Source organism: Oryza sativa, chromosome 11 (genome assembly GCF_034140825.1).
Source record: "Oryza sativa Japonica Group chromosome 11, ASM3414082v1".
Lineage (NCBI taxonomy): Eukaryota > Viridiplantae > Streptophyta > Magnoliopsida > Poales > Poaceae > Oryza > Oryza sativa.
Window position 1 is genome coordinate 2,640,507 of NC_089045.1, and position 118,631 is coordinate 2,759,137.

A 118,631-nucleotide genomic window follows, 5' to 3' on the forward strand; every position below is an offset into this window, starting at 1 on the left:
TAGACCCAAAGTTTATAAGTCAAAAGTTTATATATCCGATTCAAATTTGAATTTGAATTCAAATATTTTTTATATATAGTATTTCTATAAATCTAAAGTTTATACACCTAAAATTTATAGACCCAAAGTTTATAAGTCAAAAGTTTATATATCCTATTCAAATTTGAATTTGAATTCAAATACTTTTTTATATAGTATTTCTATATATCTAAAGTTTATACACCTAAAGTTTAAAAACCCAAAGTTTATAAGTCAAAAGTTTACATATATATCCGATTCAAATTTGAATTTGAATTCAAATATTAGTTTATAGACCTAAAGTTTATAAGTCAAAAGTTTACATACCCGTTTCAAATTTGAATTTGAATTCAAATATTTTTTTATGTAGTATTTCTATACATAATTTTTTCAACTTTGTTTTTTTATTTTTTTAAAAAAAATTATGGTGTAGTAGGAAGAGAAGAAAGGGAGGAGGAATGGGGAGAGGAGCGTATAGAGGGGATGGGGGTGATCGCCGCCTGGAGCGATCACCCGCCCATTAGCCACGACCAACAATATGTATATAAGTGAGATGTTTTAAATAAAAAAAGTTGCATATTATGATAGTTTGTTTAATGATAAATCTAGTAACATCAAGTTTGTATTATTGATCTTTTAATTTTTTTATATTAATACTCAGAGTTAAAAATATTTAACTTGATACTATTAAAAAATATTTGTATTTTGGGACAGAGGGAGTAGCTATTTTCTTCTTTGTACGGCATACATGTAGACATGTGGTACAAAGTATACTGATAACTAACTCATCGCTCAAAGAAGAAAATAAGATTCGCAACGTGTCTCAAGCGGATAATATCAATGGAAGCTTCAAAACCAATCCTGCGACGTCACTGTTTCTAGATCTCCACGTTAGCTCAAATCCTCGAAATGCTTTTCTCTATATGTATGGTTCTTTTTAGTGGTACTATATATACCCGTATACCAGTACTATGATACAGCTACCATCGCTGTAGTCAGTTAGGTTCAATTTAGACACAATATTCTTTTAATAATTAAACACTAAACAGTATAATGTGACACTTATAACACTAGCAGTACAATATTAAACGTACAGAATCTTGTTCCAAAGTAAATTATTGCCGATCGAGTTTGATGTGCAGATTGTCTTGACCTTGGTCCCTCACAATTATCACAATGCTTCTTATGCTATGGATATAGCAAATTCTAAACATTCTTCCAGTTAGAGCTCTCTAAAACAGAGCGTAAAGCCTCATTTTAGGATGGAGGATATTTAGAGTTTTTTTAAAATAAATCATATCGATTCCTGAAATCCTAATATAAAATTTCCGTGTTTTAAGAAAAAACCTACATCTTAGCCTCGTACCTCCTTTTGTGTGTTTAGTTTCTTACGTTTATAATTTTCTGAGTTGAGATAAGAAGAGGCCAACAGCGTTAACTACTTTAATTGTGACATTTATCCCTATTTATATGCTAAAAAAATTCTATTGGTGTTGAAATTAAGAAGATTTAGATAAAAGAAATCACAATATTCGTAGTGGCGGAGCTAAAATAAACTACTATTTTCATCTAAAAATATAGTAATTTTTAGCTATATGTACTTAGAAAAGTTATTCAAATCAGTACCTAAAAGTTACTATACTTCTTTACGATGGAGGAAGCAAGATGTTAGCTAAGCCATGACTTTTGTTTTTTTTTCCACAACGTCTCACTAAACCATGATTTTTTTACAAATAAATCTACAAAAATTCAGAAAAAATCATATAAAACGTGAAGTAATAGTAATCCACCTGACTATATGCAAAATTATTGATCAATCTAAATAGCTAAACTTGTTGGCTCCATGTAAAATAAATATTAATTTTTCGTGCGGCCGTTAATTTGCCGTCAAGGAGCCACCATGGCACGAGATCGAGAAGTTAATTACCACACCCAAGTCCCCGCCACATCCGACTCTTTATATACCTCCCTCGAGCCTCTCCTCCACCCTCGCCGCATTCACGCTGACCCGACGCACCGCCGCCGCGGCGCACCCAGACCACTCCTTGTCTAGGAGCTCGCCGGATTCTTGGAACGCCGCCGGCCATCATGGACAAGGGCGCGCTGGTGGTGCAGGTGATGGACGACTCGTCGAACGGCGGCGTCGGCGCCGCCGCCGCCGGCGGCTCGTTCTCGAGCCTGCGCGCCTACGGCCGCGCGCTGGCGCAGACGCCGCGGCGGCTGGCGCGGCGCGCGTGCGCCGCGACGTCGCCGGGGGAGGAGATGAGCCGGGTGCGCGCGCGCTCCGGCGCGCGCATGGCGCGGAGGCTGCGGTGGCACGACCTCGTCGGGCTCGGGCTCGGCGGCATGGTGGGCGCCGGGGTGTTCGTCACCACGGGGCGCGCCACGCGCCTCTACGCCGGGCCCGGCGTCGTCGTGTCGTACGCCATTGCCGGCCTCTGCGCGCTCCTCTCCGCCTTCTGCTACACCGAGTTCGCCGTCGACATGCCCGTCGCCGGCGGCGCCTTCAGCTACCTCCGCGTCACCTTCGGTGAGCTGCCAGCCATGGCCGTTATATCAGTTATAGATATCGTTGCCATTGACGCCAATTTTAACGGATCCTATCTCTTTCCATGCATATATACTCAAAACTAACAATGCAAAATCTTTTTCTTTTCTGTTCGTTTATCTTTTGGTATCAAAATTAGTTTGTTATTACTGATTCTGCTGGTTTTCAATTCGTTCGTGCGATTATTTTCATGGGCATTGTGAAATGACATGCCGAAAATTTTAAGAGAGAGAGAGAGAGAGATTTCCTTTTCTCAAATATTTGATGGTTATATATCTCTATCTTTTTTTTTCTTCCTCTTGTCCAGTTGATCAAAGCCTCACAAGAAGCGTACCTTTTTTTTTTGCGCATTTTCATGTGCAAGTGCGATGTCGTCTCATGAACATGACGCTTCTGAGCCTGCTTCTTCTGTGTTGTCCTTTCGTATCTCACGAGTCATTTGGAGTATATTTATGATAAAAATTTGTAGTACCTGTGTTGTCATTGATTGGTACATTTTTGTGATCTAGCAGTTGTTGTTTGCTTTTTAAAAACTAATTTTGAGTTTTTCAAAAAAGTACCATATGCTGGACACTTTGGCTCTTCATTTACTTTTAAGGTTGGATTTGTTTCCCCTTTTTTCTTCCAAGAGAATATCTGTTTTTCCTTGTCTGCTTACTGGTTTTCTTTGTGTTTGTCAAAAGCTTTCTTTCTTTCTTTTTTGCCGCCAGGGTAAAGAATTAAAAAAAAAACTCATTTCCAACTGTAAAATAAAATGCGTCCAAATCGTCAAAAAGAGAGAGAGAGACACCGTAATTAAGGAGGGAAGCAATCGTTCAACAGTACAAAACTCCCTTGTGATTTAAAAGATTTACAATATCCTAATTTACACAAGCTTTGCTGGTTGACACTGATTTGTCAACTGATGCTGGAGTAAAACAGTAGTAGATTCTACTAGCATGGAGAACAACAGAAGAAAAAAAAGAGAAGTATTATTGCTCTCTCTATCTCTCGAAAAAAGTTGAGTGTGACTTTCAACTAATTTTAATGCACACGCACACACATACATACGGACATCCATATCCAAATAATGTTGGTAGTCCCTTTCTTGCATCTCCCAAAGGCCTTGCTCTTTTCGTCCAAATGCACACAAGACCCCACTCATTTTCACCATCCACCATGCAACACCAAGATGAAGATCCTGACATTCCTCTGTAATTTTGCATGCAATTGATTTCCTTTCACAATGCTCTGAAAATTTTCTTTCCTACCATGCTTGTAATTAATTAACTGATTCTCTCTGAAAACTACTCATCAAAGTAGTAACTTGATTTGTAGCATTTGGCATTCTTCGATGAGTTTTGATCATGTTCTTCTTTTGTGAATCTCAAGTGTGGTTCTTTTTTTTGTTGGTGAATAATAATTCAGGGGAGTTGGCGGCGTTCTTGACCGGGGCGAACCTGATCATGGAGTATGTCTTCTCCAACGCCGCCGTGGCGAGGAGCTTCACGGCGTACCTCGGCACGGCGGTGGGCGTCGACGCGCCGAGCAAGTGGCGGATTGCCGTGCCGGGCCTCCCCAAGGGCTTCAACGAGGTTGACCTTATCGCTGTCGGCGTCATCCTCCTCATCTCCGTCTGCATCTGCTACAGGTAATAACACAGAGAGCTCTATCTTTTCGCTTATGCTTATGCTTATCAGCCAAAATTTGAATTTTTAACTTTAAATTTAGAGTTGATTTTGGGATTTTTTTATCAAAGTTTATTTTTCAGCATTTGCTTTTAGATCGTTAAAAACATGTATATAAAATTTATATTCATAAATTATTTTTTTTTGCAAATATACCGTTTGGCTTATTTTCCGAATAAGCAAAATGATGGAGCCGCAAGTTCCTCTCTTTCTTTTTCTTCCAAATAAATGTGCATCTGTTTTGTTGTTTAGCTTTATCGTTTGTCTTTCAACTTATTAGTATTAGTTAAAATTTAAATTTTACAACCTAATTCTAATTTTAGAGTTGGAATTAGAATTTTTTTTCATCGTAGTTCATATTTTAGCCTTGGCTTTTAATAATTTGGTATTAAAGTTGTTTTCATGAATTGTTATTTTGGTTTTTATCAGCTACTATATATTAAAGGTTTTTTGTTGCTTGTGTTGTCCTCTCTGCTTCTTGTCACGATACTTGTTTTGACCATGGTGTTCCTCTTGACAGAAGACTCCAAAGTACGAATTACGAAGCAAGTAGGCTTCCTATTTTATCTATGTGTAGGAGTATCAATCTATGGTTCCCATGTTAATTTTTTTTTCTCCTTTCTTTGGACTTTGTTCTTGCAAGTGTGCTGTATTCATCCAATGATCAGCCTTTGGGGTTTTTTCTTGGTTACTGGTGTAGGTTGGTTCTGGTGGTTGCTGCTTGTTTTTCCTTTCTCTGCAACCAACTGCTCTTGGAACCTAGTTTTCTTTGAAATGGCTACATTCCAAAAGGTTGAGAGCAAGTGGGGGCTAATTAAAATTCCTCAAGTTCTATCCATTCTTGAAAAATTTTGAGATATTTGTTATGGGCAGAGGAAAGAATCTTCCTGTGTGCATGCCCATCACTATTCTAATTCAGTGTGTGCAATGTATGCAAGTCTACAACCACCATGCCTTCTTTTCTCTTCTCTCTGACTTGTGTAGGTAACATGAGCAATCCTTTCTCCAGAAAAGGAATCTCAAAAGTTTTTATTATAGGGGTTGCTTATCAGTTACAACAAACAGCCCATTTCCCAAGCAAACTTGAACGATAAAATATTTAAAAAATGGTTTCTATAAGCACTCGTTTTTACCATGTTTTCTAACAAAAGAAAATTAGTAGCTCTCAGTACCTCGTTGCCAAAATGTGGGATTTGTTTCGTAAACTCTTTCAAGTGTTTTGACAGATTAGTTACAGTATTTGTTTCATGCCTAATTTGAATTGTATTTTTGACAAAATTTATATCATATACGTTCTCAGCACCAAGGAGAGCTCGGTGGTGAACATGGTGCTAACGGCGGTGCACGTGGCGTTCATCCTGTTCATCATAGTGATGGGGTTCTGGCGCGGCGACACCCGGAACCTGACGCGGCCCGTCGACCTGGCGCACAACCCGGGCGGGTTCTTTCCTCACGGCGCAGCCGGCGTGTTCAACGGAGCCGCCATGGTGTACCTGAGCTACATCGGGTACGACGCCGTGTCCACCATGGCCGAGGAGGTGGAGCGGCCGTCACGCGACATTCCCGTCGGCGTCTCCGGCTCCGTCGTGCTCGTCACACTCCTCTACTGCCTCATGGCCGCCTCCATGTCCATGCTCCTCCCCTACGACGCGGTAAGTAATTTTCTTTTCTACTTTATGCAATATACTAATAATCTTAAGAGTAATTAATTAGCTCTACTGTTGTTTTGCATTTATTTGCATGATTACACGTAAGGCATACACATATTATTGTACACGTGCATCCACATGCACACACCCGTGAATATGTTCCTTTGACAAAGGCTCGAAAATACGAAGACCAACGGTAAATCCGTGTACAATCGATATATGCATAAGCTTTTGAGAGAAACCAAATCCTGAAATGTTCCAGGATTCCGTCTACGGCAAAGTCGGGATTCCTGGATAGGCATGTAGAGGTAGCTCGTGGTGTTGTCTGAACTTTTACTTGGGATAATTCTGGGAATATGTTGGGGAGCTATGGTGAAGTGGCGCAGTAGAGACCATGCAGCTCAGCTTCTGTTTTATTTTTTCTCACTGCCTTTTTGGGATGTTTGTCCTGCCTGCCTGCGACTTCATTCGTGGTGAATCTGCTGTCCCCATCAGAAGACACCCCACAGTGAGAGGCCACTGTACTTTCCTAGCTAGTATAGATGACCGATCACTGAAGCATCTCAAAATTCACCTTTTCTATGCCCCCTACTTCTTTTTTATCCTCTCCTGTGTGGACCATAGAAATAACTGACACTATTACGGTGCTAATAACCGTGCAGTAATAATTTTCGGATTAAGCAATTTGTTAATCATAAGTATGTTTTTGTTTTGGTGGTGCAGATAGACACGGAGGCGCCATTCTCAGGGGCGTTCAAGGGGAGCTCCGGATGGGGGTGGGTGTCGAACGTGATCGGCGCCGGCGCCAGCCTCGGCATCCTGACGTCACTCATGGTGGCGATGCTAGGTCAGGCCAGGTACCTCTGCGTCATCGGCCGCTCCGGCGTCATGCCAGCGTGGCTCGCCAAGGTGCACCCCTGCACCGCCACCCCCGTCAACGCCTCCGCCTTCCTCGGTGAGCTCATCTCTCTACCACCACAAAACACATTTCACCATAATAATCGCACGGCACTAGTCAACTAAAAGGAAGAGGATCAGAAAAAAAAAGTAAAAATATGGATAGGAATTGGGAGTTCTACCAAACGAGAGCGATGAGCCGTTGCAACTATATATGCTACTGCTACACATAGTGGTTGCTTTTTGTGGACTTTTTTTTTCGTGACCTTGCAACTGTTTTTACTCATGGGAGGCTTGCTTGATAATTGAAAAGGCAGCAGACATGGACACGGGTTTTTTGGGGCTCCAAATATCGATCAACAGGAGAAACAAATACTACAGAAACTGGTTAATTTGTACTTAGTGCGCTGCTTGGGTCTATTCTGGCTCAATCGAAACCGACGATGAGAACGCCTACTTCTCCTCGTGGATGTCTACTAGGATTCAACGCCAAAATGATCCAAAATAGTTGAATCATTTTCCTTTTCTTCTATTTTTTTCTAAAAAATAAAACAGTGGTTTCCCGCGCTTTTTGGGGGTGTTTTCGTAATATTGGCGGTTTGGTGTGTTCGTCAGGTGTGTTCACGGCGGCGCTGGCGCTGTTCACGGAGCTCGACGTGCTGCTCAACCTCGTCTCCATCGGCACGCTCTTCGTCTTCTACATGGTCGCCAACGCCGTCGTCTACCGCCGCTACGTCGCCGCCGACGACGACGACGCCGACCACCGCCGCGCGTGGCCGACGCTCGTGTTCCTCGCCGCCTTCTCGCTCGTGGCGCTCTGCTTCACGCTGCTGTGGCAGTTCGCGCCGGCGGGGCGCGCCAGGACGGGGCTCCTCGCGGCGTGCGGCGCGGCCGCCGTGGCGACGGTCGGCGCGTTCCGGGCGCTGGTGGCGGAGGCGCGGCGGCCGGAGCTGTGGGGCGTCCCGGCCATGCCGTGGGTGCCCGCGGCGTCGGTGTTCCTCAACGTCTTCCTCCTCGGCTCCCTCGACCGCCCCTCCTACGTCCGCTTCGGCTTCTTCACCGCCGCCGCCGTGCTCGTCTACGTGCTCTACAGCGTGCACGCCAGCTACGACGCCGAGGAGGGCGGTGGCGCCGGCGCCGGCGCCGCCGCGCTCGACGGCGCCAAGGTGCAGGACGAGGCTGCAGACTTCAAGGTGTAGCAGGGTGTGTGGTTGACCGTTGACTTATGCACAGCTCAATCTCGACCTACCTTTTTCTTTTTCTTTTTTGTTTGTTGAATTTTTTTTTTTGTGTTGCCTCAATCATTAGGAGATTAGGGGTATGATGACTATCACGTTAATTAGTAGAGAAGAATCTAACATGGTTACATGGGGAAGAAAAACACGAGAGAAAAAACAAGGGAAACTTTACTTGTAAGTGCAAGATGAAATGTACATGCATTTTGCCAATTTTTCTCTGCCAAAATTAATTACTGGATAGTATTGTTTTTCTCTTATTTTTTATATATGATCTGTTTATATAGGTACAATTTCATCTTCTGTTCTTGTACTCTTGTTAAATTCATTAGTTTCTCGGAAAGCACCAGTGGTATGGTGTGGTGGTGGAATCGTAGATACATGACTAAAAAACAAGTTAATTAATACTAGAGCACATGACATCGCTATCTTCCGATCCTAAGTCGATATTTCCATTTCTATCATGTAAGAAATCTCTTGGGCTTTCTTTTATATAAAGTTGGATCGAATAATCTTTTCATCGAGAAAACTGTAAAACACCGAAGAAAAATTTCACGGCCGCGCCGGTGAAGGGAATCTTGACCTGGAATTTCACTGAACAATGTCAATGTCCAGATTCCCCTCAAACAGCCCAACACCTAATCCGAATCTTAATGCTGTTATGCAGAGGAGACGACAGAGACCTCCATTTCCAAGAGACCTTTTGGCAATGCAATGTCTCTCTCCTCTGACTTGTGAAATGGTTGTTGCCGTGTGACATTTTTTCTGCTGCTAATTTGCATCGGAAAGTGCAGAAGAAAAATGGATGAATGAATCATATCTGAATCATGGTCTTTTTCTCCTTATGCTTATCTCGTAAAGATGGCACGATTAGTAGAACTGTAGGAGATGTGGTGAACTGGTGATCTGAAAGCTTCTGATGCATGCATGGATCCACTAGCTTTTCTCTGTAAAATGGATGAACACTGAAATATATATATATGCTCGTGGAAAAATTTGGTGGATTGCAACGAGCATATGAAATCACTCACGCATGCTTGCTGCTCGCGTCTCTGTCTGAAAATGGCGCACATTGCGCGTGCAGAAATGTGCAACGACGGCATGAAATTGTGAGTGGTCAGGAAGAGAGAAGAGAAGCGAATGATCACCAATTTCATCCTCCTTTCTCCTGAAAAGAGAAGAGTGATGGATGGATTCAGACAAAAATCGAAGTTCTTTTTCTTCTTCAGACTTTTTTCAGAATGTTGCAAACTAATGACAATTATTCAGTGATATGATTGACACTGTGTTCAATGTGCACCAACAGTTGCTAGATCCTGTCGTGGCGGAAACACTGTGTTCGATCCTGTTTCTGAGAAATGATGAGAATCAAATCCAGCGTCCACTGACACTGAGGAGAAGGCGGCTGAAGAAATCTTCTTTCTTTCATCCGAATTCCAATCGCATTAATCAAATCCTCCCTTCACCTAATTAAATCTCTGAAAGTGCAGCGTGACAACTACGGCGCACAAAGCTCTCTGCTCCATTTTGCTGAAATTTTTTTTGGCTCGTTTTATTCCATTTGCCGACACTCCGTTTCGAGGTGAATCTACTGTATAGGCTTTGGAAAATTGGTGATTGGTGAGTGTAGGTTCCATTTCTAGCAAGCGACCTCATGGTAATCACCTTTTTCTATTTTCTACATTTCTTTTTTGTGAGTGCATATCTGATCTCAGTGTGCTAGAATGCTTTGCACCTTAAGAAAAGGTGGCAGGTGTCGGATACGCAAACTCCTGATCAAAATGCAGTTTGCATTTTTATGACTCCTTTGGAGCACAAGAATTTTACTGGATTTCGGCAAAATTACTTTGTAATTAATGAGTTTGTACTAGCTAATTTTACATGAAGAAGGGCACTAGCTAAAGTTTACAGAGCAATTCAAAGGTTTACAAGAGCACTAGCTAACTGCTGAAACTACTTTTTTTTGCTACATCGTGAACACCTTTTAACTTGATGATCATTATGTTGTCATGATACTGTAATACTTTGTACCAGTAACCTTTACCAGCTCATGTCAGTTGACAACATCTGATCTCTCCTTTTCTGCAGTTGAGAAGCCCAAATGGCCACTGCTCACTAACTGTTAAACATTACCTCGGCAGGCAGAAATTCAGATCTCACCTACGTCTTCTTCAAACCTTTTCTCATCATTTGACTTGCACTGAAGATAAGATTTTGGGGGCAATGCAGTGGAGTGGACTTCACTTTCAGAGCTCAAAACAATAACCTAACAATGTCGCCTATCAGGTGCTTTGCTTACATTACATCAGCGTCGTCGCATGAATGAGAACCGAGCGATTTACGCGTGTGAGAGCGTACGAAGTTTCAGAGACTTTGGTGAGAGCACTCTGAACTTCTGAATGGCGTGCGAGATGGCTGTCTGCGTCTGAAAAGTAAAGAAAGGTAAAAAAAAATAAAAATAAAGGAAAGAATAATGAGAGATCGTCTTCATGAAGTCCAGATGGGTATGAAAGAAATGGCAAGAAAAGGAAGGTGAAATGAAAATGAGGGTGATCGAGCACCGAAAGCAGGAGAGATTCTTGGTTAACCTCGAGTGGGTAGGATTGTGGATGACACAACACACAAGACCTCTAGCTAGCTAGCTACTGCTCCCTCCGTTTCTAAATATTAGTATTTCTACTATTTAAATTTTGTACGCAATATAAATATTTTTGGGACACTGATTTCAACGCACGGGAATTTAAGCATTTTCAGTCAATTAGTTGCTTAGGAAGAAAATTCAACAATTCAAAATTTGATCTATGACAAAAAGAAATATTTCCCTCTCAAACTTAATATTTGGTAAATAACCTAAAAATGGTTATATTTAGGAACCGAGGGAAAAGCAGAAGTGATCGATTATCAACCGATTCATGTGTTGCTGCATTCTGTCATTCTGAAGTACTCTCTCGATATGTACACTGTCATACATACTGATGCGACCGATATATACCGCACTAAAGAGTACACGGGGGTTGCTTTCCTCTGAAATTTGCGCATGAAAATGCATTCGAATTGCCCGCATTGTGCATACATTTATTCTTTCTTAATAAAAAATGCGTGTCTCGCGTATTCCCAAAAGAAAATGCATTCGAACTCAGAATTACAGCTCCTTTGGTCGAAAGAATTTGGAGTGATTTTCTGGTGATTCTGTTCCTGAGTTTATTTTTTCATATAAAATTATTTGGAGATAGAATAAAATATCCAAATCATAAAGATTGATACTGTACTAAATTCACAAAAATGAACAAGAGGTTATTACATAATAATGTATACAAGATTTGATTTACTGGCTATGGAAAAACAGATCACACATCAGATTGAAGCATTTTTTGTGTGTGCACACTTTAAATTTGGTTCCTATGCCAAAAAATAAATAAATAAAGATCACATATATTGAATTTTTTTTCTAAGTAGTGTACAAATCTCCAGTTGCACAGTACTGATTCTACGCATGATTTACAGAATTGATGAACATCTCATCATTTAACCTTTCGTACATCTGATCACTTCAGCAAGGAAATGTTTGTGGATTTACTCTGTTAAGCATTTGCAGAACACCCATGGACAGAAGTTGCACCATATATTGCTCAAAATTTCAGGTAACAACTAGATGACGAAACACATTTTCCGACAATACCTGGCTGAGGCACTGTCTTCTCTTCAGACCCCAAATAGATGAAAATTCCTCTTGAGTATGGATACAGATTTCTGACTGCCTCTGTTAACTCCTAGCAAGATGCTGCAGCATGTGAGTGCATATTTTCACCTAAATATTTCCATTCGATGCGTATGACCAGTACTCCTTGACAAGATCTCGGAAGAGAGATCCTTCAGTTTCCATGAGCTTCATAGGTTTGTCATACTCCACCATTTTCCCTGGAAGTGAATATAGTTTAGTCGAATGGATTTATGGAAACACATCTAATCATGAGACATTCTTTTAGAATCTAGAACAATTGATCCAAAAAGAAAACAGGTAATTATATGTTTTTAGTTGCTGGTTAGTGTTCACGGTACAACATTAGTACAAAAAGTTAGTATGGATACATTGTTGGGAAAATTCAAAGAAAGGTTGAAAGCATCACATATCAGTATTAAAGGGAAGGGGGGGGGGAGCAGAATTATTCGCTCACCATACTAAAGTACATATAGTTTCAAGTATTATTCATATAGTCCAGAATAAGCAGTGCTGAACTGCTGATCCATTAGACAGTGATTATAAGCGGATAAAATATATTTCTAATAAGTAGGCAATAAGAAAAACGTACCATCGCTCATTGCAAGGACCATAGTGCAGTCCATAACTGTTGGTATACGGTGCGCAACAGTAATAACAGTGCAATCTTTGAATTCAGTTCTGATTGTTTTCTGAAGGATAGCATCAGTTGCATTGTCTATGGAGGCTGTTGCCTCATCAAGAACTAAGATGCGACACCGTCTCAAAAGTGCACGTCCTAAACAGAACAGCTGCCTTTGACCCATGCTCCAGTTCGACCCATCTTCCACAACTATATGACAATATCACAATTAGTACTATGAATAAGGTGGCTCCATGTATTATGCTACAACATTAGTACGACAAAAGATATCTACAAAAAGAATGGTAAATACCACCCCTACCAAGTGAATCCAATCCATGTTCCTTCTCTTGGACAGTCTCAAGAAGTTGGCATTTGTCAAGAACCTGCAATAGAGTAGCAAATATCATCAGTGATATCTATGAAGGTCTCCATATGCATAAAAAGGACTGATTAAATCTGGCATAAACTTTCAAAACCTTTGGGTATTTAATCACAGAGAACTGAATAAATCGTCACTGTCAAGAAAAGAGGACAACTTTCATGATTTCAACATTACATCTGGTTCTTTGAAAGTAATCTTTTCTCACGGTAAGCTGACCCAATTGTTGAATACAACTAAAAACACGTGAATTACATTATAGGGTACACATATTACCTCCCATATTTGTTGATCCGAGAATTGCCCAAGAGGGTCTAGATTGTATCTTACAGTACCCTGGAAAAGTGTTGGATCTTGCGGAATAATGCCCAAACATGAACGCAAGTCATGTAAGCCTATTGTGGTGATGTCCGCAGAATCTATGATTATTTTCCCTCCAGCTGGTTCAACAAGACGAAACAAAGCACCAATCAAAGTTGTCTTGCCACTTCCTGTCCGACCAACTATACCAATCTTGTCTCCACCTTCAAATGTGCAAGTAATTCCATGCAGTACAAGAGGAGCATCTTGCCTGTACTTAATCTGTTGAATGAAAATCAATAGCAGAACAACTTTTTAGAACACCAAAATGGTTTTTCCCTTGTAATCCAACCATACATGAAAATAAATTTACCTTCAAATCTCTAAGCTCCACCTTGCCAACTTGGGGCCAATCTGGTGCTGGCCGATTTTCTTCGATAACCTCTGCTGCTTCACTTTCGATGTCCATGTACTGGTTAACCCTTTCCACAGATATGATTTGATTTGCAAGGTTGCACTGGTTTTGAATAGACAAAACAAAAGATGTGTTCAGGGATAGACCATAGGACAATGCCATTCCTACAAAACCTGCACAAGCATGAATAGAAGTGATTAGCGTTTTGGGTGACAATATCAATTTCTTCATAATATGTATTAACAAATGCTTACATTTAGTTGACTCTGACACACAAATATTAATAGTGCCATTAAAACTCCATTATTCCCAGAACATGCAGGCATTTAGGGCTTGCTTGAATGCGGAAATTGCTGGGATTTGAGTAAACAGTTTACTTCCTAGGAATTGGAAAAGTTCCACATAAATCGTGGAATGTGGTACATCAGAAATGCCAGCATTTAATACTCAGCAGTGCCAAGTAGGATAATTATATAGAAGTAGTTTGCATTTTCATAAAAATAGGGGTAATTCTACTCTCTAATCCTACTCGTAACTCAGAATTATCATAAAGGATTGACTATATGACTAGATTTCAGGATGCTCTGGCTTCTGGAGACCTAACAACACATTCTTTGCAAACAAAAACAGCATCAATGAACCTATAGCCTGTTGTCCACTTTAAATTTGTCCAATATATGAAATGATGTAATGATGCTAGCAGTTACCACAAACAGCTTACCAGGGCTAAAAGTTCCTGGAGGAAGAATCGCCATGACAAAAGCAGAAAAGGAAAGAACTGCAGCACTCATCATTTCCAGGCGTTGAATCAGCCATTCAGTTGCAGCAAAATTGTAGAAGTATGGGCCAGCATTCCTGTCCACAAGCTCCAAATTTTTAGCAAAGAAACGATCTTCTTCCTCAAAGGCCCTTATTGTTATAGCCCCTGAAACTGATTCACCTAGGTGATTGGCTAGAGCAGATTTGGTAGTGCCATTGATCCGCATCAATTCCTTAGCCGAAGCTAAATAGTACCTCTGCATAACCAAATTTTAATAGACTTCAGTAGATAACAAGTTTGAACAGAAAATGGTAAATGAAAACAGCAGCAGAGAACACCAAATAGTAGATGAAATAACCCAATAATTGTAGTCATAAAGAATAAAACTCACATAAAATTACCTGCAACCTAATCGCTAAAATTATCATTGGCACCGAGACAAACAAAACTTGCCATGTGACAACAGCCAATACCCCCAGATTGCTATATGCATTTAAGCTGGCGTTCATGCTAAACATGAAGAAGAATGGAACATCAAGGTCAGCAATACTCAAATCTGAAGAGACCTGCATGAGGAATCAACAATTTAATCCACTAATCGAAAGTATCCAAATGTTTCACATATGCTTTAAGATTTCTTACCCGGCTCAATACCCTTCCTAGAGGAGTAGAATCATAGAAGCACATAGGTGCACGGAACAGTGAGTTAAGTAGTTGCGAAAATAAGGATCTTGAAGTCTGCATCCCAAGGACTACGATGCATAAAGATCTAGATATCAAGAAAATCATTGAGCAAACTCCGATAGCAATGTACACGACTATTAACCTCAATGTACTAACACTAGGGTTTTCGACGTTAGCAGCCATCCATGAATTTTGTGATATTTGCCCACATATGAAAATTATCTGGGAAATAATGGCGAGAGATGCGTATAAAAATCCTTTGTTCTGGCGCAGGTACAGTGTATAAGGCTTAAGACCTGTATCACCTATTTCTCTTTCCTCTATCTTTATCAGCTGATCTGCTTGTGATGGCTTCACAGACTCCCCATATCTGCTTCCATGAATATCATCTGTCTCCTTTGTTGATATTTCCTTTGCTCTGTGGAGGGGCATGTTATTAATATCTGACACTCCTATAGTATCTTTGTGGGCATTTACAAGGTCCTGAAATTCTTCGCAGCATGCCAACAGATCTTGATAAGGTGCTGACTGAATAATCTCACCATCTGACATTAACTGCCATAACAAAAAAAAATCCATAGACGAAATCGGTAAACTAATGTAGTTTATAAAATAAATTTGGATCTTGCAGGCACGGATTCATAAATTTGCTATTTGAGAATTTTTTCCCTGTCCAAGTAGTTGAAAGGGAACTACTGCCATTTCTATTTCGTATAATGATTCGATTAGCTAGACATAAGATTGAAACGTTAAAACTATATTAAGTATGAAAACTTGCTTCTGGAAAATGTGTGCAAATGCACAAAAAGACAAGAGGGAGGCTAGGATCACTTGTGTACACAAACCAGAATGGAATCAAACACAGGCAGAAAATCCACTTGGTGGGTCACCAAAAGAACAGTCTTGTCTGACAAAGCCCCCATGACGTATTCCTACAAAAAAATATATATATCTTTTTTTTAAAAAAATGGTCAAATAGCACTCTATTTCACACTTCTTTATGAATTTGAGATCCTTACATTGAAAAGACTTGATGCTGTATGTGCATCAACAGCACTGAAAGGATCATCAAGAAGATAGATGTCTGCATTTTGGTATAGTGCACGAGCAAGCTGAACACGCTGCTTCTGACCACCACTAAGATTTACTCCTCTCTCCCCAATTTGAGTACAATCTCCATGTGTCAACATTGCAAGGTCCTTTTCCAAAGAGCACCTCACAAGTGTTTCTTTGTATCTTTGCTTATCCATCGAAGATCCAAAGAGAATATTGTCTTGCACAGTTCCTGTTTGGATCCATGCATTCTGAGAAACATATGCTATTCTCCCACAAACTTGAATCTGAAACATTAAATAGCTTCATCAGAAAAGAAACTAAATAACATACTTCAAGTTATCAACTATTATCAAGCAAAATTGTCATACTTTGTAGAACCTATATTTGGAAAATCCAAAAACTTGGGTGTGTATATTAAGAAGAAATAGCACTGTACAAGGACCAGAAACAATTCAAAACCTGATGATGCAGTTTTTTGCCATGTTATATTTTGAGAATAGCCTGGAAACTATGGTCGTCAACTGCATACAACTAGCAATTTTGATTGAAGACAATTTACACCTTCCACAGAGATAAAGTTTATAAATGTTATAGATTTTGCAAACATATAAGTGATAAGCATGGATTTAATCAAAGTGCCTTTTAGGAAGCGAAGTGCCAACAATTATACCGACGACAATCCAACTTAGACAATGAATAAGATACAATCCAGAAGGAACAACAAGAACATAGTGTGAATCCCCAACTTGACACTTTGCATGATTCTCAATTTCATAAAGGATGAAGATAACCTCAAAGAAAGCTTACCGTGCCTTCGGTTTTGGGTACTTCTCCTAGTACTGCAGCTAAAAGTGTTGATTTTCCTGATCCTACCTCACCGCAGATTGCAACCTTCTCCCCAACTTTGACCGCTAAATTTATATTCCTCAGAGTTTGTTTTGATGGATTCTCGTCCCACGAGAAGCTGCAGGAGTTTAGTGCTATGGGATACTCCGCACCCGCTCTATATTTATTCCTACGTTGCCCGTTCAGCTCAGGAGCATCAAGAAATTTTACAACCCGGGTGAAAGCAACTTTAGCTTGAATCACAACTCCAATAACATCTGGTATCTGTCGGATTGGTTCTTGCACGAGACGTAGAGTTGCCACAAAGGTGAATACATTTCTAGCATCCAGAGGAACTTTTAAAAGATAGCATGTCAGAAATGTTGCTGCAGAAACCAAAACAGGTGACGACCAGAACAGGAAACCGTTGTATGCCCTCCTAAGCTGGAATGCTGACAACCACTTGTACTCAACCTCCCTCAACCCCTCAATGACCTTCTTGAAATGAGTTTCCCAAGCATATAATTTCAAGACCTTCATATGAACTAAAGACTCAGTCATCGCCTTCAGTCTCACATCTTGTGCTTCCATAAGTTTAGTCTGAAACTTGTGTTGCAGTTTTGCCAGTGGAGCATTGCAGATTACAGTGATAATGATGACAACCAATGACGATATCATTGCAAGACCAACTGCATTGTACAGGATTGCCAGAGCAATGCAGAGCTGGACACTTGTTGTCCATGTTTGGTGGAACCAATATGGGAACTCCCCAATGCGGTAGGCATCGACAGTCACGTAATTCATTATTTCTCCAGAAGAGTGCTTCATTTTTGCTAAGTTCGATAGCTTCTGTTGTTTCTTAAAAATAGCTGCTGACAGAAATGACCTCACCTGAAGGCCTAACCTCCGAGTGCGGAAATACCACTGTCTCTGCGACAAAGATTCACAGCATTTGCAAAAGAATATTGTCACAGCCAGAACAATTCCTTCATATTTGAAGGTCCCTTTCCCCAGTGTTACATTGATGAATGCCTTGAGAAGTAATGGGCCTGAGGATAAGGTGAGAACCTTGAGCAATGCAAAGAAACCTGAGATCAGAATCCCACTCTTATGGCAGGAAACAATAGTCCAAAAGACTGATGGTGTGGCATGTGGCTCCGACTGCTTCTTGCTATTCAGCTCATCCAAGAACATCAAGTACTGGTTCTGTGCTCGATCTGTGGAGCCTAAACGCGGTATATCTTTATCTTCAAGGGGCTTCTCATAACCCATCTTCATCAAAGGGTTAAGCCACCAAAATGACATCACACTGAAAAACCCAGCTTTAGCAAAAGGAGTTACATGGATCTCTGAATCAGCCGTGTCATGATCCTTCTCTGTATTCAGGGGCTTGTATAAAGCATTTGCATTTGTTTCATAACCCTCTTCATCATGGCTGTGCCGAATGGCATAAAGAAGAAGGATAAGGGCTCCCGGTAGCAAAAGAACATCTAAGGAAGCTTTAAAGGTGATCTCCTTCTCTTCAACCATGTAAACAACTGAACAGCAACAGATGAATGCTGCACATATGGTCAGACCAACTGACCAAAATCGAACAAATGTTGCTCCAAGAAACCGAGTTCTGACGCTAAAAGTGAAGCTAGTAAGGATCAAATTAAATCCTTGAGCCAAGATCACAAGCCACCAATGTGACTGGGAAATGGAGGAATCCTGACTGAAGCTAATCCTCAGCATCCACAGTCCTAGGCCAAGATTAAGCAAACCCAAGCAGCCATTGAACACTACAGCAGCCAGTTGTAGCGGTGAATTGAACGCGGCAAGCTGTCGCGCAGATGCTCTACTCTTTGGAATTTTGATGAGCAAATGGAGTGCAAGTGCAACAGTGAGCAATGCAGTAATGCCAAACACCACCAGATGATTCATGCAAGTAGATGAGTCCAATATTTCCTTGAAAGCACATGAAACTACATCCTTCTTGGAGCAAATTGGGCTCCCACACAAGTTCATCGTCCAAGAACCTAAAGCATCATTACCCCCAAACCAAAAAAAAAAGAATCAAGGTTAGTAGGAAAACTAACAAAAAAAAATTGTGTCAGTCCAAAAGTGAAGAAGGCCCAATGATGAATTGATGATACAACAGTGTAGTAGGAAAAAAAATTGTGAGAAAACGACTAACTTGTGAGGGAACCCATCGGTCCAATCTCTATTGCACCGCCGGTTGAATCAGACAGTTAACTTCTGCAGCAAAGCAAAGCAAAGTAGCAAACTAGTCAGAACAAGGGGTTAATTAGATAGAGACTTTGTACTGCAGAAGATTAGTAGTTTCAAGAAATTTCACTTCATCACCGAAAAAAAAATCAAGAAATTAATTAATTAACCTTCCGTTCATCAACCAGCCCACCTCACACATTCACCCAAAGGAGAAGAACACAAAAGTGCAACCAAAATCGCGTCGCCGAGGGAGGGAAATGACACGTCCCCTCGATAACAAGAACCCCAAGAGAAATCAAGGCAATGCGCGAGCATCCTGCAGAAGAACAGAAGGCGCGATCGTCGAAAACCCCCCCTCTCCACACCCAAATTAACCCCCCTCCACCACATTGACGCCCAGCAGCAGCAACGGCAAGCCAAACCCCCGCTAGCCTAGCTCTCGGTGCCCTCGAGCCTTGGAGGGGAAAAGACGAGACGAGAGAAGAGAGATGATAACAACCAACCAAAGATGAAAACTTTTATTACCCCCTCTCTGTTGTGTGCGCCAATTGCCAAAGCGCGACTCCCAAAAATCACTCCTTTCTTTTTTTCTCCCCGGTGTAAAGACCTTCCGAGTTCCAACCGTGTGTTCTTCCTCCTCGCCGCCGCCGCCGCCGCCGCGCCGGAGTTGGCCAACTGACGGAGTAAATAGCGGAGACGAGGGATGCTGCGTCACTGCGCACGTCGGCAGCCGCAGTGACAACAAGAAAAACTGGACTTGTCTACTTATCATGTTTTTTTCTACTAGGAGTGATGACAACCATGAAAAAGAAATATATATTGACCCAGCAGGAAAAGATATGTAAAAAACAAGGGGTAGTAGTGTGTCCAAAAACCTGAATAATAAATGTTTGCTACCTAATGGTTCCATTTCAGTCCATCAACTACAAAAACACGTGACACGGTATTTTGTGAAACAAATACTTCCTCCATCCGAGTTTTGGCTGAATCGGACACATTATAAAACAATGAATCTAGATAGGATGTGTTCCATTTAACCAAAAGTTCTTATATTTTATAACGGATGGAGTATTTATAAAAAGAAAAATAATCTCTCAGACGTATGCTTCGTAAACCCAGGTTATCCTAGTTTTGTGCATGTATGATATTAATGAATGACTAAGATATTGGAAAGATGCAAGTGAGAACACGTCATCCCAAAAGATTATCATCCTTTATATAACATGGCTAAAAAAAACACGGCTATTCGGCGAGTGTACGAGTATAACATCATGAAATGTCTAATTTACATGGCCAATTGTTGAGTAGGATGATTTGGTGGGCTGGCTACCTAATACAACTATCAAACAAAAATGATTTACTTCATTCATTGGTCCTATATACAAATCCTTTTCGGTTCACTCAATATATAACAGTGACCATAAACTATAATGCGAGGATTCACGAGAGGATCTTCTAAAAGTTGAGGTGACACATAAACCAAAATATGTATATGGTTTCTTCACAGGAAGATAATTCTAACAAAAGAACGTTGTGATGTGTAATAGACAATTTAGAATCTTTTCTTTCAAAAGTCACTTATCTCAATTTGCTTATAGAGTTATAGTGACGTGTTTTATTTGCTTTCAATATCTCCTCTTCCCATAAGCTGAAAGTATAATTAGAAAATGGTTTATGGGAACGTGTAGTTAAAAAGATAATTTAATTTAGCTGGTTATCATTTCAAAAGCATTGGGAACTTGTCCTGTTACTCAAAGTTTTTTTTCAACACTAAAGTTTTGCAAATTTACCACTGGTTTTTTCAATATTGTAAGGATGCCACTCGAATGATAGTTCTAGTGGTATTTTTATAATTTTCTAGTGACAATCTTGCAATAACGATTCAATAAATTTACAATTACCCTATTTTTATTTGGTTAAAAAAACATATTTGGCCACTAGTGCGATTGCATAGAGCCAGAGATTGGTTACTTGTACATGCATGTCGGTGCTGCAGTGCATCTGTGCATGTGCTGATGATGCGCCGGTGATTGGCCATGTACATCATCACTGATTTTTTTTTCATAGTTCAATTTCTTTAAATTTGATCAAGTTTATAAAAAAAGTAACATTTACAACATCAAATTAGTTTGAATATATTTTGATAAAATATTTATTTCGTGTTGAATGTTAGTATATTTTTCAACAAATTTTGTCAAACTTAAAAATATGAAGCGGAGGGAGTACATCCGATCGAGCTAGCTATAGATCGGAGCTTCCCCTGAATAATCTCAAGATGAGATCTTCAGTTTTAGATAGTATTAGCTAGATTCTGAATTAAACTAGTCTTAGTCTCACTGCTGCCTTTACCAAATTCATAATTCTTCCATCTCCATAAAAACCAACTTCTAAGTACAAACCTAAACACATGTTATATCTAGATTTATAGACAAAGTTAGGTTTCTTTTTACAAAGTACTCCCTCCGTCCCAGAATATAAGAAGTTTTAGGGTTAGACACGGTTATTAAGAAAATACTAGTTAGAAATGAGTGGTGTAGGGTTGTGATTAGGGGGCTGTTTGGTTCCCAGCCACACTTTACCATTACTTGCCAACAAAAGTTGCCACACTTTGCCTAAGGTGAGGTGATCAAATTGTTAGCCACAACTTACTAAGCCTAAGGGAATCTTGCCATACTTTTTTGAGCCATTGACACGTGGGACCCAATTTGTTGGAGGGGAATCTTGCCACAACTGTGGCTACAACCAAACACCTGTCAAATTTGCCTAACCTTAGGCGTGGCAAAGTGTGGCTTGCAACCAAACACACCCCTAGATGAATAGTGAAGGTAGGTGAAAAAAATGAATGGTGGAGGGTTGTGATTGGTTGGGGAGAGAAGATTAGTGAAGAAGTTGTTATATTTTAGGACAAATCCTTAGGGTTAAAAGTTACTATATTTTGGGACGGAGGGAGTAAGTAGTTTGCAATTACCCCCTCTGTCCCATATTTGCGGCTTGTTTGGTAACTCAAGGAAAGAGGATTGGAAGTTTACACGAGGGAATTGATGATGAGATTAAGATGGGAATTTAATTTTTAATCCCAATATCTTGTTTGGTAGAGGTGATGGAAATTAATAGGGAGTTTAGTTGGAGATTAGGTCATTCATAAAAACCGGTGGCTGAGATTTGCTTAGACAAAGTAAAGGAGGAATTCCCTCCCAATTACCTGCCCCTACCCAGGTATTGAAAAGGAGGGAGTTCCTTCCTCAATTCCCCATCCCCATCCCGCCAAAATTCCTGTCTCCCAACCAAACAAAACACTTAATAGCCTCATCCCTCTAAACTCTCGATCCCTCCTACAAACTCTCTCCAACCAAACGGACAGTTGGTTTATTCCATGTCAACCAATACTTTGTTTCAAACAGAGTTTCTTCTTTGATAGCTTGGCCGGTCATTCTGCGCTGCCTGGCTGTTAAGTACTTGGTCCGGCCGTAAATATTTAATGATTGAAACGAGATTTAATCAAGCTTTTAAAACTTTAACAAATATTAGCTTCGTAAATTTGATTTGTCTTGAAAAGAACTATCAAGGTATTGTAAATTTATTAGATTTTATCAACTTATATTCTAACATAAAATTGCCGATTAAAGTTTTAAAAGTTGGATGAAATCTTATTATAAATGTGAAACATTTTTTTAAGGGAGAGGCTTTTGACGATTAGATCTCAGGTCGCTCAACTAAGAAGTATATTCTGAGATCTAGCAAGCATCAAATTCTGCATAGGAACACACAAGCGACAGTAACAGAGTACCTGCTCCAAAAATTAGTGGTATTTCGGTTAGTAGATCTGAAGCTACGACTAACCTGTAATCAGCCCACTAATATCCTGTCAAATTGTCAATGCCCCCATCTTGAATTGCACTTTTAACCTATCCTTTTTGTATCCTCTCTATTTTCAAATAACATTATTGATTTTTGGTCATACACGAATACGTTCGATCATTTGTCTTATTTTGAAAAATCTATGCAAATGTAACTTATTTCGTTATGACTTCTTTGGTTATCAAAGATATGATTTATATTTTTTATATTTACATTAAACTTTTAATAAAGCAAATGAATCAATTTTTATCTCGAAAAATCAACCGAGTTGTATATTTAAAAACGAAGGTAGTTATAGGACACTTGGAGTGTCGTCAATAGACAAGAACTCGTGGAATAAAAGAAATTGGAATTGCCAAAAGGAATCGGAATTGAAAGAAAGGGACAGTGGATAGAATAAAAGGGACTTGGCGGCAGTTTGACACGACGACTGCAGAAGTGCAGGTTCAGACTTGCTCAAGGGTGTGTTTAGTTCTCGCTAAAATTTAAAGTTAGGTTGAAATTGAAACAATGTGACGAAAAAGTTGAAAGGTTATCTGTGTAGAAAAATTTTGATGTGATGAAAAAGTTAAAAGTTTGAAGAAAAAGTTGGAAACTAAACCAGGCGCAAGAAGGGACAAGAGATCACAACTCCGTGGTATCTCAGTGAAGATGATGGCTGCTGTTCAATTGGTTTTGTTGCGTTGCATATCCATGCAACGTCAAGCTGCTATCAAAAAGGACTTTTGAGGTCACTCGATCGACCGGGCTAGGTAGTAGTTGTAGTAGCACAAAACCAAGTTTGCAACTTAATGGCAAGGTCGTCATCTGAAGGCGATGGAATTGTATCAGCATGCAGAAAGCAGAATTTAGTTCTTGCTCTTGTAATTTTCTTCTTTATATTCTTTCCGAGAAATACTAGTAGGAATCGGTTGTTTCTTGGTCGCTTTTACTGGATTTGTTCTTGCATGATGAAACATTGAGATGACGTGCAATTCTGCTTCGTATCCTCGTAAAGAAAGTGAACTTTAAAAATAGATTTAAAGCAGGTGTGAGGATGATGTCATCACTAAAGCCTGAGAAGGCGTTCTCGCCGGGGGCGGCGAGCGAGGGTGTCATCACTCCGGCAAGTCAGGGCGGAGCTCCGGCAAGGCAAGGAGGTGATCCGGTGAGGCGAGGCTCGGGCGAGCTGGTTTCTCTCGCTGCTGCAAAGCGAAGAGGAAAGGCTCTCGCAGATTTGGGACGCGTGGGAAGTGCAGATGCACGCCAAGTGTTCGACCGAAGTCTTCCCCCACTCGGGGTTAATAACGGGGCGGATCAATCACAACCCGGTAACAATTCCAAAACCCGCTTTCCCCCTCAACAACTCACGCAGCTGGAAAACCTCCTACAACATTTGTGGGGAAAATCTCCAAGCGATTTAGGGTTTCGAGGTGGATGGAGGTGGAGGGAACCACAAAGTGAGGAGGGGGAGGCGGCGGAGTGGCCACGAGTCGGCATTGGGGGGAGAACAAGGGAGGAGCGGTGGAGCAGCTCAATCCACGGCGATTCTCGAGGTTTTGTGAAGGTTGTCAAGGAAAACAGTGGAGGCATGGCGTACCAAGGTGGAGCTTGGCGAGGGAGGCTCCAAACGAGGCCGCCGGGCTTTCGTGGTGAGGGGTGGCGCCCTCCTGCGCCATTCCACCAAGGGCGACAAGATCCAGAAGAAGGAGGTCATAAGAAGCAAGATGGGGAGGGGAGTAAGGGAGGACAGAGCTCAACTATGGCGGCAAGAGGGGTCACCCAACAGTATAGGCCAGTGCAGAAAAGTCCAGATCCGGTGATACCCAAGCAGATGGAACAAGCTGAGCATGGTGAGCAAGCTGACTCCAAAGATCTAACTCAGATGGGCAAGATTCCTCGTGATGGTATGTTTCCCAATACACAGAGATTATTTTGCAGTAGATGCAAAGGTCAAGGTCACCTGGTCAAAGATTGTTCTGCTGCTGTTTACTGCATAAATTGTGCAAAACCAACTCACAGAACTGAAGATTGTACTTTTGACAAGCAACCTAGACCAGTTGCCAAATTAGTTGGATATGGAGCACCAGGGTTGGGATGTATTCTTATTTAGAACACTAAAGCAATTTCAGTAAAAGAGCATGTTAACTCGATGGCTGCTATATCAACTCTGTTTGAGGGGAAGCTAACAGAAGCACAATTGGAGCAAGGTTTCACCCAGCAATTTCGGTGGAATTGGATTTGGAAGGCTAAGGCAATGCCAAATGGATCCTTTCAGATGAGATTCCCAAACAAGCTTAGATTTGAAGAGTTGGCAAATTTCGACTACTTCACTGTGAAAGGTACAGATGTCCAAGTCAATGTCAAAGAGTGGACTCAGGAGGCTGAGGCTGTGGGCAAACTTAATATTGCTTGGGTTAAGGTTGCCGGTATTCCTGATGAAATGAAAGGATATCAGGCTCTTTATGAAGTGGGTTCTAATCTAGGGCCAGTGATGGAGATTGATATGGTGACCTTCAGAGCTAATAACATTATTAGGTTGAAGGTGGGGTTGATGGAGACAGATGTCTTTCCTCTGAAACTTGTGCTTACAACTCCTAAGGGGTTCTTGTATCAAGCTCGGTTTACTTTAGAAGAAGTGATTGAACAAGGGTGGTTTAGGGAGGAGATCATGGAGGAGGTGGTGGTGGAGACAGATGACAAAGATTTAGGCTTTGCAGAACAGTCAACATTTGGTAAATCTAGGTCAGTAGTAAGTGTGACGCCTGAGTTGATGCAGAAGGAGGAACAAATGAAACAGCTGCAAATTCTGAAGGACAGAGAGATGGCTATGCAACTGCAAGTTGAGGAAGACAATAGTTCTGGCATGAAGAGAAAGCTGATAATGGATGTTGAGGGTAGTGATAAAGATGCTGGACAATTAGGAGAAGGTGTTGAAGACAAATTGCTCAAGATTCAAGAACAGGTAATTCAAGATCAGCTGATGGGTGGGAAGAAAGTTGCTGTGGAGGTTAGCAAAAATGTCAAGGAGATGAGTGAAGAAGACAAAGAAAAAGTGAATCTGGGAGATAGTGAAGATTTCCTAGACTCCCAGGAATCTGTGGATAGCTTTGCCAGACAAGTTGGGGTACTGATCACTGAGGAAGATACTGAAAGCCAAGAAGAAGAAAAGAGGCGAAGCAAGAGATTGAAGGATAAGGAGGACAGGAATTTGCAGGAAGTGGCGATTGAAAGGAAGTAAGCGCAAAATGCATTCATCAACAAAGGTCAGGACTTGATTCCTTCTTTTGTTCAAGATTCTAATGTGGCCCTTATGGATATGGCTAGTATTTTAGGAGTTAACTTAGGCTGTGCTATTGATAATATTGATTTAAACTTGTCTTTGATTAAAGACTTAGAATGTGCTAGAATTAGTTTATTTTTAAAAGAACAAGAGGTTATGAAGAATAAGAATTGTGAATCTAAAACTGAGATAGAATTCCCTGTGGAAAATTTGCTTGATGAATTGTGCTCTTCTGAGGGATATGACTCTGATTTGGAGCATATTGACTCTTTACTTAAAGGCTCTCATTTTTCTGGTAGTAAGCATAAAAGCAAAAGAGGAAACCTTGAGATTTTCAAGGTCACTCCAAAGATGAGTAGGAAAAAATATAATAAAAAAACCAGGAAAAAATGAAAGGACTTTTTTGGAATATTAGAGGAATGGGTCAGGTTGAAAAAACTGGTCATCTACAAGATTTGATTAAGGAAAAAAACATTGATTTTGTTGGGATTATGGAGACCATAAAGCAGGATTTCTCTGTTGGTCTATTGAGAGGTCTAAGTGGTAACAAAAATATGAAATGGGAGTGGTTGCCGGCTATGGGTCACTCAGGAGGAATTTTGGTAGGAATTAACATTGACAAACTGAGTATGTTGGCTGTTTCAAAAGGAGATTTTCATGTTAAAATTGAATTGCAAGTTATGCAAACCAATTTCTGCTGGGATTTGATAGTTGTATATGGAGCAGCCCAAAATGCACACAAGGATAGGTTTTTGACTGAACTGGCTAACATTATTCAGAAACAAATGAAACCTTTAGTCATGGGTGGTGATTTTAATATTATTAGAAAGGAAAGTGATAAAAACAAAGCTGGAGGGTATAATAGGTGGAGTTTCATTTTTAATGCTGTCATAGAGCAAGCTAATTTGAGAGAAATCTTTCTAGGTGGGAGAAAGTTTACTTGGTGTAACAATCAAGAGAATCCCACTTTAGAAAAATTGGACAGAATTTTTGTGAACACAGATTGGGAAAAGGAATATCCCCTCACAATGGCAAAAACTTTAACTAGAAGCATTTCAGATCACAATCCTTTGCTCATAGATACTGGAGTCTTAAAGATTACTCATAAGAGCTTCAAATTTGAACTCAGTTGGTTTCTTAGAGAAGATTTAAAAGAAATTGTGGAGAGTGTTTGGAAAATTAACTATTATGGATCTAGTATTGAGAGATGGCAGAAAAGATTCAGAGCTTTGAGGAAAAAACTTAATGGTTGGAATAAGAATTGGGAGGGGAGATATAGGAGGGAAAAAGAAAGCATTCTTGAGAAAATTGAAAATTTGGATGCGAAGGTTGAAAGATGTGGGATGAGCAGGGAAGATAGAGAAGAAAGGAAGGAGTTGGAGGATAAACTGAATTTTGTGATTAGAGAAGAAAAGATTAAATGGTTTCAAAGGAGTAAAGAAAAGGAGTTGTTAGAGGGAGATTGTAATACAAAATACTACCATGCCAAGGCCAATGGGAGAAAAAGGAAAAGCTATATTCATTCCTTAACTCAGGAGGAAGGTGAAATAGAAGGGCAAGAGAAGTTGTTAACCTATATTACTAGCTTTTACAAAGATTTGTTTGGTCATCCTAAACAGAACACACTTTTTCTAGATATGAGAGGGGTTACAACAATCATGGAAGAACACAAGGTGATGTTGACCAAACCTTTCAGTGAGGAAGAGGTCAGAATAGTTGTTTTCGAGCTTAAGAAAAACAAAGCTCCAGGCCCAGACGGTTTTATTGGTGAGTTTTATACTTAGTTTTGGGATCTGATCAAGGGAGATCTTCTAGAATTGGTGAATGACTTTCACAAAGGGTTGGTTGACATTGATAGATTAAATTTTGGTGTTATTAACCTGATTCCGAAAATTAAGGATGCAGCTCAGATTCAAAAATACAGGCCTATTTGTCTCCTGAATGTCAGTTTTAAGATTATAACCAAAGTGCTCATGAATAGGATTACAGAAATTATGACATATATCATCTCAAAAAATCAGACAGCGTTTCTGAAAAATAGATTCATAATGGAAGGTGTGCTGATCCTGCATGAAATTCTTAACTCCTTACATCAGAAAAAACAAAGTGGTGTCCTTTTTAAGGTGGATTTTGAAAAAGCATACGACAAAGTTGATTGGGTCTTTATTTATAGAATGTTGAAAGCAAAAGAGTTTCCTGATCAATGGTGTGATTGGGTAATGAAAGTGATAATGGGTGGTAAGGTTGCTGTCCAAGTAAATGATCAAGTGGGGCCTTATTTTAAGACACATAAAGGTTTGAGGCAGGGAGATCCTCTATCCCCTCTTCTATTCAATTTGGCAGCCAAAGCACTAATTTTACTAGTGCAAAGAGCTGAAGATAATCTGTTGATAGAAGGATTGGGGGAAAATGATAACAACAAAGTGGTTATTTTACAATACGCTGATGATACTATATTTCTTCTTCCTGATAATGAGACATATGCAAAAAATCTGAAATACATCTTATGTTTGTTTGAGCAATTATCTGGTCTCAAAATCAACTTCAATAAAAGTGAGGTGTTCTGCATTGGTGAGGCTGCTGATAAGGCAGAGGTTTTCAGTCAGATTTTTACTTGTAGTGTGGGTGTTTTGCCTATGAAGTATTTGGGGATCCCATTAGATCAGAAGCGCATTACAAAAAAAGATTGGAGAAATGCTGAAAACAAAATGGAAAGCAAGCTGGGATGCTGGCAAGGGAAACTTCAGTCAATAGGGGGAAGATTAATTTTGATCAATTCTAGTTTAAGCAGTGTTCCCATGTATATGATCTCCTTTTTCAAGTTACCCAAAGGAGTGAAAGAAAAAATGGACTTTTTCAGGAGGAGGTTTTTGTGGCAGGAGGACCAAGGCATCAGAAAATACCATTTAGTGCAATGGCCCATTATTTGTTCACCTAGAGATCAAGGAGGTTTAGGTGTTCTGGACCTGGACATTATGAATAAGGCCTTGTTGGGGAAATGGATTTGAAATTTGGAAAACAAAGAAGGTTAGTGGCAGGAGATTCTTAGGGGGAAATATTTGAAAAATAAAACTATGTCTGAGGTAAACTTTAAACAGGGTAACTCTCATTTCTGGCATGGGTTGATGGAAGTAAAGGATGATTTTTTTAAATTTTGTTCAAAAAAAGTGGGGAATGGGAAAAGAACTTTGTTTTGGGAGGACAGCTGGATAGGTGGAAAACCCCATAACATTCAGTTCCCAAATCTGTACAATATAGCTTTGACCAAACATGTGACAATTGCAAAGGTGAAAATGAAAGGCTTGCATTGCATCAAATTCAGAAGAGATCTAGAGGGAGATAAACTGAGAGATTGGGTGAGAATCAAAAACAGTCTGGAAAGTCTGAACTTACAGGATGACTCTGAAGATAAAATCTATTGGAATTTGACAAAGGATGGAATCTTTTCTGTGAAATCGTTTTACAAAGCCCTTAAAATGCATCAGGTGTCTTTCCCTCAAAAGAAAATATGGAAGTTTAAGATTCCTCTGAAAATTAGAGTCTTTATTTGGCTGTTTGTTAAAAACAAAATTCTCACTAAGGAAAACTTGTATAAAAAAGGTTGGAGGAAGGGGAATGAAAAGTGTCAATTTTGTGATAGAAAAGAGGATATACAGCACTTGTTTTTTGAATGTCCTTTGGCTAAACTTCTCTGGAATATCATGTGTTGTGCTTTGGATATACTGCCTACTTTGAATCATCAGGATATTTTTGGACATTGGGTGGATAGACATGATAAAAACATGAAACACTTGATTGTGATTGGTTTAGCTGCAATCATTTGGACAATTTGGAAGTCCAGGAATAAAGCTTGTTTTGAAAATAAATTTCCAAGAGATCCTACTGATTTGGTCTTTATGGCTTGTTCCTGGGTGGATTCCTAGGCATCTTTGCAGAAGTTGGAAGTAAATCGAAGAAGACTGCAGTTGGGAGCCAGACTTATAAGACAGGTGGCAAGTGACATCTTCTGCTCAAGACATGGATGGAGACCTGGAATCAGGAGGATAGAAGGATGAAGATGTTATTAGTTTTTTGTGATCTGTTTTATCCTTTTTGATGACCAAATGATGTATTCGTGTTCAGCCATCTAGCCCTGTGAGGCATATGGATAAGCTCTTTAGCTTTCTTTCCTCGTATTTGTTTTTTTGTTCCCCTGACTTTGTAAGGATATGTTCATTTCTAGTAAGAGAAATGGAGGCTCTCTGGCCCTAGTTCTAAAAAAAAAAATCCTCGTAAAGAAAGAGACTTGGCACATTCGAACCTCCTTTTAAACCACGGCAATTTTTACTGATCCCTTGCAAAGTTCATCTGAAATTTCTGCATGCATTTGAAAGAGCGTCAAAGTTGGAAAAAAAAATGTGCAAGAAGCAACCTCAGTCCCGCATGTTTTGCTTAATTCTTTAAGTTTTCAATTTTGCTCCATTATTTTTTTCGGGATCAAACCACTGCGTAAGCATCGCATAATCAAAGAAGCCATGTAAGCATCGCATTAGCCAAAACCCAAGGACAATACTACCAAGAAACCTCGTTTGCATGTTTTGTAAGTTGAAGGACAGATAAAATCTATTTTTTTAAGTCAAGGACGAGAATCTGAGTGAACAACAAATAGAGGGATCCAGGGTAAACTTATTCCTTTTCCATTGAAGGCCTGTTTAGGAAGCCCAAATTTCGTTGGGCCGTAATTTTGGCATTCCAAAGGAGGCCTGCCCAAGTGCTGCAAGCCTGACCTTTTTTTTTCTCGTTTCAACTTTCAAGCCATTTCGTGTTTTTGGTTTTCCCGTATTTACAGCAGTGTGAATTCGTAGTCTCCCTTTCAGGCGGCAAATAAAAACCCTCCCAAAACTCGCATCGTTTTTGCCGCCTCGAATACGAAACAAAATCACAACGAAACGAAATTCGTACTCGAGAGCGGTTCCGACGACGATTAGTCGCGCATGCTTCTTTCCCACAACCAAGTCAAGATCAATCAAAACCAGATAATAATCAATGCGCAAGAATCAGCGTCAAAGAAAGACGAATCGAACAATTCAATGGACATAAATGAATAGCCCGATTTGAACATCATTTTTCCATTGATAATCAATCAGATAAACAGTTCATTGCAACAAGCTACTACTAGTACATCCTGGTTCTACTAGGAAGAGGTAGCTGAGAACGATGAAGCGATCAGATTATTGAACTAATTTTAAGCGCGCTCACCGCGGATGCGGCGGGCGAGCTGGATGTCCTTGGGCATGATGGTGACGCGCTTGGCGTGGATGGCGCAGAGGTTGGTGTCCTCGAAGAGCCCGACGAGGTAGGCCTCGGCGGCCTCCTGGAGCGCGGCGACGGCGGAGCTCTGGAACCGGAGGTCCGTCTTGAAGTCCTGCGCGATCTCCCGGACGAGCCGCTGGAAGGGGAGCTTGCGGATCAGCAGCTCCGTGCTCTTCTGGTACTTGCGGATCTCCCGGAGCGCGACGGTGCCCGGCCGGAACCGGTGCGGCTTCTTCACGCCGCCGGTGGCCGGCGCCGACTTCCGCGCCGCCTTCGTCGCCAGCTGCTTCCTCGGCGCCTTCCCGCCGGTCGACTTCCGAGCCGTCTGCTTCGTGCGGGCCATCGCGGAGGAGGGAGGAGGAGGCCTCGGGGCTCTCTGGCGGCGCTTTGGCTTGGAGATTTCGCGGCGGCGGCGGCGGAGTGGGATGAGGCGGCGAGGGAGATGGCAGCGTTTATATAGGGGAGAGGGTGGGTTTGGATTTTAGAGCGCGCGGGGATTTTTTTTTTTTGGGGGTTTGGAATTTTGGCGCGCGAGCGATGCGGCAGGGAAGCACGAAATATATGCCATTGGATTGTAGTGGAATGGACGGTGGAGATGCGATTTTCGGGGGGCATCACGCGGATCGCGATCCGTGGGGTTCCATCTCTGCGCTGTGATTGGTCGATGCGGAAGCGCGCGGATCGCATCGCTTCTCTCGCGCGCAATGCAATAGCTCAAATCCGCCGCAGCGAAACCTCGAATCCAGACAACTCACGCGTCAGTTGTAATTATGCTACGGTTTGGGAAAAGGTTAGTACTCTCGTAAATATAGACTTCGGTCGAACAATATTAACAAATATTTGTATCATCATTATGTTTGAACCTTTTATATGGTTTCTTCCGTGTTTATCTTCCAATACTGCTATCGGTGTCAGTTCAGAAGTTTATATTCTTTTTTAAGCTAATAGGAAACATGGGTGTTAATGTGTTGTACTTCAAACACGTAGATATATACCAGTATACATATAAAATGAATGTACTGATGTACTATCTTGTTACTACACCAATCCTACGTGATAATTAGAGAAAACTCTATATGATGTCACCTTAGGTCTAGGTATAAGTAATTAACCACAGTACTAAGTTCAATGCTAAATGAAGTATGTAACTGGAAGTTCAGCATCAAAGTCATACACCCTTGCCAGCCCAGCCCAGCCCAGACCATTTACTCGGCCCATAAGTCGGAAGATGGCAGCCATTTTTTAGAGGATTAAGTATATCTGGCCTCCCTCATCCCTTGCTCTTGATTAAATCACATTCCTCAATTACAAAACCAAGTATAATGCATCCTCTATCTTCGAAAACCCATACAAATAGACTCCTTTGGTGGTTTGAAAAGTGGTTTTTTTGCAGGTGGGGCCCACATGCTAGTGTGATATGGAAAACCATATACGGTGGACCCACATGTCCGTGAGACATGGAAAAAAAAAAGTTCACATGTGAGTTCGCACGCCTCTCCACCCTACGCTCGTGTCGTTCACACAGATGCGGCGATGGTCGTCCCGGTGAGCTGACTCACACGAGGAGGCGAGGCCCGATGGTGACTAGGGCTCGGCGTGGAAGGTAAGGGAGGAAGGCAGGAGAAGGTGGGGGAGGACACGACGAGCTCCTTCCCATGCATGTCCAGACGACGAGTTCCTCCTCACGCACGCACGCACGCTACCAGCGAACTCCTTCCCGCATATGTGCCGCAACCGGTGACCCCTCCTTCGGCGCGCACCGTGGCTAGCGATTCCTCTCCGCGTGCGCGCCGCGGCTGATTGCTAGCACGCGTGACCGACCGCGACCCCTCTCCTTGCGCGCCGTGGCGGCAAGATCCTTCCCGCCTGCTGCTGTGAGGCGAGAGAGGAGGAAGAGGAAAGAGAGAGGGAATGCGCCGATGGTGTTCGGCGGAATGCCCCCACCGAGAGGTATCAATTTTCGTGCCTTGCGTTCTGTCATCCCTGAATTGCATGCATGCCAAGTGCGGGGATGTGGGTGGAGGGGAATTGATGGCCTTGCTTCGACGAGGTTGCAGGTCACTCTGGTCAGTGGTCAGTCACCACTCTAGACTTCAGACTTGGCCCAATACTAATGTCTGGCGGCCGTACTGTTGAGCGCAACAACCTTCACTGTTCTTGCGTTGTTGGTGTTCTGCGACGATCTGCGGCGGTTTATGGGGCTTGGGAATTGCTCCAGCAAATGCCGTTCGAACCAACTGCTTCTATATGGGGATCTTTGCTTGGGTCATACAGTATATAAATGTTAGATTAGCCAGGGAAGCAGCTGAAACGGTACTACCTACTTGAACCTGGCAGTGATGGTATCCATGTTTTGCCAGAGGAAACTGGGAGAGTTTCGATGGCAAGGAAATCTTTTAAGCATAGGGGTACAAACAAAGAGTGAGGCAGGTGTTGAATCGACACAAAGCGTAAAATTTTAGGATTTTGTTGTGTTGTTGGAGGTGGGGAGAGCACCCAATAATCAGTCATGTGCACACCACGTTGGAGATAATCAGCTTGCCTCCCAATATCCCAATTACGATGTTGATGTACAGCAACATTCGGATTGGGTCTGTAGAGACTGCCATTCCTTCGTCAAGTTTTGCAACAATATAGCTGAATTTGTAGTCATCATCTGAGGTACCAGTGATTTCACCATTTTAAGGATGGCTCGTGTTCTTGTGGGGGCTTCTGGTGATTGAAGACCGAATGACAAGTAGCAATCATCATCAAGTGGTACTCCCATCATGTAGCAAATTATTGCCCTGCCAGTAGTGCCACTGTTGCTCTAAAGATCTGTGTCAGGACTTATATTGATGGATTCGTCATTCGATCAATAATGTCATGCTTGTGGCTCCATTCGGTGCAATATCGTGCGCTATCATCTGCACTGTGTATAGCAAATGGAAGCGCAGGGGTGTGGGTCCTTGATCATCTGAACGGGTTGAATAGCCTACCCAGTTCAATCTCGTGCAATAGTTATGTCACATATCGTAAGCCAGCGTTTTGCTACCTATGCAAGCTGTTATTTTGTAGAAATATGCACAGCAAGTGGATTCCTGCTGCCCTCGGTTTTTATTGATTTGAGCTTCTGAGGAAAGGTGTTAAGTGTGACTTAGGCCCTGTTTAGATGGGACTAAAACTTTTAAGTCCCTATCACATCGGATGTTTGAAAATTAATTATAAATATTAAACGTAGACTATTAATAAAACCCATCCATAATCTTGGACTAATTTGCGAGACAAATCTAATGAGCCTAATTAATCCATGATTAGCCTATGTGATGCTACAGTAAACATTCTCTAATTATAGATTAATTAGGCTTAAAAAATTTGTCTCGTGAATTAGCTTTTATTTATGTAATTAGTTTTGTAAGTAGTCTATATTTAATACTCTAAATTAGTGTCTAAAGACAGGGACTAAAGTTAAGTCCCTGGATCTAAACACCACCTTACTGGATGCTAACAGTGTACTGCAGGTAATTACTGATACTACATCGACCAATACACATTTTGGATAGCTTCCTTACGCCATTTCCACTTCAAAAATGATAAGCTCCAAAAAATGTTCTGCTTTATTCCTCAGGTGCTAGTGCTACTTCTCTCATGTGCTTTGGAATTTGTTTACGTTCATTTTATCTTTGTATTGTATTTTATTATGTTGCATTGCAAACTGTTACATTAAAATAAAAATACTCATGTAAGTTTTTGTTCCATATTAATTATTAAGCTATAATTAATAGCTTAACTTTTTTATTCATCTCAGCGGGGCTTACACGATTGACAAGTGGCAACCGAGTTACTTTGAAGCTTTCATCATGTGCATTGACATTGTGTAACCTTTTCTATGTCTACTATCCTGGCTTGAAACAGGCATACCAAGGAGTAAGTTATTGAATAGTCCAGAAATGATCCCAAACACTTTTAGCTCCCATTAGCATTAGTATATAAATAACATAGAGTTGCTCCCTCTTTGCAGACACATGTTTGATTTTTTTAAAGGATGCTGTCCAATAACCGTTTTTTTTCTCTTTTGCATACTAATGCTGTTTTTTTTCCTGCTATATATTATTCATGATGATTATCACTTACTTTAGGATGTTGCTATTTGGGGGGTTGAGGTCTTCGTTCTGTCTGTACTACAGTAAGGCAGAGGAAGAGAGTAAACTGTTGATACAGTGTAGATGTTTTTCATTGTCATTTACTATGATTAACATCTTGTCCGTGGTTTTCACATCATAGTACAACCAGACATGTCTTAAGTCCTTACTCAGAGTCATCGTTGGTCCACCATATGCTCATGTCTATTTTCTCATGGAAAGTACTGTTTGTGTACCGAAGCTGGCATCTACAACCAATAGCAGGGACTGGGGGAACAGCCACAATACACATAAGAGATCACCATTCATCAGGGTACCAGTTTCTTGTGGACCATGCTTGTTCATGAGCCTCATGAGGACAGTGACTTATTGAAAGCAAGGAGATCAAGTGGCTGGTGCCTGATGGGTGTGTCATGGCCAGCATTTTGTAGGTCCGGTCTGAGTTGCCCCCACTATATGACCCCCTATCTAGGTTGGCTGTTCAGTCTTGTGATGGCTACTTCCAATGCATGCCTCACCATCATGGCATTGCCATTCGAGTATTCATGCTTTGCCTTCTTATTTCCTTTAGAGTCCAGTTTAGTTGTGTCCCAGACAGTGCCTTTCAAACAAGGATGATCAGTAGGGCACTAAAAGCTTTGAACCCAGATAAAAGGTAGAGATTTAATTAGCTGCAAGTTTCTTTATGTGGATGGTATAATTAGTCTGTACTTTGAAGTTGCAATATACCATTGATAATTCCCTTCCCTCGGTATATGTTAACCTAGAGCGACAGTCTACTTTATCATTATGGCACTCACATGACCCATTTGCTCTAAGATAAAATTATTTGGTGTTCAAAAGTGTTAATCATGAAACCCTGGGATAAGCTAGCTTCATCTTTTGTCATTAGGGAAAGCTAGCTTCCACCCTGCACATGGCTTATGCTCTTGTAAGCAGACAAGAAATCTTGTTCTGTTGATACGGTAGTTAACCTGCTAGTTTAATCACCATTACCAAAATTGATGCAAGTCGCATTCAGATGAACCTGAAATCTGCATGCTCATTCTTTTTATCCTAATCAGTTAAATGCTATAGGACCTTGTTTTTTTAGTTTGTGTCAGTATCTTAATCCTACAGTGCTAGTATATAGCAATACCTACTTAACAGGCAACTTGCTGTTGAACAGTCTTCACATCAAGTGCTCTAGGTGTTAGGCTTTTAATCTAGATTCTCCAGGTACTTTGTTTTAGCTTTGGCGTGTTTCACAAGTTGTCACCACGGTAAATAATTTACGGCTAGCCATGGCTTTGTCCTTGGTTAAGAGCAGGTATCACAACCACGTCAGCTTAGTTAGGTCATGTTTCTCTAGCATCTACTTTGAAACATTGACTGACCAAAACACTAACCTCTCAATTGTTTGCCTCGTGCAAGCTCCCTTTTGTTTTTGGCATGGGCAACAAGGGGGAGACAGATCTATATATTTTTTCCGATGCATGCTTTGAAGAATCTTGTTGGTCATTGGAGTTTTGTGACCTTTGGTGTCTGAAATTGCATCTTAGGCCATCAGCTTAGCCAGCCTTTTCTTAGTATCCTATTAGGGGAAATTGAGACCACTTGTTGTACACTAATCTTTTTGTTGAGCCTTTCCTTCCCTGGGGAACAAAAAGGTGGAGACCACCCATAAAAGATCAAGACATGAAAATCCCCAGGTGTCGGTGTTGTTTTTGCAACGTAATTTCTTTACTGCTTGTCGTTTGCGGGAGTTTTCTTTAGTCATACTATTAACATCATAGTGATTTATTCAGACAAATTACCATGTAAGTCATTTCTAAAAAGTTGGAATAAATTGCACATGCACTCCTTAATTTCTTACACAGTGTAATCGGTGAACCTATTGGATTGCAACAAATGGAAGCATTGCATAATTGCATCTGGTCCATCAACAATTGATTGCATCAGGTCAAGCACAGTAGAAGAGGTGAAATGGGGATAAAGTTATGTTTCCTGAGGAGGCAGGAGTGAATACATCAGCTTCAGGGTTTGTTCTTGGACCCACTATACAGACAGATGACACATACTGACATACATACAGCTCTCTGCCTGTCTCTTCAATTCCCCTCTCCTTTTCAACTTGATGTTTCCTGAAACCTCCCCATCCATGTCTGCTGCCAGGGGCCCATACAGTAAGTAGGGTTTCTGGAAGCCAAGATGAAGAAGAAAATAACCTAGAAAAAAGGCACTATGGGGATGGAAGGAATATGCATTTGCCCGGGAAACAAGGGAGTTCCCCCCCACTTCCTTCCTTGTCCTTCCACAAGTCACAATTTAAACCTGTCACTGAATGCAGAGCAGTAGCAACTAGTTCTTCCACTGTTGCTTGCTAGGACTTATGAATTATGATCATGCAGGCATGGCCTCAGATCAGATCTCATAGTCAATCTTCTTATGAATTGCCCCTGTCATGTTAAGTTGTAGTTCATGGATTAGAGAAATGTTCTTGATGCTTATAGCTAAGTAATCACTTCAATTTAGTGGTGTTTGAAGTTAACACTAACCAGTAACTGGGTACTGCAGACATGGCAGCATAGGAGCTCTGCTGGTGCATGTAGCCGTACATTGTTGCCGCTGCCGTGGTGTCTGCCTCCGGCTCTGGCCCGCAGTCGAGGTTGACGCCGAACAGCCTGAGCCGCCTCGATGGCGCCGAGCCTGCACTGAAGCTTGGGCTGTCCGTGTCGCGCGGAGACTCGTCTACAGTTTGGTCATCAGAAATGGTATGAGCAAGCAAAGCTCGAGGTATGAAATGTTATGCTGTTCATGTTAATTTTGTTTATGATCATCAGTTGCTTCGTCTTCGTTTCTTTACCTGCATGGTGCATGTCCCCGTGATCATGATCTGCTGCGCGGCGGTAGGCGTAGGAGTTGGCTGGGCTGGTAGGGTATGAGCCGCCGCCCGACGTGCTGTAACACATTGGGCTCCACGGCTGCTGCTCGCCGGCGTTCTGTGCAGCCGGGGCGACGCGCACGGCGGGCGGCGGTGCGGGTGTTTGCGCGGCGGCGGCGTCGCCGCGGCGCCTGCAGCCGATGAAGAGACGGTCGCCGACGCCGAAGGAGCCGCGCACCCTCTCGAAGTGCACGACGTCGCCGGCGTCGAGGCGCTTCTCCTTGACGTAGCGGCTCCAGCCCTTGGTGAGCACGTAGCTCTGGCTGCTCGTCCAGTAGGAGTACCTGAACCGCCACGGCGCGCCGGCCTCGTCCTCGAACGACAGGATCAGGCCCTTGTCGGCGGCGTCGCCGGCGCCGAGGGGGAAGTACCTCTCGGCGTGCTGCTTGGGGATCACCAGCCGGTTCAGCTTCCCCACGTCACTGGGCGTCAGGGGCTTCTCAAACATGTGCTCCTTCTCGTAGTGGTGGTGGTAGTGGAAGTTGGCGTACATGGCCACACCCCATGGCCAGGACTGGGGTTGCTCCTGGGAGAAGAGAGGGTGGTTCATGGCCATTTCTGCTAGCTTACTTCTCTTTTGTGGCAAAAGCTTTTGCTGCTAGTGCTGGAGAGGGATAGCAGGGATGGTGTGCGGTGTAGAGAACAATGCAGATGTCATGGCCACGCATTTATAGCCTACCAAGGAGAACTTTGGGGGTGTGTCCACATAATAATGTATTACTATTTCCTTGGTACATGACATGAGGGGGGGCTTGGTCCATTTTAACCTAGGTAGACAGGAAGAATCAAAGTGAAGCGCATCAAAGATGCTGAGGTTAGAATATGTAGTTTCATTCAGTGTAGCTGCTGCTGATGAGGAATGATCAGATACTCAGATAGTGGCGCTTCAAAGTTGGTGCCTGGCCATTGTGGCCTAATCACAGCCATCCAGGCGAGGTGGAGTAGACTTTGGCCCTACCACTACTCGCCATGTGCCTGGTGGTTGCAACCTAGCTATGTGTGACCACTGTCATTAGCTCCCCCCATTTTAACCTATAGAGAGGTCCAGGTTTCTGATGTTGCAGGGCATTCCATTTCCATCTGGCTTTGGGTTGGCGAAAGGGAGTGCTGGTTGGGAACTCGGTTGCCAATTGAGTGTGCTGTCCATTCCACTGTGCATTTGGAACTGAAGCTAGTGCCTGTGGAGACATGTAGTGAACTAGGCTAGATTAGCTGAAAGATTCCAAAGACCTGACTTTAGCCTGAAAAGCAAATACTGTAAAAAAAATGCTTCCTAATTTAAACCTACTGCTTTCTGTCTTAAAGAATACATTCCTGTTGGTCAAACAAAATCTTGCCCTGTTGGATGGTAAAATGGTAATGGCCAGGCGACTAGGTTAACCTTGTTATTGGACTCTATAGATGGATAGATTTCTGCGAGCAGTCAAATACTTGTTGAGGGTATTGGTTTCTTCAGTATTTGGATGTTACATTTGAGGTGCATGCTGTCAATGTAATTATATTGCGCAAAAAAATGTCGTAATAGTACAAGCCATATTTTTTTTTAATCACAGATTCAACACAATCAAGGGTGGTGTCAGGGCTGTCTCATTGATTGTGTTGCCTGACCAGTGACCACCTAATAATATGGCAAAGACTTTCGAGTAAAGAGCTGGTTTTGGATGGATTCTTACACAATGAATTGAATTGTCTGTAAGGTTTAATTTTCATTCAAGCCACTGGAGGCAGGACGACCTGCCTCTGTTCAGGACACTGGGGGCTTTTGCATGGGAGCAAAGCCCCTGTGTGTTATTTTATTTCTTGTGTTAGATGATCACCTCTATAAATTAGCAAATAAATTAGTGGATGCCTTTTGGGCTTAAGATGCATCAGGCATTTGGGGAGCAACTGCTGTTGCTGGAGGACTGGAATACAGTTATACAGAACACTAGGTGATCTGTTTTGTCATATTTTTAATGACAGATCTGTATCAGATTCTTTAAAATATTGGGGACAAAATCACCAATGTCGCTTTGCTTGCTTCTTTGGAGACAAGTTTTCCGTCACATGGTTTTGAGGGATGCATACATGGTTAGATACATCGTGTGCTGACTAATACATGCTTATTCTAAGTATTATTCAGTTTGTCAACCTTTGGAGAAACCGGAGGGGCCATCTGGGGTCATTGTTATGTTATAGGTAACACTGTCGAGAATCCAATCATAACGGTGATTTAACGGATCTTAAAACATATTGTCTACATTCATTTCGTTAGCTGTTTCTTTTTCACATCAGATCACTTGTCAATATGCTGTAAATCACATCTATCTTCTGCTTTCTGCTCTTACCTGCTAACCGGTATCTGAAAAACAGGAAAATGTGATTGTAATCTCACGTGGCCTTGTCATTGCCTGCTCCTACTTTCTGCTATGAGGTTTCAAGTTCCCAAACGCCAGGATCAAGAATGGACCAGTACAGAGTTCCCTTTCAACGATTTCCAACAAGTTCTTGAATCAGGTGATAAGTTTTTCTGTCCCCAATTCGCTCTCCACTGTTGTGTACATCTCCCTGTCCTCATAGATTCTCCTAGTTGTACAAATCACCAGAAGATGGTGTTGTCACTGTTGTGTTGCCCTTTGCTTTTTTTCTACTCCCTCCGTCCTAGAATAAATTAATGTAGTACTGGATGTGACTCATTTTACTACTATGTGACACATTCTAAACATGTCTAGATTCATATTATTAGGATGTGTCACATCCAATACTACATTAACTTATTCTGGGATGGATGAAGTATGTGCATACACAGGAAAAGTAATAAATCTAGAACAAAGAAAACGGAGGTTACCTGGTAGGCTGGTACATGTACTGTAAAAGAATATCTATACTAAAAAATGTACACGTAAATGTTACTAAATATAATATTACCCTATGTTTAGCATCTCTTGGAGTACGTAACATCACGATTTAGTCCAAATTGTTCGTTTGCTATGGAATCTTACAAAGAAAGCCATGGAGGTTACTTACATGTAGCTCTATGCAAATGATGAGCCCTCATTTGCAAAAGTTAAATAGGTCTGTAGAGGTGCATAGATCTAGGGGAATGCATTCTTCTTGCATTTTCATTGAAAGTTAACGGATGATTCTTTTGGAACCTTTAAAATAGAGGAATGATGCTCCAAAAAAAAAGGATTACAAGCATGCAGGAATGTGTTATGGTTAAGCATAAACCCTTTTTACTGTTGACAAATTGACATGTGTAAATTTTGATCAAGAAAACAATTAATCTAGCACGTACATACCATTAACTTGATTTCATTGTGTACATGTTGATGGATAATAAATTATACCGTTGTAGCTGAGTTTGCATATTCTTTTTTTAATCTTTTTTCTGCATTTGAATAGTGCAAGCTCAGTGGCGAGTTTTGACCAAGCCTATCATATTTAAGCATGAACATGAATAACTAGCGAGCCTCCCGGCATGACTTTTTCACAAGTCAATCAAATGAGCAGCTCACCTGCCCAATATTTTGATAATGCTGGTTTGGTTTTGCCATGCACATGAACGAATTGGTATCTTAATGGAATTGAATACAAGATAACTCAAGACGAGGGGCCACATGCCAATGCTCCTCATTTTTTTTATTCTTGGTCTAAGTTCCTTTCCATAAGACCATGCATGCATGTTTTGCCAAGTTCATGTAGATAATCTACTAAACTCTTGAGCTGCATGTTACTCTTTATTCACAGGTGCGTACCATCATCGGAAGTATTCTTTTTTTTTTGGAAAGACGGAACAGCCAATTAAATGTTTCCATTGTACTAACATTTAGGGTTCCTTTCGAACCAGGGGCGAAGCTTGCAAATGCGCAACCCTACGGCTGAATTGATCCATTTTGGTTAGAAATCATATATTTTCAAAATTTTCATACATTTTTTCATCAGATTTGAATCGAATCATGGAGTCAAGCCCTAATTGCATTAGGCCTGGCTCTGCCCCTATTTGGAACACTGGAATTCCTGTAAAATTCCTGCAAAGTTCTTCCATACCAAAGGAGAGACTTTTCCATATAAAAAAAAGGTATATGTAGTACATCATGCTGCATCCATTTGATATGGAGAACTAGTGTGACATCCTAGCTAATATTTCATAATTGTCGCGGTTTGTCCATTGAAAATTTTTGCCACGATTTTGTTTGTGTTTTGCAAAAACGTGATGCTGGAATCTTGCATAATGGTGTAATGAGATCTGTTTGTAATATTCCCGGGGGTTAAACTGCTGGATGTTGGGGGACCATGTTCTGCTGGTACTAGCTACTACTAGGAGTAGTATCACTTGATCATTTCGCAGCTGCTGTTGTTTACATGTGTGGTGCCTAAATTTTTTTGTACCGGGCGCAGGTGTGCGCAGCTAAATTCGCGATCTTTTTTGGCAGATCTCTCTTTTGTGCGTGTGGCGTGTGATGAGAATGCGTATTGCGGATGATCTAAATTGGAGCTTTTTTTTCTTGTGGCGCACTGGCGAAGACTGACGTGATGGAGATCGAAGGTGACGAAGGAGATGATGGGGGAGAGAAACAGGTAGGAGTATACTCCTATGTGTGTGTCATCAGACTCGGCCTTTTACCCTCGCAGGTCATGCATTGCGTTGTACTACCCTCTTTCTGTCAGCATAAAGAGGGACTTTAGTGAAGGCAGACAAAGTGGAAGAAAGAGAGAGAAAGCATGAACAATGTGAGGTGTCACAGTGAACAGTATCCTGATGATGCATGACACTGTACCCGATTGGCTCAAGAACAGAAGCACCACAAGATGACCCAATGGGTAGGCCTTGTACCGTACGTTGCTGTTCCATTTTCCATACAGCCATTCTTTTTTTCTGCTGGTACAGTACGCTGGATTGGCAGTTCTATCTATATTGTACCTGACCATTAGTTACACAAGGATTTCTTGGCTATAGTTAATATTTGTTGCTGTAACTAACGTTACTACTATAGTGCAGAACTGCAGATGACATCCGTATTGCTGACTGTACTGTAGCAGCAGGAGGAGATGGGTGCCAGCCTTGGAGAATCCTGCAGGTGAAAGTAAGTACTCGTAGTAACAGTAGAGCTTGTTGAGTGAGATGACACAGTAGTACTCCTAGGCACGTACGTACTTTCTCCATTCTAAAATAAATAAATAAACTTAGTAGTTCAAGATACGAGGCATTACAGTATTATGAATCGATCTTGTGTTATTTTGTTTATTTTGAGATAGAGAGAGTAGCAGCTGTTTTCACGAGACTAATCATCACATCGCTGTCTCAGATTCTCAGTGACAGACAGGATCAGCAAAACAAGCAGGGACATGCGTGCAGCGAAGTGAGAGACACTGTGTGGTGAGAGGAGGCTGATGAGCAGGTGAAAGTGAAACGTGAGGCAGGTGCCATTGCCAATGGCAGTGCACGCCACACACAAGCATCAGCATCAGCAAATTCAGCAGCAACAACCAACCAGCAACGCACGCAGCAAACATCCACAGCAGCTGGCTCCTCCTTCCCCCACTCCAACAGTTTGGCAGCAGCAGCAGCGGCAGCTCGTTTCCTCGTCGCGTGCATGCACAATTGCATAGAGTATGCAGCTGCAGCCGCAGAGGTGAGTACTCCTGCGTCCCATAGAAAAACTGGATCATATGACATCCTAATACTACGAATCTAAACATACATAGGATGTGGTTTTTCATGGGATAAATGGAGTATGCAGCTGCAGCAGAGGTGCCGGTCGATCCGGTCCCCCATTGCTGGGCTTACGCAAGAAGACAGTGAGATCGACCGATCGATCCATCGGCGGCCTGCCGGCCGGCGACGTGCTGTGCAGAGCAGCTGGGTCCTCGCCGTCGCCGTCGCTGGCTAGTTGGCTGTGTATAGCTAGTACCTCCTAGCTATCTAGGTGCAGGCCATCGCATGCATGATCGGTCGATCGATGCAGATGCATGCAGTTAATCATCCATGGTCCATGGACCAGCAGCAGCAGCAGGGTGGCCACTGGCTAGTACGGCCAGAGGATCGATTTATATATCATCATACCATTGATGGAGCTAGCCGTCCAGCTATAGGCTGTGTTTAGTTCAGCGCAAAGTTTGAATTTTGGTTGAAATTGGAGATGATGTGACTAAAAAGTTGTGTGTGTATGACAGATTGATGTGATGGAAAAGGACTGAAGTTTGGATCCAAACTTTGAATCTAAACACAGCCATAGATGAATACAATCGAGGTTCACCTCTCCGATTGAGTAGCGCCGGATCTCAATCCCAGCGGTACGGTGTTTTTTTTTTGTTTTTACCAAATTTTATTTATACTAGAAAAAATACCTGTGCGTTGCAACGATGGAGGCTATGTTAATCTTATTATTGCTATATTGTTTAGTTAAGGTAAAAGAAATTCGCTTAGAGATATATATTTTTTAAAAAAATCTTGAGATGCAATTAGGTGTCCAACGTTTTTTAAAAGAAATTTCTTATACGACTCCTTTTCTATTTTCAAAACTGAACAAACTTACAAACCGACTCAAACATAAATCTGTATTTTCCAAAATTGAACAAACTTAAAAATCGACTCATACACAGATGACGTATCAAAGTACCAGTAAAAACATCTTTAATTTTTATAACAGTAGAGATTTTGGTTGAAATTAGTGTTCCAAATTTGAATTCTCAAGAACCATTCGAAATTTCACTAGGAAATTGCTTTCGTCCTGTGTCGAAACCACAAAATTTTACATTTTTCGTCGAAAATGTTAACCCTGGACACAGTACCACCACATCCATCTCTACTTGTTTGTAGTAACAACACCTGACGTACTACAGCGAGAAACAATCATGAATCGACGGATCAGCCAGTGGCCAACAGTAACTGGTACTCCACTTAATGCAGTAATGCTATTTTTTTTTCTTTAAGATGAAAATGCTGGCACAAGATGCAACTTATTGTAATAACGTTCATAAAAAATACTCCATCCGTTTCACAATGTAAATCATTCTAGCATTTCTCACATTCATATTAATGTTAATAAATCTAGATAGATATATATGTCTAAATTCATTAATATCAATATGAATGTGGAAAATGCTAGAATGACTTACATTGTGAAACGGAGGAAGTAGAAACTTTTATACTTGAAATTTATAGCTTAGAATATTACATAAACTTTTATCCACCATTGGATATAGTCCGTTTTAAATAAAATAAAAAATGATAAACATGTCAAAAATCATAAATCTAAATATAAAAACTGTTGTAAAATCTCATTTTAATGTAGTGTAACTGAGTGTAAGTGCACTGTAACTAAGTACCAAGTGTAAGTTCTTTGTACCTGAGTGTAAATACAAGTTGGATGTATAAGAACACAAATCTTGATGCAAAATCCAATGAACAAAAAAGTGAAATGTAGAAACCCAAAAATCTATAGTAGGTGAAATAGCAAAACCAATACAATACAATTAACCATGCACGTTGGAAGAACAGATTTGCTCTCTAGGAAGAGCACTGTCAGGCTGAGTCTAATGGGCTCACAACAGTAGGTCCAACCCGTCCAACTACTCATCACCCATCCCACGGGCTGCACACGATTACGTTTCACCCAGCCCACGGGCCCACATGCACACGATTATGTTTCATCCAGCACACGTGCCCAATTCGGATGGGCCGAATACATTATAGAGTGAGAAAAATATGCCGAAGACGCCATTATTTTTCGTACTTTCTTTCTTCTTCTTCTTCTTATTATTATTATGGGTATGAATAAATAATAGAATGATAAAAAACAATATGGAATAAAACCAATCCACTTAATTAATTCCTAGCTAGCTACTTAATTTTAATTTGTCATGCACATATAGTGAGACTACTTTATAATACTAGCTGAGACTAGTGTTTTTTTTTTTTTGTGGAGAACAGCTAAGACTAGTTCATCATGCTATCTATGGCCTCATCACTGTAGTATTGTTTGAGCCAATCAGCTATGATTCTCATCTCCTGTCTCCGGACTTTCTTGAGCCATTCAGGGTCTTCCTTGGTGGAGAATCTCAGGTCTACGTGGTGTCCACCTGCGCGCAACAACCAAATTTTACTCAATTCCCACACATAAATTTTGATGAAAAAAAAAACAGCATGGAAGGAAGTCTAAAAGGTTTTCATTGCAGCTAAAAAGTTCAAATAGATAAATTAAATTCAGCTACTGACTGATGACCTTTTGGCTCAACCAGCGCAATGATGCTGTTGGAAATGCTCTTCAGTATTCTGCGGGAAGAAAAAAGATTGCCGTCAAGTGTGCTTATATAATTAATCCAAGTAAATTAACATTTTGCACCAGATTGGGATTTTAAACAAAAATTACCCGCCGGCGCTCCACGGATCGCGGAGTCCATTGAAGAAGATGATGTTACTCCCAGATCTCTTCAAAACATTCCGAATATCCTGGCGAATATATAAAATTAATTCGATCATCAGTAGTTCATCAATTAATTTATCTGAAATTAACTTAGATGATCGATCAACAGATGATGAAATTACGTAGCCGCCGAAGTAGGACTGGATCCAGTGAGGGCGGGGAGGGACGCCGGTGGTGGCGAGGCAGCCGGCGAGGTAGGCGGTGAGGTTGAAGGGGTCCGGCGGGAAGACGGTGGCGTTGCCGATGCCGTAGCTCATCGTCATGATCACCTCCGTGCAGGCCTGCCAGGTCCAGCCGGGGAACATGCCGTAGGGGTCGTCGTCCTCGGCGCCGGCGCCGGGGAAGCACGCAAGCCCGCCGGTGCTGTTGTAGTAGATCGTCATCGCGTCCTTGATCCGCGACACCGTGTCGTTCCCCGACGTCGGTTTGTCGATCGCGCGGCAAATCTGTTTTTTTATATTCATAAATATAATAATGTACAATATATAAAACATGTATATGTATATGTATATGTATGTATAAGTTGTGAATGATGGGCCTCTAGATGAATTGGTTAGGTGGCTCTAGTAGCACTCCTCAGGTCCTATGTTCGACTTCTAGTGGAGATAAGTTTTAGGCTAGGGTAAAAAAAAATTCCCTCGTCTGTCACACGCCAAAGCATAGGTCTAAGCCTCTAAGGTTCGGTCCAGATAGTTGTCACACGGACTACGGTGGCCGCTATGTAAGGGATAATTGTCACACGGACTATGGTGGCCGCTATGTAAGGGTGTGATAGGGTTCAGAGGGTTTTCTCGACCTGTATGAGAAGGTTTTCTTCCATGCATGATGCCCGGGGGCTGTTTTACCCCTCTCAAGTTGAGTGATTTTAATTAAGGTCTTTGATAAATCAACTCGAGGTACCTAATTTAACAATAGAAAATATTTATTTTCTCAATAATGATAAAATTACCCATAAGTTAATGAACACAGAGAAAAATGAGTAGAAATGTATGCATACATTATATACGTATATGTATATATATACCTCTCTGACGGGATACGCCGGGAGGGAGGTGAGGAAGTTGGATGGTGTCGGGTAATCCATCATTGAGCCGTAGATTAGAGCCTTCTCGACCAAGCCGGGTATGTCGTCCACGTTACCTCTGCATATATAAAATCAATCAATTAGTTAATTAATCACGTAAATTGAATTACATTAATTACTCCCTTGATGTTCAACCCATCCTTGTGTTTAGAGGAAATTAAAAAAACAACAGTTCTAGAAATATATCATAGAGGCGCATTTAACAGTATTTTTCTATGTTATTAATTTCATAGTTCAAGATCCTGAGTTCAAATCTCCATAGGAGCGAATTTCAGATTGGGTTATTTGAGGGCTAAGTTCTCCATTTGATAGGCTAAGTTCCTAGTTTCTAAAAAAAGGCTGCATATATCCGGTTGGATATAGAGGCCGGGTAAAATAACCCTTCTCTAAAAAAATTCATAGTGATTTATAATCCATTATATATTAGATTTGTTTGTGTGTTAAGTGGTTCCATATAATAGTAGGAGTGATCTCGTCATATCTCACCAAGGGCACTAAATTAAAGTCAGGAATACGGATAAAAATACAGTACAGGGTACAGATAAATACGTACTTGCACATATTGAATGTTTGGTTGAGTCGAGCTCGCCCTGCGTCGGTGGCCAGCGCTTTGTACATCTCACTCCATGAGTTTCGAAGCACATCGTAGCAATGTTTACTTTCACTCTGATATATTAATTAACACGCATTCATATATAATTGTCAAAGCAGTATTTTGCAGCTAAGTACTCGATCGTAATTAAAAAGAGAGAATAATGATCGATATAATATATATATATATATATATATATATATATATATATATATATATATATATATATATATATATATATATATATATATATATATATATATATATATATATATATATATATATATATATATATATATAATTGTTATTATACCTTGAAGTCGTTGGAGACGACATTATAGAAGGAGTAAGGATCAGATAGACCGTTTAAGCCAAGAATAGGTGCAGAGGATGCAACGGCGCCCATCACAATGTGCGGGTACTTCATCCTCATCCATGCAGCCAACACTGTTTATTTGCATCAATTATCAAAAGAAAAATTCCTACGATTAATCCAACTTGATGTAATTTCACAGACAATGTATCATGCTAGAATCACATGTTAAAGAATCGCATGCACGCGTACATAATAGAAATATCTTACTCACTCTTTCCCTAAATGTTTGACACCGTTGATTTTTTTAAAACGTTTGACCATTCGTCTTATTCAAAAAACTTTTGTAAAATATGTAAAACTATATGCATAGATAAAAGTATATTTAACAATAAATCAAATGATAGAAAAAAAATAATTACTTAATTTTTTTTTGAATAAGACGAACGGTTAAATATGTTTAAAAAAGTCAACAGCGTCAAACATTTAAGGATGGAGGGAGTATTAGATAACGATTTACATTTTTGGCATCTGCTCATCATCAGACATACAACCATATTAAGTTTTGGTATCTGTAATATGCATATAGCACGTAATCTCTCGTTCACCTATTTTTTTCAATGGAAGAAGCTCTGACTTGGACATACAATATCTTAGCTAAATCTATCGATCTATAGTATTTATGAAAGATGAAAAGTTGCATCGGATTATCGATCTTCTAAACAATCAATGTTGTTATATATTCTAATTCCATCCTAAATTTTAATATATTTGGCCGACGTTTTCGTCAGTGGCCCAGCAAAAAGTCCATCAGATCATCTTCGTCGTACGTCCTTGGATTTATATCAGACAGCTAATTAACTATAGCAATTATAGTGAGTAGTACTTAAGTTGAGGTCACGCTATAGCTAGGACTTTTTATCGACTACCCGGCCTGCACGTACGCTATCATCGTCATCTTTTCAGTTTTTAGTTTCTTGCATTCCAAACTAATGTTAATTCACTCTTTCTCTCAAGAGCCTAGCTATATATCCAGGGAGATAATTTTCTAAATTGTGATGGGATTTAATTTGGACATGTGGAAGCTGGAATGCACTACTCATGCGTAGTACACGTTGGAGAACTTGATACTCTACTGATTTGTATATATCTTTCTCGATATACTCCCTCCATACTCATAAGGAAGTCGTTTAGAACAGCGACACGGTCTCCAAAACACAACTTTCACTTCTTATTTCTATAAAAATATTTATTAAAAAGTGATACATGTATACTTTTATGAAAGTATTTTTCAAGACAAATCTATACATATAATTTTTACATTTTCAAACTCAACAACTTGAGAATTATTCATGTTTTATATTCCCAAGGTTTGACTTAAACATTGTACTAAACGACTTCCTTTATAAGTATGGAGAGAGTATATATATATATATATATATGATCCAGTCAGTTTCGTGCCGATTAGTATAATTATTAGCCACCTACTTAGCCATTTATATATTTTCAAATTAATTTTTCTGATAGCTAATAACTACCAATGTACTCCCTCCGTCATAAAAAAAGGCAAACCCTGGGTTTACGTGTCCAATTTTGACTGTTCATCTTATATAAATTTTTTTTATAATTCATATTTTTATTGTTGTTAGATGATAAAACATGATTAATATTTTATGCGTGACTTGTCTTTTTAATTTTTTTTTCATAATTTTTTTAAATAAGACGGACGGTCAAATGTTGGGCACGGAAAATAGGGTTTGTCTTTTTTTGGACGGATGGAGTAGGTATTAGTCATTTTCTGTCCTACTCCTGAACAATCCTGATCGATTAACTGCACAACAGAAAAGCATCATTAACTAACACCTTTCTCGCCTTAATTGTAGCTAAATAATTAAGACAACTGCAAGTGCCTTAGCATAATAACACACGTATATGAACAGATACACCAACGAGAAATAGATCCTTCACTTTGAGTCACTGACAAATGAACCGATAACATGTCATTAACCTAAAGTCACATGCCATCAACTGTTTGATGATGTAGTTAGTCTTACTGCTTGATGATGTAAGATTAACCAACTGCTTGCTAATGATGCAATTTACTATCTCCACGTTTTGACTTTGATCAAAGTCAAACTGTTTCAAATTTAATAATGTTTGTAGAAAAAATAATAATATTTTCAACTCAAGACAAATTTATTATGAAAAAATATATTTAATTATTGATTTAATTAAACTAATTCAATATTATAAATATTATTATATTTATCTATAAATTTAGTTAAATTTAAAGTAGTTTAACTTTGGCGAAGTCGAAACGTCTTACAACTTAAATCTTGAAACAGGGAGTATTAAAAAAAACTCAAGTTAAGTTAGACTTACTGCCGCCGTATGAGCCGCCGAAGATGACGACGGGGGCCTTGCAGGCGGTGAGGTTGGACTTGAGGCTGAGGATGAGCTCCGCGAAGTCGGCGAGCGCCTGCGCCGTGGTCAGGTACCCCGCCGCCGACGCGTCCGCGAACGCCGCCGCCCTGGTGCCGCCGAACGGCAGCGACTCGCCGTAGTACCTGTGCTCGACGAACACGAGCATGGCGCGGAACCGCGGCGCCGCCTCCCACATGAAACCGGTGTTGCTGGCGAACAGCGCGACGTCGCCCTCGTTGCCGGCGTACACGAACACCGGCGCCGCCGCCCCGCCCCAGAACGTGCCGTTCACCAGGTACCTCTGCCGGAACGTGCCGTTGCTCGCCGGCAGCTCGTTGAAGTGGTCCAGCCGCTGCGTGAAGTACCGCGTCTCGTACTGCACCACCTGCGGCGGCGGCGCGGCGGCGGCCGCGTACTGGCGCCACGTCGCCAGCGTCGGTGGCAGCCGGCCGCGAACGCCAGCGCCGGCGGCGACCGCGTGGCAGCACGAGAAGAAGAGGAGGAGAGAGGCGACGAGGTGGTGGATCGCCATGGTGGTTAGGCAGTTAGCTTGATGAGTGATGGAGTGATGGATCGAGCTAGATAGATAGCTGGGGATTGGATTAGCTTTTTATAGGTAACTTGCTGGAGATGGATCGAGAGATGATGGAGATGGCGTATGGTATAGAGGTGAGATTCTCCCGGAATTCATGGAGTCAGTTAGTGACCTTAATTTCGATCCATGCATTTCCAGTTCGCTCGCGGATCATGGACTAACGGTAGGGTTTGTTGCGAAAGAAAGAGATTAAACAAGAACAAACAATCATTTTTTCTCCGTTTTATAATCAGAAAAGGAAACAAAAATGTTCGTCATTTAATTTGGGCCTCTTAGGCCCATTTAGTAATGGAGCAGACGTACGGCCCAATACAAAGTTCCATTGTTCTACCAGATTGGATTCGTAGGTGGAGTAAACCCACTTTGACTCCCTCAATAGCTCCAATCTAATTCATATCCTTCAACCGTAATAGACTCTCTCAGCAGTTTTTTCTAACATGACTCGTTGACCCAATCTATCTGGCTAACTCAGCATGTGGCGCCAACTTATCTACGGCTTGCGCCGCTGACGTGGATCGTTGAACCGGTCCTTTCTGCTACCACAGTGGCGGCTGTGTCGAGAGGCCGGTCAGCCCAGACAACAACATAGGCGGTAGAGAAGCTAGTGCCACATGATGAGTCAGCAGGTTGGGTGGGTCAACGAGCCATGTTAGCAAAAACTGCTCTCAAAATTGTAGAGGAAGTCAAATTACATCAGTTTTAATAGTTGAAGATTAAGATATCTTGCATGATTTTGCTATATCTCACTCGAAAGATTTTTTTTCTTATCTCTCGCTCGATTTTCTCACTCAAATTTACAGTGTATTTTCTTGTAAGTTACACTGTAATTTTTGAATCTTTGCATGTAAGTTTTGAAATTTATATTGGATTTGATCTTTTTCTTAAAGATATGGTAATTAGTGTCCATTATGGTGTTTCTTAGTTGCTTTTTGTTTTTTACTGTGTCCAAAGATTAAAAATCATAAAAATCTTTCAAAAGATGCATAGATACTCCCTATCTGTTATTGTGATTGAGGGATACTAATTAGATTGCGCCCTTTGTTTAAGGGAGTCAAAGTGGACTTATTCCTTTGTAGGTATGTAGGGTATGTAAAAAATGGGCCCTTCTGAGGCCCAGCAGAAAATGCAGCTTAGCTTCTAGACCCTTTTCCAGGACCGAAAAGGCCACAGCCCTTCTAGAAACGAAAAATGGGTTGGCCTAGTTTGGTTTACCGGGTTAAGTGTATTGAGCCCAAAAAATGAACAGTGCACACAACATTGCGAGTGCAGACAGCTATATCCGTACATAAGAGCAAGTATAGCATGCCTACATCAGCAAGTTATAAGGATTGTCACATTGCATTTGTGGTGAGGTGGACGATAGAGAAACTGTGTACCATACTCACTTCGCTCTTAGATATATATAAGAGATTATGTCCTTTTTTTTATAAAAAATAGGGAAGTAGTAAAAAGACAAAGCATGTTACAAATGGTGAGGGTTGGAAGAATAAAGTAGTATAAAAGATGATGTCTAGGAGAATAAACCAGTACAAAAGATAATGAGTAGGAAATAAACTAGTACTTCCCCCGTTTCACAATATAAGATTTTTTAGCATTGCCTACTTTCATTTAGATATTAATGAATCTAGACATATGCATGTGTTTAGATTCATTAACATTTATATGTATGTGAGCAATGCTAAAAAGTCTTACATTGTGAAACGGAGGGAGTATAAAAAGTGGTAGGTGAGGAACAAAGTATTGTTTCAAATGTCTTATATTTTAGGACAATTTAAGGAAATTGCTATGCGTAGCGTACGATAGAATTAGTACGATTTTATTACGATCTTGTCTTATATGTGTATGATTGGGCCACGGAAACATGTTGGGGCCATGTTTTTTGCATGCACAAGAGGCTGAGCAGTATCGTACGTTGTTCGTAAGAAATTTCATCGTATATATATAGTGGTGCTCGTTTGAATTTAAAGGGTAGAATTCTTATATTTTTGGGACAGAGAAATTAACTAGTAGCCACTAGCTAGGCTGCAAGCTTGTCCAAAGGCATAATAGTGGCCCCAACAATCTTTTAGCCAACTAGGAAGGTAGCCCGCGCATCATATTTAACTGTGTTAGAAATTTGATTAGGAATATTTATGATTATTCTATTGTAAATATCTTTAATTTTTCAATAATTTGTGTGGTGTTTCTCTGAATGCTAGTAACCATCGCCGACTTATAAATTATAAACTAAAATTACTTAAAACAATGCAGTTTTGGTTTTATAAGAAAAAAATATATGAAACTATATATCATTTGTACGTAATGCGTTTCTTTTTTTAATATTTAGCATAACTTAATTTTGTACTTTCTAAACTCTGAGTAACAATTTTCTTTTGTATAATGTCTTTATGAATTTTAGGATATATTAATTGAAGATATTTTCTATTAAAAATATGCCTAATATGACTACATATAATTATGAGCTGAATATGCTGAAATATTGATTTAGTTGTGTGTATAGTATTGCAGTATGAAACTACAGTTTAGCGGTAAATGTTTTTCTCTATGAGAAAATATATTAGAAAATAAGACTTTTATCGCTCCCAAGTTGTAGTTTAGGGTTGTATACTTTGAACTGAAATTATGTTAGATTTTGTTTTCAACATAATACAGAAAAATTCAAATTTTCTATTATATTTTATTTAAAATTTTAGTTATTTTCATTATTTCAGTACTCCAAAAATATTAAAACATTGCTATTTAGGATGGGTATCAATTTTTTTTTAAAAAAGTTAAATTTAGAAAAAAAAAGTTCAGTCTTCAATTATTTTTATCATGTTATTTTTTTTTATAGATTTCCATTCCATCAAGCATCTCTTAAATGTTTTGATCTCTGCAATCTAGAATGGAAATATAAGTGGGTTAAGGCTATACAACTTGGCATGAGAAAAAGGCATCCCTTAAATGTTTTCAATGTGTTGTGTATGACAAATAGATCCTAGACGGGATACACGTTATGACATAAAAAAATGATATAATTAAAAGTTTTTTCTGTAATCTATTAGTGACATCAGATATCATATGTTTAATTTAGATATTATGATCATCTTAGGAACGTTTATTTATCCCTAAAAAGATCATTTATTTATAAAAGTGCATCTAATTATGATCAAGTATAAGTAAATAGCCCCTATATGCATGTTAAGAGAAATTAACTACTTCCACTGTTGAGGAAAAATATATCAATATTTACAACACCAAATTATTTTTATTGAATTCAAAATTGAATATGTTTTTATAATATGATTGTTTTGTGTTGAAAATATTACTATGTTTTTTATAAACTAATTCAAGTAATTTCACATTGACAAAATTTAAAATGACTTATAATCTGAAATAGAAGGAGTTGGAAGAAGGTGATTAGATGTCTAGCATGGTATAAATAATGGGTTGACTGTTTATTAGAAACATAAGGTGATATATTTTAATTTTTTAATGAGAAATGTTAGTATTCTATTTTATTTATTGGAGGCTTAAAGGTGGATAGATGTGGTCCACAATGTAAGTCAATACAGATATTAAATTATTGATTTAATTGAAAATTACAATAGTGTAGAAATATCATAAATGAATACACGATTTAAAATTTTATGAGTATTTTAAAGTCTAGTTTACGTTGTTTCTATAAGTGCTAGCTTGAGGAGAAAGAGAAGAAAAGCACATGACACAGGGGGAAACTGGCTAGACTTGTTAGACGGAGTCCATTTGTGGGAGTTTTTTTATCACAAAGAAAATGTAGGATTTAGTTACTATGGAGATAAAAAAAGAATAGAGAAGGAATGGTAGGGAGAGAGGAATCGGAGGAATGGGAGGAACAGGAGGGGGTTTTGGGATTTTCTTTTTAAAATAGATCTAACCATATAAAATAGTGGATCCATCGATTTAAGTGGAAAGCGATTGTTAGATGTTTTATTTTCATTTGTCATACTTATAGATTTTTCTAATTTATTAGAGTGTTACGTGGCGAGATCAACTTAGAAGTGTTTATGGACGTACCATTAGGCCCTGACATTTGTAGTTAGAACGGCAGCACGATCTAATTTTTAGATAAAATATGAGTAATATGGATTTTGAATTTTATATTTAATTATAAATAACACAACAATTGACAAAAACTGAGTATAAAATTATAACTTGAGAGTCGTGATCATTTAGATGTCCGAATTATTTTTTGATATATTGAGTGTTAATGAGAAAATAGGATAACTTAGCTAGAAAATAGGAGAGGATGGGAGATTCGGAGGATGGAAGGAGTACGTACTATCCTTTTTTACCTTATGTACGTAAGGTGTTGGTGGTGGGGATACCAGATTTATTTTCTTTGCGTTGGAGATCTAATTGTTAAAATTAACGGGTCCACCATTTTAAAAGAAAATCGACGGTGTGATTATAGAATACCACGTGATGATTTATGAGCGTTTGTAGAAGGCCATATGACGATTTGAGAGTATTTATTGGAAGTTTAATTAACTTTTAGTATATATGTCCCTTAAACTTTGTATAAACGCTATTAAGCTGTCACGTGACACTCATATAAAAAGCTTGTAGGTCACCACATGTCATATCTCTCAATTAAAAGAATTATTAAAAATTATAAGAAAAAGAAAAAAAATCTAACTGTGGATTTTCACTTAAATCGGTAAGATGTGATTTTATATATCTATTAACACTACCTCCTAAACTCCCAGTGTACGTACGATGTGCGTAGTAGTAGTACTGTTTTCAGAAGGTGTAAAGGAAAAGTACTGTTTGCAAAAAAAAAAGGAAAAAATAATACTAACGTGGAGTACGTATGTATGCCGCCGGAAAAAAAAAAGAAAAAAACATACTAACGTTCCCTGCCCGATCCAGACCTCTTGTCTACGGTGTTCTCCTCTTTGTTTTTATAGAGCAAATATGGTAATTTTTTTTAAAAAAAGTAGGGACACCAGATTTATTTTTTTAGATGGAGATCTAATGGTTAAAATTAATGGGTCTACCGATTTAAAAAAAATCGACGGTGAGATTATAGAATGCCACGTGGCGACCTAAGAGCATTTGTAGAAGGCCACATGGCGGCTTGAGAGCATTTGTAGGAAGTTTCATAGACTTTTAGTATATAATAGATAGATAGATAACTTTTGCCATGTTCGTCTAAAGAATTGTGCGTTATAGCATGATATTACTCCCTCTGTCTCATAATATAAGGGATTTTGGGTAGATGTGACACATCCTACACATTCTACTAGTACCAAGGTTGTCAGGATCGGGATACTAGGTAGTATCGTTTTGCTCAAAGTAATATCGTATCGTAGGATTGTATCGTAGTATCGGGATACTATGAGATTTTCTTTTTTAAGTTTAATTAATATTTATATTAATTATATATAGCCATTCTATATAAAAAATGTAGTAATGATATATGTCATGCAAATAGAGACATTTATCAAGAGAAACCACATTGGTTTTGATATATTTAATTGATTTTTATATAAATTTGAGCATATTTAGTTACATTATTTTCAAACCATATTATTTTAAATAATATTTTGTAGTATCGTAGGGATTGTAGATCGGGATACCACCTAAGATTTCGTAGGATCGTGTAATAATGAATAGTTGGATCGAGATACTATGAAAATTAGCATACTAGGTAAGATCGGTATCGTTTTGGCTTGGTAGGATCGTAGTATCGTAAGATACTAGAATACGAATCGGGATACTGACAACCTTAACCTTGACTAGTACAATGAATATAGATATAGGATGTGTCACATCCACCCGAAAATCCTTTATATTATGAGACGAAGGGAGTATATATTAATACTGACTAATGGTATGACGATTTTTGTAAATGGTTATACTATTGGACTTTCTCTATGTTCAATTGCATATGTTCGATGAAACCATGTATTTTGCTGTCATGGTTAGCAAAACTGCAGGCCCTTTGACAAGGACTTGATAGTATGACTTAATGACTATGAGAGATAAGAAAAGTCTAAGACGTACTATTTCTTTTGTCACTAAGATAAGAAAAAGTTAACTCATCCCGCAAGTAACAAAAACCAAGAAAACTGCACGTACGCATATAATCGACAAATATTAAGATGGTTGATCGGGTTTCAGCCAACAATTTAATCTAGCACAACAAAACGAAAGACAATTTCTTTATTTTATTCTTTAGTTCTAATGCATGGAGACTTAAAAATGACCATCTTATTTGAATAAACAAAAAAAAGTTAAATATGATAAAGACTTTTGGATGGAGGGAACAGTTAGCAGTAACACCTGTTGTGACAAATTGGAATGAATTGAATTTGCAGCGATGGCAGCTGCACTGGACAACCAACAGCTGGTTAACTGCAAACCAAAAGTTAATTGCAAAGCATTCTCTGTATCTGCCCTGCGATTGTGACACTGCAAATGCTCTGCTACCCAAACAATCAATCAATCTCACTAATGACATTGTGCACCGTCGGCCGTCGTCATCGCCGGCGGGCCACGGCCACGAGATCGAGCTACTAGCTCCATCATTTATATTCGATATGTTCTGTGACAGAGTGATGGTTCCATTCCAACTCAACCTATCTCTGCACTGTTCATCTCCTCAATTATGCCGTATGATTTGCAACTTTGCAAGTTCTTTAATTTGCAAAGTCTATATGTTAGCTAGTTTAAACTTAAAGAGGTGACTACTACGGTACGAGTAATTAACTACTAATCTCTGTCTGTTCGATAGGTACTGTCAAAAGTGTGACACTGTGACAGTTTCATTCCAACTCACTCTACCAGCTTCAGATGATGAGATCGACAAATAAACAACATCTGAATGCCCTACAAGAATGGATTATATTCACAGGAATGTGTCATCGAATCAAACGTAATCTCACATCGACACTTCACCGGCAACTCGTGTACCGAATCACCGTTCGATCTTAGTGCTATCTGACAAAGAACCAAGCTGAAAGAAGCTGCAGAGAAGAGAGGGCATTCCGCGCATTGTCATCAGATCAAGAAATTAATTAATGTCTGTCCCTGAAAACCGTGCAAATTCCTAACTGATGCAGACATAATTAATCCACAGTTTCAGACGACAATCACGTACATGCTCCGTTTGTCTCGTACTTGTGTTAAGTATAGCTACTGTTTTTTCTCGATTGATTAATATCGACTCGAGTTCGTGCTGTTGGTTCAATAATCTACTGATTAATTAATATGCAGTATTTGATATAGTCGGCTTAGGCTACGAACAAACGACAGTTCAGTACGTACTTCAGTTTCCAATATAATGATATAAACATATAGGCATATGCCGGCCACATGGAAAATTCAGAATCAATGGAGCTTGTCGATCGATCCATCCATCCGAGAGATGCATGATTAAGAATCATACTAATATATTGCCAACCAATTAAGAATCCTATCTGAAGCTACAGGGAGCTGAGAACTGACTGAACGAACCCTGACTGTTGTGCCGTCCATCCTTCACTGTATTTTTCGGCTGTGTTCTGAGAAGTGTCTGCAACAATAAGCCAACGATATATTACGAAATTAATGGTATCTGCATTGCATGGCTGGCGGATCCGAAATTTTATTCGTTGGTGTTATAACGTGTCTATCATTATCGTAGCATGCTAATTATATTTAGAATATAGTGTTATAATATATAGACCATCAATTTAAACATAGTTTTTATCGAAAGTCGTCGGTATAGTCTTGGCTGCTGCTTCTCGACAAAGCAACAGGGGGAAGAACGGCGATGATTCCTATAAGGACAAGATATCACTACAGGGAGCAGAAAGCAACAAGTTCTTGGCACAATAGTAACAGCTTCTGCAGCAATTTCAAAAAAAAAAAAAACAGCTTCTGCAGCAGTAGTGTTAGCTACCGGAAGCTTTGGTCTTTTGTCACCGTACATAGGTTGTTTTTTTCAGCAAGAATGGAACAATGAAACATCTTTTCTTTGACCTTTTTACGTGCTCTCGTTATGTGCGACGACTGATCGTCTTTCGGTTATAACAAGCTGTATCTAATTAACCTGGACTCTTGTTTTAGTACTAAAGCAGATATAATTCACAAAACAATAAATATGTTCAGCATATAACTTTTTTTTTAGATTTGTTGCTGAAAAGAGTTACTATATTTTAGGACGTGGTAGTATTTAAAATCAAAGATATTAGTACTACCTCTATTTCATATTACAAGTCATTTTAATTTTTTATTTCAGTCAAACTTTTTTAGCTTTAACCAAGTTTGTAGAAAAATTTAACATCTATAACACCAAATTAGTTTTTATTAGATGTAACATTGAATATTTTGATAATATGTTTTGTTTCCTATTGTAAAACTAAGTTACTATGTTTCATTTATTAATTTGGTCAAACTTAAAAAATTTTATCTAAGAAAAAAGTTAAAACGACTTATAATATAAAACGGATGGACAATTAATTGAGCTACACTAAACTTGCGGGTGAAAATATATGGTGAAAACCACATATGTAGTAAAAACCTGAGAACTACCGTTGGATAAAAAATGAATATCCGAGATTCGTCTACATCATCACGAGTAAAAATTTTACTCATGAGTGATCATGACGTGGACGAATCTTAAACGTACTTTCATTCTTCGATCCAACGGTAGTTTTCAAGTTTCTACTACATACTCCCTCCATTTCGAAATGTTTGACACCGTTGACTTTTTAGCACATGTTTGACCGTTCGTCTTATTTAAAAACTTTTGTGAAATATGTAAAATCATATGCCTACATAAAAATATATTTAACAATGAATCAAATGATAGGAAAAGAATTAATAATTACTTAATTTTTTTGAATAAGACGAACGGTCAAATATATGCTAAAAAGTCAACGGCGTCAAACATTTCGAAACGGGGGGAGTACATGGTTTCCATTACATATTTTCCAAACTTGCGGAATGGCATACATGAATGGAGGGTGGTAACGTACGTGGATAAATATACTTCGTACACGTGTGTTCACGTGCCAACGGCACTGCACGTACAATACGATCGCGGTGCCGAATTTAACCTAACCTGCAGCCAGTTTGCAATTGGGTGTTGGGTGCTGAGGAGACACCACGAGATCATCCATGATTTGCTCCATTTCATATTAATTTGCATGCATGATAAATTGTGGTTGCCTGATTAACTAATTAATTATAAATTCTGCATGTATATATGTATGTTTCGTTGCAATATGATCGATTCTCCTGCCTATCTCGGTTGGGGAGATCGAAAAATTAATAGGTTGACGACGACTAGAGTATCATTTTTGGAGATGGAATATAATTAACTAGGACAAATTAATCAAGTTAATTAGGGCGAGCAACCGGCTAGCTGGTGGTGGAATTAACGCGTTATCCGATCGACCTGGTCATCAGTCAACCAGCCAAATTGCAAACCAAATGTAGTACTACTAACTAGGATTTGATCGAGAGATCGACAAGTTTCCAGCACAGATCATGCATGCAACCTCTCAAATCTGAACTAAATGTTAGGAATAGGACTACAAGTTAGTGATCAACTAATCGTGTAAGATGTAAACATTCAAAATTAATGATTGCAGCATCAAGGAAAAAAAATATATTGTCGAGCAACTTGGAAACGGTGTGCCTTTGACAAGATGGCTCGTGTCAATGTGTTATGTGTGATTTGCAAGTACAACATTCGATCAACGTAACAGGGAGTCTAGTAGAAAAACTCGAATACAATAAAATCAAAACAAGATAAACAAAGGATTGCAACAAAATCATCAAAAAATATTCAACAATAACCTATCATTCTAGATCTGCCTTCTTCCTCTATTTTAGTGGTTGAATCTGTCATCTTCATCTATTGATCTAATGGTGGAAGCGCGAAACAGAACAACAACTATGATGCAGAGGGCTATGAAATGCTGGTCGATCCTTATCTGTCACTCCTTAAGGCATTATCTCACATGCAGTAGATAAGCACCGTCTTTCTCGACGTGCCACCTCTGATGCTAACCTTGATAGATCTATGTCCGTCGCAACATCTACCTGCCTCTCCTCCAAGACATCTTGGATCAGGAGGATGTCAATGATGATGGCCGTGACGAAGGCAATGATAGGTCTAAAAGAGGCAACCTGCTGGGTAGAGAAGTGCATTACGCGTGCGATGCTTGTCGGTCTCTGCATTTGTCGGGGAAATATAGGAGGTGCATAGTGTCCGACAAATTCCCTCGCATCAAACATCCGAGCGGAATCAGTTTTCTTTTAATTCAATTTACACCCCCGAACTCACCTATAAATCTTATAGTTGTTGTCATTTACATATAAAACAATGACCAATAAATGAACCGTCCTCATTCTCAATTTCTCTCCACTCTAAAATATTACTTTCTTTTTTAAAAAATGCTTCTGAATGCAAGCCAATCTAGCGCACGCATGACGTTCTCACACTTCAGATATAGAGGAAAGGGAAAGGAGAGGGTTATCACACAACACTGCAAATCAAAGATCTCAGATCGACAAGAAAAAATAATCTTGCAAGAGTTTATGCATGGAGCAAAGCAAAGGTATCAAATATACGTGCAGTGAATTTATATAAGGAAGTACTTAATTACCCAATATCTAAAAAATACGGATACAATGTACTTGGGTTAGCATCATGCATGAGTGAGTGGTCGGTAAGATGAGATTTCACAGGCAAGTAGGAGTACTCTTTCAATTCACCCATAAATGCAATCCTACCGCTAGCCGTTGGGGTAATTGCACCCAACCATTACTACCGATCTGATCTATAAAAGGACTACTCTTTCCATCCACTAGCCCACAGGAAATTACTAACATAAATAACCATCCAACTAAACGGCCACAACATATCGAAGGGTACGTTTAGTTCACGTTAAAATTGGAAGTTTGGATGAAATTGAAATGATATGATGGAAAAGTTGGAAGTTTTTATGTGTGTAGGAAAATTTTGATGTGATGGAAAAGTTGGAAGTTTTTATGTGTGTAGTATTTATTGGAAGTTTAATTAACTTTTAGTATATAAGTCCCTTAAACTTTGTAGAAACGCTATTAAGCTGTCACGTGACACTCATATAAACGCTATTTGCACAGAACATTAAGTTTTTATGTGTGTAGGAAAATTTTGATGTGATGGAAAAGTTGAAAGTTTGAAGAAAAAAATTTGGAACTAAAACTCGGCCGAAGTCAGAAAAGAAATCAATATTCAATATGGTAATATCTAAATAAACTGAATGTTAAGTCAAACCTCCAAATTCAGAAATGCCAAATTGCTGAAACTGAATATGGGAGGAGTGCGTGCAAGGACTGAAACATCCAGCAATTGTTCATTTCATTTTTCCATTTTAGCACAAGCTTGCTAGGCCTCCTTCGATCTGTCATCTAGCAGCCCAGTTCATAGGTAGATCGTGAATTTGTGATCTATCTATCTATCTACTAGTACTAGGCAAAATATTTACTGCCCTCACCAACCAGTTGCAGGTAGGCGGATGAATGATACAGTAATGAGTAATATCTCCATTGTTTTGTGTCCTGGATCAATCGATCACTGTTCAGGCCACTCCAGTTAGGTACAAAAGCAGCAGTGAACAAAAGTACAAAACCTTAGATTCGCATGCAATTCAATCCAATGCATGCGCAAGTACTGTACATTGCTCATCAACTTTACTTAATTACAATAATTACAAGATGTGAATTCTTCGCTACAGTTATTCCCCATGTTTTATGTTATAATACAGTAATTTTTTTAAAGTTTCACTAAGCTTATAGAAAAATTTATAAATTTAGCAACAACTATAACACTAGATTACTACTAATAAATCCACAGTTGAATATAAAACTTTTTTATTATACTTCTTCCGTCCCTTAATATATGACGCTGGTTATTGAACTAACCAGTACCTTATAAAAATATTAGAGGGAGAATTTGCTTTCTGTTGAAACGGTTGCTATAATTTTACAAACTTAATAAATCTTGAAAATATTTGACTTTGAAGATAACCGGAACAGAGTTATAATGTGGAATGGAGGGAGTGGTAACAACTCAATTATTCACCAAAATCTCACCTCTCACATTCCAGTAACCATACCCAATTAAATCTTAAATAAAAACCTCCATTTAGAACATGAAATAAATTACAGTTTCCATGACATTAATTAAATTCAACCGTTTGTTAGTAGTACAAAAAAATTTCTGAAAAACACAGAAAAAGAGTGTTTAGTTCACTTCAAACTTCTAAAAATTCCGTCACATCAAATATTTAGACACATGCACAGAACATTAAATGTGGATAAAAAAACCCAATTACACAGTTTGCATGTAAACTGAGAGACAAATCTTTTGAGCCTAATTACGCCATGATTTGACAATGTGGTGCTACAGTAAACATTTGTTAATGATAGATTAATTAGGCTTAATAGATTCATCTCACAGTTTGCATGCGGAATCTGTAATTTATTTTGTTATTAGTCTACGTTTAATACTTTAAATGTGTGTTCGTATACTTAAATTTTTTTTTTGAAAAGTAACTGAACATGGCCAAGGTTGGTTTCTGCTGCGTTTGCAAATGCCATCTCTGAATTCTGAAACCTGAAATAACTTTCAGGTACAGAGGAGTAGATAAATACAGGCACATGACCCACGGTCCCATCCTCCCCCCATCCATGTTCTTCCATCGTCTTCCTCCTCGCTTCCATCTCATTTTCTCTCTCTCTCTCCCATCATTCTCTCTCTACGTACACATGCACCTCGCTAGCTAGGCTAGCTCAAGCTCAGCCACAGTGTCTCGTCGATCCAATGGCCAAGAAGAAGGGCTTCACCTCCATCTTCTCCAGGCTCCTCGTCGTCACCGGCGGCGGCGATGACGAACGCGGCGGCGGTGCAGCAGCGACGACCTCGCCGTCACCGCCGCCGTGGCCGTGGCCGTCATGCGGGAACAGACCCCGGACCGTGTCATCCAGGCGCGACGGCGGCTGCAGTACGAGCGCCGCGGCGGCGGCGTCGGCGGCTGCCGCGAGAAGGATTGCCGGCGAGATGTACAAGACGGTCAACTCCGTCTACTTCGACTACTCCGCCGCCGACGGCTACTCCTGCTTCGACGACGACGACGGCAGGGTGGTGGACGACGACGACGACGGCGACAGCTTCTCCACGACGACCGCGTCGGAGGAGTGGTCGGAGGCGGTCATCCGCAGCCTCGGCCGCACCTCCACCGACCGCTTCTTCTTCGACCCCGGCCCGCCGACCAACTCCATCCTCGCCGCCGCCGCCGTGCCGGAGACGAAGCCCGTGGCAGCGGCGGCAGTGTTCCACGACGAGGAGAAGGAGAAGCTGCCGGAGCCGCCGGCGTCGCTGGTGGAGGAGAGCGTGGCGGTGGCGGTGGAGTCGGAGGACCCGTACAGCGACTTCCGATCGTCCATGGAGGAGATGGTGGCGGCGCACGGCCTCCGCCGCTGGGACGCCCTCGAGGAGCTCCTCGTCTGGTACCTCCGCGTCAACGGCAAGCACAACCACGCCCTCATCGTCGCCGCCTTCGTCGACCTCCTCGTCGGCCTCGCCGCCGCCGCAACAACCACCGGCACCACTCCAACGACGACGACGACGACCAGCAGCGGCCGCAGCACCGCCAGCACGAGCACCGCCTGCGACATCACCACCACCACCACCATCACCACCTCCTCCGCAACGGCAACAATGGAGCCATGTCCATGCGGCGGTGGATCATCCGATGATCTCGAGGAAGAAGAAGAAGAAGCAAGAGTGATGATCTCACTGGGAGCTAGCAGCTGCAGCTTAGCACCAAGTACATTTGCTAATTCTTGATTAATTCTGCTAATTAATTTGATCTTGGTGATTAATCCAGCAGATATCCTGGAATTAGATCTGAAAAATGTACGTTTTTTTTTGGAATTTTTTTAGTTTGGTTTTATGTTTTTTTTTGTCTTGATAGTATAGTATTTACAACCTGGTGCACATATATAGGTTGGAGGGATCCAATGTACCATATAGAATTAATTAGGGAGCTCCATACTGTATTATGAAAATGAGATACTAGCTTTGACTTTTCAATTCAACGGTCTCTAACTTAAGGAGCAATTCATCATGATGCTTTTTTTGCAAACATTTGTACTATAATAATTGTGCTTTGCCTAGTTATTACATTGCCCTGTTTTTACTTGTTGAAATTAAACTTGCAATGCACACCATGCATTCATCCCTGAAAATTGAACTAGCCAATACAACGAGTGAAATGTGTGTACATCGCAATAACTGATTTTTGTTGTACAAAAACTGGTCACTTAATTCCCAGCATCTAGTACAAAAAAAACTGTCCTGTAGATATAAATACATCAGAATAAGGGGCATTATTTCTAATTAATCAACCTATTTTCTTATGGATAATTATGCGTACCAACCGTTCTCAAACTACAATTTTTTTCAAAAACTTTCTATTTCAATATTCTTAATTGGATTTATAGTACATATATAACATTTAATTCTTCTCTATAAGCAATTATCCATAATCTATCAATTAATCATCCATGAAAAATTCCCTCTAAGGTGGTGTTTGAATGTCCTGAAGATAAAGATTAAGTGTTTCACGTAAAATGAGGTGTTAATAACGTGTGATTAATTGAGTTTTAATTATTACAAACTTGAAAAATGGATTAATCTGATATTTTAAAACAACTTTCATATAGAAAGTTTTCGCACAAAGTACACTGTTTAACCATTTAAAAAACATGTCATTTTAATTCAAAAGTTTATCTCCCACTTTCATAAGAAACGAACAGGGCCTAATTGGATTAGGGCCTAATTGGATTAGTAATAAGCAAACCATTGGATCAGTGAGTTACTAGCTAGTTCCACTTTCCCCCTAATTTATCTCTAGCCGAAATTTCTTCTAGCATACTCCTCCCGTGAAAAAAAAAAGATAAACCCTGGATTTCCGTGTCCAACGTTTGACCGTCCGTCTTATTTGAAAAAATTAGAAAGACAAGTTACGCATAAAGTATTGATCATATTTTATCATCTAATAACAATGAAAATACTAATTATAAAAAAATTTCATATAAAACGGATACGAAACCCAGGGTTTTTTTTTTTTTACGATGGAGTAACTATAGTACTAGCATATTTTGTCGTGGCATGCATATATACTAGTGGAGTATTGGTTAGCACTAAACTAGTACTGATGCTGTGTTAGCGTCAATTGGACACAAAGTAGCCCTTAATCCCGCGGTGATTACGCGAGTAATGACATGCGAGATGGAGTACTAAAGCTACCTAGACAGCCGACCTGCTTGTAATATAGTAGATGCTGATTTAGAGCAATATTACTCCTATATATACTAGATCATACTACTAGCATATGCATGTGCACATTGGAGGAGTACTAGATTATTATTAATGGATGATTGAATTGGTTAACGGTAGTAGTACTACCAAATAGGAGTACCTTTGCTGCATTTTGCGTGCACAGTAGAAAGGCCATTACATGACATGATACCAAACTGGAGTACTGTACAGTGCTGGCTAATTAGCTAGTAGCTGGTTGGCGAGAAACTGACGTTGTCTTGATAACAAGTCATCATCCTTGCGACTTGCCGGTGATTATTGATCAGTCAGTGAGCACATTATTGTATATGTGCAGCTGCTGCAATGTTTTTGCTAGTACTGTTAAGCCTGTGATCCTATAATTGGAGGCTTCTTTGATTTGAGAGAAGAAATTTCACATAAATTTTACAGAAATAAAAATATTCTATATATATATATATATATATGGGGTCTACTAGGACTATGAAATGAAATGAGGTCCAACCTCCGTTGCAAAATAAGTACAACTTTAGATTTAAATATTATCCCAAATAAGTGCAATCCTATAATAATACTTATCCCATCAATCACAAATTTATCTTCATCTTACCTTCAACTACTCAAACACTAGGGTAATTTTCCTCCCTCTTAATTTCTCCTTAGTGTTTATTAGGTAGAAAGCTTTTTTAAACCAAGTTATGAACTTAATTTCTACCACTCCTATTTAATTTATTCATTTGCGCCACTGAATAATGGTCATATACTTGCAGTGTCGTCTATCATCCGTGGACCATTTCTTCTCTCTCAATATATTACTTATAAGGCAAAATTCTTGCCTTATCCTTCAATAAAATCATCCATGGACCATAACAATAATCTGAATCTGTTGGGACTGCATATAGTACTAGGATTAAATAAGAGGGACACTGCACAGGAGGAGTAATTTCGCTGCACATCTCGATCACTGCATGTCTCAGACTCAGCAGCGTACCACTCGATCCGTGCATTGCTACTGATGAGTGAGTGAGTGAGGGCTACAGATGCACTGTGCCCTGTTCTGCCGTGCATCGGATTTAGGTCATTTGAGCCTTTCAAGAGCTGACATGCATCGATCCATGCTTTACCTGAATTTCGTAATTCGCCCGCCAACAGCAGCATTGGTTTCGTTGCCGCTGCATTTAAGACCGTCGACCTCAAACTTCAATTTGAAATTCAGAAACCTACCACTAGTCCAGTATCGATCAGATCATGGCCCTGAATATAATAGTGCTCCCTCATGTCGTATGAATTGCAGCAATTCAGGCATGCCATGCGCTTCAGGATGATCAGAACTGAAGAAATTTGCCTCTGGACTTCTCTGGTTAAGATATATATATAAAATCCTCAGTGGTTGTAATCATGCAGGAAATAAATGAACTCATAAGCTGAATTAAGATATGAATATAAATGAACTCATAAGCCATGAATTCAGGCATGCGCTGCCTACATGGCTCCAGCTTCAGACTTACAATTTGCTCTGAACTTTCTCAGGCGAAAGTAAATATGCACACACATTGTATGCTGTATATGTGAAGTACTACAGTACTCCTCCTTACTGTCATACTGCATAGAGTAAGTGCTAGTATTACTAATGACTAGTAAATGGCTGCAGTCAATGCGCAAATTACTCTTGGGGTATTGTGGAGTGGTAAAAACACAACGCTGAAGCAAGTTTGACACCGAAAATGGCCAGCCTGCTCAACATAAAGCACGCAGAGCAAGGAGGATTAATTGTGGTACACTTGTTCAGTTGAAATGTTGAATGAAACGAATCGATAGATGCAATTCAGTTCAGAGCCTGAAATGTTGATTCGTCATGACAGCCCAGCACTACATTGTGCTACCAATCGGTCGAAGGACGAGGAAACATGAAATGCTGAGCTGGGCTAGGGCAGGCCATGGATGGGCTGCATCTACTCTGTTGACATGGTACAGTCGGCCGGGCCCAATATTTATAGTTTCGAACAGGTGTTCAAATGCGACTCCAGTCGAATCACGGAGACCGGCCTCTCGAGATTCATCGCTTTCGCTCGAAATTCATCGAATTCTATTTTTGATTCAAGCAAACCCACAAAGGTTGGTAACACCATGAATTCCAAGGAATAGATAGATATCGCATTTCCAAAATTGAGAAAACTAACTGGTGCAACTGTGCCAGCAACACGCCCCATGCACACGTCCGTGCAGCCGGGCAGCTGCCCCTGCACCCCTGCTCGCTGAACTTTGTGGACCGAAGGAACTACTCCCTCCGTCCTAAAATAACTCTACAAAACAAGGAATCTGCACAATTCACCTAGGCTGAGTTATTTTTGGACGGAGTAAGTATGGGTATTTATTTTCTACATGGGTATTTTTCTACATTAATTATTCTAGGAGGGATGGAAAGTTATCAAAATTTAAATTTTGTATTTGAAAGTAAAATTTTGTAATAGATGCATGAAAAGAGATTTATTTCAATTTTTTTAAAAAACAGAGTAAATTGTAAACTCAAATTTGAAACTTTCAAATCGATATTTAAAACTTTCAATTTCAAAATTTAAAATACTCTACCCAAAATTTTTGAAACCTTCAACCTAAATTATGAAAACTTTCAACTAAAATTTTAAAATACTCTAAATTTTTGAAATTTTCAACTGAAATTATGAAAACTTTTAACTTGAATTTAAAACTTTCAACACTAAAGTTTAAATATTCGACTCATATTTAAAAAATTCAACTCGTACATTTATTTATTATTTTATTATAAAAATTACGCTAAACACTAATCCTACCCATTAGCGCTAAGCGCTAGATACGACGTCAGCGAGTTTCTACCAAATATCAACTCTTGTTTCTACACCTCATCAGCTTTCTAGTGGCACGGAAGAAATTGCCCCTTTTCTAATTAAGGCCAATACAGTTGAATTTGGTCTTTCGGTGGAGATCCAATGGCTCAAATCGGCTCTCGTTTTACTAATCCTACCCAACCCCGTACATTCCCCTGATCGACGTGTCATTGACCATCGACCTCATGATCTCCTCCCCTATGACCATATTCTATGTCTCTATTATAGGTATCCGTTATGACTATCTTCTGCACTATTATGGCATCTTGAGAATGCAAGAATTTTACAGAGTTTCATGAAAATAGTTCATTTTATCAAAATTTCTCTATTACAGGGGAGATTTCAACCATATCGAATTGATTTCATCGTTTATTTATGACTGAGTTGGTAACTAATTGTCTTTGTTTTTTTTTATAATTAACTAAAACAGTTTACATCTTCGAAGCTAGTTGTCTTTGTAGATCGATAAGCATTTTTAACAAGATATATCTTCTTACATCAGAATGAACCAATTAAGCAAACAAGGGAAGAGACCTGAGAATACGTGATCATGTTTTTTTGTTTTCAGTCTTCTGGAGACCGACGTGCACGACGACACGTCAGCCGTGACAAGAACAGATGGTGTCACAAGCTTGGCCAAACAAGAAGCGCCCACAGTGTCACAGGCTAATCTGGACACAAACACATCCAATTCACACTCCTAATTAAATTCCTCATTGATCAATCACATATTTAATTACATAATTAAAGCACGTACTTGTAACAATAACTGACTATAGCTGTTTGCCTTAATTCTCTATGGACCTTCATGCAAAACCAAAGGCCATACACACACACAAACACATCCAATTAACTAACTAACTATTCCAATTAACCTCCTAAACAAAACGAGATTAACACACGTACTACGAGTACTAAACAGAGACTAATTACCCAACATGAACTGCATAAAGTACAGAAATTAAATCAAGCACCTGTACTACTACTAGTACCAGCCAACTTTACTTAAATTTTCATCAAATTTTAAATAGCTTTTGTTGTACAGTAGTAGTACTAGGAGCCATTTTAATTACTTTTGCCGTTGGAGAGATTCTATCATATCATATCACCGCCCGGTAACTTCACCTGATGACGTGGCATCCGATGCATGGTTGACTGATCAGCTAGCTGCGCCGGTGATGGCCGCCGTACGGCGGCGGCGGCGGCGAGGGGGCGGCGAGCTGGGCGCAGACCTCGGCGAAGGCGGTGAGGATGGCGGCGTGGTGGGCGGGGGCGTTGAGGGCGAGGAGGCGGCGGAGCATGGAGCGGAGGTCGTCCCAATGGCAGAGCCCCATCTCCACCACCATCTGCACCATGCTCTCCCGGAAGTCGGCGCGCGGGTCCGACGACTCCTTCTCCACCGCCACCCCGACGCCGCCGCCGCCGTCGTCCTCCTCCGCCGTCTTCTTCTTCCTCCTGCTCGGCGACTTCGCCGCCGCCTTGCCCTTGGGCGGCGCAAGGTACGGCGGCTCTTCCTCCTGTTTCTTCTTCTTGGCGCCGCCGCCGCCGCCGCGGGAGGAGGAGTAGTAGCTGGCGGTGCTGTAGGTGGTGGCGGCCGAGGAGGAGGAGAACGACGCGGCGGAGGACGACGACCGGAAGTAGTACGGCGACGATTTCGATTTCGACCCCCCGCCGCCAACTCTCGCCGGCACCGCCACCGCAGCCGCCGCCGCCTGCTTGCACGCGGACGACATCGACGACGGCCAGATGAACGACGCGAGGCTGAGCAGCCTCGGCCGCCGCGGCCGGCATCCGCACCCGGAGTCAACCACCGGGACGTGCCGCCGCCGCCGCCCCACCGGGAACTGATGCCTCCCTCCCCCACCGCCGCCGCCGCCGCCTCGCCGCGCCATGGACGTGGACATCTCGAGCTCGAACACGTGCACCAATCAAAGCTACGCGAAGCTGCGATCGATGGTGTTCGTCGATCTCGTGGTGGACAAGAGACGAGCAGTGGCCAAGCAAGCTAGCTTTTGCGCCCAGCTGCTTAGCTATTTATGCTTGGTTTGATTAAGGCTAGGGTGATTAATTAGGTTAATTAAGTAAGCTGGATTAATTAGCTAGACTTTGATTAGTGGTTGGGCCATGTGTGGCCTTAGCTTGGTAAGGGTTGCTCATCAACTCACCATTTTGCATTGCATTGCATGAGTTGACTTTGACCTGCTTAATTCTCTCTCTTGCCCAGCTTCAATTGAAGAGTAGTGTACTACTGTACCAACTGTTGATCAAAATGACATAATTTAACTATATATATGGAAAACGTAAGTGAAAGTTCGGACGCAAAATCTTCATTCTAAAAACGTGCGCAGGATTCATGGCTGAACACGCATTGCTGTTTCTAGTTTTTTTCCCCTACGAATGTGCCTGCGAAATATGGGCAATATTATCCTTTTGTCAGGCGATTGATTTTTTTTAATCTATACTAACTTATTAATCTCTCGAAAAAAAATGTTTGAATGATTAGATCAGAATTTAACAACTTAAATGCCAATCTGTTTGTTGGCTTAGACGTTCTAACTTTGAATTTATTTTAGAAAACTGTTCTATATAAGTACGTGTTCCAGTAAATAAAAAAAAATAGTTACACTACAATTTGTACTTATAAGTTGTAGTTTTCGTCGGATTGTAACTGCAGCAAGAATACAAAATATAGTGTAAAATAGGAAGTATTATACACGGCAAATTAATATAATCTTAGTTATGTTTCAGTGTTTGACGTGTACATGCTGCATATATATATATATATATATATATATATATATATATATATACAGTGCGAATGAAAACCAGCCAACCACATCCTGATCCGTGTGGCCATCGTGCATGTGTACATACACTGTCGATGCTTCTTAATTATTTACCAATTGCCATCAATTCGATCTTGAGGAAGCTTCTTTCATCTTCGTTTATACTCCTAATAGGATAAAAATATGTATGTGGAATGATCGGTACTATACTATAGTACACGTGATCAGGTTGGAAGCTTGAACCAGGGCTACAGCCTACAGCTAGCTAGCTGGGTCCATCAGATGAGATTAGTTGATTGTAAGACCAATAAATAAATACTCCATCCAACTCAAAATATAAGTATTTTTAACTATAAATTTAAACAATTGTGTGTCCAAATTCATAGCTAAAAGTTGTTACATTTTGGGACGAAGGTACTCCCTCCATCTATTTTTGATAGTCATATTTCATCTTAGCACACAGACCAATAATAAGTAATTCTACTTATCATCCATTTAAACATGCTACTAGTCATTCCTCATAAATAAACGATTTATTAATATTTACATTTCTCAAAGCCTATATAGCCAATCATGTGTGGAAGGATAGAGAGTCATGCATTAAATCCGAGAAAATCATTAAGAAGATAGATTGTTGGATTGAAATATACCTATTGTATAGATTTTCAGATTTGGAAATATAACTATATATAAAAAATAGATGGAGGGAGTAGTATATTTTAGAACGAAGTGAACAGCATGGATCGAGTTATAGACATACATATATAAAATTTAATGATAATCGAGTCATAACAAAATAAATGATACCTACTATTCTTTTAATAAGATCGTATATTTAAAAGCCAACAATGTGTCATCTATAACTTTTTTTTTAAAATGAAAAGTAGTTAAGGATGCAATTAATATTGCTACTACCACTAACAAGTTAATCCTCCGGTTTCATTTTAATTAACGTTTTGGACAATGACACGGACTAAAAAATATATCTTTGAACTTATTTTTCTATTATAATATATACAATAAATAAATGCATGTTTACTTTTATTATAGCGTTTTGAAAGACAAATCTATATATGTTGTTCTAGTTTCTTTAAACTAAATATTTTTAAAGTTATTAATGGTCAAAGTTATAAAAGTTTGACCCCAACCATGTCTAAAATATCAATTATTATGGAACCGGCCGAGGGAGTAGTCACAATAGTAATTATGTGGGCGTGCGTATGGTGAGAGTTGAAAGGGGCTGGTGATGATCGATAGTAATCGGTACGTGAAGCAGGACGACGACCAAAACATAGGTTGGTAATACTGGCACGTTACAGCCCGATACACCGCAAGCCAAAGGATTGGTTATACGGCCGGAGTGGCAACTGCTTACTTGCAAGTTATATAGCCAGACACATGCAATATTGATACACGTACATGTGTGTATACAACGTCGTAAGTACGTATAGCGTCTAAATTCCACACTATATAGTTTAAGAGGACATGTGTATGTTTTTTAATTTATACTCCCTCTGACACCGTTAACTTTTTAGCACGTGTTTAACCATTCGTCTTATTCCAAAACTTTTGTGAAATATGTAAAATTATATGTCTACATAAAAATATATTTAACAATAAATCAAATGGTAGAAAAATAATTAATAATTACTTTAATTTTTTTAATAAGATGAACAGTCAAATATATTTAAAAAAGTCAACTATATATCAGAGTATGTTATAGCTCGGATATATATCCTGTATATGGCGCATGACAGGCATAACTTGATACTGCTAATATATACTCCTGCATGTATCTTACTTTACATACACGTAAAGTCTTAAGGCGCTAGCTACTAGTAGTTCATTTTTAACTGACGTGTCATAGAAGCTTAATCTGTACTTTTTGTATATATTGAAATATTATCAACGGCTAGTGTATACAACGGGAATGATTTTATAGTGCTTATGATATTTTCTAGTGTAAATTTTGTATTTCTAGAACTAGAAGATATATAAATAAATACTAAAAAAATTAATATCTTTTTAGTATCTATTAATTGGTAGATCTCAAGTACCGTAAAATTATTCATACAAACGGTACTAGCACCACGTGATGTTCCCTATATCTTGGTCATTCGATCTGATCTGAGCGGCCGGCCGGCACATTTAATTACATTGTTTCCTTTCATGTAGGTCTCAATTAATTTTAACTCCAATCATCATGAATCAGGATTTATTTATTTACTTTTACTCCTGATCGGATGAGTACGTATCGCGCTTGATTGATCGATGCTATGTTCCGTATTCAAATATGATTATTTGGGCGTTCTCGCGATCGATTGAAGAAAATTGCGATGATGATTGTCGTGCGCATTCAAATACTATACGATCTTTGATTGCGATTTTCCTTTGACTTGATTAGTTTGGATGGCGACGCGTACATGTACGTGCTAAACCGGCCATGAAATCGTCAAGCTCTCGCGAAACACAGCGCGCGAGAGGAGAAAAAAGAAAAAGAAAAAAAGAGCTCCACCGTGTGCAGTACTCCGGCCTCTCCCTCCACTCATGGCTCTGGTTTGCTGGTTTAGTTTGATATTGTACGACTGAAACTTTAGTAATTTTAAATTTTGTAACTGCAGTAAAATTAATTGGGAAACTTGTATTTGGTTTGATGCTAAATTGTATGGCACCCAGATTTTTATTTTTGCACATTAACGCACACCATAGCACGTAACCAATACTAGTGCGCCTTTAATATATGCTTAAAAACAAATTACTACTGGAAATGTACATACATGTTTATGCATAATATTTTTGTGGGTGCCAGCATGCATTTTAACCCTCGTGTAACGACTTCACCATTTTGTAAAAAAATGTTTCCGTTGAAATACAAAATTTTGAAAATTTATTTTTTGGAAATTGGACTTTATTCCACTGAAAATTATATGAGTTCTATGAGTACTAATTAATGTATTATAATACTAATAGCATATTTCAGTGGGGGGCCCCTCCCTTCTCCCCTTCCTCCTCCCCTTTTTTGAGTAAGACGGATGATCAAAAATTACACAAAAACTCAAAGCGACAAGTAATATGGGACGGAGGTAGTATATGAAAAATATTTGAATTCGAATTCAAATTTGAATCGGATATATAAACTTTAAGTCTATAAACTTTAGGTCTATAAACTTTAGATGTATAGAAATACTATATATAAAAAATATTTGAATTCAAATTCAAATTTGAATCAGATATATAAAATTTTGACTTATAAACTTTTAGTCTCTAAATTTTAGATGTGTAAACTTGAGGTGTATAAACTTTAGGTGCATAAATTTACTAAAATAAGAAAGTAATGCGGTGTCAAAAAAAAAAGACAAGGGAGGGAGGGGGAGGAGGGGGGAGGGAAGGGATCGATCGTTCGCCCAGTAGTATTTCCGTATTTCAGTTACTCTTTTTTCCCAAGGACCCCGTAAATAACTTGCCTTAATCTCTTGTATGGAGCACCAATCTGTTATTTACAAACAATTAGACATCGGGATCCGATCCGATATACTAGTACTACTCGGAGTAATTGGATCCGATCGATCCTCTCGCATTTCATAATCCAACTTCGGAGTGGAGTTAACTCCACTCCAGACACAGGTAAACAAAGCTCCAGCTTAATGACAGCATCGACAATAATTAACTCAGCCTAATTACAGCATGGTCAACCCTAGAGCCGTAGAGTACGTATACACGTAATTAAACATTAATAAAATCTGTACTCCAGTTTGTACGTTAATCAAGAGACCATTTAGGAGCCGACCGATTGTCAACCAGCATTCACATACGGCGGCACAGTACATATACGTATACTGACATACGTATAAGACGCAAAGAGTGAAAGACGCCCCAGAGCGCAATACGTATTCGCTGTTCAATTCGTACACATCAGTACTGCATCTGTGACGTACGTACGGTCGGATGTTGCGAACTCTCTTGAGGTATATATACGGCCGGAGCACGTACGATACTGGTGGTGTACATATACATACGTACTCTTGTGGTATATATACGGCCGGAGTATACGGTATATATACGTACGTGAAGGGTTAGACCGGCGGTCAAAGGTCATCAGGCTGCCAGTTTTATGTGGGGCCCACCTGCAGGTGCGCAGCCCTGTTGCGTCTGCTGCTGCACTGGCTACGCAATCAATCGTCGGCAGCCTCGTCTGCAGGGCCGAGAGGTCGCCGTCACACATGGCGCCACGGTGGCCTGAGCCGGCGACCCCACGCCGCAGTAGTACTATACTAGTAGTGGACTGTAATTACTGTGGAAATTACCACGAGAGATTTTTTCACAAACAAGCAAAAATTGCACGTCAATGTATTAAAAGAAAAAGAGTTATAGTTATATAACACGGTCAATCAGACCGATTTATATCAAGGGAAAGGAAAAAAGCAAAATAAGAAGCTGAAGCTTAGAAAACTACGGCGGCTAAAGAAATTACCACGAGAGATTACACTGCAGCTTAGTTTCACTGCAGACTACATACCGATCATGCAGAAGCATTGCCCCACTTGGCCACTTTCATTACTGTGTGCCTTTATGCTGTCTAGCTACTCTGTCCGTATTAACTCTTTGTTTTCCTCTACAGTCGTAGTAGTAGATTAATCATCATTGTTCATGCCGGTATTTGTACAGTGAGAGGTGGACAGACTTATGCTGCATGATCATGGCTGCTCCCTTCTCCCTTGGATTAGAATTAGCTAGTAGTAGATGGCCATTGATCATCAGGTCAGGACCAACGATCATAATAAGCAGCTTTCCTGGATGAACGGATATGCAGGCAGTACGTACTACGTGCAATGTACTGCTATTTTCATCACCACATTTTTCTCAAGCTTTTGATGCAAATCTGAACATCCGGTCCTGGGTTAGCATCATTGCGTTCTCGGAATCCAACGCTGATGCTGCTCTTCGTCCGTCCTAGCCTCGATCGTATGCGATGCAGGTTTGCAGGCACAGAGCTCGATGTTTATCCCCTTCAATTCTTTCCGTTCGGCCTGCATCGATTGCAGCGTGAAAACCGCCGGACATTCTCCGGGAGGAGAGATCGATCTATCCATCGCCATGGATCATGGATGTCATCACGAACATGATTAGTGCCAATTTCTGCTCACCGGCAGGGCCTTCTTGATCTTTCTGCTCCTGTACACTCGCAAAAGCTTTGTAGGCCCAGTGAATTATTGCTGCCTTTTCTAGCTTGAAAAGTTTTAACCATGCATGCCAAAAACTATATGCATTCAAAAGTTACATTACCTTGTATTCTTTCTGTTCCAAAAAAAAACCAATCCTGAAAATAAATTTGATCAGGAGGAGTACATAGTAGTACTGCAAGAGATTAAGCAACTACAATACTGCAATGCAATGTATGTGGACTATTACAATACTGCAAGAGGTTAATTAACAGTGAATAGGTAAAATCTCCTGCAATAGTATTCACTGTGCACCAAAAAAGCCTGTGCGATCGAGATCTATTGCTGCACGGCCGGGGCACGGGCATCTGAGCTTTGAAATGAAATGATGAGGCCAGCTTAATTTGTTCTTGCCCGGTCATGGCCTCCTCCCGATCGATCATAGCTACTGTATCATCAGGCTGATCATAGATCAGGGAGGGCCATATATCATCAGGGTGACCCTGCATCTAGTACTGTATCATGATTTATAGGTGTGTCCTGTTGCTGAAAATTATAGAGGGGTATCAGATCTACTCCAGACTCTCCTATGTGACATGTGTGCGTGTGCGTGTGTTTGTGAGAGAGAGAGAGAGAGAGAGAGAAATCGAATAGAGATTCAGAGATTGGCTGTAAAATTTGTCTGAAGATGGTGGTCCTGGCCGGGCTTAATTTTCCCGGCCACATTATGAACAATGCGTTCAACTTGATTAGTGTACGTAGCATCTTCACTGTACCCTTGAATCGTTCGTTCATGCATGGGCATGCACCTCTTCATTCCTTTAACTAGCTATGCTATTGTCTACTCCTACTACTACTTAGGTGGTATTTGGATCCAGGGACTTAACTTTAGTCTCTTTATTTAGACACTAATTTAGAGTATTAAACTACTTACAAAACTAATTACATAAATGAAAGCTAATTTACGAGACAAATTTTTTAAGCCTAATTAATCTATAATTAGAGAATGTTTACTGTAACATCACATAGGCTAATCATGGATTAATTAGGCTTAATAGATTCGTCTCGCGAATTAGTCCAAGATTATGGATGGGTTTTATTAATAGCCTACGTTTAATATTTATAATTAGTGTCCAAACATCCGATGTGATAGGAACTTAAAAGTTTTAGTCCCATCTAAACAGAGTTTTAGTGGTAATTTTAAAACTTATAATTTTAAGTTTTACTTATGATAGCTTATTTTTAGTGGTCTTTTATAAATTTTAAGAACACGGATATAAAAGTTTTTACTTATAATTTTTTTAGGGGCATTTGCAAATTTGCCACTGTTTTTTTTCAATATTGTAAGGATGTCACTCGAATGACAGTTCTAGTGGCATTTTGTAATTTTCTAGTGGCAGTCTTGCAATAACGATTCAAAGTAGGGGTAAATTTACAATTATCCTATTTTTTTTATCGTCTGTAGCTATCCCCATTGACGATTCAAGTGAGTTGTACATCTCAACTTGTGAGATTGATTATCCTCTTTTTTTTTTTACGAATACACGATATTCATGTATCTCGTTGTATTAAGATACATAAAATCCATGGGTAGAGTCGGAGATAAACCTAGAGCAGTTTGGATTTGAGCTTTAGGTTTTCCTCTATAATCATCCTTAAATCCTTTTAAACTATCTCTTAAATCAATAACCAATTAATTGAGCCCTAGACTTGGATAATTTCTAGCTCCAGCATTGCATGAAACGACCGAGCTAGAAAACAAACATGAAAAAAGAAGCTCAGGGAAGACTAGGGCCCTTTAAATCGTAGGAATAAAAAAAAAGAGAAATAGAAAAAACATAGGATTTTAACAGGAATGTAAGTGTAAAACAGAGGATTGCAAAACACAGGAATGATTGTTTGATTGGACCATAGGAAAAACATAGGAATCGGATGAGAGATATAGACTCAAAGGATTTTTTTTCAAGAGGTTGGACCTCTTGCTAAGCTTCCTCTAAAACCTATATGCAATAAGCCATTCCATAGGAATCTTGTAGAATTTAAAAAACTTCAATCCTTTGAATCAAAGGGCTACATAGGAAAATTTCCTATAGAATTTCAATCCTATGAAATTCCTTTGATTCAAAGGGGCCCTTAATCTTGCGGTATGGTTTCACGACCGTGCTGCTAGGATAGGAAACGGTATCAACATTCCTATCTGATCGCCATAGTGTTGCCTCCTCTGCAGTGGTTATCATGACTTCGCGCTAGAACGTCGCTCGTTGTCTAACACCTTGTTATTCCGCTACAATCAAATTACCCATCCGTGTAAAAAGACTTGACTTATAGCACATCCCGCATATAGCAATACAAGCTTGAAAAATACTAAAATGCCCTGCATTTTAAGGTATTTGTCTCCACTTTAATAAATCCTAATGTATCCCCAGCTTTAACAACTCCAATGCATTTGCTCAACATTTTAACAGACTTCATTGCATTGATTACTCTAAAGATGAATGAAGCTTTTATGGGACAAACGCTTTGCGCTAAAACATTTTAGTATTGCAAGATTTTTTTTTAAACGTCGAAACGCTATAAGATAAACTATGCATTTCAGTAAATGAAACTGTTAACAGGAGAGGATCTCCTCTCTTTCTAAAAAGAGGGTCTTTTTTGAAGGGTGGAGAGAAAGTAGGTTGTCCTAATTAAGTTTTTCGAACGACCAGTCAGATAACTGTCGTTATATTAAGAAAAGGGGTTTAATTACACAGCTAAATAATAATAAAAAAAAACACTCCTGACCACCAAACTATGGTGTCGTAGCCTCTTCGCGGCTGCCTGGCGTCTTTCTTTCTGCTCTCGCATCATATCATAGGAGAAAAGGATGACGCCCCTCAGGGGCAGGAGAGATCGATTGGCCGGCCTACCTGACGAATTCCAAGCTAGGAAATGCAAAAGAAGTTTTGGGGAGAAATGCTTATAATTAAATTGATCAACAGACATCAGCTGATGAAATTCAGGAGGGTGTTAAGTACTGTTTGTGCCTGGCATCCGGTCAGAATGGTTTTGAGCTGATCATGAGTCGTCCTCGAGCCGCTGGTACACGCATGGCGCAATGGCTCTTGACCTGTTGGTGAATGCAATGGCGCACTATACTGTTACTGTGGCACGGCCAGGGCACTGTGGCTGATTGAATCTGATGATGCAGGAGGATGGCCCGGCAATGGCAGGGGCAACCCTTACATTTTTACTGCCCTAGCACGTCACGCCACCGAGATCATCCTTGGAGTTGGGCTCAATCAAACAGGAGATAAATTTTTTAAATAAAAATTGGAACTTAAAATGGACTACCCTTCCTTTTATTTATTACCCCTATAATAGTCCCTTTTCACTTTGATGGAGTTGTAAAAATGCGTGATTCATCCAGTCTCTGCCATTATATTCGCTTGGCCCATCCTACAGAAATGAAGCCCATGGATCGGCCCATCTTTACCAGTGAGACTAGAGATGGGCCATGGATCAAATCTGCCAGTGCCAACCCGTATATGCACTGCTTTAAACGGCCCACACACCCCAGACCCAGACCCCATCTCATTTCTTTTTCCAAAAGGAAAAAGTGTACTTTGACTCCCTCAATTATGACCTGAGTATGATTCATGACCTCCAACCACAAAACCGGATATATGGACTCCTCCAAGTATCAAAACCGGTGCAAACTATATCCCTGGGTGGTTTTGGAAACGGTTTTGGCTGACGTGGCCCTTACGTAACGGTGTTGACCCGGTCTTCATCCCGCGTGTCGTTAACGTGTCGCTTATGTGGCATTTTAGAGTAAAAACAATACTAGTATCCTTAGATGCCCGCCGCAGCAGTACGTACCCTTACTCATACGGCCAGTACCAATACCAGTATCCTCCACCGCCGGAGACTGAGCAGCCGCCGCCCTCCGCCTACCTCTCACCGTCCCATTCGTTCCACGGTTACTCCTCCGCGCCGCCGCTGCCGCAGGCCACAGCCGCAGCCGTACGCGCACCATTCCGCCCTGCTCCAGCCTTACCCCATTGTGGATGTGCTCGCCAACATGAACGTCTCCGACCGCCACGACTACCCGCCGCCGCCATCGCCGTCGCCGGCGGCCGTGCCCGCGGCGTCGTCCCCCTCCGTGCTGCCGCGTCGTTCCCAACAATGAGAACCCCTTTTGGACGCAGAATTTCATCGTCCCAGTTGGGCATGATGCCGCCGAGGTCCAGTTCGTTGTCAAGGACAATGATGTCTTCGCTGCTTAGCTCATAGGCAGTGTCAATTCTCTGCTACCCGCGCGGCAGCCAGCGGGAGAGGAGGCAAGGCAGCGGCGCGCGCCGGGCTATGGGAGAGGAGCGGCTCGCCGGCCTCTCCGCCCCCCTGCCACCTCCGGTCCTCCCGCCTCCGCCTTGTCCCTCTGTGCAACTGTGCCACCGGTGAAGATCTAGAGCAAAGGAGAGAGAAAAAGAGAGGGAGGAGGAAGAAGGAAGGAGAGAGACCGGATGACATGTAAGCTCGATGGGTCCCACTGTTTTTCATGTGTGAATGATATGTCGGTCCCACGTATTTTTGTTTTTTTTTTACTCTAAAATGCCACATAAGCGTCACGTAGGCGCTACATCAGCCAACACCGCTTCCAAAACCACTTAGGGATATAGTTTTGCACTGGTTTGATAGTTGGAGGAGTTAGTATATCCGGTTTTGTGGTTGAAGGTCATGAATCATACTCGGATTATAGTTGAGGGAGTAAAAGTATACTTTTTTTCTTTTCAAAATGGAGACCTCAATGTAACCCCCCAGGAATAGGAATAAGTTCATCTGAGATCCCTTAACTTGTCAACGAATCCGATTTTCGTCCTTCAACCGGAAAACCAGATACAATAGGTCCCTCAACTATTAAAACCAGTGCAGAAAAGGTCCCTCGGCAGTTTAGATGGCGGTTTTGGCTGACGTGGAACTTATGTGGCTAGTTTGACTCGGTCTTCATCTGACGTGTCGTTGACGTGGCGCTTACGTGGCAGTTCGATCCGGAAAAATAATAAAACCCGTGGGACCCACATGTCAGTTTTAGACAAAATAATAAAAAATAGTGGGGCTCACATGGGCCCCACATGTCATTCTCCCCCCGGGCTTCCTCCTCTCTCCCCATCTCCCCTCTCTCTCACGCAAGGTTCGGCGGCTGGAGTAGAAGCACCACCTCGCCACGTCCGCTGGCGGCGGCGACGGCGATGGCGACGCGCCCCTGCCGCCGACTTGTACTTGTCGCCATGGCCGCACACAATAAGCTCCTGCATATGCCTCCTTGCCGTGGCCGCCCATGTGCATCCGCAGGTTGTCGTCGCGCTTGAAGCCCTTGCTGCACACGCTGCAGAAGTGCACGTGCGGCGCCAGGATCTTGTCCTTCTTGATCCGGACCACCTAGTAGGAGCCTTGCAGCGGGATGTGCTCACCGTCGGCGTCGGCGCCCTCGTCGACGTCGCTGCTATCGTGCTTGCCGTCCGCGTCGTTGCCGCCGCGGCGGTTCTTGGAGATGGAGACGAGCTGCATGACGCGAGCGTGGCCGTGCGGCAGAGCGCGGGTCGCGGCCTCGGCAGTGCGGCCGGCCGGCGTTATATGGTGTTAGGCTAAAAAACACGTGAGCTTAATCGGTCCTTGCACTCGACGGATCGAAGATCTCCTGCCTCTACCTGCGCCGCTGCGCCGATCTCCATCGCCGCCGCCGACTGCGACCAGCGGCACTGCACACACTCCCCCCTCCTACTCCTCCTTGCGCCGGGCCCAAGTGGCATCTTCTCGGCCTCGACTAATCTGATTTTGTGGCATTGCGAGGGAGAGAAAGGGTTGTGTGTTCTAGCGAAGTGAAAGTTTTGGAGCTAGGGCTAAAGAGGGGAGCGCGGTAGCAGTCGGAGCAGGAGCAGGAACGCGCTCGCCAGCGACCTCCTCCTCCGGCCACCTCCGCCGCCGCCGCCGCTCCGCCGCGGCCTGCTGACTCCCTCCCTGCCCATGCAGCGCTCCTGCGGGCCGCCGAACCTTGCGTGAGAGAGATGAAGAGAGAGGAGGAAGAAGAGGGGGTGAGCATGACACGTGGGGCCCATGTGGGCCCCACCATTTTTTATTATTTTGTGTGTAAAACTGACATTTGGGTCCCACAGGTTTTATTATTTTTCCGGATCGAATTGCCACGTAAGCGCCATGTCAATGACGCGTCAGATGAAGACCGAGTCAAACTAGCCATATAAGCGCCACGTCAGCCAAAACCGCCATCTAAACTGCCGAGGGACCTTTTCTACACCGGTTTTGATAGTTGAGGGATCTGTTGTATCTGGTTTTCCGGTTGAAGGATGAAAATCGGATTCGTTGATAAGTTAAGGGACCTCAAATGAACTTATTCCCCAGGAATATGCGAAGGTAGCTCAACTTGTTAGTTTTTTTATGGAATTTCTTTAAACGGCCCACGCACCTCATTTCTTTTCTCTTTTGTTTTTCCAGAAGATGTGATAAACATTCTTGCAATTCCAATTCATGGTAGCTGGGAAGATTGTTTGGCGTGGCATCCGGATGAAAGAGGGTGTTTCTCTGTGAAATCGGCTTATCATATGTTAGAAGATTATAAGGAGAGACAAGCAACTAGACAAAGGGGATAGTCATCTTCGTCCGTGCCGGTGGATAAATGCGAGTTATGGAAGAAGCTGTGGAAAATTGAGTGTGCTCCAAAAGTGAAACATTTCCCGTGACGACTGACGAGTGGCTCACAATAGCTTACCTCTTCGGAGGAATATTCACAGGAGGGGGCTGGAGACTGATACGAGATGTCCTGTGTGCTTTCGTTTTGATGAAGATGGGGGTCACTGCTTTTTTAAGTTCAAGCTTGTCAAGAATTGCTGGCGTCTGATGAATTTGGAACAAACTCGTCTCAGTTTGAAGATGTTGGACTCAGGCAGGTCGGTGGTCGAACATATTCTGAATTTGGAGGAAGGAAGGAGATTACAAATAGCTTGTCTGATGTGGTGTTGGTGGGATACCCGCAATAAGGTAAATGCAGGAGAGCAAGGTTCATCATCTACGGAAATTGTTAGAAGAGCCAATTTTATGGCGTCTGCGCCTGCTGGTTTGATGAGTGTAAGAACTCCCAGTCCGGAGGGTGTATCAGCAGGTAGGAGTGTTTGGAAGTTTCCACATGAGGATGAGCTGAAACTGAATGTTGATGGAGCATTCTACGAAGCAAGCAATTCTGGAGGCTGGGGCTTTATCCTGCGAAACCCCTTCGCGTTACAAGCAGCCGCGGAATGGGGTGTGAGCCAGGTGGAAGTTGAGACGGACTCAAGTTCTGGTGACAGCAGTACAATCCAGTTCTTATGATCAGGCGCCAGGAGGTATTCTGTTCAAGTCGATAAAAGATGTAGTTCGCAGAGATTTTGTCAAAGTTGTTTTCTCTCATGTGCCTCGCCGATGTAATAGGTGTGCCCATGAACTGGCCCAATGGGGTTTTAGTAGGGACCCGGGTCAATCCTCCCCTCCTAGATTTTGTTAACCGCCTGGTGGCTCGTGATATTACTGAACCTATCGTCTAAATAAAGAGGTGGTGATTGATGATAAAAAAAAATGGAGACCTCAAATGCAACCCCAGTAATATGTGAAGGTAGCTCAACTGGTTAGATTTTTTTTTATGAAACCAGTCACTAGGGTTTAGGGTTTAAGTTGTAGACTTGTGGGTGCTCACACTTAAGCTAATTATTTTTTAGTGATAGGTGATATACCCGTTAACACTAAGATGTTCATGGTGACTTTGTGAGTCTCAAGATATACCAACAGTCTTCCGAAGGTACTCATAGGGTATAGTGTGCGTGTGCACATTGTGAGCGCTTGCGTCTATACTATTTTTTTCTTAAAAAAAAAATAAAATGCTTCTTCTATTTCACATTATGAATTTAGACATATATACGAGGGGCATACAATTATCTAAAAAAATGAGGCATATACATAAATCTATGTATGCATTTATTTAAAACCTAAAACATTTTAATTATATCGTGAATAAGAGGAAGTATGTGATATGCACGCTTTAGCTAACCGCGGGCAAAGTTTAAAGTTGACCTCACTTAATTAAATTTCCTAGCATTATATTGATGATCATTCTAGAACGTACAAGCGCGATATATATATCACTGAACACTGATAAGTATCACATAGAGTATGTAATTAATTAAGAAGAAATTAGTTAACAGTCATAATGATCCACGACGAACTGAAGTATGAACAAATCATGCATGACTACACGTACGTACTGCTTCTGTCAGCACATTAATTCTAGTAGTATATATAGTCCTAGTAGTACCAGTGAAGTCTTGACAGTATACATTGACAATCACCACTAATTTAACTACCCACACGGAAACGTTCGTCACCGTGTTTGCGTAGCTCAATTACGTACGCATGCATAAATGTGCATTTGTCCTACGTGTTCCATGTCTGCGAGCAGGCAACACGATAGCTTCATTGACTGAGACTCTTCATTTAGATTAATACATACTTCATCTATTATCTGTATATGATATACCTTCTTTTTAATATATAGTGATGTTAACCCTTATTAGACACACATTTAATTATTAATCTTATTAAAAGAATCACGTAATTATTGTTTATTTTTTTACTTGATTTATTATTAAAGGTTTTCTAAGTGTGACTTATATTTATCCAAGAAAAAACAAAGTTGACTGACCCGATGCATTTAATTTGGACATATATATATGTACCAGTAGTCTACTTGTAATGCGAACGCGCACGGATGAAGAGTTTCGTGACTCGGTTTTGCTACTACAGGACAACTACTAGATTACACAATTGCACATACGTTGACTGACTAGCTTGATGATAAACACTCCAGGAAATTCACTTGAATTCCCTAACTTTCAAAACGAGAATTGACTGCATGTACTCCATGCATCACTACAATATATGTGGCGTTATCCATAGTTCTTTCCACATCAGAATTTTGACTGTTTTGTCAAAACATTTCCCCAAAAAAATCGTGAACACCAGCTAATAGAAGATAATAATATTACATGGCCAAAATCTAATATTGAATAGTTGGTGGACTTATTTTCACTGCAAAGGGACCACTGCTAGGAGAAAATTACAAGGCGAAGTAATTTCTTTGGTGTTCTCCCTAGTATTGAGTGAGTGTGGGAAACCCAATATTTTCAAGAAAAAAAAGCAGGTACTTTCGGTTTTCTCTTGTATTTTGTGGTCGTCGGCGAATTATTTGGTTACGAGATTTGAAGTAACTAAAGAAATTTAGCAAAGCTGGGGATTTTGTGAGAAAAGAATAATAATTTGGTGGATATTAAATGGTGGAGTCAACTAGTGTACCCTTATTAACCCTACAGAAAAATGGTTTCTGGATGACATGTCCTACCTAATCCACATTAGGCCATTCCTAACCCAATAACTAGAATGTTGTCCATAGCATTAAATAAGCTGTCACCTAGAATAAAAAATGATGTGACAAGTGAATAAATGATGAAAGATAAGGAAACCAGGCCTTAAATAAGCTGTCACCTAGCATTAAATTTAAGTATGAAAAAGTGATATTTCTATTGAAAGAGTAGTGTCTAGTACAATTTTTTTTATGATGTGAAGTTTATAAAAATTATGTCTAATGTCTTGAGTTAGGAATGGTATTAGGTATGAGAATTTTTTTTATCAGGAATGGATGGAAAATTAAACGACCGAATCAACGAAGAGACAAACAAATACCCAGAGTGCATAGCAAAGCGAGAAGGGAACATAAATCAACTAATTAAGTTTCTCGTAATGCAATTAACCCATTTAATATATTCGACACGAGTGCTAGTATTTATAGATAATCATATTTTTAGTGGTAGGTGATGTACTTTTAACTTAGCCCCCGTGCTCATAAGGATAAGTTACGAGTGCATGCATGTCTTATAATGAGTGTGTGTTGTGAACGATTAAGTCTGTAATATGTTTCTTAGTAAAAATAGAGAGAGCAAAGCAGAATAAAAGAAAAAGAAAAATTGGAATGCAGAAGCAAGAAAGATACCGGGCCCCACCAAGTCAGTGACACATGGAGACGTACCGGTGGCAGGCAAGCAGATACCGTGGGCCCCACAGGCAGTTGGTCAAAGCTAGCTTGAGACTCCAACTCACATATCACACACCTCGACCGGCAAACTGATGATCAACTCCTTCTTCCACTCCCGCGCGTCTCCTCTTCCCGCCTCTTCTTCCCCACGCTGCGATTCCCGAGCTGACCGGCCGGCGGCGACATGTTGGGCGAGCTCATCTCCAAGGTCCTACTGTAAGTCAAGATCATCCCTTCTTGTAGCCTCTTCGATCTTTCTCGCTATCCCTTAGTATGCATGCATGCTACCCGTTCGAACCAATGCGTACCTAAGCTATCTACATCATCCTTGGCCTGCATCATCCAATACACATGAATTAAACTTGGTCTACGAACTGAATTCATTGAGGTGCATGTGTGGATGGACTCAGGGTGCTGTTCGGGTACGCCATGCCGGCGTTCGAGTGCTTCAAGACGCTGGAGACGCGACCCGACGACGCGCACATGCTCCGCTTCTGGTGCCAGTACTGGTCAGCTACCTACCTAATGATTCTTCTTCTTCTTATTCTCCATGAGATTCAGTAGCTTGTTATTGGACATATGAAAAACTGCTGCTGATTATTGGGACTCGTTTGGTTTAGTTCTTTTGTTGCATATGCTTTGCATGGTCTCGATCTGTTTCCATTCCATGAGATTCAGTACCATGTTCTTTTTTGCTTTGTCATGTGGTGATTAATTAATTATGTCCCTTGATCACTTATATGGTTATATACTTATATGGCATCTTGATGTACGTTGTCTGTGGGCAAAAGTAGATATTATCACATTCAGTCCAATTATCCTAAAAAATATTGCGATTGAATATTGATGATGCCAACTTAATGTCTATTTTTCTTCGGTTTCCATGGATAACATATTTCCATGTGGATGTTACGTGGATAAATGACGATTTTAACTGTTTGTAACATGGACACAAACATTTGTCAACAAAACGGGTATATTTGCTTGATGTTTGACGAGTATTCTTGGATATTTGGCTGAGGTATCTTAATAGCATACTGTACTGTCTAAAAGTCAGCTTTATGAAAGATGAATGAAAGTTGATTTGTTTAACAGTTCCGCGTTGGTTGTACATTTGTTCGTCACTGAGACAATGACATGAATAATTGTTTGTAAGACAATGCTTCTAAGCATGTCATTTTTTTATTTCTATAGTTAGACTTGTGCATGCCTCCGCGGATATAATATTGATCTTTTAAAGTATGGGATTAAGGGAAGTTTTCTAAACTGCTTCCGTTAGGTCGTTTTGCCTAATTGACAATTGGGCTTCGCTCGAAATGTTAGCTAAGAAGGATATTAAGAATAGTGAGCTGCATGCACCAGTCAAAATAATGACATTCAGACAAGCATAAAAAAACAGCATATGATTCACTAGCCTCTACAAAACTTGCTAACTAGCAAATTGTTTTAGTTTTGAAAAAAAAAACATAGCACATTGTTTTGATTGAATATTGTTCAAGCTTAAATATTCACCCGGCAAAACTAGGAGCCAATTATAAAGGTTTATAATCAGTTACTGGTCCTACCTTTGATACAGCATGTTTTCTGAACATTAAACTGCAATGTTTAAACTTCTATGCTTGCCAAATTAATTTGAGATTTGTTTTTTTATATAACTTAAAATACACGCTGCAAATTAGCCAAAGGTTTCTGCCAATGCTTGCTAACACTTCGTCCCATTCTAAAGCTCAAGTATCAGTCTTCCTAACGTTCTGATGATGAATACTTTTCAGGATCATAGTGTCCATGGTGATAGCTTGTGAGAGCTTCGTCTCATGGTTAGTTGAATTATATGTGCAAAGTGTTTTCCCTTCCTAATTGATAGTTCGCCTAGTTTATGCTTGTCTACTGTAATCTACCCATGACAGGATGCCAATGTATGGAGAAATTAAGCTAGCTTTCTTTGTTTATCTGTGGTATCCCAAAACGAAGGTCAGAAAATACTCCTACATATGATTGACATACTATGATCCCCTAAAACTTACGATTCAATGGTGTATTTGTTTCACCTGAAAAAAGAACAAGAATAATTATATCGTCTTCTCACTTGGAGAGAGTAACTGTTTATTCAGGGCAGTGATGTGGTGTATGACTCCTTCATTCGGCCTACAGTGATGCAATACGAACCAAATATTGAGCAGAGGCTTGAGCATCTTAGAGCTAACTCTGGCCAGCTGATAGCATTCTACATCAAGAACTTCGCTGACAAAGGGACAGCTTTCTTCATGGACTTCCTGCGCTATGTTGTTTCTGAAAGACCTGAAGCAGCAGCAAATTCAGAGCCGGTAATTAACACGCTTCTTCTTTTCCCTATATCAGAACAGATACATCGTGATATTATCAACTGAACATCTGAGAATCTGATTTTACCTGTTAATAGAGTGAATCAAATTGTACCGTCTGGTAGTCTGACAAGTGTCATCAAATTTACCTTCTCATCTGTTTCATTCATCGTTTCAAAGACTCGTAGTTCCCTTGGGCCATCCAGATCAAATTTAGTGCCAGAAATCTCAAGTAAAGATGTCCAAATCACTGCTTCCTTGAACTACCAAAACTGAGATTTTTTACTGTCCTTGACCATGTGCGGTACCGAATCGTGGCCGTCCATCTAGCCCCATCGAACGGCTGATACAGCCTCTATACCGCGTGATACTGCAGGAAGGATCGATACGGTACCATGGGTGGGAGGGTATTTTTGTCTTTTCGTGTTCTCTTCCGCATCGCACAGACGCACACATCTCTTTCTTCTCTCGCACACATCTCTTCAGCATCGCAGGCAGGACGAGAGAGAGCACCATGGATGCGACGGCGGCGGCAGCGACAGCTGGGTGGATGTGATGACGGCCGCGGTGGGGTGGATGAGACAGCGGCAGAGCGGCGCCTTGGATGCGACGACGGCACGGAGGCGACAACGAATGGCGGCCGTGGTGGGGAGGATCCGACTGTGTTGCCTTGGAGTTCATCGGGATCTCGGTAACCCAAATCCAGTCATTCTTTTGGTGGTCAAGGGTAGGAGCTTGTCGATGCGGTACCTGGAGGCCGGCGATGGTTGCGGCGGCCATTCGTCGGGCTCTCGGTCACCAAAATCCAGTCTTTTTTGGTGGTCAAGGGCGGAGCTCGGCGATTGTTGCGGCGGCTTTTCATCGAGAGCTCGGTGAGCCAAAGCTGGATGTTGGTGGCAGAGGGCGCAAGGCTCGTAGCACCAGTGGACGCAGCACGACAGCGGTCGCCGCAGGGCTTCTCTTGGAGCCCGTATTGCTGGCGCAGCCTGGAGCGGTAGCAGTAGGAGTAGGCGCACGCGAGCCCCATCGCCATCACCAGCAGCATGTACAGCGCCCCTCTCGTGAAGCACACGCTTTAGTTCTTCAGGCCAAACCATGCTTTTCATCAGGCTGTCGTCGGTGGATGCGATTGAGTCGAGCGGGCGGTGATTTGTTTTAGCCCTCCTAAATCAACGGTTAGATTAGATTGGTACCTCACGATACCCTGTACCTCATGGTACCTACTCAAGGATGGAAAAAGTGCTCACCAAAACCACCCAAAATTCAGAGTTAGTGAGACAGACAACTTCCCCTGAACTAGTGACACACACCAGCTGGTTTTTCCAATCTGAAGAAACTCCCAACCGTCGTCCGAAAACAAGATGCTACAGCAATTAGAGGCTTCCTCCCAATCCTGCCAAATCAACCTTTCCCAGCCATCTCCCTCTCATTGCTCCCAACTCTGGCAAACAGACAGTTTGAGTTGTCACACTAAACACACCCTTTCACTGCTAGTCCTTTTCCCTTCTTCTCCCCAAACTCTGAACATCTCTGCCCCATTCAAGCCGCTGTCAGTTGTCACAGATTTGGCTCAAAATCCTGGCCCAACCTGACAGTGAGGGTGTGATGGCTGAGCCGTCGTGCGAACGACTTGTGCCTCAATTCTCCGGGATGCACAGCCATGATCCAAGCAGCTCGAAGCATTCCCTTCCACATACCAATCGTCTCTCTCTGCCTCTGCATCTGTGCTGTACTACACATTTGTTCTTCGCAGCTGCTCGATTTTCATGTGCACCACACCGTTGGGATCACCGCTTAACTGGACTTTTTTTCGGGCACGGATAATCCGGTTCCGGCATAAGGCTGGTAAACTACTTGTGCGGAACCATTCTCACGTGAGGACTGCGCCATGATATATGCTATTTCCGAGAATAGTTTTATGGGGTTCTGTTCTATCTACCTGTTTCTTTTCTTTTTTTTTTTGATTTTCATATGGAAATACTGTTTTTCGTTTTTTTCCAGGTGGTGTGGATTTTTCACACGACCGTTTTTACATACAGTAGTAGAGATAATTAAGAAAGTGATGTAATGTAATGCTAATGCATCATACCATGTTCAGCACTGATTGCAATGGAGCACCGGCCCATGTGCACGAATCTTGGCGCGAAAGATACACTGCACCAAGAGACAATCTTCTGTGTTACTACATTTTTTTTCTTTTTTTGTCCATTTCATGGTGATGATCAGCTTGATTTTTGGTCCATGTGTGTGCAGCAGAGGAGCAGTTGGTCGAGTTGGAACCCCTTCGCCAGCCGCCGGCAGGAGCCATCTCCGCCGCCGTCGGCGCCGCCGCGGGAGCGCAGGTTCAGCGGCGCCGACCCCGACGACGAGCCACCGGCCATTGCTGACGTTTTCCGCGCTTCCCTCGGCGGTGGCGCCATGAACCGGCGACCGCACAACAACAACAACAACTAAATGGCATGAATTAAGGAGCCAAAATTAAGCTTGCATTGCACCATCCATTCAAGATGGTGACCCGTGTATATTGCGTAAATACTACTCCCTCCGTTTCGACTTTGGTCAAAGTTAAACTACTTCAATTTTAATTAAGTTATAGGCAAATATAGTAATATTGATATTATCAAATTAGTTTTATTAAATCAATAATTAAATATATTTTCATAATAAATTTGTCTTGGGTTGAAAATATTGTTGTTTTTATAAACTTAATCAAATTTGAAGCAGTTTAACTTTGACCAAAGTTGTCGTGTAACCTAAAACTGTTACTACTACATAGTGAATGGATCAAAATCAAACGTCAAGTCGTCAACGAAAAAGCAACAGAAAAAGAGAAGAAAGAAACAGAGCAGATAGTAGAAGCAATCCAATGTGGAATGGATCAAATTAAGAACAGTTATGTATGAACTATGAAGCATAGTGTGATGGTGAGAGAGTTTTTCTTTTTTTTTCCCTTTCTTTGTTGCGTGTTGTTTTGTTTTGCTTTGCTTTGATTTTGCATGGTTGATTACTCCATCAATAATGCATGGAGTCATGATGAGTAAAAATTTAATAATAGTAGTATCACAAATGCATTGCCCTCAAGCTAACCAATCAGGTGTTAGCAAGCAAATCATTTCTTTTTTTGAATTGTTGCCATCATCTCTCTGTCTCACACCTAAAATCCTACAAAACTATTATTTACAGAAACTAATTACAACCCATATTAGAACAGGAAAAATCCAATTTCTGCTCTAAATAATACACTGTAAAAAAACAGAAATTAAAAAAAAAGGCAAGAAAAATCGGTCAAAAGGTCAAGAGACGTGCGGGCGTGTCTCGCCGGAGACGGCGAGGTCAGTCACCGTCCGAAGAGCGCGCCGACGAAGCCGAGGCAGCCGAGGAGGAGGCGGCAGAGCGGGCCGCGGCTGCGCCGCCGCCTCCTGCCGGCGGCGTCGGCGGCGTCCCTCGCCGACGGCGTCAGCTGGAGGTAGGCGTACGCCGCGTGCTTCACCAGCGGGTGGCGTATCATGTGCACGTCCCCTCCGCCGCCGCCGCCGCCGCCGCCGCCGCCGCTGCCACCGTCGGCGGGGGAGCTGGACTTGCTCGACGCGGCGTACTCCGGCGACGAGAGGATGTCCCGGAGGCTGGTGTACCCTCGCGCTCCGACTCCGACTCCGCTCCCGCCGCCGGGGATCTCTATCTCCGGCGGCGCCCACCGCCTCCGCATCCCCAGCCCCGCCCGCTTGCCTGCGGCCGCCGGGCGCCAGTGCCGCAGCTGGAACTCGCTACTGGTGGTAGTATTACTAGCAGCACCACCCTCGCCGTTCGCGACGACCGGCCCGCCCAGCCGGCACCGCTTCCTCGCCGGCGATGGCGATGGCGACGCGGACTCCACCACGGCTGCCACCGCCGCCGTAATCATGGCTGCAGGCAAGAGTCGACGGAGCTCGCTAGCTAGCTAGCAATCACCGCTTCTTCTTCTTCCTCCTCCTCCTAATCAAGTTGGCCTTGTGTCTTGCAGTTGCACGAGAGAATCGAATCGAAGCGAGAGATCACCGGGGAGAGTAGGAGCTCGAGGTGGAAGACGACTTCTTATTGCAGAGAGAGAGAGAGCCACGGTTTGAAGAAAAAACGCGACGATTTGAAGTTTTGAACAGGGGGAGGAGGGTATGGCCCACACGTCAGTGGGCGTATTTATTTACTTTCGAAAAATTTTGTAAAGAAATTTCGGGGGAACAGGGAGGTGGACGGGAACGGAATTTTGGGGCGAAACGGCGGGCAGAGCCGCGAGGCGAGAGCGGCTATGTATGCTGGGTGTGGGCCCCACCGCAATTATTGGGTAGTCCACGGCTATTGGCTGCGTTTGAACCTGTGGAGTATATATTTTATGTTTTTTGGTGTGATTTTTTTTTTTAAAAAAAGCAGGATATAAACGCAAGTCACTCGTAACACGCACAAACTATCCCTAAGAATACATACACATATTCTGCCTCTGTAAGTATATCTAAAATACTCGGTTGACATATCTTGAAATTGACAAAGTCACAACAAATGTCTTGTTGTCGACCAGAACATCGTCTATAATTGAAATAATAAATAATCGTAAATGTGAATACACGTGTTACTTGACGCTACATTTATCTTACAATCATCATGCACAAGCAATAATAAACTTTTTAATTTGAAAAAAAAAGATGAGTCATAATACACTGCAAAAATATTTAGTTTATGTCTAAAATTGTTCATGGAAACGTTTGGATAACGACCAAAATTAGAATAGTATATATTTTTTCTTAAAAAAATGGGGGATAGAGACAGACACGTGCAAAAAGGAGCGAAATAAAATGATCAATTATTCTATTTCGTGGCACAAAGACAACGCGCCCATCACCTACGCATGCAGCCACGAAGACTATTTCAAAGGAGGGCAGAGCGCTGATCACCGTCCGCTCTTGACGGATCGGACGGCCAGGATCGGTCGAGGTTAGTGGCCTCCCACGAAACGACGCTGCAAGTGCCGGAATTTCGACAAAGTGACCTTTTAATAAATTATTTTATAAATAATTTGTACCAAAAACATACTGCAAAAATAACCCTTTTTTAGCATTAATCTAGATGACACTGAACTATATAACACTTTAGCACGATGCATTGGCACCTCAGACAGGATCTCAGCGCCAATACACATAGTGTTGAGATGTTATAGCTTTGTGATTAGCGCTAAGAAAACTTTTTTTTACTAAAAAAGTTTTATAGAAGAGTCATTCTATCAAATTTTCGGCTGCAGGTGAGAGGATAGACACGAGACGCACAAGCGTCAACCTTTTCACGTTCAAGCTCCTTCTAAGTGGTGGGGCCCGCCCATCTACGTTATCGGTCCAACTCAGCCTTCCTCGTGGATTTATTATCGGCCCATCTTTTCGTTTGTGTTTATGCTTGTTAGTCAAAATTTAAATTTTTGACCTTAAATTTGGAGTTGATTTTGGAGATTTTTTCATCGAAGTTTATTTTTCCGTCTTTGATTTTAAATCGCCAAAAACACGTATATAAAAATTTTATCATAAATTATTTTTCGTTTGCAAAGAAACGATGGGGACCTATATGTGTGTGTTGAGCGGAAGCACTACTTTAACATAAACGATTTTTATAGAAATTCAGGTGTAAGTGCAAGTTTCCCGGTTGACCTGTTTAAAAGTCTCAAATCATCCTCCAGTTTTATAGTTCTCTATGCTTTGAATAAGGTTAGGTTAAACTTTTATAATTTTTAACCATTAATAACTTACCCAAAAAAACCATCAATAACTTAAAAAAATATTTATTTTAAAGATATCAGAACAACATATATATAAATTTATCTTAAAAAATAAAAATATGTTTATTTGTTGTATATATTAATAGAAAAACTGTAGTTAAAGATATATTTTAAAAATTATATAGTATTCAAAACGTTAAAAATTATAGAACCGGCGGGAGCACGTACTAGCTAACAGCTAGCTGTACTATTAAGGTTGCGCTTAAGAAGTTAAGGAACTTTGAGAGTTAATTAAACGTCTACACAAGACAACAAGCCCATCTTTCCGTGATATGATGAATGCTTTTCAACGACAAGTATGATCCGGTCATTGCTTTCACTACAAATATCGTACAAACTCTCATTTGCATATGACAGTACAGTGACCATATAATAAGCTTGTCCAGTCACCAGGCATGTTTTCTTTCATTAATTTAGGGTTTATTCCAATGCAATCCATGCCATTATGAGTTGAAGCAGGATAATTAATTTCTCTGTAATAACGACAAGAACATGAAACAAAGTGCAAGATCCCTTGAATAATCGGTCGGCCATCTGGAGGAAAATGGAGCGGTTGTTTCGTCAAAAAAGCAAAATTAAGTTGAGTTGAGAGGTTTCCTAATTAAAAGAGAGTGAAAGAGGGTGCACCTGTTCATGCATGTCTCCAACCGGTGGCCGAAAGCATGGAAAGATCAGAGGCAAATAGCCCCTCTTTTCCTCCTCCATCTACTGCTACCTTCTAATGCTTGTCTCATCATCTTCACCATATGGGTTACATAATATTGGAAACAAAAATCATATTAAAATATCAAAAAAAAACAAAGCTATACAGATAGGAACATGCTTGCCAGTATTGATGTATTTAACCTAATATGAATTTACAATATGACCAAATAGATTGGGATTCAAGCTTAATTACATTATGCAGATAACAAACTATTTTCTTCTTTTAACCATTAGATGTTTGGTTCAATTCTTAATGGGCCTCTAACCTATAGGTCAAATAGAGCCATAGAGGCATAGACCATATATATTGGGATATTTCGAAATACGATAATTATTTTATTATAAAAGATAATTAATTTCCATGTAAACATGGTACAAAAATAAGAAAATGGTTGACATAATAGAAAAACCGTTTATTTTTTCTCGATCATTTTCATTTGCATTTTCGCACTATTTTTAGATGGCTCAATTGGTAGAAATCGAAAACGAGTGTCGCTTAGTCAAGAATTTCTGTAGCCGTTTTTACCCATTGGCGTGTATGAAAGCTAGATAGATTAAATGTGTATCAGTCTTGAGAAGATAAAATACGACAGATGCTGCATGTATTGTCGCTTTTTCTTCCGTTTACTTGGAACTTATCTAACTTTCTAGAGTGGTTGCGAATTAGAGCATGTGCAGCCAAAGAAACATATGCTTGGCCTAGTCGAATTGACCAACCGGTGTAGTTGATGTTGATACAGATGGTCGTCCTCACGAGACAAATTAATCTCGCTGTTAAAGATAATTAAATGTGGACTATGTGTATATCTACCAGTACTGTTAATAGTTTGTTTTTTTTTATGCTGATACCAACGATTCTGCATTAGTTTATCATCACCAGGAGTTGAGTAAAATTTATAGAAGTACAGGTATTCAGACAAGTTCCCTAAAACTGAATTTGGACACGATTGTACATGTCAGTGTGCAGTTTGGGCTCTGTTCGTGTATTGACCTGGGCCGTCATCTTCATGGGCTTGTGGAGCAAGGTATCGGCCCATCTAAAAGGTCGTAACAGCAGGCCCCTCCGACCTGGGCCCATTAACTAGTAAAGATGGGCCCACTTCAGCCACATAGGGCCCATGCATTACGTAAGGCTTACTTTCATGGCCAACGAAAGCTTTGCAAGGCCCAAAATCATCAGTTCACTTTTCTTCTGTTGCTTGCAATTTTATCTGAATAGAGTTTGGACCTTTCCTTTGAGACTCCAATTTGAACACTCTACTTTTCCATTTTCAATATAGCTTGTCAATAATGTTAAATATTTTACATGTCAAATAATTGTTTTGGAACAATGGATGATTTTCTATTATTTGCAGCGAAGCATGCACTCTAAATTAGAACTATTTCAGAAAAAAAATGATGCGATTAGCATCTTTTTTTTTAAAAAAAAGGTTGCATATATAGAATAAAAGAAATGAAGCACACTTGTTTGGGTGTGAAAGAGGTTTACCAAAAACACACAGTAGAGAGTATATAGATTTGTTTGATTCCACACTTGATTACTGAATTTTCCAGTAGTTAAAGGGAATCAAAGGACAATGCGTATTTATATATCCTATCTTTCACCATATATAAAGAAGGTAATTATGTAATGCTAATGTGCTACGGGCTACATGAAAAGGTTTAGCCTAAAACAAGCAACAAAGATGCGTTGTATAGTTTAGTGACCAAGATGCCACCTGCTTTGTAATCCATCAGAAAATGCCATATAAGTGCTTTTGATTGCAATGCCTTTACTTTGCGAAAAGATGAATAAAATCAAAACAAAAATAAAGCCCTTTCATTCATCATGAAGCAGAGTATTATTGATGCACTCCCATCGAATTGAACTCTTGCCAGTGTGTATACCAACACACACACACCTCTCTAATCCTGCATCTTTTTTTTTTCCAATTTGTTGATGCTTTTCCTTCCATGCATCTATCTCTTCATCCTTTTCTTCCTTTTTCTCTCCAGGCACTTCTTTTACTGCATTTGTATGGGGGGCTTTTTCAAAAACAATTTTGATTCTAATCATGAATACTGTCTTTTGTGTGGCTTTTGGACCATAGGGAGATCGAGGTGATCAGACCAAGCTGATCTACTTTTGACTGGAAACCAGCTGACAGAACACAACTACAGCCATTTTGACCAAAGCTCTAGATTATTGATTAAAAATGCTAAATTAATTAAGGTTGAATATATCTATATATGTGAAAAACCGAACCAAATTAAATGTGCTGTTTCAATCTGCAAGGAGGGGGAATTTAGCAGCATGCAGCTAGCTACTAGCTAGCACAAGATCAGATCACTGGCCCTGATAGATAGATGCAGGACAAGAGACTGGCTTAGCTAGCTTTATTCCAGTCCATGATCTGCTTTGATATCTATCTTTTGGAGGCAGAGATGAAAGGGTTTCACAGTTCCCGATTCTATAGCCTAAACACCATCCATGATCATATGTACATAGATCCATCTATCTCGTGGCAGACCAGAGCCGGAGACCAAGGAGGAATGAGTTCCATGGCTACAGAGATCAGATGTACAGATGAGCTACTAGCTAGCATGCGTCGTTGCTGGATCAAATTAAAGTTGCATCATGCATGTAATACAGTGACATGTAATTAATCAACACGGTGGTCACTTGCTGTTTGTGATGCTGGCTGCTGCTCCTTTCTATAAGTGGGCCAAGAACTGTAGCAATGATCCTAATTATTGTTGCACAATTGCAAATACTGTGTGCATGCGCGCATGCAGGAAGAAGAAGCTAGCTGATGGGATCGATGTTCAGGTCCACACAAGCACTCCGGCTAGCGGTAATGAAAAGATATACTAGTATATGCTAAATTAGCAATTTAATTTACTTTAACATGTACAATTCACTCTTATTTTCTTCTTTTCATGGTTATAGTATAAACGCGCTCATGAATATACCCCTTAACACATATGCAAAGAGACATATGTGTGTGTGTGTGTGTTATAGAGGGGTCTTCTTGTCAACAAATTGAAAGGAGAATTTTAAGACCGTGGTTGAAAATTCAACCATACTAATGGGATTTTCAACCGCGATCTTTTTGTCCTAACCATTGTCCCTTACTTCAACTACCTTTCATTAAATGCGGGCATCATAACATTCTTTTTCTTCTTTAATTAATCTATATAAAAAAAATGGCACTGCTTTTATTCAAGATTTTTTTAAGCTAAGTATTCTTAACCGTAAAATTTTACAGATCTAGATGTATGACATCGATAATACTTCGATGCATAATTCCGTTCATATTTTAGATGGAATATAAAATCTTAAACCAATTTAATTATTCAGGGTTTGTTTGGCAAAGCTCCAGCTCCACTTCTCCTGGAGCTGTAGCCCAGCTAAATAATTTCAGCTCCACCTAAAATAGGAACGGAGCTGGGTGAGCATTCTCAAAAAATAAACTAGAAAGGTGGAGCTGGGTTTAGATAACTCTACAACTCCACTCCAGACTTAAGTCCTGAAGCTAAATTTAGGAGTTAGAGCTCTACCAAAAGAGTCCTGATATAGTTTTAACTCCTAAATTTAGCTCCAGGAGTTGGGTCTGGAGTGAAGTTGTGGAGCTGCCTAAACCCAGCTCCACTTCTCTAATTCATTTTGTGAGAGCGCTTTACCTAGCTCTGCTCCCATTTTAGGTGGAGCTTAAACTGTTTGGCTGGACGTACTCCAGCTCCAGGAGAGGTGGAGCTGGAGCTGTGCCAAACAGGCCCTAAGTTCCGGGAATTAAACCACAACAACGGTATATACCACGAGAAAGTATTTTCTACACCTGCATGCATTTAGTTTAAATAGTTATATAAAAAAATAATAAAATTTGATAAGATAGACTATGATAATATAAGACACAATACAAACATGCAAGTCAAAATCGATCTACACATGAAGAAACATAAATAACAAATTTTATCTGCGCTGTACATGTAGTGATTCACTGTCTGATTTTATTATTTTTGTTTCTCTAGTTGTAGATCAAATATAGTCTTGCATGTTTGTCTATAGACTTATATCATCACAATTGATATTACCAATTTTTTTTGAATTTTTTCTATAACTATTTGAGCCGCATTTAAATAGTGGGTGCCATGGTATCTAGGTGTAGAAAATCATTGTCCTATATACCACGCAATGGTGGCTTCCAAATTAGCTGAACATGCATGACGTGGTACTGCCAATGCAAAAAGCTAGCTCTTTACCACATGTTTATAGGGGAATGATGCTTTTTTACACATTATGTGGCGCCACATCGGCTTTTTCCCCACATATGGCTCCTGAGAATATGATCGATCGAGAGAGAGAGATAACCACTTTTAATTACGTACTACGTACCCTTCCACATGTGCTGCACATTCTGTAAAACGCTTAGTACAATTATACAGCACCACCAGCTAATTTGACCTGCCCTAGCTACAAAGGAAAGGATATTACTTACTTACTAGGTAGCACCAAAATTCTCTAATTGCGGAAAGCAACGGCTCCATGCGTTAATTTCACAATATTTGTATGCGAGCAAGCTAATTTGTCCCAATGTATTTGTAATGGAGCTTGTTCGATCGGCTGCTAGGTGCAGCAAGCGTTGCCTCACAATCTATGGTTGTTTTTACCATGTGTTCTGACAAGCGGCCTGGGGTTATTGTCTAAAATAAAATTATAATTTTAGTTTTCACCTTATATTTATTTGCAGAAGAGGTCCATATTGAATAGCAATAAAAACTAGGTTACTAGTTCTTTTGTAACTAAAGTTTATTTTAAGATATAAATTAAGTTGTTGGTACATTATTTTTTGTCATTTCATAAAGGTATTAGGTATGGATGATATTTTCTCAGCAACCTTAATTTCTTTTCTTAATCTAAGACAAAAATCTAGTGTACTCAAGCATGTAATAGCATACTGGCTAGCTACTGTGTGTTTAAGCTTTGTGTTGGGTTTAAGAAAGAGAGACTAAACAATTACTATATTAGCTATAGCTAGTTAGACATCCCAACCTATGGCAGCACCACAACAAATCAGACAAGGACAATTAATCCCCAAACTCTCATGCCATTAGCCACTAACCCCATGAGAGACAGACATGAGATCAATTGTAACCTCTCCTCACCTCACCTGCAGTATAAGTTACAGCAGCTATACACCCAAAAGCACACTCCTCCACTACACTCTACTACACACTTAGCCACCACAGTTAACACATTTACTACTCTTTTGCCTCAATAACATCAAGCCAAGCAAAGCAAGCAAGCTAGCTGACGCCCATAGCTTTGCTTAGCTATCCATCAATCTCACGCAGCTGAGCTAAGTTAAGGTTAGCGAGATGCGTGCCGGCGGCTGCGCGGTGCAGCAGGCGCTGGCGGCGGAGGCGGCGGGGGTGGTGAGGCAGGCGGTGACGCTGGCGCGGCGGCGCGGCCACGCGCAGGTCACGCCGCTCCACGTCGCCAGCGCCATGCTCTCCGCCGCCGGCCTCCTCCGCGCCGCCTGCCTCCAGTCCCACTCCCACCCGCTCCAGTGCAAGGCCCTCGAGCTCTGCTTCAACGTCGCCCTCAACCGCCTCCCCACCGCCGGCCCCGCCGCCGCCGCGGCCATCTTCCACCACCACCCACACCACCCCGGCGGCGGCGGCGGTCACCACCCCGCGCTGTCGAACGCGCTCGTCGCCGCGTTCAAGCGCGCCCAGGCGCACCAGCGGCGTGGGTCCGTCGAGGGACAGCCGCCGCCGCAGCCGCCGCCGTCGCCGGTGGTCGCGTCCAAGGTCGAGCTCGAGCAGCTCATCATCTCCATCCTCGATGACCCCAGCGTCAGCCGCGTCATGCGCGAGGCCGGCTTCTCCAGCTCGCAGGTCAAGGCCAACGTCGAGAAGGCCGTCGTCGCGTCGTTGGACCACGCGAACGCGGCAGGCGGCGGCGGCGGCCACGCGGGCTCTCCCAACTCCGGCCATGGAGGGAGGCGCAAGGAGAGCTCATCATCCAGAGCAAGGGTCGACGACGACGCCATGCGCGTGCTGGACTGCATGGCGAGCGGGACGAAACGGTGCGTGGTGGTCGTCGGCGGCGAGGGCGCGGCCGCGGCGGAGGCGGTGGTGAAGGCGGTGATGGACAGGGTGAGCAAGGCGGAGCTGCACCACCGGCACGAGCGCCTCAAGAACCTCCAGTTCGTGCCCCTCTCCATCGCGTCGTTCCACGGCGCGCCGAGGGAGGAGGTGGAGGCCAAGGCCAGCGACCTCCGCGCGCTCGTCCGCTCCGGCTGCGCCGCCGGCAAGGGCGTCGTGCTCGTCCTCGAGGACCTCGCCTACGCCGCCGACGCGTGGGCCGCCGCGTCGAACACCAGACGCCGCGCCGCCGCCGCCGCCGGCGGGCAGAGCTACTGCCCCATGGAACACGCCGTGATGGAGGTGAGCAGCTTGGTGTCCGGCGGCGGCGGCGGCGGCGAGAGGTTCTGGGTGCTAGGGTTCGGGAGCTACCAGGTGTACATGAAGTGCAGGGCCGCCGGGCAGCCGCCGCTCGAGGCCGTCTGGGAGCTCCACCCCGTCGTCGTCCCCGACGGCGGCCTCGCCTTGAGCCTCACCTGCAGTGAAGCTTCACAAGCTACTCATCAAGCGGCGGCGCCAACAGCTGGGTGGCCCTTCGTCAATGGCGCCGGCGAGGCGGCGGCGACGACGGCGAGCCCGACCATTCCGCCGTGGCTTCGCCGGTATCAAGATCCAGATCACGCCACGCCGGCGAGCTGCGGCACCGGTTTGCAGGTACATCTCTTAATTACATGCTTAATTACTTTTTCACAAGAACAATTTTTACATGGTTAGATTTCAAAATTACCATGTTTATACCTATGGCTATTGGTTGTTGTGTGCCTGTCGGCAGAGGCTGGAGATGTAAACCGTTTCTATTATATAAAAGTATTAAGATTATTATGTTTGTAATAAGATCTACCATTGTGCAGATACAAGATCTGTGGAATCCCATGAGAAATGGATCAGCACCACACCACACATCCGAGCTTACATTGAGTTTCTCCTCTCCATCACCTTCTTCCATCTCAGGATATACCAGCTGCTACAACAACAACAACATGATGAGCTCCAAGCCATGGCAACTCGAAGCGAGGCAGCCATGGCCAATTCATGGACATGAAGGTCAGAGAATGGCCATGGCATCATATCATGATCATCATCCGTTGGATACAAACCCTAGCCCAGAGTCCAACTCGGTGTCCAATTCATTGGATGGCGGTGAGACGAGGCGGCCCAAGTTCATCGAGCTCAATGCAGAGAACCTCAAGATCTTGTGCAATGCGCTCGAGAGCCGCGTCCCGCAACATAGCAACATTGTTCCAGACATTGCGAGCACCGTGCTCCAATGTCGATCCGGCATGAAGAAGATGAAGTTGAGGCATAAGGAGATCATCAAGGCAAGCTCAACTACTTGGTTACTATTCCAAGGAAGAGATGTTGATGGTAAGAAGGCCATGGCACAAGAGCTCGCAAAGCTTGTCTTTGGTTCATCTACCGAGTTCTCTTCCATCTCCTTCGATGAGCTCACATCGCCCTACTCCGATTCTAGCTCCGGTGAGCTCACCCTCAAGAGGCAAAGATCAGCAGACAGCAATGAGCATAGCTTTGCGCAGAGACTATGTGAAATTGTGAGCAAAAACCCACACCAGGTCATAGTGATCAATGACATTGAGCAACTTGATCAAGATTCAGAAATTAGTATCAAGAAAGCGATTGCGAACGGAAGAATGAGAGGATGCACCGGTGAAGAAGTTGATTTCGAGGATGCTATCATAGTGTTGAGCTATGAAGAAGAATTCGATTCGAGGTCTAGGGCTTCCTCCTCCCCTCGGGTCAAGCAGAGGCTCATGAACAATAATGATGATGAAGAAAGTAGCAGCACGGAGAAGGGAGATAATTCACCACAACGTTTTAGCTTGGATTTGAATGCATGTCTCGAGGATGAAGAAGAGGATGAGGGGTTTTTGCTAATTGATAATGGTGTGGGGATGCATGATATTGTGGATGGTGTTTTCTTCTTCGGGTTGATGGCAGATTTCTGACATTTTCCTTGTTAATTTGGCAAACAAATTAACCTAGAGTAATTTTTCATGTTTTATTTTCCATTTTGTACCAAGTTGATAGTCCTAGATATCTTGTAAAAGAATTTGGGTGTATTTCTACAATGAATTGGCATGGTCCTTTGTGGAAATTATGTAGAAGGAAAGCAAGCATGCATGTATATTATCTTTGAGCTAATGGTAGTAGTTTTTAATTATAATATAAATTTCTTTAATTTTGTTTTATACAATGATTTCCTTAATTTTTATCATATAACCCCTTGAAATATATTCTGAAACCGTGCACCATGTTCCACTTATAAGTAGACAGAATAAAAGATCATTTTTGTTTAAGTTAATTTCATATTGATCATTAGTTGAACTTGAACAAGAGTATAGCTAGCAAGCCTTGATTAGATTTGAGATTTATTTGAGGAATAACTTTTTCCCACCCATGTAGTGGAGAAACTAATTTAGCTGGGAGTTCGGACGTGGCAATGCTGAGGACATTCATAATATAGTTCATGACAATGATGTCTGTATACAAGTAGTTTAATTAATGTTGATGTGGTCTGTGGAAACATGCAATGCACAATCATCAACCATATATAATTATATATATGTAATAACGTTCTGCTCCCCACAAGGTGGAAATATATATAGTCCTATGTGAAATTGTTATTATAATAATCTTAATGCAGTCTTTTATTACTTCATCCGTTTTATATTATAAGGCGTTTTTGACCTTTTTGTTAGTTAAACTTTATTAAGTTTAACTATATTTGTAGAAAATCATAGTAACATCTCCAAAACTAAATTAGCTTTATTGAATATGTTTAATATATACTCTATTTGTTTTGTGTTAGAAAATATTGCTATATTTTCTATAAATCTAGTTAAAATTAAAGAAATTTAACTTATGAAATAATTAAAATGTTTTATAATATGAAACAGATCATAGGGAGTAATGGAGAGAGCTAACCACCTTTTCAACGCAAAGAGTAATCTTACACACACTTTGGATTAATGCAGGATGCGATCCAAATATGCAATTAAGTGCTTGCCACGACATCGACCTTACCTATCTAGTTTGACAATTAATCATTCCAAACAGTACTATCTCAAGCAAGAACTACACATGTTATTACAGACCTAATTATAGCCCCTAAATTAAATTAATAACCCAAACGCCGATCGATTAGATGACGACATGACAGGTACTCATGTGCTTGGTGCTATCATGGAGACCAAATTAGGTACAGACGTCGTCGTTGCCAGTCTCTGGATCGGATATGATGCATCACTCCTTTATCATAAAGTTTTAAATTAAAGAAAAACGTACACTCAGAAATATTATCCCTAACACAAAATTTTCTACGAAGGAAAAGGAGTCCTCGTCACTAAAGCATTTACCAGAACAATCGTTGTCCAATATAGATCAAAGTGCAACGTATCTGCTGGAAGGGTCAAGTAGTGTAGTTCGTTTTACAAAATAATATTCCTATTTTTTTTCCTAGTTGTTCACATATATCCTTTTCTTGTAAAAAAAAGGATAGTTACAAAACTAGGTGTACATGATTTCAGCAATATTGAGTTAAGTTACTTGTTGGAATTTCACGACCAGAATATACTAGGAGTATCTAGGACAGCATATACAGTAAATATATACCTATCTAGTACTGTCTCCGTCCTAGAATATAGGGAGAAGTTTGTGATTGGTTGAGAAGTACGTAGAGGTATGTGAGAAAATTGAATGGTGGAGGGTTGTTGTTATATTTTGGGACAAAACTTAGAGGCTAGAAGTTGTTATATTTTGTGACGGAGGGAGTAATTGGTTGTCTACATCCCTGTTAGGGTAGAGGTTGGGTTTTAATCCATTATAAGGAATATCTACCTATCAATCAATTAGTATTAATTCTTAGATCGAACCATATATAGATTACAATATATTAAAGAAATGCAAATACAATATAAAGTAATTTAAATAATCAATTGAAATAAAAGGAAACAAGAAATTGCATCTGTATAAGAATTAATTTTTTTTTAAAAAATCAGCTTTTCCTATAATAATAAATATTTTTGAATTGTTGACATAGAAATGATAAATATGAATTGCAACTTTCTTTATATTATATCTCATGTTCAACTTGGAAGCTTTATTAGTTATTACAACTGATAAAATTACAATTCGTGATGGATTAATTCATTCTATATATAATTTCCAATAAAATATAAAGAAATGAAAATTTTGTTATGGAACAGTCAAAGTTTTTATTTTTCTCCTAGACAACGCAAAAACATGACATGGCTTGAGGTAAAAAAACTGATAATTTACCATAGGATAATGTGGCAATTATTTTATAATTTGTGGATCAAATAGAGAGAGATAAAAAAATAGAAAATACTATATGTCTTCCCCTAGGGCTATCACCATGTAACCCAACTGGGTCCAGTTCGAAGCATATTTTGATTTCTAGGGTTTTAAAGAGAGGATCGGGGAAGGGAATGGGGCTCAGGTCTAGTTTGAACCAGACCTAGCTACGTTACATGTTGCTGGTCCAAGGGGTAAACTATCTTTAATTTCTATGTGGTTTTTCTTTCCATTTGGTCCGAAAAATGATAAAGAAAATGTTATTGCATTCTCCAATAAATTACCAGTTTTTATTATATCCTCAAGTCATGTCACTTTTTTAAGTAGTGTATAGGACCAAAGATCACAAACTTCAAGCGCATGTAGCAAATGTGGCCTAAAGAAATTGATATATACATTTAGAATGCATCAACTAGTGATTTCTCTTTAACTATCCAATTTGACAAAAATGGTTTGTGCTATCCATAGTGTTCTCATGTTACTAGATTCTTAAGGTGATCTATCCATTCAAATCATAAGCTAGAAAAATATCTATTTGTAATTATACTTAAGATCAATAAGCCATGAAAATGTAAGGGTTTATGACTCATTTATAATCTTTTCAAGTACTCTATATGGGCATATTATCAAGGTGGAGCTACATGCCCGTGGTGAAAAGATATACATACTTACGCTTTTTCAAGATTTTAGGTGTCTGAAAATATGTAATTTTCAGTCACCTAACTGAAATTGCATATTTCTAAGCCTAAAATTTTGTTGGTATGCAATGTGTAGTTTTAGTTCTTTTTAACTTGAAAATTTGTTGTTATATATGTTTTTCCAATTTGTACATATATCTAAGTCTGATTGTTTTTTCATGTAATTTTGTAGTTTTTAAAATTGTTAGTTTATTTAATGTAATTTTGTAATTTTTCTAGGTTAGAATAATGCACTGTTCATTTTTTTTATCTAAGAAAGAAGAGGCCTTTGTCTAAGTAATAGTGGAGAGAGAGGAAAATCATTGGATGAAAAAGTGACTGAAACTTTTCAAAATTTCAGTCACCTGAAATTTAGACACTATCCAATGTGGATGATTAGATATGGAATGCCCAGTTTTATTCTGAGCGTTATCCATCTCTTGCCTCTATATATGTATCATCTACAGTAGAAGGTTAGCTAGCTGACCAAGCAAGCTCAAGTTACGTTAGTTGCACTCAAACTTGACTCAATGGCTCTTATAGAAAACTACTTAAAGCTAATTTTCTTTTAGAAAAGGAAAGTGATAAACTACTGACCACTGTATTAACCAGGGATAAACATATATAATTGACTCTAGTAAATACAGAGGTTCGTATGAACAATTATTATCTTACTGGTATGCTTAAAAAGACTTTGGGGATGTAGAAAGGAGGCGGCACTTTAGAAGGCAAGGGGTGTAATCTTTATACTAAGGAGATGATCAAAAGGTATTTGCTTTTCATGTATGGTGATGCCATTTGTGAAAAAGAAGAAAAGGATCCTCCTTTTAGTGCTTTAGATTTCCAAATTCACATTCCCATCTTAAAAGTAGTGGGTGTGAAAAGCTTAACATGAGGAAAAAGAAAGGTTAACTAAAAGATAAGCATCTCTCTTGGTCATCAGAGACCCTAAAGCTTGGTGCTTTAGAATCCTGGGAAGATAATATATCTCCTGTCTAGCTAGAGCCCCCCCTAAACATCTGATCACTAAAATACACAGAACATGTGTAAGTAGGGAATTTGTCGTGTGTGGCTTTTCACAGATAAAAATTGACGACATCTGTTGAAACCTAAGAGATTAATATGTACTACATGCATACATAAGCCTGTATCTCTCCAATCTTTGTGTGTGTGTGTGTGTCTCTCTCTCAAATCTTCCTTGCATGCTGATCTATTCTTTCCATACAGGCACCATACACTTAGATTATTACATGTATCCCATAATGCTTTTTGTGTTTTTATCCCTCCCATTTACTTTTTCTATCTTAAAAGGGGAGAAGAGCCATGCTATACTTTCTTCTCAAAAGCAGCATTGTCATCGATCTATGTACGTATGTACATGAAGTATACGACTGCTGCCATATGCATTTTCGTACATGCATGTTTTAGACATACCACACGATTATATATGAACATATAATTGACCTTCTATGTGTTAGTGATAACCCCTCTAGCTATATATGTACTGTTGTCCGTTTCTGTTTTATTGGAAATTTTGCTTTCATCAATGAATTAATTAATTAAGAGGCAGCATGCAGCTGGAAATAACAGAAAAGGTGGAAGTATTATTGCAGAGCCTGCATATGTGTATACCATGCATTATATATTAGCGAGTCTATGTGAGGGGAAACACTCACTTCATTTGTAAAAGAATATTATTTTAGAATATGTAAAGTTATGTACCATACTTATTGGGCATATGAAACTTTATAATAAAAGCTTATTTACATAATATTAATTATACTTGTCTAACTTCCCTCAAAAAATTATACTTGTCTAACCTTTTTATTTATTAGAAAAATGAAGTGATCAAGTTACATGTACTCCCCCGTCCCATAAAAAACGAATATAGGTCCGGATGTAACACATATTCTAGTACTACGAATCTGAACATATGTATGTTCAGATTTGTACTACTGGAACGTGTCACATTCGGTACTAGATTGTTTTTTTATGGGACGAAGGGAGTAAGTAGGAGTAAGTATGTAACACTGCGCCGGTACAACATTTTCATACCGTACAACATTACCAAACAAATCACTAGCTTGCTAGCTAGCATCCATACTTATGTATATATATGCCGCTTCTAGTTAACTAATGCATTAAATTAATACTAGTATATATGTACTCAATAATTAAATCACTGAGTACCTATATAGTACATGTACTGATAAATAATTAAATCACTGAGTAGTACATATATAGTATGTTAAAGCCGGACATATACTCCACAACATGAAATAAACTAAATTAATCTATGTGATTAACTAATTTTGGGTTAGGCCGAAAGGCAACATTCTTGACGAGGGTGATGAGAATATTTCTATATGGTACATGAAGGGTCCCATGCATATTTACAAATATGATTTCCATTTGAAGGCAGCAGAGGCATATATATCTAGCTAGCTATATATTTTAGTTATATTACTGCCTATATTTTGATCAAATCCATTTCTACTCACAGTCTCACACAATGAATTGATAAACAACTTTTATTCATTGGAGGTCAAGTTAGCTTTTCTATGTATGGCCACATACCAGATAAGCTAGCCATAGTAGTAATCCAGTTGCTGACATGATCGATAGATATATCTGAAATTAAGTTGAAGTTAGCATTAAAATTAAATTGCGTGCTTAATTAGCTAGCCAATTAGCTAGCTAAATGTGTGTGCTATCTTTTTCCCCTAGCAAAGCTAGTGGGCTTCATGTGTTGTCACGATGGGGATATTAGTCTCGAGCTTTGTCCAATCCAACGATGATAAAGTGAGACGTCACAAAAGTGCACGCATCTTTAACATATATATATATATATATATATATATATATATATATATATATATATATATATATATATATATATATATATATATATATATATATATATATATATATATATATATATATATATATATATATATATATATATATATATATATATATATATATATATATATATATATATATATATATATATATATATATATATATATATATATATATATATATATATATGCTATACGAATTGAGAAAAGGATGACACATTTTGTTCCTCTATTTGTAAAAAGATGGTATAATATTATGTAGCATGACACGCTAACTATACCAGCCTCCTACTTTGCAAGTGCCACTATATAGCAATTTGATGAGCTAGTAGGACTGTAAGAATCAAACTGTGGGACAATAATTTAGTACTCCCTCCATCTACTTTCCCTCCATCTACTTTTGATAGTTATATTTCCAAATCTAAAAAAAATTATTTTTGATAGGCATATTTTTAATTCAACATCCTATCTTCTTAATGACTTTATCGGATTTAATGCATGACTCTTCATTCTTCCATATAAGATTGGCTACATGGGCATCGAGAAATGTAAATATTAATGAATCGCTTGTTTACGAGGAATGACTAGTAGCATGTTTAAATGGATGATAAGTAGAATTATTTATTCTTGGTCTGTGTGCCAAGATGAAATATGACTATCAAAAGTTGATAGAGAGAGTATCAAACTAAACTTGGCCTGAATGAGTTAGCTATAGCCACATTAATTTCTGCATAACTTCAACGATAAATCTCAGTTTAACCACATTTTTTTTAAAAAGAAAACTGATGTGCGAAGTTTTATATTGATAAAACACAAGAAATTTACAAGATCATAGCCCTAGGACGAGGCTAAAACCAGAAAAAGAAAAGGATAAAACAAGAATCTTATCTCTGTGATTTATTAGCATGTAAAACTTATTATTATTTTTAGATAATGGAATGAAACTTATACTAAAAGAGAAGGATGTTGTCTTTATAATTAGCTAAAAATCGACGACCTACACAACTACCACTAACGCAAAGACAGAAAAACAATTATTACCTCCTTATTTTGATTACCCTAACAAATACAATATGCATCCACCCAATGAGCTTAGAGATTTTAAGGGTGAAGGATTTAAAGAAATATGAATTTTAGTACAGGAGAAGATGCTAGTTAATTGTATTACATGCATGCATATTTTGTATATATTACGAAACATTGAAAACAAAGTACTTACGTTCTTTTTGTGGAGTGTCATTATGCAAAGTTTTTATGGAGAGCAGTTCAGTTTTCTTTTGGTCTTTACCTTCCTCATGGTATATCTCATATTTTTGATAATTGGCTTCTGGGGGTAGACAAAAAAAGAAGAAAACTTGTTCTCATAGGAGCATCTGCTATATGTTGGGCTCTATGGTTGAGTAGGAATGATATCATTTTTGACAAGTCACCATCTATTTCATATATGAAGGTAGTTTTCAGGGCAACGCATTGGCTCCAGTATTGGGCACAACTACAAAAGTGTGAGGAAGATAATGAGCTTTTAAAGGCTGCATGCCGAATTTTTTAGACAACGGTTATGTAACTTTTTGTCAATTTTGGATGGAGATTCACAAACAGAATTCAATAATTGTGTACTCTTTATTTTGGGTTGGCAGTCTTTAGGTTGTTTCTTCTTGATGGTTGGTTTCATCTTTTAAGTTTCTTTGAACTTCACTCATTTTGAGTGTGAGATTGTAATAATTGGATGTAACTCTTTGAGCAAAGGCTGGGATGCTCTATTCCATTATCTAAAAAATATTTTAGAATGGAGAGAGTATATCGGTCAATATATGTACACATTTATTTAAAAAAAATGGGACTTACAAGTTGCAATGGTGCATTCTGTTCTTTGAGAGATCGATCAAACGATTCCTATTCTTTGGTGTCCTCAAAATTTTAAATGAGGCTACTCTGATGTTGAAATTAAAGTAACTCATTCGGGGAATTTAAATTTTCACATGGATATATACACATTGTTTAGTTCATTTTTTTTGGCAATCTGGAAAATTCTCGCATTATAATTCACCTGTGCATATTCCCGACAAGTCTGGAGTAAATTGCAACTCGATATTGTGCAGCTAATTAATCGATCGATATTGTATGAATTAATGGGGGGCATATACAAAGAAGAACCTATCAAATTAAAACCTCTGAGGCAGGGTTTCAATTCCTTTGGTGATTCTTGTTGCATGGCATCTCTGGAAGGAGCAGAATTAATGCCCATGTGTTTAACGGCATCCTAACGTGAGGCCAGCTTGTATGTTCTCTCATCTTATGAGTTGGTTGCCAGACGATGTAAACGTTTTTGCTTTCGTTAATACAAGTGACGCATAAAACTTGTGCATGTTCGAAGAATAAATCGCAGAGATAGCTTACACATGCATCACACCGTTGTACATTGTACTCCTATATTAGTTGTTCTTGTTCCTCTGGCTTGTTAGTAAACTATTAGTACCTCCATTCTAAAATATAACGATTTTTAGAACTAGACACGGGTATTGAAAAATTTGGTGGAACTAAATTAAATGTGAGAAGGTTGTAATTGGTTGAGAAGAGGAAATAGATATGGAATTTGAATTGTGAAAGATTATAATGATTGAGAAGAGAATATAGGTGAAGAAATTATTATATTTTGCAATAATACATAAAAGATCTTTCCATGCGGTCAAACTCATTTTCCCATATGGTTGGGTTGCTCATCTAACCCTAGATGTTTGTAAAAATCAGCATTTTTACACGTGGATGACATATCCGAGTGTAAAAATCAACTTTTGCGGGTGGTAAGTTATGTCGTCCGCCTGTGAAAAGAAACTTAACAAAAAAAAACCCAAACCCAAAACCCTAGCTTCCATCTGCCGCGTCATCGTCGTGGTCGCAGTCCGCCGATGCCGTGGCCGCAGTCCGCTACTGTCGTCGTCGTCATCATCATTATCATCATCATCATCATCATCGCCGCAACAGTCAACGCCACTCCAGAGGTCGATGGCGGCAAATCCGCCCCTCCCGCAGCCAGGGTAGTGGATCCACCTATCCCAAAGATTGGGGCGGCGGAAACCGTAGCTCCCCAAGCCGATATCGTTGTCGTAGCCTCCACTGTTGCCACCGGATCTGCTGCCGCCGAGCTCCCCACCGCTGGCCGTTCCCGATCTTGCTGGTTGTCGGCCACTTCATCCCGTCATCTACCGTTCGATGAGACAGAGAGAGAGAGAGGGAGGACAGGATAAGAGAAGAGAGGTGGATGAGTGTAGGAGATAAGGGATATGGGAGGTGTGTGGAGGAGATAAGTATGGATGGATTTGATTTTTATAGTTTGTTGTGATTTTCGCAAATGGGTCTTTTAAGGAGGTGCCTGCGGAAATCTTATTTTTACATACGGCTACTTATAAAAGGCCCGCTTGCGAAAATAGCTTTATTTTTACATCCAGTCATCATAAGATGATCTACTGCAAAAATGATTTTTGGAAGCGGACCTTGACCCACCTTCACGGGGCCTTGTCCACAAAAATCAATTCTGTAGTCGTATTGTGACAAATTTTGAAACCCAGAAATTGTTATATTTTAGAATATGTGAAAACGTGTTATGCCTTTGTAAATTGTAATAATCCACAAAAACTTCTTGGTCATTTCTCTGGTGGAAACGGGGAAGCTTTGCCCTCCTTGTTAAAAAAAAGGTGTAAATTTTCCAAGACATCAGATTTTGGGGCATCCATAACATAAAACCTCAAGTTGTGTATTTGTTTCATGAAACCCCATATTTTGGAATAAACTATTCCATAAAACCTATGTACAGGATTATGTAGTCTATTTGGCTGATATATTTATCCATAATAGTTGTAAAAGAAATATATTGAGATATCCTTTAGTACTTATACACATTAGCCGCTTTTCGATAAGCACTGATTATTTCTGTGTATATGTAATCGGTTATCGTGTCATTATTAGTGTAGTTTAAAAGGAAGAAAAATGATAAAGTAGATAATATATAGTGACATGTTTTGAGTCAACTAATGTGAATTTACATGAAAATAGTCATATATAATATCTTTTAGTACTTATACACATTAGCCGCTTTTTGACAAGCACTCATTATTTGTATGTATATGTAACCGGTTATCATGTCATTATTAGTTTGGATTATATCGAGTTTTTCAATAGTGTAGTTTAAAAGTAAGGAAAATGATAAAGTAGATAATATAGGGACATGTTTTGAGTCAACTAATGTGAATTTAAATGAAAATAGTCGTATATATAATAATGAAATATAAATGTTTTACATAAATCTTGGGTTTTTGGAAACATTTTATCCTAAAACATAGGTTTTTTGGAACAAATAACAAAACCTGGCGTTTTGTTCTACATATACCCCAACACCGAGTTTGGTGAAATTTACTTAGGGAAAGAAAAACACCAAACCATGCATGTTATGTACTTACAGTGTTATTATTAGCCACCTGGTGATAGTTGTCACATCGGTGGGTTAAAAGAGCCAACCTAGCATAAAATACTCAATGTGAATATTTTACAGTTAGGATTAGGACAATTTGGAGATAATGGGCTACTTCTCTTTCAACTTTCATGACAATTTGCCTTTCCCAAACCTTTCCAAAGTGCTGCACCCTTTTTACAAACTCAAGACAAGTGCCTTTGGTAAAGATAGGCCACCTTTCCCCAGTTAACCTTAGCAAGAAACTTCAAACTTATATGGAGCAGTATTTTATTTTTATTTTTATTTTTATTTTTTGTTAGGCTAGCCATATGCGTTAATTTGTAGACTTGATTGGTGCTACTTAAAGCATTTCAAATGATCCCTTTGGAGGGTGGAAAACCATCAAACCAACACTATCACAAACTGCCTGTGGGCTCGCAAGTAGCAAGCTAGTACTGATTCTTGTTTCTTATTCTACTTTGTTCTCTCTATATATATTCTCAGAGATTTATCGATCTAGCTAGCTTACCCGTCTTTGCTGGTTAGCTAGTTAGGCATCTAATCATCAATCTAATCCCTTAGCCTCCAAGTATGTAAACACTATTTCCAATAATTGTATCAGATGAGTACGTAGATGACGAGAAGTCCTTTTTTGTTTCTCAACGTACCTTCCTTTGCAGTGCTTGGTAAATACATATCGAAGTAGTGTTAAGGGGTTATATGAGATTTATATATGCTCTGTGTAGAGAACTTGAGATTCGAGAAACAACTGATGAGTAGCCAGCTGATAAGAATTTAGAAAAGTTAGGTTTCCTAGCTTTTGTTCTAGATTCTAGTTTATTTTTTTTAATTATATAACAATAGTTTATAGATTTTCATAATCTATAAATCTGGATTGCGTGAGCTGGAGATATTAGAAGAAATTACAACCGCTAGAATTAGCTCCCCAAATATGGCACTAGAATCAATACCCGCTACTTGCTACTACACACAAGGCCATCAAAGATGGTTAAACAAAACCATCAAAGACAATAGTTGTGCGATATTGTACTTAAAAATAATTGAGATGATTGCAAAGAAACCGTCTAGGTTGAGCCCCTAACCAAGTTTTGGTTATTGTGTAAGGCCTACCTATGTGTAAATGTAAGAAATTCATTCTAGCTATTTTAGATTATCTATACTTGTATAAAAGAGAGTATCGGTGGTGGTGATTGGTGAATCTGCCACTACTCCCACCACCAACTCCATACTTTTTGGAAAAGAAAAGGTACATGTGGGACCAGAGGCCGGTCCACATGTCAACCACTCCACTACCAATTCCCTATTCTTATGGAATTGAGAAAATGATATTGTAGGGCCAAGAGGATCATGTAACTATGCAAGTAACAAATATATATATATATATATATATATATATATATATATATATAGAAATTAAGCAACGATGTACGCAGAAAATGATGTTAATGATAGGTTAAAAATAATTTCTTTAATTAAAATCCCGTTGCAACGCAGGGCGATATGCTAGTTTTAATTAAAAGATTATATGATAATTATATTATTGTAATATACTGGATCCCGGGCAATTGTTTTCTGGGTTCATCACTTGGACCCAAATTAAGAGTACGAGATCCTCAACTTTGGATTCAGATTTGGGTGCTCTTATTTCTTCTTAATTTACTATATCCCCTTAAATATATAATTGGCACTAGCACTATTCAATTTCATATTTTGACTGTTTCTTTTTTTATCAAAAAGTAATTATAAATACTTAATTATAAGTATGTTATACTATACATTATTATATATTGGAGTTTGTAACGTCACAATATAAGCGTTCAACTTTCATTCATCAAATCCAGTTATTCCGAAGTAAATTGTGGTCAAAATGAGATGATAATAGCCAAAAATATCATTCTTTTTTTAATCGATCATAACAATATATAATGGAGGGAGTAAACAGGTTTATTCATCCTTGTGGTATCCCCCCCTCCCCCTCCTTTTTCTCTTCGCATAATGCACTAAGCCTGAGTTGGGCACTTTAGTTTCCCAGCTCCCTCCCCTCATTTTTCGCCAATACGTTTTTCAAACTGCTAAACGGTGCGTTTTTTTAATATATATATATATATATATATATATATATATATATATATATATATATATATATATATATATATATATATATATATATATATATATATATATATATATATATATATATATATATATATATATATATATATATATATATATATATATATATATATATATATATATATATATATATATATATATATATATATATATATATATATATATATATATATATATATATATATATATATATATATATATATATATATGAAAGTTGTTTTGAAAAAATCATATTAATTCATTTTTTTAAAAAAATAATACTTAATTGATCACGCGCTAATGGATCTCCGTTTTACATGCAGGAGAGATTCGTTACCACCCACAGCTGTCGAACACAGAATAATGGTACTTGACAAAGATTACCAGGGAATTTATGCAAAAGTAACCGGAAAAAGTCACCATTTCTGAATTCTGATGTATACCTTGCAGTCCTTGCTGCCCGAAAGTGTGTTATAGTTAAACCATAAAGTCTATTGTTCCAAAAGCATACGGAGTTATATCTAGCTAGAGCAATCCAATTTTTCCCAAACCCCTCTGGTATATGACCTCGTAGCTACTTCCATATCTGATCAGACCTTTACAACCTAATTAGTGAGATATATATAATAGCTTGCAATATCCATGCAAAATGCAAATGGAGCAGAAGATCAGTATATATAGCCAATTAGTAGCATGCAGACAAGGTTTGCACACAGTGCCAGGCTTTGAGGAAAAGGTCCTGCAATCTGCATGCATGCTGACACTTTTGCTTTCATTCTCTCAATTCATTCTTTCTTCTTTCACCAAACTGATCGAGCAATCGGATGGGATTAGCTATATCTACTTAATTTAGCTGCTACTTCTTGGATCTCGTTCATGCATGCAAATTTCTTGTCATCACAGTTCAAGTTGATCAATCAATGAGGGACAGCATGAAAGAGGTTTTTGAGGGATCCAAGAAATCACCTTAGTGCGTTAACTAGCTATGTAGGCCCAGTTCTCATCTTAGTTCTTTGTCGTGCTATTTGTAGATTTTTTCTGAATGATTAGAGCTACTAACCATATGCTTTAAACAAAATACTTCAGAGAACAAAGAACTGGAGTATATATAGCTCT

The 118,631-nt window shown here is 40.1% G+C and overlaps 10 protein-coding genes, 2 long non-coding RNA genes and 1 pseudogene across 15 annotated transcripts; 7 read left to right on the forward strand and 6 right to left on the reverse strand.

Moving 5' to 3' along the window:
• The first annotated feature begins 2,009 nt into the window (after positions 1-2,009).
• LOC4349818 (cationic amino acid transporter 6, chloroplastic) lies at positions 2,010-8,227 on the forward strand. Of its 2 annotated transcripts, none has more exons than XM_015760199.3 (5): positions 2,010-2,548; positions 3,974-4,196; positions 5,534-5,885; positions 6,606-6,837; positions 7,395-8,227. In XM_015760199.3, the coding sequence occupies exons 1-5, from the start codon at positions 2,107-2,109 to the stop codon at positions 7,976-7,978; spliced, it is 1,833 nt and encodes a 610-aa protein (XP_015615685.1). In that variant the 5' UTR covers positions 2,010-2,106; the 3' UTR covers positions 7,979-8,227. The 2 variants fall into 2 exon arrangements, with proteins under 2 accessions (XP_015615685.1, XP_015615686.1); XM_015760200.3 differs by lacking the exon at positions 2,010-2,548 and adding an exon at positions 3,591-3,759.
• Positions 8,228-11,249: 3,022 nt separating this feature from the next.
• Positions 11,250-19,645, reverse strand: LOC4349819 (ABC transporter C family member 10). Of its 2 annotated transcripts, none has more exons than XM_026021048.2 (13): positions 19,513-19,645; positions 18,953-19,014; positions 16,759-18,794; positions 15,915-16,235; positions 15,741-15,827; positions 14,854-15,450; positions 14,613-14,777; positions 14,173-14,467; positions 13,410-13,624; positions 13,013-13,318; positions 12,677-12,740; positions 12,325-12,564; positions 11,250-11,932 (listed from the first exon to the last, which is right to left on the reverse strand). In XM_026021048.2, exons 2-13 carry the CDS (start codon positions 18,966-18,968, stop codon positions 11,823-11,825), a joined length of 4,452 nt encoding a protein of 1,483 aa, XP_025876833.1. In that variant the 5' UTR covers positions 18,969-19,014; positions 19,513-19,645; the 3' UTR covers positions 11,250-11,822. The 2 variants fall into 2 exon arrangements, with proteins under 2 accessions (XP_025876833.1, XP_066161635.1); XM_066305538.1 differs by lacking the exon at positions 19,513-19,645 and adding an exon at positions 19,178-19,315.
• A 4,707-nt stretch (positions 19,646-24,352) lies between these two features.
• LOC136354247 (uncharacterized) lies at positions 24,353-26,173 on the forward strand (annotated as a pseudogene).
• Positions 26,174-31,191: 5,018 nt separating this feature from the next.
• On the reverse strand, positions 31,192-31,826 carry LOC4349820 (histone H3.2). The gene has a single exon (XM_015759623.3). The coding sequence runs from the start codon at positions 31,740-31,742 to the stop codon at positions 31,332-31,334; it is 411 nt and encodes a 136-aa protein (XP_015615109.1). The 5' UTR covers positions 31,743-31,826; the 3' UTR covers positions 31,192-31,331.
• Positions 31,827-33,126: 1,300 nt separating this feature from the next.
• Positions 33,127-35,311, forward strand: LOC136353947 (uncharacterized). The gene is made up of 3 exons (XR_010737555.1): positions 33,127-33,349; positions 34,900-35,006; positions 35,187-35,311. It is a non-coding gene; the product is annotated as an uncharacterized lncRNA (long non-coding RNA).
• Positions 35,312-37,230: 1,919 nt separating this feature from the next.
• Positions 37,231-39,085, reverse strand: LOC4349821 (B3 domain-containing protein Os11g0156000-like). Its single transcript, NM_001423158.1, has 3 exons — positions 38,366-39,085; positions 38,058-38,250; positions 37,231-37,958 (listed from the first exon to the last, which is right to left on the reverse strand). Exons 1-3 carry the CDS (start codon positions 38,997-38,999, stop codon positions 37,946-37,948), a joined length of 840 nt encoding a protein of 279 aa, NP_001410087.1. The 5' UTR covers positions 39,000-39,085; the 3' UTR covers positions 37,231-37,945.
• A 4,013-nt stretch (positions 39,086-43,098) lies between these two features.
• Positions 43,099-44,694, forward strand: LOC9266777 (uncharacterized). Its single transcript, XR_003239466.2, has 4 exons — positions 43,099-43,246; positions 43,425-43,509; positions 43,732-44,058; positions 44,167-44,694. It is a non-coding gene; the product is annotated as an uncharacterized lncRNA (long non-coding RNA).
• A 1,536-nt stretch (positions 44,695-46,230) lies between these two features.
• LOC4349822 (uncharacterized) lies at positions 46,231-51,884 on the reverse strand. The gene is made up of 8 exons (XM_015761055.3): positions 51,223-51,884; positions 48,841-48,974; positions 48,489-48,601; positions 47,876-47,993; positions 46,974-47,297; positions 46,798-46,877; positions 46,651-46,700; positions 46,231-46,507 (listed from the first exon to the last, which is right to left on the reverse strand). The coding sequence occupies exons 1-8, from the start codon at positions 51,794-51,796 to the stop codon at positions 46,365-46,367; spliced, it is 1,536 nt and encodes a 511-aa protein (XP_015616541.1). The 5' UTR covers positions 51,797-51,884; the 3' UTR covers positions 46,231-46,364.
• Positions 51,885-64,517: 12,633 nt separating this feature from the next.
• Positions 64,518-65,954, forward strand: LOC4349823 (transcription repressor OFP13). The gene has a single exon (XM_015760488.3). It carries the CDS (start codon positions 64,683-64,685, stop codon positions 65,706-65,708), a length of 1,026 nt encoding a protein of 341 aa, XP_015615974.1. The 5' UTR covers positions 64,518-64,682; the 3' UTR covers positions 65,709-65,954.
• A 4,803-nt stretch (positions 65,955-70,757) lies between these two features.
• Positions 70,758-72,328, reverse strand: LOC9266598 (transcription repressor OFP8-like). Its single transcript, XM_015760388.3, has one exon. It carries the CDS (start codon positions 71,968-71,970, stop codon positions 71,230-71,232), a length of 741 nt encoding a protein of 246 aa, XP_015615874.1. The 5' UTR covers positions 71,971-72,328; the 3' UTR covers positions 70,758-71,229.
• A 15,861-nt stretch (positions 72,329-88,189) lies between these two features.
• LOC9269077 (putative HVA22-like protein g) lies at positions 88,190-93,526 on the forward strand. Of its 2 annotated transcripts, none has more exons than XM_015759790.3 (6): positions 88,190-88,335; positions 88,530-88,628; positions 89,892-89,936; positions 90,027-90,090; positions 90,231-90,443; positions 92,694-93,526. In XM_015759790.3, the coding sequence occupies exons 1-6, from the start codon at positions 88,304-88,306 to the stop codon at positions 92,892-92,894; spliced, it is 654 nt and encodes a 217-aa protein (XP_015615276.1). In that variant the 5' UTR covers positions 88,190-88,303; the 3' UTR covers positions 92,895-93,526. The 2 variants fall into 2 exon arrangements, with proteins under 2 accessions (XP_015615276.1, XP_015615277.1); XM_015759791.3 differs by having other exon boundaries at positions 92,697-93,526.
• An 11-nt stretch (positions 93,527-93,537) lies between these two features.
• On the reverse strand, positions 93,538-94,341 carry LOC4349824 (uncharacterized). Its single transcript, XM_015759792.3, has one exon. The coding sequence runs from the start codon at positions 94,339-94,341 to the stop codon at positions 93,778-93,780; it is 564 nt and encodes a 187-aa protein (XP_015615278.1). The 3' UTR covers positions 93,538-93,777.
• Positions 94,342-102,224: 7,883 nt separating this feature from the next.
• LOC4349825 (protein SMAX1-LIKE 3) lies at positions 102,225-105,272 on the forward strand. The gene is made up of 2 exons (XM_015759841.3): positions 102,225-103,719; positions 103,917-105,272. The coding sequence occupies exons 1-2, from the start codon at positions 102,295-102,297 to the stop codon at positions 105,027-105,029; spliced, it is 2,538 nt and encodes an 845-aa protein (XP_015615327.1). The 5' UTR covers positions 102,225-102,294; the 3' UTR covers positions 105,030-105,272.
• Positions 105,273-118,631: the final 13,359 nt, after the last annotated feature.

What these genes read in the sequence shown, in the direction of transcription:
- LOC9269077 (XM_015759790.3), top strand. Translation starts at nt 88,304, where the DNA reads ATGTTGGGCGAGCTCATCTCCAAGGTCCTACT. An exon ending in CTCATCTCCAAGGTCCTACT is followed by an intron (nt 88,336 to 88,529) that starts GTAAGTCAAGAT and finishes GGATGGACTCAG; the next exon opens with GGTGCTGTTCGGGTACGCCA. An exon ending in CGCTTCTGGTGCCAGTACTG is followed by an intron (nt 88,629 to 89,891) that starts GTCAGCTACCTA and finishes AATACTTTTCAG; the next exon opens with GATCATAGTGTCCATGGTGA.
- LOC4349821 (NM_001423158.1), bottom strand. Translation starts at nt 38,999, where the DNA reads ATGGCCATGAACCACCCTCTCTTCTCCCAGGAGCAACCCCAGTCCTGG. An exon ending in CGGGGACATGCACCATGCAG is followed by an intron (nt 38,251 to 38,365) that starts GTAAAGAAACGA and finishes ACCAAACTGTAG; the next exon opens with ACGAGTCTCCGCGCGACACG.
- LOC4349818 (XM_015760199.3), top strand. Translation starts at nt 2,107, where the DNA reads ATGGACAAGGGCGCGCTGGTGGTGCAGGTGATGGACGACTCGTCGAAC. An exon ending in TGCTCCTCCCCTACGACGCG is followed by an intron (nt 5,886 to 6,605) that starts GTAAGTAATTTT and finishes TTGGTGGTGCAG; the next exon opens with ATAGACACGGAGGCGCCATT. An exon ending in CAACGCCTCCGCCTTCCTCG is followed by an intron (nt 6,838 to 7,394) that starts GTGAGCTCATCT and finishes TGTGTTCGTCAG; the next exon opens with GTGTGTTCACGGCGGCGCTG.
- LOC4349822 (XM_015761055.3), bottom strand. Translation starts at nt 51,796, where the DNA reads ATGGCGATCCACCACCTCGTCGCCTCTCTCCTCCTCTTCTTCTCGTGC. An exon ending in CGGCGTATCCCGTCAGAGAG is followed by an intron (nt 47,298 to 47,875) that starts GTATATATATAC and finishes ATAAAAAAACAG; the next exon opens with ATTTGCCGCGCGATCGACAA. An exon ending in GATCCGTGGAGCGCCGGCGG is followed by an intron (nt 46,701 to 46,797) that starts GTAATTTTTGTT and finishes TTCTTCCCGCAG; the next exon opens with AATACTGAAGAGCATTTCCA.
- LOC9266598 (XM_015760388.3), bottom strand. Translation starts at nt 71,970, where the DNA reads ATGTCCACGTCCATGGCGCGGCGAGGCGGCGGCGGCGGCGGTGGGGGA.
- LOC4349823 (XM_015760488.3), top strand. Translation starts at nt 64,683, where the DNA reads ATGGCCAAGAAGAAGGGCTTCACCTCCATCTTCTCCAGGCTCCTCGTC.
- LOC4349820 (XM_015759623.3), bottom strand. Translation starts at nt 31,742, where the DNA reads ATGGCCCGCACGAAGCAGACGGCTCGGAAGTCGACCGGCGGGAAGGCG.
- LOC4349824 (XM_015759792.3), bottom strand. Translation starts at nt 94,341, where the DNA reads ATGATTACGGCGGCGGTGGCAGCCGTGGTGGAGTCCGCGTCGCCATCG.
- LOC4349825 (XM_015759841.3), top strand. Translation starts at nt 102,295, where the DNA reads ATGCGTGCCGGCGGCTGCGCGGTGCAGCAGGCGCTGGCGGCGGAGGCG. An exon ending in GCTGCGGCACCGGTTTGCAG is followed by an intron (nt 103,720 to 103,916) that starts GTACATCTCTTA and finishes ACCATTGTGCAG; the next exon opens with ATACAAGATCTGTGGAATCC.
- LOC4349819 (XM_026021048.2), bottom strand. An exon ending in TGGAGCTTAGAGATTTGAAG is followed by an intron (nt 13,319 to 13,409) that starts GTAAATTTATTT and finishes TTCATTCAACAG; the next exon opens with ATTAAGTACAGGCAAGATGC. An exon ending in GGTCCTTGCAATGAGCGATG is followed by an intron (nt 11,933 to 12,324) that starts GTACGTTTTTCT and finishes ATTCACTTCCAG; the next exon opens with GGAAAATGGTGGAGTATGAC.